We start from the raw sequence: 144,179 nt of genomic DNA on the forward strand, positions 1-144,179 counted from the left end.
TTGCTATTCGACCGGACACGGTTGAATAACAAATCCATTATGTGTAGACTATTTGACCAAATCCACTGTAATGACTTTTCCTTGATGGATTTGCTATTCAACCGGATTTTGACGGACTTGAAGTCTTCGTAAGATTGAGCGATTATACATTATCATTATGTATACAATATAATACAATTCTTTTCATTTTGTCAAAAAAAAGTTTAATATTTAATCTATGCAGTTAAGTTGTTTACACAGATAGACTCGATCTAGTTTTATTTTATATTCCGGAATACACCATTATCATAACCTGCATTTAAAAAAAAATCTCTTTACACTACAAAAAAGCATGCCAACGACAGTCTCCTAATGTATCTTAATAAAAGGTAATCAAGGGAACCAAGATTCTAGCGGTTATCAAAAGAATGTATTCCTTGCTGGACAAAAAAAAACAGACATGGAAACAAACATACACGAAGAACAAAAATAAAAAAATAAAAACCAAAATAATACATACACATCAAGTAACAAAAGTAAATGAGCAACTCGGACTTCATTAAATAGTGGGAACACGGACAAGGTGCACCGGTAGGGTAAGCATCCTTTACTTTTCTAAAATCACCACTGAGTTGCTCATTAAAAGTAAAGGCCAGGCTAGACGAAAGAGGAGAGGAAAACTATGACACGTTGAACAAATCAGTTTCATGGTGCAGATGGATATATATAGTAACGATCCACGAATTCATGATAACGACCAAAAAACTTCAGTAGTGATGACTTTAATCTTATCTTGTAGCAACATAACCCTGTTCCAGAAGCCAATTTATACGAAGTCTAGCATGATACAAAAAAATCTGCGGAGTTACGGCAAGCTCTGGCATATCGTATACGAGTTGCTATTAGTCCGAATTTCCTCTGACCCTGCAACTCTCCTTTTTTTATTTGGATATTGATATGTCGGGCTGGGGTCAGAACCATGTGCCATACAAAAAGTTGGAGATTCGGCGGTACTGCGGAGTACCGCCCTTCACACGCTTCTAATGACCCCAATGTAGCAAAAACATTGTCTACTACACATGACAAGTATGTTGTCGTACCAGTAGACAAAGCCCAAAAAACATTGTTTTTGTCTGCAAAACGTTTTACATCCAATGTTTATTATCAGAGGTAGACGTAGAAAATAATAGCAGTGATAATACCTATACTGCTACCACACTCTCCGAAGAAGAGATTGTGGAAAACATAAATATGTGCTATCCTCTTTTTGTCTCTCTACCGAGGACGATGATTGTGATTTACCATCTATGTACTGAACGTTTCATAGCTGGATCTGCAAAATGTACCACCAAACCTCTTTCAAAACTTTTAACTTCTATACACACAGCTGTCAAAGAGGGTCTGCAGTCCTACCACAACACTTTTTACTCCCGTAGTGGTATTAATTAAAAGTGGATCTTGAAAAATTCGAAAGATTTTTTGGAGACAATCAGTTCAAGACTATTATCTGAATATAATAGCATTAAAACATATGATTTTTCAACACTGTATACTTCTACTCCCCCATACTTAGTTAAAATCCCGACTTAAAAACATTATACATCATTGTTTTTCCCAAAAAGATGGTACACCTAGATACAAATATATAGTTCTTGGTAGAGATTCCTCATACTTTATAAGGAATAATTCCATATCATCTTCCAAATATACAGAGGAAAATGTTTACAAAATGCTGGAATTTTTAATCGACAACATATTTGTCCAGTGTAGTGGACATGCTTTTTCAACAAACGGTCGGCATGCTAATGGGAACAAATTTTGCTCCTTTACTTGCTGATCGATTCCTTCACTCTTATGCGGCTGACTTTATAGCTGATCTGATCCGAAAGAAAGAATATCGTTTGGCTAAATCCTTTAATCACAGTTTCCGCTATATAGATGACGTATTATCTTTAAACAAGCCTAATTTCGGGGATTTGATACATCGCATCTACCCCCAAAGAACTTGAGAAAAAGGATACTACAGACACTGTGAAGTCAGCCTCATATCTTGACCTACACTTAGAACTCGATGGTAAAGGAAAACTATTGACCAAACTTTACGACAAACGTGATGACTTTTCATTCATAATTGTCAACTTTCCTTTCATCTGTGGCAACATCCCTTCGGCTCCTGTGTATGGAGTGTTCATATCACAACTCATACGTTATGCCAGAGCTTGCCGAAACTACGCAGACTTTTTGTATCGCGCTAGAACTCAAACAAATAGGCTTCTGGAACAGGGTTATGTTGCTACAAGATTGAAGTCATCACTACAGAAGTTTTATGGTCGTCATCATGAACTCATGGATCGCTATGGTGTACCCATCTGCACCATCAACAGTTTTGTTTAATTGTGTACATTTAGCATGATCACTAGAAATGACAACTTTTTAATTAACTGATTTTTGCTTCATTTATCAAAGAAGGTTATGCTACCATTCTCCTGGCATCACCAGAATATGTGATTAAAAAGCACTAGTGAGACATCATGTCAGAAACATATTCTGAAAAAAAAATGTTTAGTTGCATATGATGAGGAGCATTGCATATCAAATTGGTATGTTGTATATAGTGACATAAAGAAATGTATGAAGTACAGTTAGAAATCTACATGAATGTCTTGTAGATATACATAAAATGGCAATTACAACATGTAACATTACTAACAAAATATTACATATTTTAATAAAAGCAAACCCACAGTGTACTTGTAGCTGCCTCCCAATATGTATTAACATATGTTTTACACGAAGAGGGCATTTTTGTAAGGGTTACTGTTTGAGTTGGCACACATTATATTTAGATTTTTTTTACGTTACACAATAAAAACCAAATTTAATTTCACAGGTGATTAGATTTTATAGAGGACCATAGAAAAGTTGGAATTATTCAAAGTATAATAAATTGCACAATCCTCACTCTAATTGCAACTTCAACGAAAGACATAAAAAGAACATATCTATTGTATTGGAGCTAAGTGAGGCATCTGAAGTGTCAATTTTACCAAACAATTAAAAGTTATACATACATGTACATGTACATTTGTATCTCTGCAAATTGAAACAGATAATACTTGTTCTGGCTCTCAAATCCTAAAATCACAATGTTTTTTGTATAGAATGATGTTTTTGGCATTGATTAAAAAAAGATGATTTGTAAAATGGACCAGGTCTTATGTTTTATTAATCTGTCTTTGTTCAATCTATGCAGCATCGACCATTTTGTTAGCAAGGTGAGAGGGACCTTTTAAAATGTTCCAAATTCCGGAAAAGAATATTTTACTTCTACATTGAAAAGTAGAATAATAATGATTCTATATTTTCCCAATTACTAAACAAGGCAGTTTTTTTCAAAATCAAATATTGATTTCGGTTGCTTCTGAATTAAAACTAAAAATTTGTGCTTGTGCAACAAAAATTTCTTATCTGACATCAAATCCCTGTCAACTAGTTCCTACAAGAATATTGTCACTGGAAGATGTAACTAAATTTACTAGTGTATAAACATGTTTTATTTATGATGCATGCACATAGTAATAGAGACAAGTGCAACATTTTGTCTAAACATGTAGTTACTCGAGTAAATTCCAAATAAAATTTTAATTAACTAATGTGAATGTTATAACTTTCGCCATAACATAAAAAAGTGAAGAAAACTTCTCAGCAATTTAACAAATTGAAAGAAAATGTTAAACACTACAATTCAAGAACGTGTCCAAATTAAAATAAAATGTTTTGCCAAATGCAGCATGATACGACCACAGACAATTAAACTCTAAAAGTGTGGACACAATATTAGTTATTGACACACTTAACATAGAGACTTACAGTTCATTATGGACACAAAAATCATTTGGACACAATATTAAACAATATTTTGATATTCAATATAAGTATAAAGGTCTGCTTTAGAGTGCATTCATGGATCACTTTGTACTTCATTATTTCCAAAAAATTGGTTAATTTGGTAAGCATACTTCTTAAAGCTCTTGTATTTAAGCTTGGATTTATATGACATCCATTAGAAAAAAGTTTCAAAACTGCACCTATTAACTCAAAAACTTTAAGAAATATCTGAAATCTGATTAAAACATGTAGGCATGGACTTTCATAAGGAATGTTATAAAAGAAACTTGATGATTTGTTAGGGCTTGGCTTCCTTTATAATTTGAAAACTGTAAAATATATTTGAAATCTAATTAAAAAATGCAGACAAGAACTTTGATGTGACAACTACAAAAAATTTCAAAATCAAACCAGAAATGAAAAAGCTACTCTCAAGAAATCAAGGAGAAAAATACTTGTTTCTAGCCCCTTATTCTTACTTGGCTTGTCACAACCCAAAAAATCAATCCAAGTCTATTTATTGTGGTATAGAATATTGTGAAACAATATCATAGGCATTGCTATACTTTTATCAGAGTTGTATTGTTAAATTCAATGAATTTCTTGTTTTGGGACCCATTTATGCCCCTAATTCTAACCCCCAAAATCTATACCAACCTTCCTGTTGTAGTTTGCAACCTTGTTTTAAAATTTATAAAGATCAACTAACGAATACTCAAATTTTCACAAAAAAACCAAGTGTCTCCAGATGACCACAACAAATCCAAACCAATAAACGAGTGAACAATTTTTGGGGTCGCATAAATATTTGAGATAATTTGGACTCAGACCTGTGAATACATGTAGATATCTTTTATTGTGACCAAAGAGTATAATTTGGAATTGATGTCCTCAACTTAGATCGAATTTCCTCTGAACCTGCGACCCTCTTTGTTATTTGGATATCCCAAACCAACATATTCATAACTAAATAAATCAAAGTACTGAAGTACAAAATCAATGAAGCCTTCATATTTTGCTCTTTTTCATACTGCACAGTCACATTTCTAATCATAAAAAGGATTGTAATATTTTAAGTTAGGGAAAGTAATATTTTACCATTCTTTCTTTTAGAAGAATTTTTTTTCAAAGACCGTTTATTAGCTGAGCAGCCATGGCTTCTTGAGTTGACAAGACGAATGGGGAAAAATGACTCAACAGATTTGACGATACACATTTAAAAATATACATGTTAATTCACACTTCCGTGTTTTTTTTTGCATCTTTATATTACTTCACTACATAGCTTTTGCTTTTACTTATCATACAATTGAAGCAAATATTTATACAGCTCCAAGTTCTCCCTTAGTCATACATGGACAAAGACTCTTAATTTAAACCACTGTTGAATCCTGTGTTCCTGTGTCAAGGCATGTAAATTTGCCATTTTTTTTGGTGTCTAATTACTTTCAAATTGAATTATGACCATACAATCAGACCAAAGCATCAACATAGTAGCTCACACAAAACCAAGGTTCTTTCACCTCTACTAAATAGAGTTACTAACAGAGCCTTAAAATGGAGCAGTCCTGAGAGATGCAAAAGGGTATTCAAGACTATGATAGAAACAATCTGTATTTTCATGTCATTCAAACAAAAATGTATCTTTCAGTACTAATGGACCCCATTTATTTGTTTAATGGCTAAATCAGACAACTAGCAAGTCCCATCCCTATTAAATGCAATGATGTCAAAATATTCTCAATAAACAGAAACTGAAAACATTTGGTAAATAATATTTTCACTATCTATTCTAAACTTAGACAAAAACAAATACGTTACACAGTTTTCAACATGTGTTGTTAATTGTAAATGTGTGTATATGTACTAAGATGACAAACAATGATATGAATACATCCATTGAAACTAGGTTTTTGTACTGTTTACAAGTAACACGTTGTAAAGAAGTCTTATCTTTAAAAAAAAAAACTAAGATAGCCAACGCAGTAAAATTTGTTCTTTTTACTTATAATTTTCTACATTTCATTCTCGAAATAACTGCATCGGAAAAATAATATATATTACAAGTATTTGTTGGTACATACAATGCATGTATAACATGCAATACCTATACTTTAGCTGTTGTTGCATAATTATAAATTAATTTGAAAAGTTCAAACCTTCTTAAGTTTGTAACATGAATATAATCATACATTACACAGCAAAAAGGGTAAATTATCAAGACTATGAGCTCATGATAGATTCATACCAATTTATCATAAACTAACAGAGTACAAAGAACATTTTACAAATATTGTACATCAATGCTATAAAAAAAACAGGATTAATACAGAAGATTTGACATGATGCTCGTCTGTTGAGATGCATGCGGGGTGACGCGAAAGTACTGTACTAACGGATTGACTGGCAGAAAAAAAAACGGATCCATTTTCCCTTCAATATTAAAATATATAAAACTTTGTCTCTCAAATACTATTTTTAGCTATTTTAAGTCTATATCTAAAAATTAAAGAATGTATTTAGATTTGTCATGATGCTCAACTGGAGAAATCCGAGATGGCGGGATGACGCGAGGGTACTAGAGGGGGCTACAGATACAGAGAAAAATATCCATTCTCTTCCTCAAGATAATCAAAACTTGTTCGCAAATAGTATCTGTAATGAAAGAATTGTGTGTACTTTAGGGAGTGCTTTCGTGCAGTAACTCAACTTACTTAATCAAACTATTTCCCGTTTGGCGTCCCATTCAGCTCCAGAAATTTTTCTTCTAAGGTCACGTGAGATATTCAGATGCATGTGATGGCCGGTGACTGTAACAATTTTTCACCACGTGATCAACAGTCCAAAGAAACAAGTCATTAACTAGTGCGTACATATTACACGGATTTCTAAATAAAATGGAAGATGCGAAATTTCCCTTGCATGCTGTTAAATTAACTATCAATTTCATGGCTATTTTTAGGTTACAGACCACCAATTCAACCAATGAACATTTGGAAGGTACGCAAAAATTGTCCTACGCAGAAATTACCCCTGTTCTTCATAGTGCTGTGAAAAAAGTTCTCATCTTGTTTAAAAAATTTAAACAGTTTCTGAAAGGAAAAACATTTCTGTACATTTTATAGGTGCATTTTGCTTCTTGTGATGTGAAGCCTCATCTCCATAATGGTTTCTAAATATACCCCTGTCTTGTGAAAACACTGGGATTTCCCGTGCTATTTATAGACCCTTCACTTCCGGTGACCAGTACTGCACTGCAAGTCTGCTAACCCCACATGCCATTCTGAGGATTGTGAGCTGACATATGTAGAACCGTGCTGATATATAGTCCTCTGCAGGTTAAAGTTAAGGTAAAGTCCAGAGAAGCCATTGAATATTGTGAAATTAGCATAGAAGCCTATAGGAAGTGGAATCAGTGGTTTCTAGCCTTAACTCTTTTCCATTTCACGTTTCACTCTTTTCCATTCGCAATGTTATTGATCGCGGATGCATGCGAGTGCTACCGCAAATTTTGATATTTAGCAAGATTTTCATGTGATGCCTAGGTCAATTTCAGCCACCATCGTGGATTCATTGACATAAAGAGGAGCGTTGCAGGATCAGAGGAAATTCGGATGGTCTTTAGCTAGCTGCAAGTACTATATATCTGTGTAGAAAGTCAGACTTGAACATAATGAAACAAAAAAGCTTTGTCTCTCCTTTTAAACGTGAAGCACAATTAACAAATAGCAAGCTCATCCCAAGGAGTATGTGTACATATATACAGTAAGAGGAAATCCTTGCAGAGATGTTTGACAATTAAACAAGCTTCATTGGGTTCCTTACATCAGCCCTTCCCAATGCATAGAATCTAATATAAACAATTGATTAAAAAGAAATATAAAAAAAAAAAATAATAAAAAAAAACAACAAACAGGTATACAGACATGGAGATCATCACAAGTAACACTGTTAGTTAAAGGTGCGATTATGACAATCTCACATTGAAGTAGCATTATGTTTAACCTCAATAAATTAAGAATCTAATCGATAGAAGATTAAAAATAGTGCAAAACAAATTTATATACTGCTATATAAATTTGAAGCAATTTAAAATCCAGCATAAATTGTATATGATTACCCTCCTCTGCCACCTCTCCCCCCCCCCTCACCCCACCAATGCATTTTCAAAAAATAGTTTAATAACCTGCTCAATTATTGAGTTTAAAACAATTAAATTAGGGCATTCTAAGGATAGAGTGCCACATTTAATATTTTACACATCTAAAAAAATCGCATTTCAACCGAAAGTATTGCAGCAGGATCACCAAACAATTATGGTCAATTGTAAATTGGATCCAACCAGGTGTTTTCATAATACGTTGTTCCAGTACAACACGCTTGTTTAGACTCATGAAGTAGGCGATGTTTGTTGATCTCACGTGACCATCTGTGCATGACGGAATCTTATTTGCATACGACCAAATCACGTTTGCGTCACGCAAAGTTGGAAATCGAAAGTAAATGGCTGCTGACCCTGGTTTAAGGCTTTCAAACTTCTTTTTGCTGGGATTTGATGACAAAAAGCCTATACAACTTGATTAGCATAAAGAAAAATTAATCCAGAACTAGGTATGCATCACCTACACGATTTCAACCTGAAAGTCGTTAGAAGCGTGTGAAGGGCGGTACTCCGCGGTACCGCTGAATCTCTATTTTTTTTGTTTGGCATATCGTTCTAACCGCGACCCGACATATCAATATCAAAATAAAAAAAGGAGGGTTGCAGGGTCAGAGGAAATTCGGACTAAGTTGCGATATGAAAACTCCATACGCAGGTACTGAAGGGATGTTGCCACAGATGAAAGGAAAGTTGATAATGCGGAATGAAAAGTCATCTCGCTTAATTTGTCGTACAGCTCGGTCAGTAGTTTTTCTTTACCATCGATCTCTAAATGTAGGTCAAGATATGAGGCTTATTTCACAGTGTTTGTAGTATCCTTTATCTCAAGCTTTCTGGGGGTAGATGCGATACATCAAATCCCCGAAACTAGGATTGAACGATAAAACGTAATCTATAAAGCGGAAACTGAGATTAAAATATCTAGATAAACAATGTTCCTACTTTTGGATCAGATCAGCCATGAAGTCAGCCTCGTGAGAGTGAAGGAAGTCAGCAAGTAGAGGAGCACAATTTTTTTCCTATTGGAAAGCCGACCATTTGTAGGAAAACACTGGACAATTATGTTGTCGCTAAAACATTCGAGCATTTTGAAATTATCATCTTCTTAATATTTGGAAGATGATTTGGAATTATTTTTTTTACAAAGTATGCTGGAATCACTCGTTTTCTTCGAAATATTCAGAAACGGTTTTCGAACGCAAGGAGATGTAGTTCTTTTATACTGGAGGTAAGAAAAAGTTTCAAAAAAGATGGCGTCCGGCGAAACTTCGAACGCGTCTGCAGAGAGTGCCTTTAATCAGTTTTATACTGAGGTAAATCATTCAATTACACCAACTGCGTGGGTTCGTCTCAATCTCAGAAATGAAAGAGTGGTTATAGGTTGTACACCGTGACTGGTTGGTTTCATATCTTAACACATGTGTAACTTTCCTTTTTTCTGTTGTAGTTTTACCTTCAAATTTCAACAGTCTGCAGTAACGCCAAAAGCGTGAAGTGAATAAGCGATTGTACTGAATAGAAAAGAAAAATGATTAAAGTCTGGTTTACCATTATATGCATGCACTTGACTCATGAGTAAAGCATGACACATTGCAAATTGTGTAAAGTCTGAAGACTAAAGTCTCTTCTTTAAAATTGATCTTTATTTCAAAGTTATATGAGGAAGACAATGGCCTTAAGTCTGAGCAAAGTCCAAAGCAAAAGTATCAGGTTCCCTTTTCAACAAATTAAACTTCATGCCATGTATCAATTCGCCAAGTTTGTTTAGCCTTTCGGAATTTTTCATCAATAATTACTAAATTAGTGGAAGATGGCAAATTTTATTCTAGATATTTGTAAAATTATCAGAAGAACTGTTCCGGGTTTGGCATAGATAGCTTGGTTTTATCAAGATCCAAAAGTAGCTGTTTTAGAATATAACATAGACATCTTTTAAAAGTTTCTTCTGGCCTGCATGATTACTATTTCTGTAGCTTCAGTGTATCCTGATGTAGTGTTTTGTTTCATTTGCTTGGATGAAAGTTACTCAAGTGTCAGTATGATGAATTTTATGACAAATTTGTTATGATATACGATTTTTATTGTCCTTATGCATTCTCTTATTGTCATGGTCTGAAATATGTATGGGCCAAAATGTCCAGCTCTGGTAACGACCTTTGGGTTATCATCATCTGAATTGTTTTTGGGTCGAAGCTGATTGTGTCATTTACCTAAACATTAGGGTGCTGTGTTTTGACCATCCCTATCTTGGTAAAAGCTGAGATTTGATTTGTTTCAATCATCGAAGCTAGACTGGTGTTCTCAATTGCATTTACCAAGTATATGGGAGTGAAGCTGCAATGATGATATTTTTAAGCTCCTGATTTTACCTGCACAAAAAAGATATTGATGGTTTTTCTGGCAGTAAGTATACTGAACCCAGTTGATAATACAACCATGTATAATGTGACATGACTTTAAACAGTCAAAAAACACTTGAACCGTAACAGTACGTGTACATTACAAAATGTGTAATACACACCAACTTTTCGGTGTGCTCAAAGAGAATGTTTTGCCAAACTATTTTTAAATATGGCCTTACGTGCAAACAAGGATTACATAAAATGTACTAGGTTCCCTTTTCAACGAAGTAGACATCATGCCATTTATCATTTTTTTCAAGTTTGATTATGTTATTTTCATCACGGGAGCTATCAAAAGACATTCGAAATGTGAGAAAGGTATTAGCTTTAAGTGCGAGCCGAGCTTAAAGTTTCTCTTTTAATTGAATTAGAATTCATGTAACTAATCAGTTTTTCTGAGTTTTTATTTAAGATATCTTCTTCTGTGGAAGCTAGCAAACAGCAAGATATTCAAAATTTTTTTTATTTTTTCGGTTGATTACTTCCAGGTTTGGCATTGCATGCAAGATGTTGTTTGATCTCTTCAACAAGAAGTAGCTTTTTTTTGAAAATGTTAGCTGGAGTAGTTCCAATCAAATATGATAGACGTCTTTGCAACATTTTGTCTCCCTTATTACAGAGTTTAAAGTTATGAAAGTTGCATGAAATATATTTGAGTCTGTTTAAATGAAATCTACATGTAAGTCATGAAAGTTATGGATATTTTCTTCAAATATTTCTTGTTTGACCAGTTTTCTGTTTTCAAAAGGTACACAATATGTAAATGGAAGTTACTGTCCTTACTACTGGTTGTCCATATCTCATTTTCCTGGTCCAACATCAGTTTTTCTGCAAAAATTCAGTGATTTAAACTTAATTATGATATTTTGTGTAATGTTTTGAAAAATTTAAAGGTACTTTAAAGGAGGAGTGTCAGATTATGAATTCTGTACAGTGACTTTCCTCGGTCCCTGTAACATCAAAGAAGGGATACATGGAAAAGAATGTCTTGTACACAATCTTTTGCGGTTTCAGTATTCTTCAAAATTGGGACCTGCCCATCAGCCGATGCTGGTGAAAATAGCAATGGGCTTGCAGAAATTTTGCTTCCAATATAAGCAAATGTATCCTATATAAATTTCTTTTCAGATTAAGGTTAGGGGCTTGTTGTATGAATATTAGACAGCTAAGACTGTTTTATTTACTGTTCATGCATATTTTGATAATATTATGATGATTTTATTTCTAATACATTTTTTTACATTTCCATTCAAGGGAGCTGCCAATACCCCTACACATTTAAAAAATTGCTTTACATCTTGGAAAGTTTTTTATGCTATGCTTTGCTACAAGGATTAAAAAGGTGTAACTTATGGATGAACCTATGTTTTTGTTAGCTAAGAAGTCCCTAGCAACCAAATATGCTGAATTTTTGGAAAGTTAAGAGAACAGTCATTGAACTGATTCATGTGTAAATATTGCTTTTGCCATTAGAAAGAATGGAATGTAATTTTAAAAGGTCAATATATGCAGATTACATGTAAAATAGTTAACTGGTTAACTTTTAAGTGTACAGTAAACAAAGGTTTTAATAACCTTGGACCTAGAGTAGGCTTTTTAGTATTTGGTTTTTCATATCATTCAGATTTCAGTGATTTTCCATGCGATCGGCTTCAAATATACTATTTTGGCATAAAACCTGTCTTGAGAGCTCACAAAACCCCAAATTTAGTGCTTATAGGTACATATGGGTTGTCATTTTGTATGTAACAAGTAGAAATTTTCATATATAAGATGATTATAGCAAAACTAATGAAATGCATACACATGTATCTGCACGTACAAATGTACGTACATTATGTGTATAAGGAAAATTCTTCACTTAATGAGATGGCCTTGTATGAGAATGCCTCTAAAATTGTTATCAATTGTCCAATTTTGATAAATATGGTATCATTTTACTTGTAAGAAGGTAAGCTGTCAAGAAATAACTAGAAAAAACAAGAAAATTACAATATTTTATATTGCATTCTCCTTAAGCCAGCACTCCACAGTTTAGTTTAGTTTTGCACTTTTGGCTAGGGATGAAAATGACATTGATGGAAACCGGTGGTTGCTTTATTGATTAAAATGAAGATTCTATTTTAGATAAAACATTTTCTGATAAAGGGAACTTTTAAAAGTATTTTGCAATGTTTCATATATGTTCAGTGTTGAAGGGGCTTTTTTTTTTTCAATGACAATTTGACTTCATTGTGAAAGTGAATGTGCCAGTAAGTCAGTTTTTTGCCATGCTAAATTTGATAAGTGGATTACGAAGTGAAATAGCTAAAAATCTAACCAGCCATGCCCATAAGAAGAAGGGGTTTTTCAAGGGAAAAGTCTTGACAGTTTCAGGGCATGAAATAAAGAATTTAAATATTTTGCCAGAAATTTGACATTTGTAAACCCAATTATATCAAATTTTTGGAAATTTTAGCATATTTTTGCATGGTTTTTATGGTAACCCTATTAATTTTGGGTAATTTTTTTTTTTCAGAAAATGTTTAATTGCATTCTGAAGGCCTTGGCTTGAGCTTTTTCTAGATATATAGATTAACAGATGCTTGAAAATTTTTTAAAGTGATAAATGTTAAAAAGCATCAGATTACAAGACCAAAATTAAGCAGTTCGACAATACTGTGGAGTGCTGGCTCATCCTCTCATCCTTAAATGTTAACAGGAAAAGATGAAGCTATTGCAGCATATGAAAATGTTATTACTGTTGTACTGTACCTAGGCTCTAATAAATAATTTATCCCCATAGTCTGATTAAATTACAATAAAAAAATCATGTCTTTGATAAATGATTCAAGTCAGCTTACTTTTGATTATAATTGCAGGTGAAGGCAATAGAAACAGTAGACTCAGTGCTAACATCAAAACAACAAATAGAGAGACTTCACAGACCTGGGTCAACTTACTTCAATCTCAACCCTTTTGAGGTATTGTAAATTATTGGTTCTTGAAATGCAAGATTGCCAGCTTAATCCTATTTTATTCAGTTGATACAGTGTTCATTCTAGAATGCACCTATGCGCTATTGGCATAGATATTTTATGCTCAGTGTATAAAAAGTTAAGCATCTGGGACCAGTGGGTGCACAGTATTCTGTAGGTCCATCTCTGAATTTCCAGATTTTTTCGGTTCCGTGTCTGGAAGTGTTTTCGTCATTTAAAAGCTCCAATGGCCTTGAATGTTTCATGGTAAACATGAGAAAACTCTTCAAATTTTTTTCGGGTCAAAAATGATTTAGGAAAACTGCAGGCAGTGTGCAGGAGACGAGATCATTTCCCATGATCCTGATGACTTGACCCAGTAAATTTCAGATGAACCGACTGACTGAAAACAAACTGACGTGGGCAGTGACTAGAGAATTTCGAGTGAAGATGAAACAGTGAAACTTTTCATTGTTTGTGAGTCTGGGCCCCTTTACTCTGAAAATGAAGCCCTGTTTTACTGTTAAGGGGGCCACTGGTCCCCTTTTGCAATTATCTGGAATGAACACTGATTAACCCTTTTTATACAACACTTAAAAATTTGTGGTTGTATATTTATATGACATTGTCCTCATTTTCGGCATCCATAGACACTTGGTTTTCATGTGATAATTTGAGTATTGGTTGTCTTTACAATTTTTTTAACAAGGTTCCAAACCACCAAAGAATGTTGGTATTGATAATGGGGGTTATGGCCCACCTGCTTAAGAAATAAGGGCCTAAAAGGGCATCATAGACCTGCTTGATTTTACATAGACTTGGTCTGTAGGTCTAATGCTAATTTCTTTCACTGCAATGGTCAGACTTGGATTGATTTTGGAGTTAAAGACTTGAACTATTCAGAAATTGGGGGCTAAAAAGGATGTCAAGACAATAACTTGACTTTTAGTGAATGAATTGTATTACCCCGGTACAAGATACATGTACATGTAGCTGGGATTGATCTTGGGGGTTAAGACTTGAACCTTGTAGGAATTAAGATCCAAAAAAGGTCTGAAACAATCATTTTCCTTATGTCTGTATAATAACTTTATTAAAAGTAAATGGAACTCATATAAATTTTACTGCAAGGTGCCATACCACAAAGTAACTTGAGCCAAGTAAGAACAAGGAGCCATAAAGGGGCCAGAAACAAGTATTTTTTTTCTTTTTGCTCGAAGTTACTAGCGTGAAAGGGAATGAATCTTTGAAACTGTACAACAAGGTGCCATATGGCCCATATCCCCACAGGATTGATTTACATACATCTGCATGTACATACATGTACATGTATAAGATGCACTATCAGATACCTTGGAATGCTTTTTATTTTAAAGCGAGAAAATAGAAAGGTACTGGTTTGCTAAATAAATGTTATGGACTTAGTAAACTGTTATCTAGTTTGGAATGATAATATTGTTATTGAATTATTTGCAAATGTGAGGTATATATTGTAACTACAATAATACATTTCTATACACAATATTCATATGACCCAGTGCAGGTCCGGGTGTCAAAAGAATAGGCCTGCAGCAGTGCTATGCTTGTTGTAAAAGGCAACTAAATAGTGCTCAGAAACCTAGCTAGAGGCTAGACGCTCTGCCCACAGAGCAACTGGAATGTGTGCCCCAGGTGGTGGAATGGGGTACCCCTGGCATGTTACATGCTGGGGTTGTCAGGCTACAATACCGAAAACCATAGTGGTGCACCGTGTTGGGAAAGATGCCACATTCCTCGCACGTTAAAGAACCCTGCTGTGGTGTTCAATATGAGTAGGAACCTTTGCGCTCTACCACAGGAGGCTAAATTGCCCGACCTTACCCATCCCTGCCTTTTATCTTGTGGCAATCAAAATTTATCGACCCTGTTATCCTTGTGTCCCATCCCTTTTTTCATTTCATCATTTCATGTTCATTTTATCATCCCTTTCGTGTTCATCGCCTGAAAATAGCTGAAATATTGCTGCTCAGGCATTAAACTCCAACAATCAATCAATCAATCAATCAACAATGTTCATATGAGGGTGTGACATGAGTTATCCTTTTTAGCTCACCTGACCAAAGGCCATGTGAGCTATTGCCATCACTTGGCGTCCGGTCGTCGTCCGTTGTCATAGTTAACAATTATACAAAACTCTTCTCCTTTGAAACTACTTGACTAATTAGAACCAAACTTGGTTTGAATGTTCCTTGGGGTATCCTGCATAGAAGTGATGTGGGGATTTTTGATTCGTCGAAAAACATGGCCGCCATTACTAAAAATAGAACATAGGGGTCAGACAGTGGTTTTTTCACATATATCTCCTAAACTGTTAGGTTTAGCTGTATTCTGACTGGGGAAAAGTGTTTAGCATGATGAGATCTATCTCTGGTCAAATTTTGGTTTTAATCCGTTTAGCCATGTTGGAGTTATTGTCCTTTTTCAACGATTTTGCTATTTTTAATGTTATTTCTTTCCTAAATCTTCTCCATTGACACTACTTGACCAATTGAAACCAAACTTGGTATTAATGTTCCTTGGGGTGTACTGCATAGAACTGATGTGGGGATTTTTCATTCGTTGAAAAACATGGCAGCTGTTGCTAAAAATAGAACATAGGGGTCAGACAATAGGTTTTCACATATATCTCCTAAATTGTTATGTTTAGCTGAATTCTGACTGGGTAAAAGTGTTTAGCATGTTGAGATCTATCTCTGGTCAAATTTTGGTTTTAATCCATTAAGCCATGTTGGAGTTATTGCCCTTTTTCAACGATTTTTGCTATTTTCAATGTTATTTCTTTCCAAAATCTTCCTCATTGACACTACTTGACCAATTGAAACTAAAATTGGTATGAATGTTTTTTGGGGTGTACTGCATAGAACTGATGTGGGGATTTTCGATTCGTTGAAAAACATGGCCGCTGTTACTAAAAATAGAACATTTGGGTCAGACAGTAGTTTTTCATGTATATCTCCTAAATCGTTAGGTTTAGCTGAATTCTGATTGGGTAAAAGTTTTCAGCATGATGATATGTATCCCTGGTCAAATTATGGTTTTAATCCATTAAGCCATGTTGGAGTTATTGCCCTTTTTCAACGATTTTTGCTATTTTTAATGTTATTTCTTTCCAAAATCTTCTCCTCTGACACTACTTTTGCCAATTGAAACCAAACTTGGTATGAATGTTCCTTTGGGTATCCTGCATAGAACTGATGTGGGGATTTTCGATTCGTTGAAAAAAAACATGGCCACCATTACTAATAATAGAACATTTGGGTCAGACAGTAGTTTTTTCACATATATCTCCAAAACCATTAGGTTTATCCAAATTCTTTCAGTGGCTGAAATGATCCATATTATTAGGACTACAAAAGTCTTCAGACTCCTTGTAAGAGTTATTGCCCTTGAAAGGGGAAAAATGACTTTTTTTTAAATAGTTTTCAGTCAATATCTTGAAAATTATGATAGATTAAAAGAAACATTCAATTGTTGAAAAGATCTTGTAATAGTCCTACCAAAGACTTTTTGAGTCAAAATTGTTGGACAACTTCTTGTTTAATTTATTGCCTTTGAAAAGCAAAATTCAACAAGGTGAGCGATTCAGCTCTTAGGAGCCTCTTGTTTCTAATTACATGTTACACACATTCAAATTCAAATTTGTGTTTATATTTAAGGTTCTCCAAATTGACCCTGACTGTACCATGGCAGATGTAAAGAAGAAATACAGACAGGTATATTTTAAGTCAAAAACCCAGTTATAATGTCTTCCCCCCCAAAAAAAAACAAAGACAAAAAAACCAACAGAATGGTATTTACATGTAGCTGCATGTAGGGGTGAGGTTGAAAGTGTAAAATATTTCCTTATCATTTCTTTCAACCTTCACACTTCTCTACAATTGAAGCTCAATATAAAGCCCATAGAGATTTCATAATTATAGTCAGTAATATGAGGAAGACATTAGCCTTGAGTGTTAGCACAGTGATATGAGGATGACATTAGCCTTGAGCAATAGCAAAGCATAAAGTACTTACTTAATCAGTAATATGAGGAAGATATTAGCCTTGAGTGCTAGCACAGTAATATGAGGAAGACATTAGCCTTGAGTGCTAGCAAAGCATAAAGTACTTATTTCCCATTTCAAGAAGAAGTTATGATTTTTGCTGAGTTTGATAAGGATATTTTCATCAGTTGGAGCCGGCCATGGACATTGAAGATATTTGTAAAATCATTGGCCAAACAATTCTGGATTAAGCATAGAAGGAAGGGTTTTATCATGATCTCTTCAACATGAAATACCTTAGCTTTTTGTCTAATTTTTTTCTGGTTTATAAAAAATTGGATTATATATCTGGCATATTTCCTTTTTAAGATCTGTAAAGGGCTATAAACAGGATTTGGGTCTAATTTCATATATTTTTTATATCTTCTTACGAAATGTAACATCTTTTAGATAAATAATCTGTAAAGACTGAAATAAAAGAATTTGCTGGTGTTGATAGACTTTTGATATAACTTGTACTAGTAGTTACTTTTGTTGTGTGGGACTTTCACAGTTTACATAAAGGTGTGTTTACACTTGCTGTGGACCTTTTGGTGAATTCTGAAAGTATTTACCACTTTGTATTTAGGTTATATGCTGGTGCATTTGTTGTGTTTCACCATATTTACTCTTTTTTTTCTATTGATTGTGTTAATATGTGTACATACTAAGTGTAAGACTTACATACTTACAGCTGTGTTTCTGGTCCATCGTGCCTGGTATATGAAACATATTTAATATGAATTATTATCCTACATAGCTATCTATACTGGTCCATCCTGATAAGAACCCAGAAGACCAAGAACGAGCACAGACATCCTTTGAAGGTATGAAATACTTTATAACAAATTTGTAAATTATATTTCATTTCCCTTTAATATATACCCAGTAATCCACTGTCAGATATTAAGGCAGAGTTAAAGGGAGAATGGAAAAAGTTAGGAATTTTAATTTGTTTGTTGTTGGGAAAAGTCCTTGAAAAGCTTTAAAATTGGAAAATTCTGGGGAAAAGTTTTCAATTTTGCCATGATTGCAACCGAAAACAGAAACATGTCTGGTTCCCACTACATGTACTACCGGTATAACTTAAAGGTATTGTTCCACTTGTAGAACCATAAGCCAGTCATAAAGACTGGGATCTTCATTGTGCTTTAAGTAACAGCATTTCTACCATTTCTATTCATTCCATGGAACAACTTGGAAGGGATGGCAGGTTTCTTGAAATTGTTTGAAGAAGTTGGGTTGGAAAAAAGTTTTTTCCCTGATAGTCTGACCAGTTGTATTCAATTCTTTCCAAGAACATTAAAAAAAAAAATTGAGCCATGACAAATGTATGGTTGTGGGGGTATTAGAAGTCCTGTCCTAGAGACATTGATGATGGAAAGGGTGTTTTTCATCAGTCCACAGCAGGAAAAAGAAATATTATTGAGCTGCCCAAATCTTTGGAAAATTGCCCTGAAATGTTGTGAATTATGACCTTAAAATGGTTTAAAAATCTTTGTAAAGACCTGGAAAAGACCTTGAATCTCATCAAAAAAGTATGGGAACCCTATTGCATGCTGAAATATTGGTATTTAAGTCTTCGAAATCATGGCTTGGCAAATTACTAATGTACCAATTATTTTTAATTCCCAGTGTATTTTAATGGGAGATGATTTTTACATTTTTACAGCTGTAAACAAAGCCTACAAGACCTTGGAAAATGAGGAAGGGTACAAGCGCTGTCGGGAAATTGTTGATGAGGCCAAGACTAGAACAGATGATATGGTAAATAATGAGGAAACACATAAATTTTACCTATGTACATGAAGGGATTCACAGCTTTATGTAACCATTCATCATTGTATTGCTTTTAAAACTGTTCCAATGAACTACATGTATGTTCTACAAACAATTGAAATCTAAACTTAATGCAACTTAGGTTTTGTATTTTGTTATGATAACAATAAAGTTGTTGACAATTAATCTAAAATCTGTTTTCTAAATATCCACACGTAATATTACAACAATATTAAAGATATCTGATGAAGTGAATGGAATAAATTTCTGTTCAATGTAAATCTTTGAAAAGAAATGCTTAGATGCATGTATAATCTAGTGTAACTGTATACCTGATTTTTCCTATAGATTACTTACATTGTCATATTTACAAAATCTGTCGTCATTGTTTCAGTAGCAAAATATAATACCAAAGGTGTAAGTTTAGTTTATATAGTCTGTTTAACATAGTTCGGTGGAACATCTTTAATTCATTCTCAAGAGAAAAAAATCATGGTGAATGTTTGTGAAGCCATAGATGTTTGTGTTCTATAATCAGTCTTTTGAAATAATAGAAAAATAAAATGTAAGAACTACATCAGTTCTGTTATGATATAATATAGTTTTATAGTAATTTTACAGATAATGGATAACCTGGATAATGATGATATTATCATTGGTTATCTCCCTTTATAATTGAAATAAAACATCCCTGGTTTTATGTATTTGATCCATTTGTTTACTGTTATTATGGCAGAACTATAAAGTTCAGTGTGAAGAATTGATATCTGTATTGAATCCTCAGTTTGACATTATAGCTTATGATTTGATGCTCTGATTATTTAAAGATGAAGCAAAAGAGAAAACAGTTGAAGAAAGAAGGCAAGCCGACAACAATACCCGAGGATGATCTAGACAAGGTGAAGTTTTTTCCCATAAGTATCATTGATTTCAAATCAATAAAGCCATGTGCTTTGTTACTATATATATATGTATATATGTAATACATATGGACCCACAAAAATGCTACTGCTTGTGTTATAATGTTAATTTCAAAGTATAACTGCAAACGCACCATTAATTGTCATTTCATTGCACTTAATGGCCTGCTATGGAGCTTAAGAAGCAAATATTAAGTGTAAGTGGCAGTTAGTTTAAAGAGTGTAAATGTTTTTGATTTTATGAGAGGGTATATAATGCTCTTAAGACAAATTTCTGTTCATACAGTGGATGCAATAAAGACAAACAAGCGCTTGGTTTTAACTAACTCCCTTATTTTTAGATACTGGTAGTATTATACTCAACATCTCATTCAATGACGACATGTCCTGTTACATGGTCTTCATGGATATATTGATTTTTTAATGAATACTACACTACCCATACAATGAAGGCATGTCTCATGCCTTGGTCTTGATGTATTAATTCTCTTATTTACTCTTTCAGTACAAACATGCTGTGTATGTACAAACTTGTAAATTGTTTGCAGACTTAGAAAGACTTCGACAAGAAAGAGAAGCTAAAGACATGCATGAGAGGTAAGGGGAAATGGAATGTAGATTATTGTGCTGATGTGTTCAAATAAAATCAAGAAGTTGTGGGCCCTATTAACCACCAGCAATTGTGGATCCATGGAAAGGCTTGCTGGGTGTTTGGCCTCTTAAAAGTTAGAAACAAATTTCTTTTGCATGAATTTTTTTGATGAAAATCTGCCCTCCAAAATTGTCTTGTCTCACTTCACTTTGCCTTTAATTCTATTTACTCCACCTATAACCTGAAATCCTGGATCTAACCCTGACCAGAAACATTTGGGTAAGATTTCAGCAGATGTACTTTTTCATGCACCCGTCTTTTGATTGAAAACTATTGAAGTATAATGCATTTTGTCTGTCTGCCCCTAAATTCACATGAAGAATGCTTTTAGAGATTTCTACAAATTTGTAACAATATTTTTTTTTTATTTGGAGAAAGCTCCTTTTCCTTTGTCCTGGTTTTCTTCTTGTTTCCAGAGTTACGCAACTTTAAACAAATCAAAGGTGGATGCATATGTGGTTAGGGTAGTTATTAACTAGTATTGGTCAATCTGATTAAAAATAGTCCTATCAATTGTTCCATCCAGTCACTGCATGTAAGATCTAAACTCCATTCTTCTTTCTGTTCTGATGACCTTTCTGATCAGTCAAGCAGGCTTCGTCAGTCATGATTTTGACAGCATAATTCAAAGGGAAAATCTTGAGGACTGAAATTATCATCTGAACAGAAGGAAGAATGGAGTGCCTAGATCCTACATGCAGTGACTGAATGGAACCTCAGGGGTCATGCGATTTTGTATTTTATCTGGCGACAAAAATAACCAATTGTCGATTTCCTTGGCACCTAGGTTTTGTATATTAAAATTGACAGGAAGTTTATCAGCAATGGATATTCTCTCTAATTAAACAATTGTGTTGACACCTGGTCAGAGTTACTTGACCATGACCAATTAACGACTGAAGGCAATTAAAGGTAATTAGACCAGGCGACCATGACTGACAATATCCTCATGGGAGGTGTCAATCAAATGTAAATATATCATTGAGCCAAATTCATCATCTGGTCAAAGGTAAACACAATTATGGCCATGTGCACATGACTACATACATGTACAAGCTTCACAGCCCTGTGATACATTCAGAAACAGACTTACCTAATAACAGATTAAATTAAATCCAATTAACAATGATTATCCCATCAGGAAGTGTCTAAACACTTCGAAATGAATGAATTGAAAAAAGGAAATGGATGACATTTGTTTACACTTTTGCCATGTGACTTTTTTGGCGGGAAAATCGGTAAACAAATAGAATGGGGATTCCCAAAATCTAATTAAGGAAATACTACTCAGATATCAAAATAATTACACAGGGACAAAATTAATGGTCCATGGTACAAAATGTAGTTGGCTAGAAATTTTATCACTTGAAAAAAAGAATCAAGTTTGTTAAAAATTAAAAAAAATCATATTATATTATAAGATAAATTAGACCATAAAGGACAACGGTGAACATGTTATAAAATCAGGGACTATATGAGAATAGTTATATAAAGTCCTTGATAGAAATAAAATACCTGTTTCTGGAGTAATACTTTATTATTTTATGCATATGAAAGTGATGGATTAGAGCTAAAAACCTGCTTTACACATGCATCAAGAGTGAATCTTGGTACATGCGTGTATGTCATGAATATTGATAAGTTATTTTGATGTATTGACAAAGATAATTCATCAGTAGACTTAACAGTATCATATTTTTGGCACCCTTTGACTCTAATTTCTGAAAATTGGTGACAAAAAATGGCAGCTGACGATTTTTCTGGTGACAGAATTTTGGAAGCCAGAGCAGCCCCTGCAATTGATATGTCTAATTTTAATTAGATTTTGGTATTGGCAACCATGACAATAATATTTAGATGTCAGACTAAAACAAAACTTAATAATTACTATGGTATAGAAGTAATACATGTAATAGTATAAAATACATAAGATCATTTCCAGAAAAAAATACTATATGGAGATTGAAAGCACTTTTTCCTTCAATCGCATTTTTATCCTACTACCACTTCTTATACAAGTTTATATATTAAGTGTCAATCCTGCAACCCCGATACAACATTTCATGCAAGATCATTATTTAGATACCATTTATTTGGTAAAGACTATGAATGTCCATTTTATATTAAGATGATTACTCACCAACTTTAATATCATTCCACTTACATTTCTCAGTAGACAATTGAACTTTGACCTTGATGAACTTCTGTCAGTTGCAGGTGATGGAAAAAATCTTAAATATAATAAGAACCAAGAGACTTGTTGTAGTTGTAGTAGTTTATAGTAGTTTTCATCAAAGATTTAAAGCAGAATCAAGCACTTATTAAGTAGCATTCCAACTAAGAATCCTGCAATATGTGATACATGGTTGGAAAGCCTACATGTTTTTATTTTTTTATATTTTGTTTAAAATGCTTAAAAGTAAACAGAAAATAACATGTAAATTGGAATCAATGTTCTTAGTAGATCAAAATTATATAGAATACACTATAGAATTCAAAATTAAGGGAAAATCTATAAATGACACTAAAATTCAATAGAAACTGTTGGGTTTTCCATGTGGATTATCTCTTACAAGCAGACAGATTAGAATGAATGATCATACATTTCATCATAAATACCTATAAAGAAACTTAGTAACAAAAACAAAAATATGTGATATTATTTGGATTGTATCATATATTACAGAATTTGCATGATTCGTAGAAAGACTGATACTTAACATCTTTTGCAAATTTAATAAGCAACTCATAGCCATTTGTGTGTGATTGTCTCCCACTGCCACAAAAAATTTGAAGTACAAAAGTCCCATAACTCCTATTAAATTAGTCCAATCAAAATGACAGCACCATTTGGTGAACAACAAATGGTGACTAACAATCCTACAAAATTTGAACAAAATCCATCAAGCAGTTTCCATGGAATTGCTTCCATAAACGTGACTGGACAGACAGGCACCAGTATTTCTGTGTCCCCTTCTGCATATTGAAGGGGTACAAAAATATCAATCAGAAATATTACAAATTAGGTATGCTGTACTCATGTTTCCAGTAGTAACCTTTCATCAACAGCATTAACTCTGAACACTTAGGAAAGTTCAAGATGTAAAAGATGATTATATATAAGAAGCACTCAAAACCAAAATATCAAAATAGGAAGCCAAATTTTGATTTTTACAACACTTTTCTTACAATGTAAATTTACAAATCAGTTGAAATAAATGTTTTAAAATGATTTTGAATGAATTTTTTGATTCTAATATGGACAAGAGAGTTTCAATTACTCAGACCAGTTTTGCTCTGTTCTTCATATCAATAATAAATATTTCCTTTCATTTTTCTTCTAAAAGCAAGTTGAGTTTGGTCATAACATTCATTTTTGAGTAATTTAATGATGAATGACTTATATTTGGAAAGTGAAATGTTATTACACCCCACACATATTGTAATCTCCTAGTCTGTCAGTCCTTCCGTCAGTTACACTTTTTTGTAACAGATTTCCTATCTTCTACTGGAGGGAACAGTCTTAGTCTTACAAATTTCTGACAACAACCCCAAGCTCAAAAATTTTAATGAACTTATATAGCAATCATTGGCATGTAAACCAAATTCTGCAAACCCACATGCATTTTTACCAGCCATGGCTGTCAGGTTGGTGTCTATTTGGAAGACTTAGGGAATGCTTAGATATTTGATATATATTGCTTTCTCATGATAACTTGTACCGTGCCTCCCCTTTACAGGTTCGTGGCTCATCTACTTCCTGCTTACCTATTGACTTTTAGTTTTTTTAGATTCTGCATAATGGAAATTTTAGTTTTCTCAGCCTTGACAGGAAGGAATGCTTAGATATTTTGTATTTTGTTCTCTCATGATGACGTGTACACTGTCTCCCCTTTCAGGTTCTCGTCTCATCTACTGCCTGTTTAACGGTGGACTTAAGTGCTGCATAATTTTAATTTTTTAAGCAGATTTTTCAGTACTACTAGAGAGAATGGTTGGATATTTGTATATTTCTTCTACATGGTGACTTTATGTGTCTCCCTTTCCTGGCTTTGAGTGAAATGGCAAAGTTTGGGTATTCTTAGCATGACATAGCATGCAAAATCTTGCTTTTCTTTAAAAAAAAAAAAAAAAAAAAGAAAGTCATTATTACTGAAAAGAAATCAAATTTTCATGATAGATGTATCAGATATTTCCCTTTTGTGTCATTATTTCCAGTGAGGTTTTTAGAAAGTGTACTTTATTCTGTTTTTATATTGTTATAGGAAAAGAAAAGCTGAGGAAGAAGAAACAGAAAAAGAGCAGAAGAAAATAAAGGAAGAGTGGAATAAAAATTTTGAGGTTTTTAGACCATTTTTTCAAATTATGCTGAAAATTTGATTATCATTTGTGTTTTTGATTTTTGAAAATAAGGTTTTGTTTATAATGGTTCATTATCCATAATAAATGATTTACCATATATAGCAGTAAGATTCTTACATACAGAACCCATTATTATGCCCTTCAGTTTGTCTTTCTTTTATTTAAGAGTTTTAATGATTTGTAGGAATCCAGATCAGACCGTGTAAGCAGCTGGAGGAACTGGAAAACAGGATCCAAGAAGTCCAAAGCAAGCAAAGGTGGTGGATTTAGACCTCCTAAACCTAAACCTGAGCAAAGATAATCAAAAAAGGTCATTATTTAGGATGTTAGAGGGCCAAATATATGTGTGCATTGTATGAAGTCTGTATGGAAAAGTGAATTTCTGTTTTGTAATTATTAAAATGATGTATGGAAGTTATTGGAATGAATATGATTGAATAGTCGCCATTTTCAGTTGAGATTTAACATGTGTACATGTGTATGATTGGAAAGAAATTTCATAGATTTTATTTATCTCAACAAATATTTAAGTAAACATTAAACAAAAGTGATTGAATTGAAATTTTAATTTTAAAAATGTTTATCTGTTATATAATGTCCCTATGGTTTAATGGTTGTTCTATTTATAAATAAAGAAAATCTTGTTAAGAAAGCCACAAAAACGACAAATTTCCTTTTGTTTGCAATATTTACTTGTAATGTTTCATCAGTAAATTGTTCAGGGAATCCATAGTATGAGACCACCAATAAATATCATTTCTTTTAAAATTTGTTTGGTCATTAATGTGTAGTAAAGAATTCTTTGAACTCGGCACATATTCAGCTTGGCTATACAGATTTCATAATTGAATTTTTAAAATCGCTGTTTAATTCTTTTAGTTTTTGTTTAAGTCTTATTTAAAGGTTTATCACAATGTAGGTTTTTGTACCCTAGTTAGGTGGATACTGTTTTTAATATTTTAGGAGTTCTTTAACATATTGTTTAAATACATTGGAATTTCAGCTGTATATTGTTATTACAATTTGGAATTTGAACAGTAAGATTAAAGTGATATTATTGACTTCTCTGTATTGTGAAGGTACACTCTCAAGTTATTTTGTCCTATGAATTTAACCACCTTTTGACAATAGCAATAAAAACTTTATTTTCATTATTCACTATAATTTGGTCTTTTTATCCAATACTTGGACGGCTAGATATTTTGGGATACCACATTATGGGACAATTTGATACTAAAAAGTGATATAAAAATTGTGATTGGTTCTTTAGTGTGATTTTGTAACATTGTCTATGAAATCTGATTGGTCTAAAGAAACAGTGTGATATGTTTTATGTTGTTCCCTGTAACATCAGAGAGAAATATTCCAAAGAAATCATACAGGAAAAGGTTCTATTTGGAAACTTTGGAAATTTGAATATTGCAAAATTTCAACTCGCTTTAATTAATTTCAACATTATAAACTTGTTGAGGCTTGTTTGTTATGATGTTGAACTTCAATAAAGTGAGTTGATATTTTGGGAGATTCAACTTTCACTCATTTAGACATGTATAATTACTGTAGATTTGAATGCTGTTTTCTCAAGACTTTTTAAACTTACGTTTGTAAAATAGACAGCTAAAAAGTTATCCAACATACTGGCAAGTCAGTAAGTCAGTAAGTGAATTATGCTGAGTTTATGAGTTGATACATTCTGAGAAATTCTGTAATTTTTATCAAGCACAAAGTAGTTGACAAAAAGGATTCTTAGCAAGTAAAGCTATTGTTGCCGTGATCAGGTGCTTTACCAATCAGATATTGTGTGATATTAGAGCATAAGTCAGCCTATCTCTGTCCAAATATGTTAATGATTTAAGTCATGTAACAAACTTTTAATAAGCATGCTTAAACTGTAAATTGTGAAATTTTTGCAGCAGTTTTATTTTTGCTATTTTTGCCCAAGTTCCGTAATGCAAAAATAAAACTGGCCTGAATATTTTCTTTGAAGAACATTACAGTACAATTTGACGAACAATTGCAAATTTAAAACTGCGCAAAAGCAGATTTATGGCAGAAACCACGAAAAAAAGATAGAGCGAAAATTTCTCCCGTTTTTAAGAGGAGAAAATTAGTGAAGTAGGCTGTATATTATATATAATGTATTTTTATATTTGAACCATAACATATTAGGTGATACACATAGGAAATGTGGTTTTTACTCTTAACATGAAGCTATGGTATACAAAACTTAACTGAAATATAAATGTTATTTAAGTAAAAGCTTAAAAAAGAAACTTTTTACCTTTGAACATGTACTTACATGTATGTGTGGTCATTTTTCCTCATACCGTAAAATTATATTTGTGGGTAGAAATTTTCATTATGTCATTGAACTTTTGAACTTGTGTTTTCTCTATGTCTTATCTTCAAAAGAAAAGTCTAATTGTGATAGAAATTTGAAACTGTTAAACAAGCTTAGTACATAGTATTTTGTAAAAGGTATTTTTCAGTGGTGACATCAAAAAATTATTTTGAAAATATTACACATTGTATTGCTTTCTGTGGTAAATTTTATGGTGCTTAATGATACTTTCAAATTCTTAACTTAAATAGGGAACTTTTTATGGATCAGGATTTTGTATTGTTTTAAAAATGTGTATATTATTTGAATGTGTTGCTTCTTGACTATGCTGTAAAATGTAACTTTTGGTTAATGTCATGAAAGTTGATGTATAAGTTACTACAATCCATAATGTACCCTAAATATGTGCCATTACATTACATTTTCATCCATTACAATGATATAATGCAACAATGATGGTTTTTTCCAATGTATTTTTGTACTGATCATTTCATGACAAGATGTGAATTTTTGTAAAGAAAATCACCTTCATCAATCATTCATTCCTAACAGTGTCTCAGATTGTACCATTGTAATCATCTAAACAATTAAAAAAAGCCATAGTATTTAAAACTTGTTATATAATCATATCGACCAGATGCTTTATGTCAAGTCTGTCTGCTGCTATGTGTGTATATGTAGAAAGATGTTTAGAGTACTCCCTGAACTTTCAGTATCCAAATCATCACATAAATGCCTATCATAAATACCTTTTTTTGTATTTTCGAATTACTAAGATATGTTACAGGGAATACTTAAGTGAACTACAGGGTATAGAGTTGACCTCTCTTTGCCTAATGACAATCCTTAGGTAGTTACCTGGTCAATTGACAAAAAAAATAGAATTTTCTGTCAAATTTAGATTACAATACCAATGAAATGATAGAAACCTGTCCTTTTGAATTGTCCAGTTGTCAGGTAATAGTCACTCAATGAAGGAAAGATCGAATCTCTTCCCTGAAGTTAAATACTTCACTTTCTGTGAAAGTGTTGGTTTTGTAAATATATGGCAAGGCCAAGTAAGAGCTTTCCATTTTGAGTCTTTCTCAGTGTAGGAGGTTGAATAATGTCTTTATGCATTTTTTATTAAGTTTTTTTACTTTTTGTTGTTTTCATAGGTTCATGAACATTCCCCCTATCTTCTGAAGATTCTTCATAAGTGTTCAGATTTTGCTGTCCGGGTGCATAGGACACATCTGTAGTAATTTTGTTTTAACAGGAGAATAGAAGTTTCTTTCATCTGTACCTGTATAGCACAATAACAAGTTCATTAACAGTTAGACGGTTCCTATCAGTATGTAAATATGATTATAACAGATGATATAATTACTTCCAAGAACAGAAAAAAATCTTCGAACTTTTTCCCGAACTTAATGGCAAAACTCATTTTGAATTAAATAAATTGAAAATATAAGTATAAATAAATGTACTTTTCATACCAAAAAAATGTGGTTGCATATTGGTAAGACCTTGTCATGGTAATTGTCCATTGGAATAATGTCCTTGTTAAGTGCTGTCTTTGTGGTAGATTGGAACGGCATCGTCATGTCATAGTTGTATATTAGTAAGCCATTGCCGTGTATATTGTCCATGACATTGATGCGTGTAATGTGCATTACATTGTCGTGTGCATTGTCCATATTATTGTATATATTGATGTGGCATTGTTCTGGTAATTGTCCTTGTTGATGTATAATGGTATGACATTGTAGCAGGTGTAATCTATGTCATAAATTTATACAGATAAGATGCTACGGTTGGTATTGTCCAAGACAGCATTATAACGAGAATGTAAAAGGTGAATATGTCAAGAGACAACAACCCATCGTGATGAAAAATTTCAGCTCAAGGTCACCCATGGGTCTTCATTGAACGAGGAAACCCTCACACCAAAAGGCAGGCTCAGAAGCGAATCCGTACACTTTGAAAAGGAGGGGTTCCTCAGAAAAAGGGGGCACTAAGACATTATTTGCCATCTTTTGTCAATGATGAAAATGACAAATTTTCCAAAAAATAGGGGATGACAATACCCTGGATCCGTCACTGAGGCTGCAGCTGTCCCCAAAATAGCATTATACACAGGTACAGCTAAAAGTTGCCTCTCTGTACTCCAGCAACATACAAGTGAACTGAAAGTGAACGAAACAATACATACAGAAGCCAGAAATTCCAGATTTAGGACAGCCGCAAAAAATGCGATGGGGTTTAAGTACTTTTAAGTAACCTTTCCTACCGTCCGTGCAAGACCCGATCAGATCGTCAAGGACGTTAAAAACCGCGTAAGTACACAACACTTCCCTTTTAAATCTGGCTACTGTGGAAGAATATTATCTTGACTTTTTATGAGCAACTCGGTGGGTGTTTCTAGAAAAGCAGAGGACGCTTACCTACCGGTGCACCTGGTCCATGCTCCTAGTTTTTACTGGAGTCCGAGTTGCTCATTTACTTCGGTTGCTTTGTATGTATGGTTTTGGTTACTTAATGTTCTTTGTTGTGTATGTCTGTTTTCCATGTCTGGTCTTTGTCCCTGGATTACATTCTTTTGATTACCATTAAAACCTTGGTTCCCGTGATTACTCTCTCGTACAATTCAATACCTAAATTCAGTTAAAAAAGGTCTAAGTCCTTTGTTAAAATGATTACCCAAAGAAAAAAGGACTACTAGCAGTATAACTGACATACCAGTTCCTGGCCATTTTAAACATACAAAAAGTTGCGTTTCATCGAATGTAGGAAAAAAAGTCACGGATAAAAAGTCACAATACATGAAAAGAAGTATTATATTCAAATCTGAATTATCATCTTCATACTTCTATTTCTAATTTTATTAAATCTGACATATTTGTTCACATTTTTTTCATGGGTGTACCTTTTCAAGATACTTTATTGAATTGGAAAGAAATATGTTAACTGTCAACTTTTATTATTGTCAAACTCATGTAATCTTATCACATGTATTGTATCTGTATGTTTGTTGGTTTGTATATGCTTTGGATTATTGTAATCCCTCAATAAATTGATTATTTAAAGACAATAAAAACATGACAAATAAACTAACAATTAATCATTTCTGTTTGAAATGAAGCCATTTCACCGTAACAGTTATTTTAACAATTTACAAGCACCCAGAGTAACTGTCAATTAGAATATGAGAACACATCCTACCATATTGTGTATGCTTGACATGTATATTCAAATTTGTTTGTATTACAATTATTCTATGTCCATTGCATATTGTTTTGAAGGGAAATCCAGATAAATTGGCTACAAATGTAACTTTCAAGAAGCCCCACTTTAATTGGGACATTTTTACGGCATCCTCTAAGGCTTCCATCATTTTTGCATATAATGTGGAGCAGATTTCAAATGTCATCACAACCAAAATGGAAATCATCACAAGCAACAAAGGCGGTTTGAAGCTCTGCTACCAAGGCTTCATGTACACCAAACATGCTACCAAGCTGACTTTCTACAGTATGACAGCGGCCCAGAGTCACAGAACAGAATCTTAGTCTTCTCACCAGACAGCCTAGAAAGATTAGCAGATGCCAATACATTCTACATGGATGGAACCTTTTCTGTGGCTCCCCGTCCATTCAAGCAGCTGTACACAACCAGGATCCCATTTAAAGACTTATCCATGACAGTAGTCTACGCCTTCCTATCAAACAAGCGCCAGGAGACATATACAGGACTCTTCCAGGCCATCGTTGACAAATGTAACGACAGAAACCTTCAACTCAACGTCCAGACCATAGTCACCGACTTTGAAGACGCCGTTCTACGTGCTGTTGCAGCTGTATTTGGCCGCCAGAGTAATCACCAAGGATGCTTCTACCACCTGACCCAAGCTACATGGAGGAAGATACAGCACCTTGGTTTGGTCCCACTCTACAACACAGACGATGACTTCAGACTCTTTTGTGGTATGATAGATGGTCTTGCCTTCCTACCAGTGCCTGACCTGACCAATGGTATGCACTTTCTCCGCACCTTATGCCCAGATGACCCACCAGAGGCAGCAGAACTACTAGACTACTTTGATGCTACATATGTGAGTGGTGTACTACGACAGCAACATGCAGACCAGCCTCCTACTACGCCGTAACCCACCCATGTTTCCACCTGCTATCTGGAATGTCCATGACGCAACAGTAAAAGGTGACGCCAGGACCAACAACGCATGCGAAGGATGGAACAACAAATTCTTCAACCTCGTCGGACACGCCCACCCATCCATTTGGAGAGTCATCGAGTGGTGCAAGAAAGAAGAATCAACTGTACGAACCATGATCCACCAGGACGCCATTGGCAACCCACCAGTAAGGAGACTCCAGCATCGCCACGTCCAACTGCAACAACGTTTACAGAGCCTCTGCACTGACCTTACCACTGGGCAATTTATCCGGGGTGTGGTATTGAACATCTGACTAAACCACAGACGTTAAGACTTTCTACCAAATGAACAATCAAAATCTATGTGCTGAGTTGAACATTCAAGTTTATGTTAATAAGTTAAACACTATCCATGTTACGTGTGATGAACATTGTGATAGTTAATCTATGTCATTTATTTATTCTTTGTTGTTATGTCTTGTGATACTTGCATTGCTATTATTTATTGTAATTTATTAAATGTACAAAAATCAGTTGGTCTCTACTTATTTATCATTTATATCTAATATAGACTTTTAGAAACTAGTAGTTTATATGAAACAAGACAACAAAAGAAGTAAAAAATCAAAGATGAACCAATAAAAAAAGACAAATTTCGAAAGAGACAACAACCAAAATAACACTGTGTGAGTAACCACAACATCTAGAGAGAGACACAACAATGACTTTAAAAATAGTGTGGCAAAATAATCAAGCAAGACTGCAGTTCCATTTTATCAAAGAAAACTCACCGAGTAAGAACTTATAAAGAGACAACAACCTAAAAAACTATTTGAGTGAACAACCACAATATATATAGATAGAGAGACAACAACACAAAACAAGACCAATTACATGTCAGGACCTGCGTCACATAATATACAAGTTGTGTACTCAGAAATTCTAGCATGAATTGGTGAAAAAACGATTACAGCTGAAAAACGAGTATTCTGAACAATTATGCTCCTTAACTTGAACTGCCATGAAAAAGTTTGGGAAATAAAACAATACAAATTATGCTGAATTAAACATTAAAACATGCAAGAAAATATGTCAAATATGTCACATTAAATCAGTGTTTTACCCACAATTTATACCAGAAGTAAATCTATGTTCACAGCAAAAGTTTCGAGTAAATCATACCAAGTCAGAATACTAGTATTATTGTGACTTTATTTTCTGTGACTTTTTTTCCTGTGATTTTTTTCCTGTTACTTTTTTCCTACCAAAATTGTAACTTTTTTTCCGTTTAACGTTTCATCGTATGTAATATCAATCCCAATTCTTCCCATGCGGGGTAGAGATTCGCGATACATCATAAGTCATACAATAAAGACACAATCCGTGTCATGTCGAAATCATCCATTTATCGCAATTTGCCATTTTTGATATGAATACTTACATTCTTTATTATCAATGTTTGCTTTATTACAAAAAGTCCTGCAGGATATATATTATCTTTAGTATAAATATTGAAGTCGTCGTTGTTAAGAGCCAAAGTATTGTCTATATATCTGAAGGTGTTATTAAATTTATCTGCCACATGTTGTTTGGGAGAGTCTTTATTCTAGCCATAAATTGTGGTTCGTTCCACAATAAATGGTGCACAATTCGGAATTCCAATAACTTGACTATAAACGGTAACGCTAAAGCGAACGAAAATGTTCGAGTGCTGTAAGAATGTCACATATTCGTATGACACTGCTGCGTGAATTGTCCATGATATTGCATATATTGGTAAGCCATTGCAGTGTGTATGACATTGATGCGTGTATTGTGCATTACATTGTCGTGTGTATTGTCAGTATAATTATTGTTAATTCCTATATTATTCAAGACGTTGTTGGATATTGGTATGACATTAATAAGATACAGGTTCATGCAAACTACCCTATATAATCATGATTTAAGCTATGTGCTAATCATTTAATTTCACTGATGATTCGACTGCGATTCTCATTTTTTTTTGCTTTTATTTTCTTATCTCGCTTTGGTCATCAGTGACTTCGTTGTAAAATCTCCGTTTAGTAAACGTCAAATTAGATTTCACTATATGATACTCAGGGGCGGATCCAGAGGGGGTATAAAGGCACCCCCTTTTAATGGAAAGTTTGTCATTTTGTGTAAAATTGACAAAAAATGGCAAATAATGTCCTAGCATCCCCCTTTTTCTGAGGAACCCCGACTGGCACCCCTGCTTTTCAAAGTGTCTGGATCCGCCCCTGATTTATATTTTACTTGTGTTCGGCGTTTCATCAGCTCTGGTCGAACACAGATTTTTGTTTGTTTGTTGGGATTTAACGTCCGAGCAGCAATATTTCAGCTATATTCAGACGATGAACATGAAATTGATGATAAAATGAACATGAAATGATGATGAAATGAAAAAGGGATGGGACACAAGAACAATGGGGTCGACAAATTTTGATTGCCACTGGAAATAGGGAGAGGTGGGTAGGGTCGGGCAATTTAGCCTCCTGTGGCGGAGCCCTATGGTTCCTACTCCGTAAGAAGGAACCACAGTAGGGTTCTTTAACGTTCGAGGAACGTGGCATCTTTCCCAACACGGTGCACCACTATGGTTTGCGGTTAGGTTTTCCGTATTATAGCCTGACAACCCCAGCATGTAACACGCCAGGGGTACCCCATTCCACCACCTGGGGCAAACATCCCAGTTGCTCGGTGCGCAGAGCACCCTAGCCCTCGGCTAGGGTTCTGAGCACTATTTAGTCGCCTTTTAGGTCGAACATAGAGATAATGATTACTAATTAGAAAATACAAAGCCCAACAAATAAACCACTGGTGTATCGGTGTAGATTTTATTTACAAAATAAATAAAAAGATGACTTTATAAATATATTGCACGATAAGATAAAATGACTTTGCACTTATAATGACCCATTAAGAAATGGGAGTATTGAGTATGACCAGGTACTACTGTATTCCCATGGAGGAAATAGCATCATGATAATATAATGTGTACATAAATATTATGATATATGTAAAATATATACTTATATTCCTGAGAAGAAATGAACTACAAAACATATTCCAAACAGCACAGGAAAACCCATTTCCCTTATCATTAAATCATTTGGTCACAAATTTATCTTCACTTGTTGCGTTTCGTTATAATGGTCAAGAAATCTTCGTTTTGACACTTGCCCATTTGTATTTTTTTTAATGAAATCAAATGTCTTCTCACGTGTATAACTGTGTAGGCAACACTGCAAAATAAAAAGCATCTGCAATCAAACTCAGTTGCCCTAGCGCCTTATTACATTAGTCGAGCCAACATTTCTAATGTTATACCCCCGATTCCGTTTTGTGTTTAGCAGCCTTTGCTTTGTTCTTTGAGAGTAAATAGTCAATATTGTCGTATGCACCGTCGTCCATAGTTGTAGTGTCTGACAAAGACTTCCATAAAGCTTCAACTTCAGCCATTTCTTTATAATCAGGCGCAATTGGGGGAGGCTCTGCAACCTCCGCCGTCGGAGGCAGTATAACAACCTTTCTGAATTTGCTCATGTCCGGAGACCCCGCTTTTGTGTGCAGGTTTTGATATGTGTCAATGATGTTTTCGATATTTTTCTCACCGTTTGAACCAACCGATTCGTCGGAGCCATAAGGAAAAGGAGTCACCATAGCTACAGGCGAAAAAGTTACGGTTTTATCTTTGCCCTTTGCTTTCTTGCTTCTGTGTGGTAGAGTCGAGGTTACTCTTATTTCGGCCACTTCTGTCTGAGGTTTTTGTGGATTCATTGTAAAATATTTATTAGTTTCCTCTTCACTCATTGTCTGGTAGGACGATGGTGGGTCTATAATGTACGGAAGTTCTGGACTTTCAGAACGAGGCACCTTGCCATTCGGAAGTTCTTCATTGTTTACAACTTTTTTCTCTTCAGTCTCCGTACCTTGTAAAAACGCTTCTATAACTTGTTTATCCTTTTCTGCACCAAGTTCAGTAAACTTTGTCATCTTAATAGGATTTCTTTTAATGGAACAATACCGTTCCTCGTCATAGTTGAACCTTTCCGTGGTTTCGAGATCACTATCGTACTTTTTTGCAACTAGCATTGGAGAAGAAATATTAGATCCCTGTTGTTTAGGTCGTCTTCTCTCTCTTTCTCTGTAAGAATAGTTGATAATGATAGTCATGCATAATTTTTGTTAAAAGATTGGCTTGATTATATTTTGTCTCGCATGTATATCAGAGTTATAGACATCTGACTGCATGATTAACTAGAGCAGCAACAAAACCCATGTTTAAGTTCTGGTTTAGAAAGTTACATGAATGTGTTCACTAAATTGTATCATAACTTTTAAAAAAACAATGAACATGAATATCAGTGATTTTGTAACGAACAGCCTTAAATCCCAGAACGCATCATTTTAGTGGTTGACGACATTCAAGTCGAGAAATAATTCAAGACTGGAAATGTTGTCGCCAATCCTATACTACCTACCTTGTACAATGGACGGCTACAGCCACGATACAAATGACGACAATAATAGCTGCAGCAACACAAATACCTCCTATGATGGCTACTGAAAACAGAAGATCAAAAGTACATCAGAGACTGTTATCTTTAATTACTAGATATGACATAATATAAACTACTCCCGATATATTTCTAAGATGGAACAAAACATCACATGACTATGTATTGGTACCTAACATTCACTGATAACTTATTTTCCGTGCACTGAAGATTTCCATGCGCTTTACATTTTGATATTCTTTGCTTTGCTTTAACAATGATTTTTCTTGTTGATAATTACAATTATCGTCAGGGCTTTACACAATGACAGCTGATATTAGAAATGCGATCGTTTTCCCATTAAGTTTAAGCTTATTTAAAAAGTTGAATCAGTTGGCAGTTCAAACCTATAGACACTTATAAGAAAAAGGACAGAATTGTCAGATTCATTTTTTAAATAAAACACAAGCACGTACTGCTCTGTAATATGCAAGTATGTACTTAGATGCCTTTTTCCTTCTATCAAATGTAATCATTATTAGACAAGTTTTATATAAACCAACGTCACTGCATAAGAAATCATATTTCCAAAATCATATCCACTCATTTGTTTATTATGACACATTACATATACAATAAAAGATTTATAGTCACAATGTGGGAGATTTTTGATATATTTCTTCATTTTGATAGACGGAGTCAATTAAAAACTACGTATCAAAACGAAGATTAATTAACTTTAAAACACATCTCTTTGTAATCCTGTTATTTTTCAGTTATATCTTCGTAACATCGATAATGACTTAGTAATGGAAATCATTAATCAATGCTAGATATAGAATAGGGAAAGTTATTGGCTGATACCTAGCTCTACATAATGGTAACTTAAGGTATAACTTAAAGTATAAGAAATCCTCCTAGCTCTACACAGTAGTAACTTAATGGACAAGAAATATTCCTATCTCTACTAATAGTAATTTGAGAGATAAGAAATCATCACAGCTCTACACAATAGTAATATAAAGGGATAAGAAATCCTCCTAGCTCTATATAATGGTAATATTAAGGGATAAGAAATCCTCCTAGCTCTATATAATAGTAACTTAGGAGGTAAGAAACCTAGCTCTATATAATAGTAACTTAGGAGGTAAGAAATCCTTTAGCTCTACACAATAGTAACATAAATGATAAGAAATACTCCTATAGCTCTACATTTTCGGAACACAAACGGTATAAGAAATTCTACAGCTCTACATCATGGGAATACAAATTAGGAAAATTAACCTCCGATAGCTCTATATAATGGTAAAATCCTCCGAAAGCTCTACATAATAGTAACATAGGAGTTAAAATTCCGCTTAGGTAATTTGATGCTACATACAAAGCCTTGAACATGCAACAGAACCAACTGTAGGGATAGTAAAAACCCAAACTCATGTGTGATCGTGATGTGTTTATCGTCTATAGCCTTCTATTGCCTCTAACTCTCTCGAACTTGAATTTTGTTACATTTTTATTCATTAGATCACGCCCTTATTTAATGAAGTTGTTAGTAAATGAACTCGTCACGTACAAATTGGGTGGAAATAAAATATGTTAAAGATAATTGCTTTTTGAATTTTGAATATGATGAAAATTATCATCAATCATCTTCTTATGAGGCAGAACTAAACATCGCTAGACTGGTTTTAATCGAAAGCTCTGTTTGATTTAAAAGCATTCTTTCAAGCACACAACGATATTCCAGTAATGCCAATGTTTTATCGTCGGAATGCTTTCATTTGATGCATCTGGTGGTTTTGGTTTCTGTAAAGTAGTACGTATTCTATAATCCATTTTTTGCCATTGGTAGATTGATTGGATTAATATGGCGATGACTTTAGATTCTGCAGGTTTTTTATCGGTCGGTATTTAACTCGGTAGCATTATACTTCGTTCGTCCTCACGGAACAACCATAATGGGGTTATAATCGAACTACAATAAAGCATACCCATATCCGGGATAAGTTTGACCCGTTCTTGACTAGCAACTGATGTCTCGTTGGTTGTTGGTTGTTTTGTCGGTGGCAGCATGGAACCTTCTGGTACATTAGGGTCTTCGATGCATGTAACTATCAGATAGTCCTCTGGTTTCTGGACTGGAAGTTTACTTAATTCTTTTAATAAAATAATTATTTGTATATAATCGTCCCTATTTCAATAAAATGAATGAACGATTGCTTTTTTTTTAAATTTTTATGCAAGAGCTGAAACAGCAATTAATTGTTAATTATTGAAATGAACATATTCGAGTTATTAAACATTTTGCAGCCTTTCTTTCCGTTGTTTACTTCTAAAACTGTGACTTAAATCAAACTATTTGTTCAATGGTGGTACCTTTTATGTGTGTCCAAACATAATTGCTCCCATTCGTGCCAATGTCTAGCGTCAGCGTCACGTTCGGGACCATCCGCTCATAGAGCTCCCTATACCCATACATACCGTCTTGACCACAGGTTATCTGACGGTATACCCCATATAAATCTCCTATTGTAAATTTATGATGGCATTTTCCCTCTTTCTTTCGTATCATGATGTCTACCGCCTCAATCGTTATCCCGTTTCCGAGCCCTGACCTCATAAAACATTGACATTTTAAGGGATAAGGCGAATTCTCTGAGTATGGATACTTCGATGTTGAAAGGTAGACGGACTTCGCTGTTTTCTCTACAGAAGTGCAAAACTTCATGATATCGTTGTCTAAAAAATAAATAAGTTGGTGTTGAGAGGCATTGATTGTCTTGGCATGATGATTAAACGTAACATAGACAGCTTGAAAATAGAACATGAAAAAAAAAAACTCCCGTGAATATTTTATCAAATTAGTGTCCCGTGGATATTTGTTCAAAAGATTTAACTTCAATGATTTTTTTCGCCAGTAATGTGTATTCCTAGGACTCGGCGTCCTTCCCTGGTACTAGTGCCCCTGTATTTATATGTTGAGAGGGCTGGTCATTTACCAATGACTCTAACAATTTACATGTTTTACTTATATATGTATTACTTGTAATTCACAGGATAGTTTAAATGCGAGAATATCAAATATATCAAACTGACACAAACATGATAAAGGGGAATAATTTGACATAATAAATGAACATGTTTTATATACGTAAGAAACAGGTGTCTTTGACACTAATTGACCCATTATAAAGGTGTTTAGCCGTACCTAGTAACCCAAATCTTACATACTATATACCATGTAGAAATAAGCTAATCATCTGGTCTTTCGTCTACCCCGGATGTAATTTTATGAGCAACTCGGTGGGTGTTTTTAGAAAAGCAGAGAACGACTACCATGCCGGTGCACCTGGTCCATGCTCCCAGTTTTTTAGTGGAGTCCGGGTTGTTCATTGATTTTTGTTTCTTTGTATGAGTTATTTTGGTTATTTCATGTTCTTTGTTGTGTGTGTCTGTTTTCCCTGTCTTTATTCTTTTTTATTTCTGCTGGAATCTTGGTTCCCCGGAATACTCCTTCCGACTTCGTAAATAACGTGCCCAGCGTCAGTTCAAAATGTCCACTGATACAAATTTCGTGTTTAATATTTCCAAATACAATTTAAAACCTCATTGAATTTGTATTCTAACTTTTAATATTCATTCGTACCATCCCTTCCTATACTGGTATATATGGAAAACAATTAAAAGATTGATTTTCAAAAGTAGAAGAATCACGAGAATTCCTTCAAAACTCAAGTTTGCTTCTGCATATTTTTCTTTCATTATATGCAATTTTACTGCTTTGAAATAAACAAGTATTGATATAAGTTGCTTTATAAGTGAAGAGTTTTAAAAGTCTAAACCTTTAAATGTTTATGATTTTATAAGTAGCAAAACTATGTCGGGTAGAAATCGTTAAGATGCACCATCCGATATTGCTGACGCACTACCAATTAACATAGTTTCCCTCCTAACAAAATAACATCATGATAATTACCGTAAAAAAGATCAATTTCTTTTCGAATGAAACAATAAAACCAACAAAATAGTTATAAAATATATAACTAATACTAGATAATACTTCAATGCTTTGAAATGTAGTCATTTAGAAACAGTGCCAATTCTTGTCCATTAAGTGGTAAAAAAAATTCTTCAAGTTATCTGTGAGAACAAAATACTTTCAGAATGCCAACTTACGCTAGCAGAACAATTGCATGCTTACATTAAGTACATCAAGTAATGATTCGTTAAATATCATTGTTTTTTTTTTATTTTGCCAGATTTACAATCACTTTACGATTGTTAGTGACTCTGGTTTCTTTATGAGGTGTACATATTGTATCTATAATAGTATTATTCGTAAGAATCTGCAAACTTTTTGTTTGACTACAAATCTCTGTACCAATGTTTTTTTTACCCAAGTTACCTATCTATAATATTTTCAATCATTCTGTTATATAGTGCAGAAAACATATCATGTATCCGTAGGATGATCTTCAACCAGGGACAAAGACAAACTTTGCTCTTTTCATGTTGTTATTGTTGTCAATTTAGGTATCTCGTATTCCAATTTTCATGCACTGAAATCTACCAACGATTTATAACTACCTGGTACACAATCATATATAATTGTCATGTAGTCTGTCTTGGAAGCAGAAATTCCCTTGCATTGGTTGAAGGCACTTATGGATGTCATATTGTAGTTGCACTCAACAAATCCAGAGCAAAAGGAATTCACCCTGGCATAGTCTCTCTCACTTTGGACAATGCAGTCTGAGTATGTCCGTAGACAACAGTCTTCTTTGTAGTTTCTTCCTTCGGAAGCACATCGTCTATCAGCGTTTACACCATAGTAGATCCGTTTGATTGCAATTTTATGGTCAACTGGACATTTCAAACTGACAAGTTCATCATTACATCCGCTCATAGATATGTACTCAATAGTCTTACCTAAAGCACCTGAAAGGAAAGACATTTTTATGTCAAGCAAACGTTTAAGAATATGATGTTTTAACAAGGAATTGCATGGTGATGCAGACTTCTTAACCTGGAGGATGATTTTTTTTGTATATAACCAGATGAACTAAACAAAATTTCGCCCTACAAATCTACTAAAAACAAACGTCTTCATTGCCGATTAATAATATATATTCTTTCCGTTTCTGTCAAAGTTGATGAAAAACGCCACCAATGTCGGAAGTATAATAATAATATTATAATACGGACAGTTTGAAACATAAATTCAATGCCTCCTTATCCACATGCACAACAAAGACACAGGATGACTGCTGCTTACTGTTTTTGTCGTACTTTTATTGCAAGTTTTCATACCTGCCAAAACGTTTACTGTTAATATGATATACATATAACTGATGAGGCATAGTTGTGCTAAAATTATCCTCACGTATGTTAACTTATCTGCTAAACCAATAATGCATAATCTAACTGCATATTATATATGAACGCTCGAGTTCTTCTCAAAGCAGTTGTGAAGTTCTCTGAGATGATTCCTATTGTTGCTTAGGCACACTTGGCAATGTGTAAATTAAAACGTTACGTTGGAGGTTCTGGATTTTGTTACATGAATATGAAGATGTGTGCTTGTTTCATGTCTTGCACTGAAACACTTTGAACATTTGAAATTTTCCCAAATTCTGGTGCTGAAAAACTTTTAAATGGCAACACGGTGAAATGTTTCTTGGTAGGATTAATAAACTTAGGTTGTTCTTACGTAACATCACAGTAAACGTCTCAGTCAGTTTTATAGAATTACACACGCTTGTACCGAATACATGTACTTTATAATTTGGAAAGGTGGGTGTCCTTGAGTCACGGAGTAAAAAACAAAAGTGAAATTTTGTTAGTTTTTAAGTATATGTCTGATTACATGTATTTGTTATTGATAAGCTAAAACGTTTTATTCCTCAATATACATTGTATATTCAGAGTGCAAACTGAAAAAGTACATGTACTATATATACTATAGTGCATAGAAAATGAAATGGAATGGATAATGCATATTTTGTTGCCATAAGGTACGGACCATTTGGTTATCTGGGGGAGAGGCGGGGGCTGTGATTTCCATGGAGCCATTTTTATTCGCCAGATTCGCGAGCCATACGTTTTCTGTATGTTCATTTCAATGACTTCTATTTGGAAAACTTATGTTCCCGATTGGCAAAATGAGAGTCAGAATATTTTTTTCAGATCAGATGATGAGCAACTTGTTTTCAAAACAAACAAAAATAGGGCGTTTTTCAAGCCCCGACTTCCCCTAGAAAATAAAAAAATCCGTATCTTATGGTCTTGAAGTGTCCATATATTGTTTGAGAATATAAAACTATGCGATTTAACAATAGCCGACCACCTACGAGTTTTACACCACTCGGTTAAAGTCATTCTAACTGTTTAATAGTTCATTCATGTATGCTACATGCAGTGTAAAATGTAAAACTGATATTAACTACAGATAACAACAGGTGCCTATTTTGATACGAAATGTGAATGAACAGTAGTTTCAGTATGCTACGTAGTTTTTTTTCTATCTCATGTGTCTGAATCATTTTCAATAACGACATCGTTAGTATTTATTTGAAAATTCCTCGTTTTAAGCTTTAGCTTCCTCTCACTTAAACAAATCGTCGAAGTTCTGACATTGATATGTTTTATTTTAGAATTAAAGGAAGTTTGTTCAATCGGTCACTTAAAACTCTATTAGCGAAGACGTGCTAGTGTCACATTCAAGAAGATAATACTTCCTTTATCCATCTAAGGACATCATGAATTGACACATGACAACCTCTTGAAAGCAAACACAGCATCTTTTAAACTTGGTGGACACGACTATCGTATTGGAAACCATTCCTGTCAACTTTAAGGGGTTAAGAACAACTAACGACCTATGATATTTCATAATCCCATTAGTGCATATTATTTCGTTTATATTTCTTCAAGAAATCGACTATGTACCGCTAAAGCACCAGAGAATTTTGTATCATGTATCATGTAAAGATCATATTGTCATAATTCTTGTCTCCTATTTCAAGCATGTAGACACAAAGAAATTGAAATTATCGAGTATGAACGCATTGCCTAATAGGACGTCATCTGTTGTTTCCAAGAGCTTCCGCTTCATTTCCCGTTTTTTATCAACTATCAAAATACGGAAACCCGAGAAGAACGTAATCAGAATAAATCACCAAAAAGTGTGTGTGGTAATAACTTTCTAATAAACGATTTATGGATCAAAAACTACATGCAGCTCCTAAAGTTTGGAATGTTTTTTTTAAATTATGTTTGTTTAGATGTTCTCCGTGTCCGCTTTCCTTTGTTATTACATAGTATGATTAACCGTTAGCTATTGAACTCCAAGTGTTTATTCGAGTGAAGCCAGTCCTGACTTTATGCCTACAGCATCTGTCGCCGATTACTTGATCGATTTAGAATATGAACCATATTTCGTATTATTGCCTTTGTCACCTGAGTCATGTAATAAAGAAATACATTTGGTATGATCTACACCTGTGAGGCTTTTTATTTTATAGATTGCCAGGTATTGTTGTGTTCAGATCTCATTATTCAAATTGATATGTCATTCGAATTTCAATAAAAAGAGAAAATGATTAAACAACAATAAATGTTTTAGCTACTCTTTAAATGTGTTATTTGTTTATAATGTTCTGCTCATAGTAGGAAATTTTTAATTAACCCAGTTACGAATCCCTTGGATTGTCATGATATAGAGGTGACAGCGTACTAGTATCTCATAGAACTTGGCATGTTGTAAAATAATCTGCCGATGTACCTTTAGCGATGTATACTTGACAAACATGCAGAGTTACAATTCTAAAATACTCTTTTAAATAATAATCTTTTAAATCAAATAAGAAAAAAAGGAACATGGTGAAAACGAATGCTTTGTTTGATCGCTTAATTGGTTAATTTGAACGTGAATAAGTCTTTATATCGGTGTAATGAACACAACAAAAACAAGCACTCTTCAAATATTTCATTCTGCAACTTCAACATACGTGATTTCATGTTCATCGCCTGGATATAACTGAAATATTGCTGCTCGGGCGTTAAACCCCAACAATCAATCAATCAATCGATCAATCATCGACAGGATATAGCTGAAATATTGCTGCTCGGGCGTTAAACCCCAACAATCATTCAATCAACACAAGTGCATTGCAATTATAACCGACTGTGTTTTAATATAAAGGAACGAAGATGGGCAATATAACAAACATATCAAAAAGTTTGAAAATGATCAATTAAAAAACTTACCATGATGTAAACAGTAAAATATTGTAAGAATAATCAAGTATTTCCCGTCCATAATCTGTACGTCCTGTGAAGAGAAATAAATAAAAAATAACAACACTCATCTTAATATAATAAAATACGAAAATCGTGTTTAAAAATAAACCTAAGCTCCACCTACAGGCTTCTGTCATAACTCAACAACAGTTGATATAAAAGGGACATGTACCGGCCTTACTTTATCATAAAATGCCCAAGTTGGTTCGGGTAATACCCAATTAGAACTGATCCAAAGTGAGTTTCAAAATTAACTTATCAACACACTGTTGATTAATCAAATTAAATCGTCTGTAAGGCTTTGATTGATGTAAAATTCTAATTAATATGGAATATTTATGTTTTAATCGGAATTTTATCGGATTTGTTGATCAAACAGTTTTATGTTCAGATTTTAGAATATTAATGTGGACTGGTTAGACAAAGAAGCGTGTTGCAGTTTATTTGCCAACTGCGGCGTCGGTGTTTGAGCGTTTTTCAATCAATGAAAGACAAAAGAGAATATTATTATCTTGTTATTTGCATCTCAGCTGCGATACGGACCTTGTACTTTACAGTACGGTCAAATCAATATATTATTATCGATACAGCGTGTTTTTTGTAGACTCACCCATAAGATTCAATGCAAAAAATCACTACATATAATAACCTTTATATCCCAAGCTTAAAACAGTAAGCAAAATGAAATGTTCGATTTTATCCAATATTAACGAAGAAATGCCCCTACCTTTTTATTAATTGTGTGTATTACCATCACAATACAAATACATGTACAAAGACTCCGGGGCGAATGTCAATGTGACAAGTTTTTCTTCTCTCCTACATTTATTTTTTATGATGAATACTTTGGTTTCTTTTATCTTAATCATAATTCACATTTCTCCACCCGGGGACTTGTTCTGTTGACCGCATCAGGGTTTGGGGCTGGGAGGAGTTAGATGACGAGGTTACATGAGGTTGTATGGTTGGAAAATGTGGTGGAATTTGATATCTCAAGTGTACTATTAAAGTAAGATAAAATTAAGGATGTAATCACTTCAAACGATACAAGAACATATTAGAGGAATAATATATGCCCTCTGGATAGTCTCCCTTCACAAATACCTGTTATTACATTATATAACATTCCAATTTATAACTGCGTGTAATATCAATGATGGTGGTAAAATGTAAACATGAACAACAAAGGTTGTACATTAAGGACAAAGTTTATCCTTTAACAGTTAAAAAAAAGTAAAAATGTGCAAAACAAACGAACTGAAGAACCATGTGGTCTTAAACGGGAATATGAAGTAGCGGTACGGAATAAGGTTTGAAGCTGACTTTTAATGACTTTCTTGTCAATACAGTGAACGAGTTAAAACTAAAGAATCTCCAAAATATATTACAAGCGCTACCAATACCTAACTAAACAACAACTATATATCTTACAAGCGCTACCAATACCTAATTAGACAACATATCAGCCGAAACGTCATTTATAACAAAAATACATTTAATTTCGACGGAACCTTGAACGGATCTTTCCCCAAAAACCGTTTGAAAAGCATTCTCAACAACAGAATTGAGACTAAATTATTTCGAAGCAGCCATTAATCCCGGGCATCCAACTGACATGAGATTGAAGCTATTAACTTCATATTTTTACCTTCGCCTGGCCAACCATAATAAGCATTTAAAACAGGTGCTTTCATTTTTGTTTGACCTGTATTGGCATTGTTTCTAATACAAATATACTATTGTATACAAAATTAAACTTTGAGAAGTGACATTCAAAAAGATGCGAACTTGTGCAAATAATTTGTAGAAAAAACTTACAAAATGTAATCGTTTATAATTACTGTTCATCCTTTTCATCTAACAGTAGCACATTCTCTCCTTCTCGTATAAACATGCCAGTATTGCAGTGCTTATTAGACAGGTCATGTGCCAAGTGTTCGTAACTGCTTACTACAGAACAGGTACTATTGTTTGGCAAGTGATACATCAATCAAACATAAAAAAAAATAGGAATTAGATTGACGTGTTCATACTATTGGTTGATTGATTGCTTTCGCCGTATCGTCGATTTGGGCAATATCACTGCGATGCAGATATCGGTGATACAATGTTAGGTTGTGTATAGCTACCTTCTTTGACTTTTTCATGTTGGATACATACCGGCCAAGGAGGGTATCTGAAGTTAGTAAACAGCTGCACACCAAAAGGTACATTATACAGATCCTGGTGACTGTTTGCTGTATAATTTCACGACAGGTTGGACATTGTTGTGAACAGTTCTTCAATCTTATAGCAAAATAACCATGTTCCAGAAGCCTATTTCTTAGAGTTCTAGTGCGATACAAAAAGTCTGCGTAGTTTCGGCAAGCTCTGGCATAACGTATGAGTTGTGATATGAACACTCCATACGCAGGTGCTGAAGGGATGTTGCCACAGACGAAAGGCAAGTTGACAATCCTGAATAAAAGTCATCACGTTTGTCGTAAAGTTTCGTCAATAGTTTTCCTTTACCATCGATTTCTAAATGCAGGTCAAGATATGAGGCTGACTTCACAATGAAGGAATGACGGACAAACAGACGAACAGAGAAAACTGTTTTGTTGTTGAAAAAACAGAATAGAATCATAAAAGTTTTCCAAGAGAAAAATACATTAATTACAAAACCCGTTACCGTAGATTTAAAGGAATAGGAATATAAAGCACCATTGAGCAAACGTAAAACAATGATCCTTGATTAGAAACCTAATTACTCTAACTACAAAATATGAATGTAGTATCTTAAAAAATCGTACTCACCTGATCTTTTAAAGTCACGTATATAACATTGTCAGTATAATGTGCAAAAGTACCTCCCTTTCTAGGATATAGTGAAGTCCTCTGTATCAAATATTATGATATTCGAGACTCAACGTATACCAAGATCGATCTTTAAGTACCCCCCCAAAAAAAACTGACATGAGCATTATATCAATACGTGTCTAACTGTCTTGTATTTGTGGTTTATTTATTCAAGTTAATGACTAATTCTCTTGATATTTATGTCCATTCCTGGTATTTGATTTCACCATTGATTGTGACCATACAAACTTTGTAATTGTAACTTATTGATTCAGGCCAATAACAGTGATCTAGGAGATGAGCTAGAGACTAGTTCAAAACACAAAACTATACACATAGCAAGAGACAGAAAAGCAAACAACGTTGTTATAGTTTAAAAAAGAGAAGCTTACGACTTAAGAAAATAATCAACAAAGACCTTACAAAAGTAAATAGAAGCATAGATAAAGTAGTAGCAGAAGATTAAGCATCCTAAGTTCGACATCATCGAGAAGTGTGTTTGCAATTTGTCGAAAAAATACTACACGTCAATAAACATATCTGTAGAGGTTAACATACAATGTCTGTTTGATGACAAGTTCTTGGTGGTGGCCTAAGCATATACATATTTCTGTCCGAAGAGGTATATCGGAAGTGTTTAACACGATACAAAAAGCATATCATATGAATGACGTATAAATCGGAATTTAGCAGGAGCTCACCTTTTGTTATGATAGATAAATGGAAAATTGATGATACGGGATGAAATATCATCAGATTATCTTAGAGCCAACTCCAGCAATGTCAGAGGTTGTCTAACAAGATATTTTCTGACTTGGCGTCATAGAGGAACGGAATTTCAGCCCCTTACATTGTAGGAGTACGTAGGGCCTAATCATAACTTGTCTTAACACAGTGGTGTTTAACCACAAATTATGTTTGTTAAATAAACAACGTTAACCTTTTTGAGAAAAAAAAAAAACAACAGTGCAGCATGTATTTCAAATTTCAGGTTCCTTCCAGTATCTTTTCGAAGGGGACAGATCGCCTGCGCCGTCCTTTATGTGTAGCAAGCCGGAAACATGACTACCTCGGAATCATTCTGTCGGAAATGTACGTAATTCGGAAGTGGCTGTTTGAACTATTTGAACTATCAACACAGGCACAGAGTGGGTGTTCTAGGAAGCCTCGCATATTCCCGTTTGTCGAGACATCATCGATATACATTGTATAAACATAACAGTACATTGTCGACAAAAAGCTCCGTCCCTTATATGTAAAACGAGAAGTCATATTGCAGTCTGTCTTCTGTTATACGCGAACTGCAAACTTGAAATCATGCTAATTCGGCTAGTTGGTTTGTCCACGTCTAACCATGTTAACTAAGTTGACCAATAATGCTATGTCTGGATAATGGAGTAACATACTATAAGTTGATCTTTCAATGCTTCAGATGTTGTTATTATTACTGTTATATCCGGTTCTTGTAGTCAAATCTTATCTTGTCAAAATATCATCTTGACATATTAATCTTGTTGGACTCGTAATATAAATCTAACTAAACAGTCAGGTTAGATAACTACTGTTTGATGTCAGATGCTTCAATATGGGAAGGAAAGAAACACGTCAATAATAAATGTACTTGTAATGCACCATTCATTATACATGCTATAGAATGATCGAGGCAACCATGATTCGATTGAAAAGCCAAGGATAAAGACTAGACAGTGGAAAAACACACAAACAACAAAGAACATGAAATAACCAAAAATAACACGTACAAAGAAACATAAGTAAATTAGCAACCCAAGGTCCATTAAAAACAGGGATCATAGACCAAGTGCATCGGTGGTTTAAGCGCATTTACTTTTTTATATAAACATTCGCCGAGTTGCTTATAAAGAGTCTTAATAATCTCTATAAAATGTCTTTTATATAAATGGATGTAAAACTAGAACGACAAAGGTTATATGATCTCTTCCCGGGATCCCTACATCATTTTTTTGTCATCAATTTCTGTAAAGTCATTTCATTGCATCGATTTGTTTATTGATAATATAAAACAGGTTTGTTTCCTGTCTGTACAGTTGCTGCATATGCATTAAAAGAGAACAAACGTCTTATCATTACAGTGATAGCGTAACAGTTACTGTTTTCCTCTATTCTCAGTTTAATCATAATAAAATACAGATCATAAAACAGAATAAAGTACCTTAACGAACACTTATCAAGGCTTTATAACAGTTTGGTATTATAGCAATTCATAATAACATCAATTAAGTTCTGATTATCCAGATGAAATAAAACATACATCATTAGTATAGCACTATCCTCCATACGGGTAGATAAATCAACTGAATGTAGAGCCAACGACGAAAAAATAGCATCCTAAATACTGCTAAGATTTCGGCTACCAGAAACATTAATATCACGAGCTCTGTGATTTAAATGTCTCAGTCCAAACCAACAAAAGATTGACACTCGAAAATAAAATGGAATAATAATAATAAAATGAGATAATTTTGCATTTCATGCAGTTGAATAATCTTACCTTCTAATAGATAGTTTTCTTACGTGCTTAAATCAAAGGTTATAGAAAATGTATAGGATAGGACTGTTAGAAATAAAAATGTATAGGATAGGACTGTTAGAAAACAAAGGTATAGGATAGGACTGTTAGAAAACAAAGGTATAGGATAGGACTGTTAGAAAAAAAATCAGGTGGGTTTTTTCCATAAACAATTCTTGTACGAAGAAAATGTAATTCGAAGAAAACATGATTTTTCTGAAGAGAAACCTATCCCGTTGTTGGAACCACTCAATTCTTTAGAACACTCCTCAGTTTGTTAGACATCTTAAATATACAATCAAGCAGAATTCACTATCTCACCAGCTCTGACAGATGATCAAAAAGATCTCCCAATCTCTTTGATTATCACTGATAACATTTCAACAGGTGCTTCTGTTACTATTCATTCACAATATCAGCTTAGCTGATTCTATAGTAATTGTTGGAAAACTCAGGAACAATATTAGGCCAAGTTAAAGAAAGAAATACACGTTTCTGTTCTTTTAAAGTGAGGTAAAAAAATAACTCCTACATTGCCTATAAAGACCACTTTAACTTGTAATTTAAGTCAAGCAATTAACTTAAGTGTAATACTATATCTAGGCTAACACAGAAAGGGTACGTATTCTTTCGAAATTCTCAGTTGTAAGGAGCAAGATGCATTTTATAATATAGATTCCTAATCATAAGGCACATTTAGACCATACTAGACAATAGAAACTCTTACAAACGCCCTTAAAGCATTCTGTAAATTGCTCTGTTACATGGTTACACTGGAACAATGTTTATTTAATATCGAGTGATGCTCTCGTGAAAAGCATCGGCTTATTTCATCATTGACTTATAGAGCCAAAATGATTCACCAGTTGACAAACACTGGATGAAATATAATGCGTTAACGTTAATCAAATATTGGATTAATAACGATGTGATTAAGTGAACTTCGTAATTAATGAAGTTTCTTTGTTTAGAAGGCTCATACTATTTGTTAATCAAGGCCAATTTGTATTGTCATTTTCTAAAATCAGACTAAACTGTTCAATGTCTAAGTGTTTGTTTCCTTCGATTGTATGTCAAGGGTATTGGGCTTTTATAGATTTACATTTCATATCGATAGAAAACGATTTTAGAATCCAAACTTGAAGTGGTTGTTTCAGAAGATGATGAATTGTTCGCTAATTTTCTCGTTTATGAGAATGGTATTGATACAACCTTCAAGTGTCTGTACATAATTGGCTGTTAAGTTTTGATTTGGTAGAATACACAAGTTGTTTTAATTTCCATTTATTGGTATTATTTCTCTTGGAAATGAGTAACCTTGGCTGTCTACCAGCTATTTCAATGTTGGGACCACTAAGTGAACCGATTATACCATGTACAAATCCGACTTTGGTTGTTTGATAGCAACTGCTGTCATCAAGAAAACTACTCGCAAGCGTTCAATACATCTTTTTGCTTACTTGATGCTAGATATTCAATTCTTATTTGATTGTTGAACTAAATTATTTTGAAATTAATTTATACATTTTCCAATATGCAGACTTCTCAATTTTGACCGCCGCTTTTCTTTTGCTTAGTTACAGAACATCATGATTATGTTTTTTTTTTTGCCATAACATTCCAAGACATCCATAGAACTCGAGAGCTTATATTGATGAAGGGGTGTTATGGGAAATGTGGAAAATTCATACCATATGTTAGTATGTTTCATGAATTATTTTGGTCTGATATGCGTTTTTCCTGGTTGATATAGATACATGAAGTTCAGTCTTATACATGCAGATAATTCACTTATCTTATGAAATTGACTTTAAACAGTAAGGTGTCATATGACTGACATAAAGAACATAAGCAGAACAGACCAAGGTTAATATGACTGATTGCAATAAAGTATCCCCTACATCCGGTAGTCACTGTAACGGCTTTAGATTAGATATGTCTAACGGTTACATCCTTATCTTTACGAAAGATTGACTTATTTAACATATCAGCAGGCCTTTAATTAAACATTCAAGACAGATATATGGCAGAAAAAACTGTACGTGGCAGTCTTTCCTATAAAGATGCCGACCTAGAAGTAGTTTGTGTAATTTTCAAGAAGACTCTCTTTTTTTATTTGACGTCATCAATATATTAATACCGTGTATTTTGAAAATAGATAAATAGTTCGAAATAAAAGAATTACTTGAATGACACCTCATGTTTTATCATTTCTGACTAGCTAATTCAACTGAATCATTTGTAAATATCACAATTCCATAAATTGTACTGCCTGTTACTTAACTTTACTGGTCTTTACTGTACTAAGCGAAACAACAAGCTTTAAAATAATACAAGTTATATCTTCAAATTTTGACAAAAACCGCCGTATTGTAGACGTATATGAAATTTTTCATCATTCCCCGTACAGTAAACAGTGGTCAGTATACAGTTGATTTAAACTTTTGAAGGCGCAATATTTGAATTGCTACTAAGCTAAATTTAGTATGATGAATCGTAACTTTTAGCCTACACTTTAATTTTGTGGCTAACTTACGGCTTAATTCATAGAACAATTACGTATTAATTCAATGCGTGTAGAGACAGTCGAGCTTTGGGTGGGAGTGATAATAAGTTCACTCAAATGTTCCTCAAATTTTTGTTTTCTATTCACAACACCGAGGAGACACTATTTGATTTTTTAACTCAGTGCAAACCTGTCATGTCAAAAATTTTATTAGATACATGTGCATGTATATAGTAAATGCAAAGATTTATACAGAAAGCATTTGTATAGAATGATTGTTTCCTCTATACAAAACATACCGTCACGTACCCAAAGGTCGAGTAATCCATGTTGCCTTCACCCAGAAATGATAACATTAGATAAAGTACTATAACCGGGAGATCAGTATTATCTATCGGCTTGATGCTAAAATAGTCTGTGGTGTTTGTTTGTTTGATGCAGAAGCAGATTCATCTTGATGCCTCTGCAGTTTGATGTAAAGATAAGGTATTGACTCTTTAGAGTGTATATTAGGTAGGTTGTCACGGTTCTAAGTGGAATATACTATACACCCTCTTTGAGGATATTTCGGGAAAAGAAAGATATCAATCATGCATAAGCAATATTTCAAAGTTCTGGTTTGCAACATGTTTAAACTTAATATAAAATTACATTCAGTTTTGAGTTTTGGTTACCCTTTGTAAATTTAGAATGGACAATCACAACCAGACAAAAGAGGCAGGAAGATGATCCATTGTCCGAAGAGAACAACGTTTTGCCACTTTTGCAGTAAAAATATAATCGGAAATGATTACTATTACTTACTCTAATGTGAAATTTTAAATATTGAAAGGAGAGAGTGCATCAATAGTAAAATATACATAATAAATGGTAAAACATTATAATTCAACGCTTTTATGAATGTATCAAAGCTGAATTAAAAAAAGGGTTGTAGGTATATCGTAAATGAAAGGATGGGTTCTCATATATAGGTTGCAATAAATTATGTATGTATTGTATCATTACTTATACTGTGTTTGCATTTTGTTTTTTTTTTTAAATGTTATATATAACAATCTCAACAACCATATGTAATATTGTTTCATTGTGTTGTCTGTACATCATACTTCTTCTTTTGTTTAATAGAATAAAGCATATATGGTAAAGAATTCCGCTTGTGTTTTATTTGCAAAGATAAACCACGGTTTGACCATAACTGTGAAGTTGCCAGATCCACACTCAATAAGTTGAAAATGCTCCCTAAACAATTGTACAATGTATTTTTTATTATACTCGGCGTCACATAAATAACATACTGTTAAAATTTGAATAAAAATATTTTTTACGACTTTATTGACACCTACCGTCGTTTAAATTGTCTTAAATGACTTGCTCATTCGTTTAGCCAAACGGCTTCTCCCTAAATAAGTCGCTTATTAGCTTAAATCATGCGTAACAAATCCTTACGGGAAAATCCCATACTAATATCCGCCATGTTGGTTTCTACGGGACGATTTGTTTACAAACGAAGTTCGTAAGTTCCCGTCGAACTCCGGTGACAATCGTCTGCTTGATCAACTTCTCGGTATTGTACGTTGTTCGCGTAAAATAAATCCGAGATATCCGAAATAACGCCGAAATGCATTCTGGGTTCTTCGGTTTTTGGACAAACCATTTAAACGTAAACAACATCTCCTACCAACCCGATCACTGTGAACATGGCCGACTTTTTACAATGTAAATATTGGCACGGAAAATTAAAATCTGACCGGAATTTAACGATTCAATGTTTAGGGAGAAGCCGTTTGGCTAAACGAATGAGCAAGTCATTTAAGACAACTTATACGACGGTAGGTGTCAATAAAGTCGTAGAAAATATTTTTATTCAAATTTTAACAGTATGTTATTTATGTGACGCCGAGTATAAGTAATTTTTTTTTCAACGTGATTATATCAGAATAATGATATATACATTTTTTTTCAAATTGTCATTTTTTTATGATTATCAACTTAAAGTGGGAAATTCCTAGTAAATTGACTTGTCACAATCTAAAATCATAGAATAAGCTTACCAACTGATCATTAAAGTCTGCAAAAATGATGTGACGTTTCTAAACTACAACTAAAAATCGAAAGTCGAGAAAAAATAAAGTAAAAAAATCTGTACGCTTCCGTAATTACATGTTTTTCCTGAAACATGGCTAACGATAAAATGAAGAATCCAAACGGAAGTGAATCATTAAAAAAAAACGAAATATTTGAAAGGACTTATATACAGGTAATTAATACATGGCAATGTACCAACTATAGTTTAGCATTATATACAGACATCTCTAATGTTTCTAAAGACTGGACATAGTCTTAACTACAAGTAATAACTGGGTCAGTAACACAATTCATTAACAGTAACCCTGGCTGCGGAATACAGTTTTGTCTACTGAATACAAAAGTACCTCTCATATTAGTATTGCAAATTTTAATATGCTGTACGCCTGTTTCAAGGAGTAACCTCTCACCAGCAATAAAATCAAACACAAAAGAAGATCTAAATCCAAAAAAAAATTATTGTACACAAGAATGAGTACATAATGAGGGCATATACACTAACCTGCTTGCCTCGTTAAACATGTTCATTCTGTTGTAATGTAGAATAAAAAAAATATATAGCATTATCATTATCGTCTTTATTATCTTTTCCTGAAGTGAAGATAACCCACTCCCTCCAAATCACTTCATTATATACTAAGTCAAGTCATGGCAAAATAATCGTTGTTTAATCCTAATTAAATCTTAACAAACTTTCAATTTGACCTTCAGCACAGACGTAATAACAGAGCCCGTAGTTTAACTTTGTTAAAAAAGGAATGAACTAAGTCCTGCTTACGATATTCAGATTCATTTTTTTTTATTTTCATTACCCGACACGAAAATAGAATCTTAATTAATCGAAATTCAGGGCGTGACGCGATTTTTTTGGGGGTGTTCATTCTACTTAAAATATGAAATCTCTGTGTAATTTTATATGATATTACATAAGTAAAGAATTGTGTGATTGGTTTTTTCCCTGGCACAATTTCTATGAGAATTTTATCTGTTTCTCTAATTACCTGTAAGCCTTTGATCGTGTTGTGTATTTCATTGTATACTTGTTGAAGTGAACAGATGAATTCCGTAATGCTTTGGTTGATTATCTTTCAAGTTTGCAAGCTGCATTTAATAGAGTAATTTCATGCATGTGTAAAATATAGCAGTAAACCATCTAGTATAGTTACACAATGTATTTAATGACAAAATAAACGAATAGAGTTCATAATTCTTTGGAATTAATTTGATTTAAGTGTTTTTAATGTTTAAATAGTGTATCCTGTTATGCATATACAACCTCTCTATAATATTAGTTTTTAAAAATATTGTTGATTCGATTATTACGTTTTCTTAAACTTTTGAATCTGTCTTTTTAAAAAAGTAGTCAAAAGAAAAACATACGCAAGGGGACACATTTATATACATATATCCGAGTTCAGTCAGCTTATATCGAGAAGGAAGTTCAATGTTCCCATGCCAAAAGATAAAACATACACCACGCTGTCTACTTGTTGGTACGGATGACCAAATTTTATGCCGAGTTCCAGGTGACTACAAATGATGCATATCTACATGAAGTGGTCATTTAATGTAGCAAAACAAAACTGAACTTATTGACATAGCCTATGTCTAACATTGAAAAGACAGAACTACCATTGGACTCAATTTTCATAGACTCCATGATGCCAGGAAAGATACTACCTGTACACGTATATTTTTATCCCTTAAACACTGATACATCATACTTTGTATCGCACATGGTAGAATCCTTTGGCGCTTGATCGGAATTCCTACATCGATACTTTTTGGTATTGAGTATTTCTAGTATACAATTAAATTCCTCTGTTTGATTCTAACGATGCTAGTGAGAGGCTACTCAGTCCTCGATGTCAAAATTCTTAATAAAACTATGCTGTAACTTTCCAACATCTCATACCGCCAGTGACTGACATACACAAGTAATAGGCATTCAGACTAGTGGATTTTTAGTATAATAAAGCTGCATTCTAATGGCGGGAGCCGAAGTCACGGTGACTCAAGAACAACTTCATAGGGAATACTTGAGGTATTACGTAATGATAACTATATAGTGGGAGGACACATGACAACCTTCCGTGTTGACAGGTATTGTTTATTACTTTCACTTGAGGCTCCGTAATAACTTTTAAGACTCTAGATAAAGTTTATATACCCTACATTTCCTGTAAATCAAGCTGTTATTATATAATTTTTGAAGAAATGGAATAGTTAAAGTCTCTCACTAGTTCTTGTTACAAAAGTGCTTAGATTTCATACAGAATGTTGTTGCAACACGAACAGTCGATGACCAGGTAATGTCTATAAACGAGCTAATGCCTACAATTAGATTTAATGTAGCAAACTGACACTCAAGTCTCTGCTAATTATTTTGCAGTTTGATATTTTGAAAAGTTTGAATTTCGAATATCGAACATCGAATATCCAACGTACTTGATCTCGGTAATTATTTTTAATTATTGCAATATTTTCTCTACGAACATTGCCATCATTGACACGTACATTGATGTGGTTGAACATGTTTAATGACAGATTCAACAGAGAAAATGTAAAATGCCATCTAACTGTACACGTCAGTAGAGCGTTATAAAATAAACCAAACTTTATTTTTATGATGTCACCGATAAACAACAAAAAAAAGGCGTTATTTAGACATTTCTTATGTTTACTATACAACACATTGCTTTAGCACGAGTATCATAGGGAACATTTCAGTGATTTATCGAATGCTCCCTGTACATGTATGCTAAATTTCGATTATTCGAGTAATTTCACTTTCGGACTTTCTCCCGCCAAAACGTCACAGTACGGATATTAAAATTAAAAATCAATGTTGAAAATAGCAATAAATGATGAAGAAAATCTGTATAATAAAGATAATCAATTGGTTATCATCAATAACTATCATATGTTCACGAGTGCCGAAAAACGCTTAAAGTGGCAAGTTCTTCAACACTCGCAATAATATTCTGATAATCCACTCTTTCAAATTAAGTCATCCTATCAATACTGCACTAATAGTACCATCCTTAGAGTACCATTCACCTAGATAACCACGAAACCCTGAACTTTTCCATATAAAATGAACTATGAATATAACTCGGTGTAAAGTCTGTATAGAACTCCGTGTAAAGTCTGGGTATAACTCCGGGTAAAGTCTGGGTATAACTCCGAGTAAGGAAGTTGAAAGCTGAACATATGATTTTGGCGCATTATCATGAACAACTTGTGTAAGATTGCACTAATTGTTTATGATACTGATCTTTACCATCTGTTTTATACAAAACTTTCATCTCATATCTTGTCAAAATAGCTATCTCATGTTTTCTTGTTTTTAAAGATTGTGGGAAATTTCAGCAGATTGATTACAGGATGAGCAATAACAAAATATTAGTGTATGCAAGCCTGATGCAAACAGGAGAAGTTATAGAACACAAATTTCAAAATAATGTAGCCAGTTCTTCCTTAACAATTTCAGTAAAATCCTAATGCCATATTGGAATTTCTTTCAAAACTCAAAAAAAAAAGAAAAAAAAAGAAGACAGTCCATGTAAAATTATCTCCAGAAAATTTAAATTGGAATTTTTACAACGATTCTCAGTATATAGTCAGGAATATATGAGTTACTATATTTACGTGTGTAGCATAGGGACTTGGTAACTCTCCAACTTCAGTCAGTGGATGGTGGACGAAAGTTGTTTATCATCGTTATAAATAACATTAATTACACGATGATTGCGAAATGTTATACTATAATACACACATATTTTCTCAGTCTTAAGTAGCTGCTGTCATTTCCAATATATTTTCTGTAGGACATTTGAGGTTGCAGTGATATCGGTAATGTACAAATCGTCACTAACATAAATTAGCCAACACACTGGTGTTAATATCTTCATTTAGGGCTTTAGAAGTAGCAAGCAATGATGATTACAGGTATCCAAGCAGTGGTTTACGTTAGTTTATATATACCGCACGATTTTTATGTTCCACAGCAGAGGGAGGTTATAACCTATATCATGTATCACTAATGCAAACCTTATTGTGTACATGATCGGCTTCTGGCTGATATGTACCCTAACAAGTTCTGACAGTGTTGCATGGACAAAAATATGTTTGTTCAAGAAATTTTACTTTAAAAAAAATCATCAACCCAACTGCTTCATTGGCTTCTTCAGTACGTCTATGCGTGACAGAAAGCGAGCAGGTACATATAGTCTAGCTGACCGAGTGATCTAGGGCGATGGACTTTGTGCAGGCGGTGTTGCCACAGATGTCACAGAGGTACGAGTTCGAGAGTCCAGCGGAGGGAACGACCAAAAATTTGCATCGCAAATTTGACAGTTCTAAAATCGTTGGGAATTTTTCAGAACCTTATCTATCTATCTATCTATCTATATATATATATGTATGTATCAATTTGATCCGATGGAGCAGTGTAGCAAATAGAGTCGTCACATTCTGAGACGTTATATAATATTGATTTGTTGTGACACGTTTATATATCTTCCCTGTATCAATTTGATCCGATGGAGCAGTGAAGCATATAGAGTCGTCACATTCTGAGACGTTGTATATATATATATATATATATATATATATATATATATATATATATATATATATATATATATATATATATATATATATAGAAAGGTCTGAAAAATTCCCAACGATGTTAGAACTGTCAAATTTGCGATGCAAATTTTTGGTCGTTCCCTCCGCGGGACTCGAACTCGTACCGCTGTGACATCTATGGCAACACCTCCTGCACAAAGTCCAGCGCCCTAGACCACTATTATATATATATTCTGTTTTATATAGACCTGTCAAAAAATCAAAAGCACATTCCACACAACTAGCTGTCGAACAAATTTAAAGTTTTAAAATGTTTGCACTTACCAGAACTGACTGTTTTAATTCCCAAAGCACGTTTTGCCCAAGTACAAAATCAGACGACTTTTCTGCCGTAATTAGATAATTCTCTCAGTGTTATGTAATAGAATGTTCCTTGCTCTACGGTTTTATCACACAGTAAGCGGTAACGTAAACAAATCCCATGCCTTATCTCCCTTACTCTCATCAACAGCTACCAATAATTAATAGAATTTCCATTAATTCATAATGCATCAAAAAGAAAATATTGACGGCTCCTCAACGTTCTATCGTAAATACTTAAATGACCTTCAAAAATAAGTGTTCTATTTATAAATAATCTTATCAGAGAAAACACTTCCTGTATTTTTTAATGATAGTTCCTCCAAGAGGTTGAAGAAGGCTACTTCTAATCAGCCTCACCGCTTGATTTGTAGGCAGCCACGTGTTAACAGGTAACCTCTCAGCAGGTAACTAAGGTTATGGTGATTTATATAGCGCCCTCATTACAGATCTACAAAGGACAAGCTCTTATTAAAAATCTAATCGGAAGATATTTTAAAAGATTGGGTTTCTGGTCTAATCAATTTTCAGGCAGATGTACCAACTGCACCTATTAAGAAAGGCTCTTACCCTTACAGATAGTCATTGGCCATCATTGACCTCGTGTAATAAACTAACCTGTTTTCGTTTCTTTACATTGCCAAATGTCAAAGCGGTTGTAATGAAAAAGGGTAACCACAAAATAACCGAACACTAATCCGAATAAAATGTAATTTTTTCTTCATAAAATATACTTTTATGCTGTAACTATGTGCTATGATGACAATATCTCCCGGAGCAAATGTTCGACCACTATAAAAAAATTGGGTTTCTATAATTTGCATGGTCAATTAATACAACAACATACTTTCACATTTAATTCATAATATAACTTTCGAGAAAAAAAACATAGAAATTTGTTTAAAGACTACAACACTATATAAATAGTCACAAAATACCGAACATATGTATATCATAAAGAATTTTCAATACAATTCCTTTCATACTAGATAGATACATGATACATCAACGTTTTTGTTATGAACGACGCTAGAAATACGCTTCATAAAACTGCATCCACATCTATGTCAATACAATGCACGTCTAATTAAAGGATTGTATAATGTATTTTTTTTTATATTTCTCTTGTACATTATATAAAAGTAGGTTCGATGACAGTCGTATTTGGTTGAGGCAATGCCAATGTCCAATACGACTTCTCTGAGAATCTGACCTCTAGGATCAATATAATAATACAATTTATGGCACCTTCATCAAACAGTAATATGAAATAACAAATAAAAACCCACTTATCAAATTATAAATTGTACACAAGATTTAGGATTTAATGAATGAGCTGCTGACTTCGGTTCGTTTGCAAAATGTATACATGGTGTCATCAAATATGTGCGTGATCACAGACACATAAAATGGAGCGATTTTTTAATTTTTGAGACGTGCGTTCCTAGAGAACAGAGAATAATGAAAATTACATGAGCATTTCCGATTCGATTTTGTTGATATTTGTTTTGGTGTTCTAGTGGCATTCAATGAACAATATCAAACGTAATCAACATAATTTCTCACTTTCATTAAAGTCACCATTCTGTTCAAAGTATACAAGTAATATTTTTTCACACGAACAGTACACAACAGATTTTATGACAGTGGATACTAAGATCACCGGTTAGATCAGTTTTTTTTTGTTACAACGTGCTAGATGATAAAATCCACATATTTGATCTAAACACAATCTTATCATCACTTCAACTATAATTTTGTGCGATGACCATACATATACTCCACTGGTACTACATATTATAGATGCATCATAAAACAATTCCGGTAAGGCAAAATAAAATGTCTGTTTCCTGCTACCCTATCTAGCCTATTTTGTGTCCCTTTCCTAAACATTTTATGGCCAGTTCGGCTCAAGCACTGTTAAACTCTAGAAAATAATTTCCCCACCTACATAACCTGTTTTCTTGCTGGTATCAGGAAACATGACTATTTTTTTTTGCCTAAATAGTAATGTCAATGTTATACAAAATACAGACTACATGCAGTTCAGTCAGTTAATTTCATAAGTAACAAGCTTTTTGATTAGATATTTTTTGTCCATGGAAAATTTGCAATGTGACGGTGACGTCATCAACCTTTTTTTAATTATATACTCGTTGAATTAAATTATTTCGTCTATGTGACAACTTCAATGCTCCATGATGCACACTTGAAAAAAAAACCTGCGGATTATCTAGAGTGCACCACGTGATTGAGGTCAATTCTTTATCCACCGAAAAAAATTTCCCGACTTGCGGACCAACATTAGGAGGAATAGGAGGTAACGTATTGTATTAGAACATTACTGAAGACAAAGTTGATTATTCGAGACATAATTCATCGGCTCTGAATTGCCTTGTTCAATCCCTTCCCCAATGTGAATATAAAATTAAAACATTTCTCGTAAAAAAGTTAAAAATGGTATCGACACACCAAAGCTAAGTAGGATACGCTAACTTGTAAATAGGAGCATTATGTGAATTTAAAACTTCATAGTTTGGTATCTATAAATGGTCTTTCTCAATGTTAAAAAGTGTAATACTATTAGATTATTCAAGGGTTATCACAAAAGAATGGAAGACGTCTGGGAAATGTCTTTAAAGGAAGCTGTGTTCTTGTTTATTGTATAGCACCATGCGAATACTACTGAAACAACTATTATATAATAAAATTTCATTAGTGCAAATATAGCTTAAAATTCAAGATGTCATGGATAACAAATCATTTATAGGAAAAATGTCCTGAGTAGTATGTCATATCAATAACGAGCAAGTGAGCTATACAGCAACTTAGGTGTGCATGCTTGAGTTGCCCCGTTAAATCAGGAAGTTATGAATCTCAATTTATATTTGCATTAGTGCAACATTATTAGGTTATAATTCTGTTAAGTGGACAATATATAGTAAATAATGCACGGCTAAATCCATATCGAGGGCATTCTGTCCCGAGGGATGACATTTATCTCGTGCCTGTGTTACATGCGTGTTTTGTTACCAATAAATCACAAATTTAATTTCATATTTAGTATTAAAACGGAAAATAATTAGCATAATTTAATTTATAAATCTACTCACGATGACCTCGATGACTACCTGTTCACAAAATTATTCCGAGTGAACGAAACAATCTTGGGTTGATGACTTAAACAAAATGCCGAAACTTAAATAGTAACTTCATTTAAAACGTGTACATTAAGCAACAACCCTGTGTCGACCATATTTAAAAAAAACTGCACTATTTTATACTTAGAACACAAGGGTAACTGTGGCGGATAGCTGCATGAAACAGCAAGCCCCATAGCCAAAGTACAATACTAAGTCAGGCAGTCTGTTACCTGACATTATTCTTTGGTCATGTCGCGAAGATTGAAAACAGTCAATCGTTGTTAACCCGTATACAACTATCAATAGAAACACATCTGTCACAGAAAAGGTCATGTCACCTTTTGGTAGTTTTAGTCCTAGGTGATTTGGGAATTTCCTCGTTTTCGTAAACATCGTCTTGTTTTACATTTAAAGTTTGTTGAGGCGTTGCTTTTGGCCGTCTAACCCTACCCTCTGGTGGTTTGATGTTTTGGTCCTTCATATTAACATAATCCTTTGCTGAATGTTCAGGTTCAGAATCACTATCCCTACTTGAACTCTTGGATTCCTTTGATTTTGTTTCTTTGGTGTCTGATTTGGCAGCACCTTTAGCTGTTTTTGGCTTTGGTGGACCTTTGCTGACTTTTCCATTTTTGGCAGCCACGTGAGCGTTTGTATCTTCTCGAGATGGTAAAGAAGGGGTGGATTTCTCATTATCAACAACATAGTATTCAGTCTCGCCATGCGCACGATCCGCTGTATGGTACGTTAATGTACCCCCTTGTTTTGGTTCTAAATATATTGGTTGATTTGAATTGTTAACATTTTCATACTTAGGATCTGAAAATTTTTCATTCACATAGTGTTTATCTGAAAATTGTAAATCGTTTTCAATTTCTGGTTTCTTGCCCTTGCCCTTTTTTCGATTAGGAGGTCTTATCTCAGCCCCTTCTAACTCACTCGGGGAGGGGCATTTGTTTAGATTAAGCTTATCTACTGTATGCTTGTACACTGCTGTTTTCTCTTTTTGTTTTTTCCTGTATCTTGATCTGGAAGAGATAACCGGAATTAGGATAGTTTAGTTACCGTTTAGATATATATGTGTGTGTCCATCTGCCAGTCCGTACCACCCAGTTAATTTGATAAGTTTTGGAATTGTTTATATTGATTTTTTTCATATTATTTTCGGATGGTAGAATTTTTTGTGACAGTCGTTTGAGATATTGACTTGAAAGGTTTGCATTTACATAAAAAAAGTTTTTTTTTTAAATTTCAGTTTCCAGTTCGAGACTGTTGTATTAAACCGAAATATGATCCTTCCATTCTTATAGTTACAACAAGTAGCTAGGGTCATGTGTTGCTACGTTTGAGACACTGAAAATCAGGTTATATTTATCACCTATACTACTCCAGCAGTGCCAGAGGTTGTCTGGCAAGCTATTTTCTGATTGTTGCCATCCTAACTCTAGCATCTGACACGTTGAAAACCACCGCAAATGTGAATAAACTTAACAAGTGTTTAAAAATCTGTTATTTTCATAAATGAAGTTTAATCCACCGGAAATCAAGCGATAAAAATCATCAAATTTTTGTTAAATACCTAGAAAACATTTGTAATGAAGACAGTTATCTCCATATCTCAAAGTTTTTGAGATACACATTAATAGTGGCATTTTTTTAATAATGGAGCGAAACCCAAACGCAATTTTCGTGCAGGATACTATATGGAACATATAGTATATTCGTGCTTACTTTCATATAAATCTGTCAAGTAGTTTCAGAGAAGACGATGTTTGAAGATAAGTTTACAGACAACGACGGACGAGAAGTGATGGCAATAGCCCACATGGTCCTTTGGCAATGTGAGCTAAAAAGTGGGAAACAGAGCGTATTGAATAAGTATCAAAACATTGTACATTTGATGAAATTAACGCATTCATGTGATCATAACACGCGCTCTTTTAAATACGGGCTAGTTAATATGTCTTGTAAAGTTGTTCCGCATATGCAAACATTAGTTTGTACCACCAATGTCCGCGAGTCAAACCACAAACACGTGTCCAACCTGCAACAGGACTCTAGCAATATACTCACATGACAAAAAAAGCTACAAACACTATGATGACTATCCCAGCTATTATCCCTATAATCATTGCAGCCATTGCACCTCCTGGCATACCATCTCCTAAAATAGTACAAAAAGTATCATAATTATAGATCCTCACCGTTTCTCCCATTTTGATTTATTTACTTTAAGGAACAAGCATGACATTATACTTTACCATTACATGCATTTTGTTCGACGTCGATCTGCATGCCCATGCATTTGATAAATGTTCAGCCTGTGTCTTTGTACATCATTTCATCAATTTTAGCTTTAAAATTTTGTTTAACATACTAGTAGTCATGTATACATGGAAATCCCATTTAAATATTTTCAGTAGTTTTTGTTTCGTTTCATTGACTGTGTCTGTCCCGACATTTTCTTCTTCGAATTTGAAATAGAACTATTGCTCTTCTTATTCATGTATTCTGGTCCTGCTTTTTCAATTGCCAACTTCATTGATGTATCATCCATTATGGTGCATACCGGTTATTTTTATGATTAATTTTGTTGATGGTAGATTATTTTTCTTGTCTGTTAAAATGAACTGTTTTACAACTTCAATGTATAAATGTGTATTATAAATAAAATTTGTATTTAGCTTCATCTTTCTCTTTTTCCTAAATGTGTATTATTAAAAAATTCGGGATACCTTCATCTTTCTCTTTTTCAGTTTCATTTATAGTGTATGTAGTCGGAATAAAGTCGTTGGTAGTGAGGTCATCAGTTACTGGTGTAAGGGATGCTGTAGTTAAGTTGGTCATTGTTAATCCAGATGTGGTCAGGCTTATACCCTTGCCATTGCGATTCCGGCTACAGATAGGCAAATGATTAGTAAATAAATACATTTCAATATTTCTAAATGATATTCACAGATTTGATTTCAAATGCTCTAATATGAGATATAAGTAGGTTGTATGTATGTCCTTAAATCGGTACATTATTTGACAAGTAATAGAAACATGTAGTTTCACTTATTTTTTTCAAAAGAATAAAATTGATGTACTAAAACATTATTTCTCACTGACAAATTGCGATTTTTTATTCTTTTTTCTTCAAGAGACTTCGAATCCCATTATAAGCCACTGGAATAGGTACCATTATATGTGAATAGGTGGGGAAAACAAACATAATTATACAAGTCCAGGGGCCGGATCCTGACACCTTGAAAAGGAGGGGTGCCAGTCGTGATTCCTGTTATTTTCGTTACTGTGTACAATCAGTGTGTCTATCGGTGATATTAGCTGTCATGAAGATGTATACGGTGAATGAACTAGTGAAAGACATGTTTTGATGTTGACCGCCTTTTATACGATAAGCCCGATTCAACACGAAACTATACCTGACTACTTTCAAGTTCCTCAATCCTGTCCATTAAACAACATTAAATAACTAGGGGAAACACTTTTTACTCGACAGCAGTAAAGCTGTAGGTAGACAAAGGAATCACTTACCTTAATGCAAACCCTGATACTGTAACTGAATTATGTAGCAAAACATTCTTTTTTCAATAGGAAGTACTTTACTTAATCGGGAAGTACGTTGCAGGGTTATCGGTCCTGTGAAGACGAAATTCCATTTAAACTAAATTTAGACTTCGTATTATGGACTGTTTACTTAGTATAAGTTATACGGCTCACAATTAAACAATCCAACAGACTGAAAGATAATATGTATTTTCTGAAAGTATATTATTATACGTATGTCGTATAAGTTTTTCCTAAGTAGGGTGAATCATATCCTTTAGGACTTTTCACTTTAAGTGTTACTATCAAGTAGACTGCAAGCACGGACATTGTTAAGTCGTCTACATTTGGATTATAGTTGAGACGTATTTCGAATTTTTACTTTATGCACCAGTTACTGTAACATATACATCATCAATGTAGAACAATTGACAAATCACACCTTTTAATATTGGCGGTGTCCTCGTATATCTGTTTTTTTTTCTATTTTACGATTCAGATATAGATAGTTAAAACACAAATCGTACGGTTTGAAAACTTTGTCTACTGTATGTTCAAAGCAATGTTAACTTAATTTTGAACTGTAACAGCCTGTTTATAAGGTCAGTTGATTTTATATCGTCTCGGTTCTTTTCTCGCCTCCTTACGAAGGACGCAATGTAGAAAATTCAGGCCTACCTTTTTACCATTTATCAACATTTATGTGTATTCCATTTGTTTTTAGTGCCCTTTTTACAATTTAAATATGATTAGTTTTAGTCCATTATTCATATTTTAGCTGTATTTGCGTTAGCTCCTCACAGAGGTTAATTATATTTAACTCTTATTTAAGGTCAAACAGCAGTGATGGATCGAGAGGGGTGCAGGGGATTGACACCCCCTTTTTATTGGAAAATTTGTCATTTTCATTTGTAAAATTGACAGAGAATGGCAAATAGTATCCTAGCACTACCTTTTTTTCAGAAGAACCTGACTGACACCCCTTCCTTTCAATTTAAATTTCTGGATCCGTGTCTGAGTAGTAAAACAACAAGGTAACCTTTCAAAGTTTTTTAAGATGTTTTTGTGTTTCATAACTATAGGTACATCAGTACAACCAATTTAGAAAAGTAAACAAGGCCAAATATTAGGCTAATGAAATCTTAAATTAACTGAAGAAACTTGAAATTCATATCTATTCAGAACTTAACCTTTAACTCCCGCGAATCCCCGTAGTACTTATAAAGATCCCGACGTACTTGTCTTCAAACTCAAAATTCATTTCAAATTAGCAACTTATGTACCTGTTTTTGAAGGTGGCTTTTTCTACAAATTTAATTTGATTTAATTTAATTTAGTTATAACGTATACTTCTGCACTAAGAGTTCGGATGGGAAAACCATAAAAATGTCACTTTCTTTAAATTATCTAGATACATTTTTTTTATTATATTACAATACAGAAACCTGCATATACTGTAATTGTTAAATTTTTATGGCGATTGACATATTTGACGCAATAGATGTTCTGCTTCCGGCAATATTATCACATTATTAAAAATATGTAAGCATTAATTAGACAGCATGTATGAAATATACATTTATTTCGTCAATATTTTCAATAGCCCATTGTTTGATTGGATTTTGTTGAAGTATTGAAACTTTGTGGTTTTTCAGACCAGACAATGTAAAAATGGATAAGTTAATCAGTTTATTTTTGAGAATGGCTTAAATCGGATCTACATTATGCTGAACATTATAGTGCTTATTATTTGTTTTGTTTATTGTGGTAGGTAACTTTAATTAATTAATTGTTAAACATTAACAGAACGATATGCAGCTGTAAGAAAACAATTCAAAATAATTTAAAAAATGTATAACACTCGGTTAAATTAAACAAAATACTGGTATTTTCAACTTAAAAAAAAAACAAAAAACACACGTTTTAAACTCGAGTTGATTATTTTAGGTAAACATTATAAATTTAATTTAGTATTTCCTGTATTTAATACAAAGATCTGTTTAACACATGACACTTATATTATGTGTTAAACAGATCTTTGTATTAAATCAAATTTGTGATTGCATGGCTCTTGTATGGCACCAAACACTTAGAACCTAAATACCTATTGTGGTACCAACTTTTTGTTTGTCTGTTAGAATTTCATTGAATAATTAAGTAAATGCCATCTTTTGTTTAGCACCTAAGTACCTTGTTACTGCTATCTGGTCGAACCACAAATTATGAATAATACCCGACAAGGCCGATATGAAGAACAAAAGAACATTTTATTATCCAGTTAAGGGCCATCAAGGAGCATGCAAATTTATGGACAATTATAATTTTTTTGATCTAAACATCAACAGTACCATACACATATACATGTTTAAACTAAGTTTAGTAAGTTTGCTTTGTTGTTTTATTTGGTATTTGCTGAGTTTGTTTGACACAAATTCTCTAGGCATAATCAAAATAAAATATATGACTGCTCAATGAACAATGAAGATTAAATCTTAAGTCAAGTCTTATATAGACAATTGAGTTTAAAGACCAAACCCAAAGCACAAAAGTGGAAACCAGTAAAGTAATTCTACTTAAAAAAACAACATATTCACAATGAAAATCTAATACAGAACAGGGAGATTTTTATACTTATTTATAAACATGACGTTATTATAATTTTACGCAAACCGCAATTTTCATGACACTGCAATGGTAAATGAAAAGTAGAGTTACGTCCCGTACGTCATCCGACTAAAATATTGTCACCGATGACAACCCTACAGTGATTTATTTTTAATAACTAAAACATTTACTTGAAATCACTCGAACGCAGAAATTGAATCAATGAAATAAATCTATTAGAAATACCAGATTCTACAATAATACTCAGTTGCGAATCTATAGGTGTGGCGAGGAAGGCATTGAAAATTAATCAAGGGAACAAAAATTCAAGCGAAAATTGCAAAAAAATACGCCTCATGGATAAAGACTAGACAGTAAAAACAAATACACACACAACAAATAACATGAAATGACCAAATAACACATATAAAACTCGAAAAAAAGTAAATGAGTAACCCAGACTCAACTGAATACTGGACGCACAGACCAGGTGCACCGGCAGAGTAAGCATCCTCTGCTCTTCTAGAAGCACCCGCCGAGTAGATAACAAAATATCACGTCCGGGGAAGACGACAGCAGGGAAAAAACTATGACACGGTGAACAAATCGGTTCTCATGACGCAGATGGATACAACATAACGATCAACGAGTTCATGATGACGACATGAAACTTCTGTAGTGATGACTTCAATCTTGCTGCAACATAACCATGTTCCAGAAGCCTAATTAAGTGTAGCCCGGTACAAAAAAAAAGACTGCATAGTTACAAGAAGCTCTGGCATAACGCGTACGTATGAATTGTGATATGAAAATTCCATACGCATGTGCTGAAAGAATGCTGCCACAGACGAAAAGATAGTTGACAATACGGAATGGGAAATCACCGTTTGAGCTTCTTCTTTCCATCGATCTCTATGTGTAGCTCGGAATATGAGGCTGACTTCACATTGTCCTTTATCTAAGTTTTTAGGTGTAGGTGCGATGTATAAAATGGTTGTATAAAGACAGTGCTTCATCTTTATAGTGAAAAATTAGATCAGATCAAAGGATCTGGCTAAACAACAAACAGACTGATTTATTTTTATTTACTGTTCCATCTTTTGGATCAGACCAGCCATGAAGTCAGCCAAAAAAGGGTATAGGAATTAAGGAATATGCCAGTGAGAAGCGGAGCATAATTTGTATCCAATGCAATGCTGATCGTCTGCCAAAAATAAGCAAATTACAACCTAGAACCCCTTCACACTGATCAATCTCTGCTTATAACATGCACATTTGTTCATGCGAACAAAAGCTTTCAATAATTATTATCTCAAATGTGAGAAAAAAACCCCAATACACTTCTTAATGAAGTGCTTTATAGAAGTGTATTTTTGTTTATATTAATCTATGAATATCTTTGCAGACGGTCTGACCCGCTATGCCTGTTTGACACAGAACGGAGATGGTGGAGGACTAGGTTCCTCAGAGGAATTCGAGGGAGGGAACAGTCTCATGAGAGGATCATTGTCTTGTTTAAATAAACCAAACACAAAAATCTTAGTAACAAGGATTATCCAGGGATATGGGAACTTTAGAAGCTGTTCAAACCCAGACCAATCATGTGATAAGGAAGTATACTCTGACATAACAATAGCATCACAATGTGACGGAAGACCCTCGTGCTTTGTTCAGATGTATTCAACATGGTTGGAAAAGTGCAATGTTAGGAGTGATTTTATTCATGTGGAATATGAATGTGTTTTAGGTAATGGCAAAGTTAAAGTAGCAGAGAAGGGATGTGTGTGTAATATTTAATGGGTAACGTAATCGTTATATTGACGTTACATGTATATTGATTCTTCTTATCGGTTGTAATTTAAGATTGAATGCAGTATTAGTATAAAAATATATCCAGCAACATTCTTTCTATATACAAATTATTGATATTACAATTCAGGTGATATATTCTTAAATAAAAAAGTTTGTCTTATAATGAAATCCCTATGGTTATCATAATTCTGGATGCTGTTTGCATTATATTTTAGAAACTTCCATGTTTGATATCTGTGGTGAAACAACAAGAACCGTATTGGACACTTCTGTTTATGTAGTATCACCAAATGTCTTCAAGGGTCCAACTCCACAGACATCCTGGAAAGTATGTGAATGCATAATTAACTCTAGATACACCGAGCAGATCATTGCAGATTATATCCACTCGGACATCTTCGCTCCTGGTAACCAGTGTTCCGGAAATCATGTTTTGACTGAAAGCAAATTATCCCCGAATCAGACGACAGTGGACAAAGCGGTGGAAGTGTGTGGCCAAAGAACTGTTAGTAATCAGATGTTCAGAGGGTCCGTTCGGTTTACATACGAAAACCGAAGGGGTTCAACTGATGACGGGTTCCTCATGAAATTCAGGGGTAAGTGTAATCTGACTTGACTTTTTTTTTAAATGTCTACTAGATAATATGTCTATATAAAAAAATTCTATATCAAACCTGAATCAAATCTACCCTATATTACATTTGAAATTGATCTCTGACAATCTTAGTTGGGATTATTCAAAGGCTACTTGCTCTCTTTCAATATTTTAGTTCCACCACTGGAGGTAGGAGCAGAAATAAGTATGCACTGCGGTCCTATAAAATCCGGAGGAACTTTTACCATCAATAACCAACAATCAATGTGGCCACTTCAGCCAAACCCCGTTTTTGGTAGAAATGGACCATTACTTGAACATCCACATCGGAGCCAAGGGCCAATGCAGTCAGCTGAAGAAGGAAACATGAATTCTCAGTTTGAGATGGACGACTTAACGGAGACAGAAAATATCGGACGTCAAGGAGGTCCGGGTTGGCCGAATCCATCTCAGTTCAATCATTTTGGAGGAAGAAATTGGAACCATCTGTCTCAAAATGTCTGGAGTGGACAAACTAGTCAGGGTGCCCAGTGGCAACCAAGTCACAACTGGCCTAGTATACCTCATACAAATTACCCTGGACAAGTTCCACGTGATCCAGTAAAAGTTTCTTCTTCAAATCCAACTCAACAAAGTCCCCGTGATCCTAGAATTCAAAACTCTCCCTCAGCCGAAGTACTCGGTATAACTGTCACCCCCTCAAAAACTTCGACGAACAATGTGAAACCGTCTCCTGAAATAAACAGCGGTTTGCCTAATAATCAGGTTGAGAGACAACCAGGCTTCATCCCTTGGACCAATCCAAAGCCTGTGAAAAATGATTTCATTCCTTGGCCGCCAGTACAATCTAAACAACCGGTAGGTTCAGATCTATTATCAGGCACCGATCAAAGCCAGCGAGTACAGCCTGCAAGACAAGTTGGCGAATTGTACGGAAATAAAGATTCAACAAATGGTATTCAGGTCGAAAGAAAACTACCAAATACAGTTGAGTTTATTGGTAAAGGATCAAAATTAGCCATGACGGATCAAGGGAGTGCTCAGAGAAAAGACCCTCTTCAAGAAGGTACTACCAGTACAATATTATATCCGTCAAGAAATATCTGCATCTTTGTTAACTGTAGAAATACTTTTTAAGAAAGCTAACTTCATCTTTATTTTTAAAGGCTACAATGTTAATGTAAAGTAATGTGCGAACTGATTTATAACTTACAAGTGTATTACATTTCACTGTATTTTTTAGGAAATATTCTTGCCTACATTATTGGAGGGGCTGGAGCTGGAATTATTGGGCTGTGCTCAATCACGATATTTTTCATGTACACCAGAAGGTAAGTGTCGATTGCGTCATATTATACTTTTTATTAGTCATTTAAGATTGACATACATTTAAGAGGCACTTTTGGCGATATCATAATTGGACATAAATTTCAAATTAAATTACTAGAATATTCGGGAAAACTTGAATATAAATATCTAAGTGAACTTTCAGTGTTCGTGCTTAAAATAAAATTGCGCTAAAACACACAAGTCAACCAATTTTCATACAGACGATCTAACATTTTCGATGGTGAAAATCCGGATACAAATTTAAATACAACTGGTTATCTTTCCTTCCATTTTCTAAACATTAAATGTGATTTCCGATTATATATATATATATATATATATATATATATATATATATATATATATATATATATATATATATATATATATATATATATATATATGTTATCCCTGACTCTTAGCTGTTTAGGTAACAAATAATTCCTTTGATTGTGTTAGAAATAGAGCTTCAAGAATAATTCCTGCAGCCCTTTTTTGCAGTCTACTTATTAAGTTGATTCCATCATCATTGCAGTTTCCCCAAATAGTACTGTTATAATAAAGAAATAAAAATATCACTGTCCGAGTGAGACTCGTCAGAGTAGTCTAGGACGTTAAAAAAACACACTTAGTTGTAAAATAAATTTAATATTTCTTATTTATATATAGACTCGTAAGAGTAGTCTAGGACGTAAAAAAACACCCTTAGTTGTAAAATAAATTTAACATTTCTTATCTACATATTTTTTTCGCATTTTTGCGAGTAAGAAAAGTCTTGAGCTTAAATTCTCAATTTCAGACTCGATGATCGTATATAAATGATAAAAAAGTAAAGGTCCCAAAAGTGATCCTTGGTTTGGACATTCTCGGAGTTTCAGTTAATATCCTCTATTGTTTTTAGTAGTCACCACAGTTACATACTTTATTAAAATGCGAGTCCGTTGTTTTAGTAACTATGATTACTTTTTATATAGTATTTAGTTTTCTGATAATAATGCATGCAGTAGTTTAATATCTAACAGAATACTTGAACTCTTTTCAGGAGAAGACAATCCAGACAGAAAAAGGTTAACAAATCAGTAAATGAACAATGTGAAGAACAGCATGATGGATCAGTTACATACGAAGACCCGACATACGTGCTGCCTTCTGACATTGTAGATATTCCGAGAAGTCAAGGTCATATAAACGAGGCATATGAAGATGAATACCAGAGTGTTGCAGCATGTAGTACTGGTTCAGCAAAAACAAAGCAACCGGAAGTAGTTGTAGTTGAAAACTTTCCCTCAGAGACAGATGTGACACAAGAAGACACAGACGATTGTGTTTATGACAATAACATGTAAACGTTTTTATTTGCATTTTTATAATTAAATAACACTACCAACTCAGATATGCATGCTTCGTTATGTTTCATTTTTCTGATTAAAAGTAAGTGTTACATTTTTTTGAGTAATCAAGGGAACCAAGATTACAGCGGTAACGAAAAGAATGCAATCCAGGGACAAAGACCAGAAATGGAAAACATACATACACAACAAAGAACACAAAGTAACTAAAATCATACACACAAAGCAACAAAAGCAAATTAGCAACTCGGACTCCACTAAAAACTGGGAGCATGGACCAGATGCACCGCAGGGCAAGCGTTCTCTGCTGTCTAGAAACAACCGCCGAGTTGCTCATAAAAAATCAAGTCAAGGAAAGACGAAATATGAAAGGAAAACTATGACACGTTGAACGAATCAGTTTTTGATTTTTGATGAAGCAGACGGATACACCGTAACGATCCACGAGTTCATAATGACGACCATAAAACGTCTGTAGACTTCAATCTTGTAGCAACATAACCCTGTTCCAGAAGCCTATTTGTTAGAATTCTAGCGGATATAAAAAGTCTGCGTAGTTTCGGCAAGCTCTGCCATAATGTATGAGTTGTGATATGAACACTCCATACGCAGGCGCTCAATGGATGTTGCCACAGGTGATAGGAAAGTTGACAATTCTGAATGAAAAGTCATCACGTTTGTCATAAAGTTTGGTCAATAGTTTTCCTAATAGGGTTTCCATGTCTGGTCTTTGTCCCTGGATTACATTCTTTTGATTACCGCTATAACCTTGGTTCCTTTGATTACTCTTTCAACAAATTACAACATACAGGTTAGAACTTGTGCAGAATACGTTTGTAATTTATGTATCAACATCATACATTCTGCATTTTTTTTAGATCAATGAACGAAACCTCTAAAAACAAGGCAACCGTAAAGGACCGATGACGGATATGTCGTGACTAAGTCATTTTCAGGAAATACTCATCCAGTTCCTTTTTAATAGTGGCCTTCTTTTATTTTGTTGCCCAAATAATATATTAAGAAAGACTGCAAGTTTGTCTTACCTGTGTTATTGTACATGTTACCCTGCAATACAAAATTAAAATAGCAAAACAGATAAAGAGAATGCAACAATGGTTGAATTAATACTTTAACATAGATAAAATTTAAATATTATGTAGTTTTGTACTCGACGAAAGGTGAGTGTAAATACCGTTTAAACTAGGAAGTGTTGTGAATTTTACCACTTGAGTCCATATTCTGATCTTTTGGTGAAATTCTTGTTTCATTGTTTTGACTGGTTTTATATAGTTTTTCTTGCCGTCCACCTAGCTTACATCTGAGTTTAAAAATGCGCTTGACACGCAATACCAAATTCAATTCTCTACATCTTTGCCAAACTAATATAGATCGACAAGGATCACACTCCTCCAACTTAGGCTTCGAAGATCCCTTTATTGTCATTTTCTTTTTATATTTTCCATATACGATATAATAGGTAAAGACTAAATTTCAAAGAAGATTACTGTCTACAGTAAGCTTAGTTCATATGATTTGGAAATATAAAAGAAACCACACTATCAATGTGCTGAGGCACTGAGTCAAGGAAGACCTCAAAGAAATCACAAATATTCATGTAACCAAATTGTAAGCTAAATTAACCGATCAAAACTTAGTCCTTTTAAAGAATAACCATTTGTTTTATCGCAGTGTATATTTATACAATCCGTTTATCAATATATATTTTGGGTCTTTTTTTGTATTATTGCTTTTGGTATTCCTGGCTGTACACGTACGTTGATGTCCTCAAATTTGCTAATACTTAAATCAGCATTTCTTACAAATTATGAATTCCACTGAGAATCACTGACTATCAATATTCGATGAATTTTCAAAGTAAGATTGGACCTACACCTTGAAATTTCGGTTTGGAGATGCATGAAGTGGAAATGAATCCTGCAGACTGTAGGAAGTTGAACAAAGGCCCAATCTCAAAGGAGAAATGAGCAAAAATCTTTTCCTTGCTTGTGCTCAATTTGATGTAGAATTTTTTTTTAATAAATTAAAACTAAAATTTGTCCTTGTCATTGTCATTGTTGTCTAGGTTAGGCTATGTATGGTATGTACAATAAATGATTACCTTTCTCTAGGAATTTTTCAGTTCAAACAAGGATAAAAACTCTTGTTGTAAAATTACTGTGTAGTTTAAAGATCATCAAACTAAAAACAACTTTGTAGCTCATAGATTTGAGCAATTTAAGATTCCAATTAAGTTGGAAAGTCAATGGTATAGAGATATGGTGAATACAGGGAATATGTCGTAATCACACATGCACTTTGAGTATAAATCCATCTTTTTTTCTCTCCAAAACAAAAAAAAGTTACTAGTGAACCCATACCTCATGAGTACCACTTTTTTATGATGAATCACTATTTGCTGAGTGTTTTATACCTGTCTGCCAAAAATTCTGTGAGACAAAATTCAGTTTTGTGCCACAAAAGTCGATTTTGTATGCAAATTAGTTTACAGAATCCTTTGGATATGCAAATGAATTCAAAATGTGCAGCATCATGTACACGTGTATTACAAACTTAAAGCATTCACTGCAGTACAGTGGATAGGGTACGAATGTGCACGGTTATAATAAAGCACATCAGTGAAAGAAATATCAGATATCGTAATCGTATACTGCATTGTGTCACTTAATCTTGAATCTAAAAATAGATTATTTGAGCGTTTGTAAACAAAAGGGAAACGAAAGTTGGACAAGTACTATGTTGGTTTTTCATCTCGCCCGTCCTGTTCCATTAAACCGATTTTTTTTTGTGCCATACATAAATAGAATCGGAATGAAATAAGGAATCTATCTGCATTTGGCAAAAAATCGTGAGGGATAATGGAACAAAATAATCTTTCGCCGACTTCGACAGATTAAGAAAATTCACCGCGCAACACATTTCTGATATGATTTTCTTGGCTAATCTGACATTTCATTTCTTTTTTCCAGCAAAATATTGGACAAATACATTAATACAAATTATCTTGTCAAATTTTAACAAATTTGGTTGCGATTAACAGGTCGGGCAAAAGCATTTTACAGTTGAGTTGAAAGAAAGGCAGATGTGTGGAAATGATCACGTGATTCACCAGGAGCAATCCCAAAAATCAAAAGTAGAAAAATTGCGTATTTGGAAACCTGTTTTATCAAAGAAATGTCATAGAAACGTATAATAGCAATTTTAGTCACTTCAAAACAGTTTTACTGTAGAATGCAACTTAAAAGATTTTTTGTAAAATTTCACTTAAAACGGCCTTAACTGTCCTGCGTTGCTCGAAGTAATCGGAAACATGCGGTTACTATATCCAATGAGAAACCTTCTTACAAAATAGTGATGAGAGAATACATTTGCATATTCAAAGGATTCTGTAAACTAATTTGCATACAAAATTGACTTTTGTGAAACAAAATTGAATTTTGTGACACAAATTTCACTTTTGAGACATAAAATAGACTTTTGTCTCACAAAATTGAATTTTGTACCACAGAATTGACTTTTGTAACACAAAATTGAACATTTGTAGTAAGTTATAAGTTATAAATTTTGTTAATCTGAATTCATTTTTGTTGAACAAAATTCACTTTTGTCTGTACAAAATTGAACTTTGAGTACAAAACCACAAGAGTCCCATTCGGCGCCCCGTACTGACTTGGTACATACATTTCCCAGATGAAAGGTATATCACATATCTTCGCTCAAAATGACCGGTTAATATCAAATAAATTCAGCGTTCCAATCGATTTGATTAGTGTAAAGTAACTCACCCTATCTTTGGTGGTATGGACGCTTAAAAGGGGCGTTCCGTGTGGTTCTCTTCCAGCCTGCTGCCTTTAAACGAAATGATAAATATGTGGCAGTCAATGTGGTATTGTTTTGGAAAATTTTCATTTTCCTGACAATAAAGATAATTTTTCTTTTATCTTAATATTGGTATGTGACGACAAAAAAGCCGTCAGTCGTTACCTAAAATCAACGACCATATTAATATATAGCCGTTCCATGCTCCCACTTCTTAGCCGCCCATTTTGATATTCTTTCTGTGTTTTCCCGTAATTATGCCATTCTCTCCTACTCTGAAATTTGAGGTGTGGATTGTATTTTTATCAAGATTTTACTGTTTACAAAAAGTAAGGCCAAAGTTATACAAATACTAAACATACCACCCAATATATCATGCCACCTTTTTGATACTGTAAATAGTTGGAATCCTGAGGACCAAAAAATATTTTTATTTAACAATAAACCAAAAGATTTTTTGTTTAACATAGTATTGATATTGTGACTCAACTTAATGAAGATAATGAACACTTGTATTGACAGTGCAAACCTACATTATATCTTAAACATATCTACAGTAGACTTTCTATAAGCATGTCAGTATGGGGAACTAAAACCATATTATTTATGTTAGCGTTGACGTTATTGTTACCTTTATTCAAATTTCTATCCATTGCCAGATTAGTTTTACTGTGACTACATATTGTAGTGACAATTTAAACGACGGTAGGTGTCAATAAAGTCGTAGAAAATATTTTTATTCAAATTTTAACAGTATGTTATTTATGTGACGCCGAGTATAGTAAGTTTGAGGAGCATGAATTGTAAGTATGAAAAACATAAATGGTACAACAAATTATAGTAAGACTGATATAACACTATGTCTAGTAATGAGAAGTATGTATTGTACTAAAAACTAAAACTAGAATAATACAACACAGTGTCTAGTAAGTACCAGAAACATTAATTGTACCGAAAAAAACTAAAAATAATAAAATGTAGTGTCTAGTAAGTATGAGAAACAAGAATTGTTCAAAAGATTGCATTAAGAATAACGCAATATAGCGTCGAGAAACATGAACTAAACAAAAAACTTAAACTGAAACTAGAATAAAACAATGCGGATATTAACATGGCCACAGAACTGTTAGTACCTTAAAAGTTCAGCTATCAGTTTTTTTGAAAAATTAGGTTGGATGTAATGATTGAAATAGATTGCATTTTATATGAGAATATAAACAATGAAATGGAAATTTCTTTTTTGGATGTTTGTTTTGAAAATCAGAATTGCAACTTTTTACCTTATGTACAACACTGAACAAAAAAAGTGTATTAGATTTTAATGACAGAGAGTTGTTGGAATTCTTTGTTGAATAAACATGCCTGGAAGAAATACAAGTTACAAATAACCCATAACGGAGAAAAACTGTTCAATCTGTAATCAGTGATAAAAAGGAAAATAATAAACATCTGTTTAGAGAGCTCATGCAGCTATGTCAACTGATTCAAATACAAGTCTTGATATATGTCAGGGTTGAATAACTTTCAGAAAGACTTGGATGAAATAATTAATTTATCCCTTAAGCTTAGAGGTGTTTACCACCAAAAGTGATTTTAATGAAGTGATAAAAGATCTTGTTAAAACTGTTGACCTTGAATATATGGTTACACGGATAGAGAAAAAAAAAATAGTAAATTTGAATCAACTCTTGAAAATAAAATGAATGACAAAATTACAAATATTCTGACTGATATGCAGAAAAAGATTGATGCTTTATCAATTGAAAATGAACATTTCACAACAAAGTTGGAACAACTCGAGGCAAATGAAATCCATATGAAAAAATGAACTGAAAGAAACATATAAAATTGTAAAGGTTGCAAACGCATGCAGTAACTACAATGAGCAATATTCCAGGAAAAACAATATCAAAATGTACAATTTCCCTTGGAGTGAGAAACAAGATCCTTGTCACGATTTCATTGAGATTGTAAAATTGGATTTGAAAGTGACAGTTGAAGAAAAAGATATTGCAGCAATCCACCGCCTTCCTGCTGACCCAGTACGTAGACTGTTAATTGTTAAATGCTTTAACACAGATGCGAAGAGAAGCCTTATGAGTGAAAGAAAACAGTTGAAACAGAGAGCAATGTGAAATTTGTTGATGATGTCACTACTCGTAATATGGCATTAATCAATGGGATGGAAAAGACAGGACTTTTTGATCAGTTGTAGGACTTAAAGTTACTATGGTAAAACAAACGAAAACGCACAAATGAAGTTTGGCATGTAAGATGCTATCAACAAAAGACTAAAAGAGGAAGTAACTCTGATTTATTTTATGATGTTAGTTATTATAATTGTGATTTCTTTGTATACTCTAATATAAAGAACCAAAGCATTACAAATTATGATTTTTATTTAATTCGATTTTGCAAACAATAAGAAAACCATTCCTACATTTATTAACAAAAATATGTTTTCTAAAAGTGGAATAATGTTTTATACAGAATTAGCTTGTCCGATGATTTAGTGAAAAGCACTGGCTCAAGAATATCCATCAAATTGTATATGATAATTTGAGCAAACTCTTATAGGTACATTGAAAATGTTATCATTCAACTGTCAAGGTCTTGGAAAAAGTAATAAGATGTATTTTATTATCTCTTATCAAAGAATTGTAATATCTGTTGTATCTAGGATACACATTTCATTACTAATTTTGAAAGAGAAATCAAGGGAACCAAGATTCTAGCGGTAATCAATAGAATGTAATCCAGGGACAAGGACCTGGCATGAAAAACAGGCAAACACAACAAAGAATATAAAGTAACTCAAATAATACAAACAAAGTAACAAAAATAAATGAGCAACTAGGACTCCAATAAAAAACTGAGAGCATGGACCAGGTGTACCGGTAGGATAAACGTCCTCTACTTCTCAAGAAACGCCATCCGAGTGAGTTGCTCATAAAAAGTCAAGTACGTGGTAGACGAAAGAAGAAAGGAAAACTATGACACGGTGAACAAATCAGCTCTCATGGTATAGATTGGTACACCGTAACGATCCACGAGTTCATGGTAACTCGTGTTCGAATTAACCATAGAATTATAGCAACACATACATTTTTATGCAAGATTAAAATTTTAGACAGCCCAGCTTGTTCATTTTGTTATTATGACACAGAAACCAAAGAACATTTTTTTTTGGAATTGTGAAGTTGTACAAAATTTAATTGATGGTACAGACTCCTGGTTTGTATCAAATGATATAAGCCTATTGTTATTATAGAACATTTTTCGTTTTTGTCATGTATCAAAAATTTATAAAGAGAAAGCCACAAACTTAATTGTTCTAAGCCTGGAATAGTTTATTTATAATACCAGGTATTTTATAAAAGTACTTAGTATCTGTACTATGAAAATAGTATTGACAGATTTATATTTGCTAGAAAAAATCAATGATGAGTGGAATAATTTTTGGTCATAAAACATATATGATTTGATAGTCAAATGATAGAAACATGGTATCATTTAATATATAGAATATTACATTAAATATACATGCCTTATTAGACACAAAAAAATCATTCAAACTGTTGCTAACATGCCATCAGACACATTTATACTGGATTTTATCAGGTGACCTTGTGGGAAGGTGTAGTACATCAATATCCTTTTTCATAATATACAAGTCAAAACATCTTTTGTGAGTCAGCATTTTTGTCTTAAAAGCTTAATTTGCAACTGACAAAGCATCTATTTGTCAAATATTGTCCCTTGAAATATTATCATGTAACATATTGATTGAAAGAAATTTAAGATTGAAATTTGTCGACCTTATTATCCTTGTGTCCAATCCCATTTTTTCATTTCATCATCATCATTTCATGTTCATTTTATCATCCATTTCATGTTCATCGTCTGAATATAGCTGAAATATTGCTGCTCGGACGCTAAACCCCAACAACAATCAATCAATCAATCAATCAATCAAAGAATGATGGATAATACAGAAGTGTAGATTTGATGGATTAACGGACTATACTTAAGATGTGAAGAGAAACGTGGCAGTCTGGTCCACCGGAACTTAATTTGGGTCTTCGACATTCTAATACACTCTTTGAACTCGTATATATTGTAGTTTCTTTTTCGCATCTCAACTATAAAATACGTTTCATAATTCGTTGTGAAAGCATGTCTTACTTTTTCATAAGATAAAAATCCATGATATCAAATTTATAACAAAGCAACATTTTTTCCCCGACTTTTAATACAAAGATAACAAAATGGACCCGGTGGTATGTCAATCTTTCCATTACATCTGATATAGTTTTAGATGCGCGCAATACGGCTTTTGTTACCCGTAGCTACAGTTTATCTTTTTCAAATTAACTTGAGTATTGTGACGTATCTTTTAAGGTTTGATACTCATTAAATACATGTACTTTTAACACTCAAAATTAGTAATGATGCATGCATGTTACGTTTGTTTATACAGACAACAATATACTAGCTACTTTCATGACTTTCCTATCAGTCTGTTCGTTTTAACATCGTAAAATTGTACGCGCTTATGCGCGTAAAATTTCGTGGCGACGTTGAATTGTATACCAACTTTTGGAGACAATCAGTTTAAGACTATTATCTGAATATAATAGCATTAAAACCTATGATTTTTCAACACTGTATACTTCTATTCCCCATATTTAGTTAAAATCCCGACTTAAAAACATTATACATTGTTGTTTTTCCAAAAAAGATGGTACGCCTAGATAAAAATATATAGTTCTTGGAAGAGATTTCTCATACTTTGTAAGAAATAATTCCAAATCATCTTCCAAATATACAGTAGAAGATGTTTACAAAATGTTGGAATTTTTAATCGACAACATATTTGTTCAGTGTGGTTTGACGTGTTTTTCAACAGGCGGTCGGCATTCCAATGGGAACCAATTGTGCTCCTTTACTTGCTGACCTATTCCGTCACTCCTATGAGGCTGACTTTTTAGCTGATCTGATCCGAAAGAAAGAATATTATTTGGCTAGATCCTTTAATCTCAGTTTCCGCTATATAGATGCCGTATTATCTTTAAACAATCTTAATTTCGGGGATTTGATACATCGTATCTATCGTATCTTTAACTTGAGATAAAGGATACTACAGACACTGTGAAGTCAGCCTCATATCTTGATCTACATTAGAAATCGATGGTAAACTATTGACCAAACTGTACGACAAACATGATGACTTTTCATTCAGAACTGTTAACTTTCCTTTCATCTGTGGCAACATCCCTTCAACACCTGAGCATGGAGTGTTAATATCACAACTCATACGTTATGCCAGAGCTTGCCGAAACAACGCAGACTTTTTTGTATCGCGTTAGAACTCTAACAAATAGGCTTCTGGAACAGGGTTATGTTGCTGATTTATTCAACGGGTCATAGTTTTCCTTTCTTCGTTTGTCTACCCCGGACTTGACTTGTAATGAGCAACTCGGCGGGTGTTTAGAAAAGAAGAGGACGGTTACCCTACCGGTGCACATGGTCCATGCTCCCAGTTTTTAGTGGAGTCCGAGTTGCTCATTTGCTTTTGTTACTTTGTATGTATGATTTAAGTTACTTTATGTTCTTTGTTGTGTATGTCTGTTTTCCATGTCTTTGTCCCTGGATTACATTCGTTTGGGTACCACTATAACTTTGGTTCTCTTATTTACTCTTTCATTTAATTAACCTTATGCACATAATGGAATGTAATCCTGGTTTGAATTTTGTTGAGCTCGATTTGATTCAATGATGGCTTGGCATGCTGGGTAAAAATATTCCTCTTTTAAAACAATTTCACAAGAGGCTGTCAGATTTTTCCCGCATTGCATTTAGAATTGTACATTACAATAAAATATTTGCCATTTACATGGACAATGGTTCAAGTCCCTATTCTGCAACATAAATGTGTACAATGCTGACATGACAAAAGAAATATTTGTTAAAATTAAACGTGGATATCATTGTGTCACATAAAACAGTATATCCAGACTTGGAAAGAATCTGCCCAATACTTTTTAAGTTATTGTCAGAACAATACTCTTTCATTTAGTTAACCTTATGCACATAATAGAATGTACCCTGTAATAATGAACGCTTACTAGCTATTCTTCCAAGGGACCTACTATAGTTAGTATGCAACATTGCGTAATCATCTCGACACATGCTCACTAAATCACTGGTTGTGATTTCGACGCAGTAAGTAGTTGTTCCTTAATTAAATCTAATTTTCGACTTCGTAGTTAGGTCTATTTTAATCATTTCTTGACTATTTAACTTAAAACAACCATACGGCAGTAGAAGAGTATACCTCTTACTAATGTTTTGTTTGTTTGTTTGTTTGTTGGGGTTTAACGCCCGAGCAGCAATATTTCAGCTATATTCAGACGGTGAACATGAAATTGATGATAAAATGAACATGACATGATGATGAAAAGAAAAGGGGATGGGACACAAGGACAATGGGGTCGACAAATTTTAATTGCCACTGGAAATAGGGAGAGGTTAGTAGGGTCGGTCAATTTAGCCTCCTGTGGCGGAGCCTATGGTTCATACTCCGGGAGAATACCACAGTAGGGTTCTTTAACGTGCGAGGAACGTGGCATCTTTCCCAACACGGTGCACCACTATGGTTTGCGGTCAGGTTTTCCGTATTATAGCCTGACAATCCCAGCATGTAACACGCCAGGGGTACCCCATTCAACCACCTGGGCATACATCCCAGTTGCTCTGTGGGCAAAGCGCCCTAGCCCCCGGCTAGGGTTCTGAGCACTATTTAGTCGCCTTTTACGACAAGCTTAGCGCTGCTGCAGGCCTATTCTTTTAACATCCGGACCTGTATGGGGCCTTACTAATGAAGATTAGTCTTATTAATTATCATTGTGTTGAACACCCCTTTTTTTACACGAATTTTAACACAAATTTACATGAGTTGGAAACATGTTCTTATCTTTGAAATATTCATTCGATTGCATTAAATATAATTCATAAAATGGCCCCTAAACAAACGAAACAATATCTGTGTCGTATTTTTTCACGACTAGCAATATCAATAATACTAGTTTCTTTATCAACGAGACAGTGACGCGGTTATGAATAAGATTCGTATAGGCATGTTAACTCTTTAAATCTCTTTTTACAACGGTTCATTTAAATAAATATTTGTGAAAAGGTTCCTTGTATTAGAAATGCAGTTTACTTTTATAAAAAGCAAACACTTGCAGTCTTACAAGAGTAATCCGGGAACGGAGGTTATAGCGGTAATTTAAAAGAATTACAAGCAATATCTCCTTACGTGTAACTTAGTGCAACAAAAAAGAAACTCATAAAACTTAACTACTTAGTTACCACCCAATAATAAAATTACATGGGAGAATGAATGGTTTCATATCTTTCTATATTTGCTATTTTTTCGGTTACATTTAGGATACTTTCTTGGTATGTAAATTTAAATATCCAATATTGCAATTAGTTTAAAGTTCATCTTAATTTTCGCTCAGAATGTTTGAGTAAAATGGGAAAAGTAAAATACTTCTGAAAAAGTATTGTACTTACATTCATTGCAGTCTTAAAGTGATGTTAGACCAAAAAGAAGTTCACGATTTGTTCCACTGATATCCATCGAGCCAAAATGGTTGAGGAAGGAACTATTAGGTATCTGAGATGTAAACTTGCTGTTGACAAAGTCCTTACTGGTATAGTCAGGGATTACATGACGAAATCAAATGTGCCGTTCAAGACGATTTACGATAAAGTCATTTCTAATGCTAAATTTAAACAGAAACTGAATCAAAAAGACATGACAAAGATTCAATTCCTACCGGAAAAAGGATTCGCTGATTTTGACATAAACTTGATGTATAAAATTGCCAGGTATCCTTGGTTTTCCATAATAATAACAGATGAACCTACACATGGATGGGACAGGTACCCACAACCTTCAGACGAAACCATTGGAGATAATATTGAAAGAATAAGGAAGTGTAGAAACGAGATAGCCCACAATCCTCATTGTTCACTGACGAATGACGAATACGACAAAGCATTCCAGGAATATCAAGACATCGGTAGAAGAGCGGATGCACACTTGGATAAAAAAGATTTGCATTATGAAAATCAAGTAGATTATTATAAAACATGCCAATTGGATAAAAAAATGGAAGAGGAATGTGAGAGCGGCCGCTTAACCCGTAAGTTTTCTTACAATTATGCAATTAAATCTTTGAAAATCAGTTCTCATTTACATTGTTAATAAACATCGAATTAGAAATTTATACTTATACCTCAATGCAAATTTATGCAAAAATGATAATATATTACAAACAAAAACCTGAAAAAGTTTTTAAAAAAAAAGCAACTTTTCAATCATATATTGATCCTACACTATGAGCACTATATAACTAATAAAATTCGTTGAATTTTAGACATAAAGAAAGGTGTTTTTATAATAAAAAGTGATTTTCTTTTCAAATTCCAAATTGTGTTACCTATGCATTCAAGTATTCAACGAAAGGTTATCTAATATGAACTTCGTTACATAATTCCTTGGCGATGTCATGCACACAAATAAAAATAATACGACATTATATAGTGGTGAAGAGTGATATTATATAGTGCCCGAAAATGACATGAACAATTACTTTTTTCACAAAAAAGTAAAACAAATAGTATAGTACAAGTGGTTGAATTGATAAAAATAAACGTATAAAATTACGCAGACTATTACAAAAATGACGATGTTATCTTTAAACAATCCTAATTTCGGGGATTTGATACATCGCATCTACCCAAAAGAACTTGAGATAAAGGATACTACAGACACTGTGAAGTCAGCCTCATATCTTGACCTACACTTAGAAATCGATGGTAAAGGAAAACTATTGACCAAACTTTACTACAAACGTGATGACTTTTCATTCAGAATTGTCAACTTTCTTTTCATCTGTGGCAACATCCCTTCGGCTCCTGTGTATGGAGTGTTCATATCACAACTCATACGTTATGCCAGAGCTTGCCGAAACTACGCAGACTTTTTGTATTGCGCTAGAACTCTAACAAATAGGCTTCTGGAACAGGGTTATGTTGCTACAAGATTGAAGTCATCACTACAGAAGTTTTATGGTCGTCATCATGAACTCGTGGATCGTTATGGTGTATCCATCAGCACCATGAAAACTGATTTATTCAACGGGTCATAGTTTTCCTTTCCTCGTTTGTCTACCCCGGACTTGACTTTTTATGAGAACTCGGCGGGTGTTTTTAGAAAAGCAGAGGACGCTTACCCTACCGGTGCACCTGGTCCATGCTCCCAGTATTTAGGGGAGTCCGAGTTGCTCATTTACTTTTGTTACTTTGTGTGTATGATTTTAGTTACCTTGTGTTCTTTGTTTTGTATGACTGTTTTCCATGTCTGGTCTTTGTCCCTGGATTACATTCTTTTGATTACCGCTATAACATTGGTTCCCTTGATTACCCTTCCACCATTTTTATCTACATTTTTATCTGAGATATAAGGTGTTTATCTCTGCTGCTAGATGACCAAATTAAAACTTCATTCGTAGATAGAGTACAGTACGAGTATTGTACACTCGTATTTTGATACAACATGCACTTTCCGTATTGATGTGGGAATGCAGTTTTTTCAGTTTCAATACAAAATTACTAATTATATATAAATATTGGAAGAGTAATAAAGGAAAACAAGAAATTAAAAGAATACAACCAAAGAAAAATAACTAGACAGGTAGATTCAATGTAGAGAATGTGAAGAATCCCCGTAACTAGGATTATTTAAAGACAGTACGTCATCTAAATAACGGCAACTGAGATAAAAGGATCCGGTAATACGATGTTCCTTATAAAGTCAGCCTTAAAGGGGCAAAGGAATCGATCAGAAAGTATGGGAGCACAATTTAGTTCTATTGGAATGTTGAAAAACACATCAACCATAGCGAACGTGTAGCTTTTTAATACATCATTCTCATTCTCGGTCTTTTTTTAAGGATCAACGATGTATAATACGTTTGAGTCTGGATTTCTGCCGAGTTTTGGCAATAAAAATATAAAAAGGTTAAACATTCGTAGGTCTTGATGCTAAAATATTCCGATAAAAATCTAGCATTGAAAGCGTCTACGCTCCATAAATTGGAATCATAACTTTAAAATTCTAATGGATGCAGTGGAGGATTACGCAAGAAAATGGATAAAACGAGAACAAGAAGACATTGATTCTGTGTCAAAATGGTTAAAGGCCGTGAGGTCTTTAATTTTGAAACGAAGGAAAGTTTTAAGTAAGTCAATGAGTGCAAATGCTACATCAGTTTTCAAATACTCCTATGTAGCAAAAACATTGCATATCATACATGACAAATATGTTGTCGTACCAGCAGGGAAAGCCCAAAACAACATTGTTTTTGTCGGCAAAACGTTTTACATCCAATGTTTATTATCAAAGGTAGACGTACAAAATAATAGCACTGATAAAACCTATACTGTTACCACACTCTCCAAAGAAGAGCTTGTGAAAAACCATAAATCTGTGCTATCCTCTTTTGTTCTCTGTACCAAGGACGATGATTGTGATTTACCGTCTATGTACTAGATTCCTAAACTCCACAAGAATCCATACAAACAATGTTTCATCTGCAAAATGTACCACCAAACCTCTTTAAAAACTTTTAACTTCTATACTCACAACTGTCAAAGAGGGTTTACAGTCCTATCACATTACTTGTTACTCCCGTAGTGGTATTAATTCAATGTAGATCCTGAAAAATTCGAAAGATCTTTTGGAGACAATCAGTTTAAGACTATTTTTAGAATATAACAGCATTAAAACCTATGATTTTTCAACAATGTATACTTCTATTCCCCATACTCGGTTAATATCCCGACTTAAAAACATTAGACATCGTTGTTTTTTTTCTTCAAAAAAGATGATACACCTAGATACAAATATATAGATCTTGGTAAAGATACCTCATACTTTGTGAGAAATAATTCCAAATCATCTTCCAAATATACAGAGGAAGATGTTTTCAAAATGCTGGAATTTTTAATCGACAACGTATTTGTCCAGTGTGGCGGACGGAAGGTTGCAAATTACCACGCCTAGAAAAATAAGATTACTCTACATTATTGCAATTTGTGCGCAGTAAATATATTCACAATTTCCTTGTTTATTTTACAAATTATTATGATTTTAGAGATAACGGGGTCTGAACCAAGCAAATGTATTAAACTAAAGATATATGTAGATCAAGAAACGCAAACAACAATAGAAGATCTAAGGAAGAGCGATGAACACGGTAAGTAATTACATTTAATTTTTGTTTTATTTTACATGTATACAATATAGGTTGTAGGAGTACAGATTGCGCAATGTGGGGTCATGCACTGAGTGTATGTTTTGACTATACACGATATACAATTACTTTAAAAATAAGATGTTTTTTTTTAAATACTAGTAGGAGTAGAAGTAGAATACTGAATCGTTACTGTTTCTGACGGTAAAACCTCATTGTATTTATTACTATTATTATTTTTGCATTCGTGATAAACACGTTTTATCACATATCTTTTTGATACCTGGAGAGCGATTCTTATTTAGTTATTTATCTCCCTTAACCCCCCACTCCCACCGGAACTCTCATTTCGCGAACCGTTATAGGTATACAAAAACTGAATGCTGTATATTGTTCAGAAACAGTCCACAGTACTATTTGATAATGTTTCGAAAAGATTTGCGGTTTCACTGGTTACTAGATTTTCGCGATCTAAAATTAATGAGATTAACACTTTTATACTGTACGTCGAATAAACGATACTTCACCATTGATCTTAGATTATATACTGTATGTTGAAAAATGTTAGGACAAGGGTGACTAAAAGTCTTAGAAATAGTCATTTCAATTATACTTCCGACTGTTCAGTGAAAACTTATAATAAGCAGTTATTCTAGGATGACTTTAGGATATAAGTGTCTGATGTAGGATCGTCAACTCAATGCCAGTCCCTTTCATATGTAAATAGCTACATGTAAAGCACCAGCAAGTAACACCTAGATATAACATAGCAGTAGAAAATAAGTGTATTCGACAAAGTGTTGACCACGAGTTCCAGGCTTGAGTTCCACTGCAAGTATTCAAAAACACATCAGGGGATGAGAAAGTTTTGACAGCTTGGTCAGCAAAAGATTTTTTTTAGGGGGGGATATAACGTTTTTTTTAAAGTACGCCGACCACTTTGCCTAGGTACTGTTTAGTCACGTGACACATGAAGTAGGGGTAGTGAGGTTTCTCTGCTTGCATGTATCTCGTGTTGGTAAGCTTAATTTTCAAAAATAAGATCTAACAATTGATAATTCTGTAAGGAGCTGTTTCTAAAAAAAATCATGCAAAACCGCCAAAAAGTGATTTAAGCAATTGATAATATGTTTGGACCCAGTGTGAAATTAAATGCGAAATATTTTCCCTAAAATGCAAGGTGACCGAGTTATGACCGCCATTTTGTCTTATTGGATTTTTCATTGAAAATTACCAATCGTCAAAATGCACAATGAAACAATGAGACACTTTATTATCTTTCAATAAGTTCCTTTACGTACAGGTGTGTTCGTTAACTAAATATAGATCATTTAGCCTTTTCCAAAACAATAAGCAGCTTGTTATTATTAATTAACTGTACAAATAAATGGCTTTGAAATTTTACAATGATTTAATTATTTTACTATGATTAAGGAATTTCTTAATTTATATCACATTTTTACGGCTTCTAATTGCTTACCAGAATGACGTTTTAGTTTTTTGCAGAAGTAGACAAGGGCTGCAGTTTGTAATTTATTCGAAAATGAAAGTATTCCAAATTTTACCATGAAACAAGAGACTCACAGGAGCTTGAATTGCTCACCTGTTGAAGTTTTTGCCTTTCAATGGCAATAATTCAAACAAGGAATTGTCATACAAATTTGATTCATAAAGACTTCGGTAGGACGTATCATAAGGACCATTTTATCACTTGAAATTTCTTTCTATCTGTTATAGTTTTCAAGATATTGGCTGAAAACTGTAAAAATAACGTCATACTTCTGTTCAAGGGCAGTAACTCTAACATGGAGTCGTTTGACAACTTTGATCCCCGAGACTTTTGTAGGCCTTATAAAAGGATTATATCAGTAACTGAAAGAATTTGGCTAAACCAAATTGTTTTAGAGAAATATGAGAAAAAACTTCTGTCCCCTTTATTCTTTTTTTGTAACAACAGCCATGTTTTTCCATGGATCAAAAATCCCTACATCAGTTCTATGACAAAAACCATAAGAAATATTCATGCCAGATTTGCTTCTAATTGGTCAATTAGTGTCAGTGGAGATTTTTGAATAAAATAATATTGAAAATGGAAAATAAAAACATTAAAAAAGGGCTATCACTCCAACAAGGCTTACCAGATTGAAATTTCACCAGAGGTAGATCTCATCATGCTGACCACGTTTGTCAGAATTTGGCTAAACCTAGCGGTTTTGGAGATATACGCGAAAAAAACTACTGTCTGACCCCTATGTTCTATTTTTAGTAACGGCGGCAATGTTTTCCGACATATAAAAAATCCCTAAATTAGTTCTATGCAGGATACCCCAAAAACATTCATAACTGGTTTGGTTTCAATTGGTCAAGTAATGTCAGAGGAGAAAACGCTTGAAAGGAATAACAAAAATAACAAAAAAAATTAAATAATAATAAATAGATAAATAAATAAAAAAAAACTTGGAAAAGGGCAATAACTCCATGTCAGAATTTGGCTTAACCTAACGGTTTTGGAGATATATGCGAATTTTAGTAACGGCGGCCATAAAAAAATCCCCAGATCAATTCTATGCAGGATACCTGAAGACACATTCATTACAAGTTTGGTTCTAATTGGTCAAGTAATGTCAGAGGAGAAGAGTTTTGAAAATTGTTAATGACGACGTACAACGACGACGGATGCCAAACGATGGCAATAGCTCACAATGCCTTTGCGCAGGTGAGAGCTAAAAAGGCATGAAATCAAACAAATTATTTAAATACTTACAAATGACCATGACAATAATAAGAACATTTTTGACAAGAATAATTTGTTTACTGACTACATTTAATCTCAAATATAAATTGTACATTAATTCAAAAATGAGTTTTGAAAAAAAAAATTGAATGGCTTTTCAGAGGTAGTGTAAGTCTTAAAGTAGAGTTGAAACCGAACTTCTTAAAAAACAAAGTAAGAATTCTAGAAGAAGCAACCAAAAAGACCTTTAAACAATAATAAAAAAATGTTCATCTTAAGAAAGATTATATGCAAAGAAGTTTCCAATTTTAGTGGGTGGGGATGCAAACTCCCGGCACGCTTTTCCACGGATCCGTCCCTGTGTCTTGGAAGTCAAGGAAATTTCGGCAAGTAGGACTTATTGAATTGCATTTGCCAGTGCGAAGTAAAATGCACTGCAAGTATATTGTTTACCGCACACTGTTCCATGTTATGTCATTTCAGACATTAAATTGAATTGATGAAACACGCACGATAACTTTAAATTACAAATTTATGACATTAGACCCCTAAAAATATATTAATTTTCTCAATTTATTTTATGGACATATATCTCCCATCAACAGCTATGCTTTTCCTTTATAAGATTAATAATTAGATGCAACAGCAAAAATAAAATATCGTTGAAATACCTACATTAATCGACCACAAGCTAACGAAGCTGCAACGTTTCTACAGTCGTTGAACTTTATGATTTACTTATTTCAAACAGTGATCAACATAACAAGATGAATAACAACGCTATTCAACGTCATAATATGACTTAAGATCTGTACTAGGCCACATCTGATTAACCATTAATTTATGTACAAATGCGAACATGATAATGGTTTTGAAAAATAACCGCCTTATTTGTTTTTTGACATGTTTGGATATTTTAAAAATAATATGAGGCAGGTGTAACATGTAAGAAGATTAATTTAAATATATAGATATATTAAAAATTCTTCTTGTCGCTTTTTCTTGACATCAGGTGTTTTTGACACTTCATGATACTACTCGTTGCCAATTAGTGAGAACCCTATTATTTAATGCTCGTTTTTCGGACTATCTGGCTAAAGCCACATAGACATACTCTTGAGGCATGTTAGAAAAAAAAGGATCTGAATTCAAATATATAATTTAAGACCATATGATTAACGCTTTTTAGTAAAGAAAATACGAAAATACCGAACTTCGTATGGGAAGCCCCGCAAAGCGTGACTTCCTGTCAGGCCTCAGTGCTTCCAAGCTATGACTTATTTGCATTGGATACCGCTTTAAAATTTCGTCCCCTATAAAGACAGAATTAAAGCAACAGGATAAACAGCTTTTTAAGTATCTTTGAAGCATCCATTGTCCGTATCTATAGGCTTTCTAATGAAAAAATACACACACACACACCATTGGAGAACAAAGTCTGCATTCATTCATATATCATAATAAAGTGTACATCTTACGGATATATTCAACAATGCCCTGTTTATGAAGACCGATTGCGCCTTTATAAACAAATGCCAAAAACGCGAATCAGCATTAAGAGAGTACTGAAATAAAATTCATCTATAATTATGACTATCTGAAATGTCTTCCGTCCTGCAGGTCACATTTACCATTATCTGATACAGTAATATAAATTCAACTAAAAATAAACCTGTTTACAGTTGAGTTAAGCGGGCTATTTGTGGATAAATACTGTGCATATGGATCACTCAAGTCTTGAAATAATGCGTTCACATTTCGTCTGCTTTCATATAAGTATTCTTTCTTACTAGTATATCTTTTTTTCAGGTACTAGTTTTGCTAAACTAACTATCAGTGGAACAGAAAATCCAAGAGAAGAAGCTGACAGACTCAATAGTCGTTTATCGGAAGTCAAAACACCAAACATCAAACTAGAAAAAGCAACGGATGGTAGTTTGATATTATACGTAACTTTTATTCACAAGTTGCTCGAGAGCAATAGTAGTTTGAACAGAGAATTGAATGAATTCATACGAGTAGCATTCGACAAGGGACAAGTATTGTGCCATTACAGCAAAGAATGCAACATTATTCTTAGTATTGGACAGGGTATGTACAGAGCAAAAATATCAATTTCGAAGTTCCTTTCTTTATTCTATACTTCATTATGAAAAAAAACATGCAATCTTTAATATCTTAAAGCAAACTTAAGTCTATTATAGATTTGCTACAGTCATTGACACAACATTCTGCAAAGAGCTCACATGAAAACTTCCTCTGATGAAGGCTTTAACAGAAAAATGTTTTTTTCTCGAAAAAATGTTAATTTTTTTAAGAATATGATATACACGACTGGGTAGAGGATGCAAGTTCAGAAGATCTAATCCTACAGCTAGAAGTAAATAACGGAATTTTTAGGACACCTGATTCTCTGTCAGAAAGTCTCGATGAATTCGTTTACGAAGTTGTTCCCGAAATAAACGGAAAACCATGTGCTAGTGATGGTAAAGAACTAACAGCTCTTCTGAATTTAAGTGAGACAGGTATTACTTATACAGAAATGAATAATTTGATTTTTGTAGTACATTTAAGGATTTTGATTCAAAATAAGGTACATTAAAAAAAATGTCGGGAAGAAGAAATTATTTGAAATGATAATAAAACTTAGTTCAATTCAACAGTAATTCGATTAGAAATTATGTCTTTATTCACTTTGATATTGCGAATAAGCACTTGAAATGATATGTGATATGTGTCACGTGTAAGAGTACGAAGTTAAATAAATACTTTTGTCAAAAAAAAATATACTTTTTTCCAATTTTATATTATGGTGTTTTACTCATAAAACAGTTTCCCATCCGGGACAAATCTTTTATTCTAGACGTTTGTATACCATTGTAGATCTTGGATTGAAGTTTATTTTTAGGATATCTGGTAAAACCGCCAAAATGTATTATGAATCTTCAACAATTTCTTTTGTAACAAGTACTCAGAACTAAGAAGTGAGGAGATTTTTTAACTTCCTCTGCCAGTGGTGATTGATAAAGAAAATATTACTATTTGGTTCATCTTTATTTTAATGATGATTAAAATAGAAACACATTCTTGATTGTTCTAAACTAGAATTTTGAAAAGATCCATAGCCAAATGTACAACATATGATAATCATGTGATAATATACATATGATAGTCATGTGATTATCTTATGACTCCAATATATTACCTGTAGCTTGAAAACATATGATTTGCATATGATAATCATTTTTAAACTGAAACATACGTTTATCATGCTAGTTTTATTTGATAATTATAGTGCAATTTTTGCTGTGTAACACATTTCAAACAATTTTGCAGTCAGCCTTTAATTTTTTTTCTCAATATTATTCTTTTCCAAATTTACAACCTTTATTTTTTTAAATATTGAGTTCAATGCAGATGTGAGGGTTGGTCAATAACCACTTAGCTGTACATGTTCATGTATGTGTTATGAATATTGTATGGCTCTCCGATCTTGTCAGCAAATCATAGACATTTTAGAATTGGCTATGATAATAATTTTGACTACTGAAAAATAACATAAATTTTTTATGTGCATTTTGTTTATTGCGCAAAGTGCAGTAAACAAAATATGCACATGGAAAATTTATGGGTTTTTTTTTCAATAGACAAATTTTTTATCATGGCCAATTCTTATAAATTTATTTTAAAACATATTTTTATCTTTAAACATCAAAAAGTAGCTCTGAATTTAACTGAATAGGGGCGTGTCAATATTTTTTTATCCATTGAGATATAACAAAATTATTTTAACCAATCAGATTACAGTATTTATCTCAAATTAATTTATTTCAAAATGTTTTACATATATATATATATATTTTTTTTTCACATACGACGCGAGGAATATTTAATAAAGACAATCGCTTTAGTTGAGGGAAAATAGATTCTTCGTTTTCATTTGAAATACATCTTAATTTTTAATTTTGACAAACAGAAACAAATTAACAAATCTGAAAAGCAACTAAATAAACATGTACAATGTATATCTACTCCGCTTTGTTTACCTGAATGCAGTATGAGATTAAACAAGGTGTTTTATAACTCTTCATGAAATTACTTCACTTCATTTGTCCACCAATAATTCTAACGGATATATAAGAATATTTTTGCTATATAAGTTCCGCGATAGAACTTAAGTTAATTTATATTTAAATCAGCTAAGTACATGCCTCTAATATACGCTAAATATACAACCATTTTGTTTCTTGATTTGTCAAAAAATTGATTCAGTATGCACTCACACTAGAACTCATATAATTATGATAGATCAAGAAAATCATAAGGCAGACTGTGTCGCACAGCCCGAAGTTCGTACAGTCCCAGATCAAGGTATATAGTAAAAATTATATGTTTTCATCGTACTTTGAAAAAGAACGTAAGTAATAATTAATAACAAATATAAATAAATGATAATTTTCGAAGATTGCATTTTATGCTATATTGTGATAATTTCTTCTAAAAACATGTCGTTTTATTGTGATTCAGATTACATTCATGAAAAAGTCACTTTATTCTATATAAAAATGGTTTCATTTCAGATACAAACTTAGAACTAAGGAACCTCCTTTCTAAAATTGAACTAGAGAACTATTTAGAATGTTTTGTAGCTGAGCAAATCGATATGGAAACGCTACTGCACATGGATAATTCTGATCTAAAGGAAATTGGAGTTAACAAGAAAGGTCCAAGAATGAAAATTCTCAGGGAAATCAGGTCAAAAAAGGAACAAACGGGTAATTATGTAGAAATTCTACATGTAGGAAGCAATCTGATATGTTTACACATAATACGTTAAAAGTAGCTTAAAAGTTGATTTACTCTCACAACAAGAGCATACTGATTTCAAAACGGTGAGTTGTCTTCACCACACTCGACAAAGAGCGTTTCTGCGAACAAATGGTAATAAGTTTCGACAATATATTTCGTTTGAAATTTTGAGCCTCCTCAGCTCGTCTATATGATCGGATGACAAGCGACCCTCTCAATAAATGACAAATTATTTGATAACTTATCAGATTGAAAGCTTAAAACAAAGCGAGTGTCAACAGATTCAGTAATTTTACAAATGCACTGAGAATATTCCTTTGTTTTGCAGTTATATTTGGTGTCGAAATAAATACCTTTCTGTTTAAATAATTTGAGTTATTACAAAAAGCGACCAACACATTTCCACTGTGTATATATAAAGATAAAGAACCCATGCAACTCGGTGATTACTAATTAATGCACATTTACCCATGCCAATTAGAAATATATAAACATATACCCACCCCCGATGAATTTTTGATACAGAAATAATAATAACTAACATTAATTTTTACTATTCAAGTTGGTTGATTTATAGTTCTTCTACTGATCATTTCCACTTTGATATTAACAATACGTTATTTAAACATGCATTGCTCCAGTGATATAATAATTTTGGATCAACTTGTGTGTAAAATGAAAGGTTACAATATGTCATGAATAATAGGATAATTATTTGGAATGAGTGGATAATCAAGATATGATCACGAGTGCCTATTTTGCACGAGTGTTTATATCTTGATTTTTTCCGATAACCATTGGATTATCCTATTAATTATATACATTTTCTCCATAATTTATCGATATTTTCAACATAACTCTAATTTTTGTGATCCTTTAAGCGGGTGGATGTCCGACAGTGAAATTATCGAATTTATTTCACATTGAAAGTCAGCTTGCTGTCTTGCATTATTTGCCTCCAACCTTCTTCTGTGTCTTAAATAAACTGAGTGTGTATGATGGTCTGTGAACACAACTCATTACCTAATCAGGTGAATACCTGTGACGTAAAAAAAATTATTGACAGTTAACAAAGAACTTGAACATTGTGTTATAGACACACGTTGTGTTTTGATCTTGAACACTGAACTATAAAACTAAAAATATTTACAAACACTGTAATGAGAAACTATACAAAATAGGAAGAACTTAATGCTTTTTGTTAATTCCGTGTGGGTGTAAAACACGGAGTTCTTTTATCTAAAATCCATCCCGCTTCACTCTCTATAGATCGCTCCAGATCATGTTTTGTTCCACGATGAAGATTTTGATTTTGTCGAAAACATCGAGGCAGTGGTTTGATAATCTGAAGTTTTGCCTCACTGGGAGTAAAGGCTTTTTTGTTGGGTCGTTCCTGTGTCCGTTCAAGCGCTTGCGAAAAGACTGTTTAGATTCACCAACTTATTGAAGGCCACATATGAGACAGCGGAGCAAATATATTTCATTAGCAGTGCACGTTACAAAATATTTTGTAGCGTTTCCCCGTGACTGTGCTGGTGAATGATGACGAGTGGTGCATTTGGTTGCAACATTTACACCTTTTGTCACCACATGAGCGACTCTCGCCTGGAGTCAAGTTGGGCTTAGATATTTCAGCCTTCACAAGCAGTCTACGCAAACTGTCTGGCTGTCTGAAAGCAATCATAGGTGGTTCGTGAGGACTTTGGATAATGTTGAGTTTCTCTCGACAGAGTCCCAGTGCTCACGAATGGTATTGTGCTGTTTTGTTAGGCAGGGGTGGTATGTTGGAACACAAGGGGTTCTTTTACATTTTTTTCTTTGCCTTGTACTGTAACAATATGTAACTGAATTTTTTGGAACCCTTCTTTGATGGTCTTGTGTCTATATCCCCTTCTTAAATTGTTCTTCAGTTGACCTAGACGTTTTTTAAGGATCCGTCATTTGAACAAATGCGCCTTAGCCTAAAGGCTTGACTAAATGGTATACTCTTAGTCAGGTGAGATGGATGACAGCTCTTAGACATAAGATATTGATGTGTGTCAGTTGGTTTGGAGTATAGGTCCGTGGAGAGCTCTCTCCCCGATAAGGTGCTGGAGGTATCGAGGAATGAGATGTTAGTAGGAGATGTTTCGTGAGTGAATTGAAAGATGTTGATTGTTGGCACGTGCGGTAAAATGTTTAGTTCTTCTTCGTCATGTGTCCACTGCATATCCACTTCGTCAATAAACCTATACCAGGACAGAGGCTTTTCTATAGAGAATTCAAGTAGTTCTTTTTCAAATTTTCAAAATGTCTTAATCAGAGTATAATCAATTTTGTTGCAGAAAAGACAGAAAGCAAGATGCTCTTAGATGCTTTAAAGAAACTGGGACTGGAGCATTTCTTTTATCATTTCGATAAAGAAGAAATTTATCTAGATGTGCTGGCCGAAATAAAAGAGAATGATCTTAAATACATGGGAATGGATAAATTCGAAGACAGACAAAAAATTTTGAAACAGTTTCAAGGACTGGAGAATAACAGAGGTATAACTAGAATAATGTCAGTAGTTTTTTTCCCCAACATGAAATAATAAGCTTTACATCTTGTTTTGATATTTACAAATAGTTTGTGATACTAAGGATTATTTAAGGAATGGCTATTATATATTTTGGGCAATGAAGAAATAACCTCAATCACGTGGTGCAAACCAAATAAACCATTATTGTGACGTCAACCTATTGTTCTAACAGTGAATTCTCTTTTTACGAATCAATGATGTTCAAACAATAGACAAAACTTTCCAAAAAACAACTCAGTGAGTAGTTTTTAGAAAGTGTTAGCCGCTGTTCGATTTATTAGTACGCCACTTATTATAGTTGGTCCAGATAGAACTAACGGAAAAACTCGGTCATTTTATTAACGTTTACTTCTGAATGTATATCCACGAATATAAGTTGGGTTTCCGCTTGTGCTTTCTCCAGTTTGTTTATCACGAACTTGCTTTTACACTTCGCTTGCTTCATGGAGATTACTTGCGATTTCAAGATCAATAATCCATTAAGACCATGCATTGTACATGTATGTGCGTTGCAGATGTTGGTCGGAAGAAAACGTTTAGATATGATTTTTTGTTACTTTGGCATTTATTGCATGTGCCCGAGGCATTTTTCTATTGACTAGCGTGCCTAGACTGAAATTAAAGAAAAATACCCGAAAACAATTTATGAAATATGACAAGATAAAATAAAATTTAAAAAAATGGCGTCTTTATTTTTTATTCTGATGATACAAATTATCAAATTACAGTGTCTAAATGATGCATTATTGGGTTCTTACATGAAAATGTTTCACACACACACTGTTTGATCCCTACGTAGAGACTGATACTCGCATGTATCTGAACATCAATGATGTAACATAGTTAACGAAAAATTAGATGGACATTTTGCCAAAGTAATGCATGAGAAATTGCAATCACTCTCCTGTTTTTACATGCCCGGCTACTATACAAACCCTTTTTAGTGTGTCATATTTGTAAACAGAACTACACGTCAAAAAGAATACATGTACTTTTTTTGTATAATATGATAGCTACTTTTAAGGACCTCATATGTATAAATGATTTTTTTCAAAATAAGAAAGAGATGGAGACAAATCCTTTAGCTTTTTCATTGGAAAACAATATTATGATAAAAATGCCGATCGGAAACACGAAATAAAGTCGAGTAGACGACCTGGCTCTTGTGTCTGGCCGTGTAATAGGAACTCCGTATCATCAACTGTTCACATATCAACCTCTTGTTATGGATAATAGCTGCTGTAGATCAAGGTCCTTTAATCGAATGAATACAGTAATGTTGAAAATACTCAATATATACCCAAAGCGAATTTAGCTTGCTCGAGTTCCACAAAAAACTTAATTGGAAGTCAAAACAGATTAATTCGGAGACGTCAAAAGAATAGTTTAAGTAACAAAAAACAAAACAATGAAATGCTGTTGATTCGTAAAAAAGAAATCACTTGCCCTTCTGGCTCATGGTTACTTTTTTACGAATTAACGGCTCTATTACATAACCTGCGTAGAAAGCTATTTTCAAGTGTACACCATGGGCATTCAGTTCTTGGATACGTAAATTCTAATTAAGTCGCTGACCAAAAAGTGGCGGTGACTTATTGTTTTTATTGTGTATCTGCTTATTATTATTTAGTCCCCGAACACGTATTGTTGAGGACTTACTGTTTTGCACCATTTCTTCTGTATTATCATATTATCATTTTTACCGCTGAACCTGTCCGCGCGTATTCTGGGAAACTAATTGAGTGATTGCTGAGAAGTTGGGCCTAACCCCACAATTGTGCACGCCGCAAAAAAATTGGAAAGGAGGGGCGCTTTGGCTGAAACGGGGGATAGGTCATAATTTAGGATATTGCGTTCTCTCGGAAACCTAGTTAGCCAGGAACTTGAAAATTGGTGTGGTCACCGAGTTTGATAAACCGTACAATGTTATGCCAACTAAGCAACTATATAAAATAATCTAGTGATTGAATGCATATTTCGGATTATTTTAAATAGCCACCATTTCAAAATGGCCGCCATCCGAAATAAGGTGCCCCCTTGGAAAACTGTTAATGTCATTAGAAATTTATGAAACTTGATATGTACATGTAGGTAGTTGTAAATCAACGTCGCATTCCGCGGCGTGGCCGCTTTGTTTGTGACGTGATTTATATATGTAACGTACACTGGAAAATTATAATCTTGCAATGGAACACGCCTCGTTTTTATGCCCAGTTATAAAGTGACACAACGCGAAGTCTTGACTACAATACATAGGCTTAAAATTGTATGCTAAATTCAAAATTTTTGGAGTTTTAACCCATAGATGTGTACTTCACAAAAAAAATTAAATAAATAAAAAAATAAAAAAATAAAAGGAAGGGTGCTTCGGTCGAAAGGGGGTATAGGTCATAATATAGGACATTGCGATATCTCGTAAATCTAAATAGATATCAGCTTGAAAATTGGTGTGGTGGTAAAAATTCGGTGATCTCTATAATATTATCACAAAAAAGTCAATTGATATTTTATGTGTTGCCATGGTAACAAAAAAATGAAAAAAAAACCTTTCACATTCTTTTCCTTTATGTAGAAAAAAATATTTGAGATATCTTACTCAAACTTAAAGGATATATAAAACCGTATAAGTGTGAATAAGTTTCGTACTTTGGATTATTGTAGTTGGTTGCCTTTCAAAAAAGCCACCATCTAGAATAAGGTGCTCCACTGGAAAACACTGGAAATTTTATCCAAATTTGGTATATAGGCTTAGAATTGTATACTGAATTTAAACTTTCTAGTTTGTGATCATTTGGGGAACCGAGGGAACTTGTATGTGACTTGCTTGCAAGCACAACTTAAAACTTGCTATTATTATCTTAATTCTCCCGTCATCAAATTTTTTGAAAGTGTCCAACCTTTTTTTTCCAAAAAGTGACTTATCCGATTGAGATGAAACTCGGGAAGTTAGAAATACTATTCAAAGGATGCAGAACTTCCAAATTTTGATTCAACTTGTCGCCATTTTTTTTTTAAATGACCACCGGACTAAACGAACCAATTTTTTTACACCGGAAATTTGAAACTTATATATATTTCCAAAATGACCGCCAACGTGGCCGACAATGCAAAATTGTCCATTTTTAATGAAAATAAATATTATGCAGTTCATTTGACAATATTTGTCTTAATAATAGATCTGGAAGCAGGAGGCGACTGCTACACGTTTAGCTGAAACGTAAATTTGAATTTACATGACTCTCTTGTAACATTATTAAATGAATCACAATCAATCGTTTTCCTTGACAGCTCAGAAACGATGATATATTGATTCCATGTTGAAATAATGCGATGAACTGAGAACCTTTAGATTTTAATTGGTTGACAGAAAATTATAATTTCGCGTTTCATATCATTTTTAAGCGCCATGGAAATAATCATCGCTATTTTGCGTCATTTTTTTTTTATATACGAGAAGTGATAATTATCCGAATCATTATTATCGCATAATGCTACTGCTGCACGTGGTCATGACAAACAACAGTGTAAGCAATCTTCTAAGTTTAAATTAAAAAAAAAACAGTGAATTACTAGGTAACAAATGGCATCATTAGCAAGGCTACTGTTGAAAAATGTGTAAAATACATTGGTTGACATATTTTTTTAGTTTTGATGTGTATTTATATTCATATATTGGTTAAGAGATGATTAATAAATATATGACTGTATGTGATAATTTGGTTTTAACCAAGTACTATAAATAACACTAGTTTACATATTATAACAATCCGTTGTTATATCTCATTGTCTAATGATAATTCCAATCGAATATTAATTTTTTGTATAACTGAAAATTTTATGTCAGTTTTTATATTATTGATATTATTCAAAATCTAAAATCGAATAAAGCATCGGATCCCGATGTCATCAGCCACAAAATGCTTAAACTACGCGCTGAAGACATCGTCAACCCCACTGAAAGTCATTTTTGACTAATCATTGGAGCTCTGCAAATTTCCATCCAGCTGAAAAATGGCTAATATTTAACAAGGGTGGTTCCTTGTTACCGTCTAACTACAGGCCTATTTCATTTATTAGCTGTGTTGGCAAAGTAATGGAACGGATTGTGTTTAAAAATACTTATAACCATCTTCATGAAAACAAGTTAATTTATAGCTATCACATTGGGTTTATGCCCAAATGTTCCACCGTTTATCAGTTGTTAGAAATGTATAAATGTCTTTTAAATTCTTTACAGAAAAAAGATATTAACTGCTTTGTTTTCTATGATTTTTCTAAAGATTTCGACAAAGTATGACTTAAAGATTAATGTATAAACTAAAATCCTAGGAAATTGGAAGAGATATTCTGAAATGGTTACAAAGCTATCTGAGTGAGAGGAAACAAAAGGTTGTTCTAAAGTCATCAGTCTCGTCAGAAAGCAATCTCTCATCAGGTGTGCTTCAAGGTTCAGTACTTGAACCTCTCTTATTTGTAGTTTTCATTAAAGATATAGCTGACAAAAATTAAGCAAATCCAAACAGAGGCTGCAAGAATTGTAACTGGGTTACCGGTGTATTAAAATTGTAAACATATATAAAGAGGTAGATTGGGAGACATTAGAAGAACGTCAAAATCGCAGAAAATTCCAAATGCTCTTTCATATCTAACAAACGAATAAACGCATGCCCCTGAATATTTGTGTTATCTTGTCCACCTAAGGTACAATCTATTTCCAACTATTCAGTGCGAAACGGCGAGGACATTTATTGTTGTATTGCAGATTGTATGTTCGAAAGTAATCCTTCCTTCCAGTTACTATACGGGAATGAAACAATCTCGACATTACAATAAGAAAAAGATATTCAGTATCCAAATTTAAGCCGATTTTAACTAGGAATAATGATTGATCCATTGTACAAAAATATTTTCAATAAAGCTAGTAAGCTCAATATACTGATAACCCACTAAGATATTATGCATCTTTTTTTTTTATTATAACCTGAACCGTGTAGAATTCATCACAGATCCGCTATGTACATGTAGATGTAGTACTAACATCGAAGACGTTGACCACTACCTCTTTCATTGTCCTTTATATGTAGTCCAAAGACAAACTTTGTTTAATAATTTAAGCTGGCTCTGTGATGTTTATCCACTTAATACAAACATGTTACTATCTGGAAACACTGAATTAACATACGAAAAAAACATTTGTATTTTTAGTTTATAAAAAAGTTTTATAAGGACCTCTCTAATATGATGATATGTAAGACGACCAGAGAAAAAATGAAGAGTATCCTCACATTTATGTAACAATTTGGACAAGTTAGGTCATCTGTCAAAAAATCATGAAATAAGTGACCTTCAGTTACTGCGTCCATTTCTCAATTAATAATGAAGAATATTGTATTTTCTAACACCATGGTCAAAGTACCTAGGTGGTCTATCAGTTTTAAACTTAAGATCAATTCTCCTTTTAAACGAGTTATAAATGGGGCATGTTAAGTGGTATGATCAAAAAACAAATTCCAATAGTGGAAGGTACAAAACTTTTATAGTGATAAGTAGTCCTGCACTGAGGAAGAGTAAAATTCCCACCATGTTGCCACAGAGCATAAAGATGCTGTCTAGGGTAAAATAGAACTATCATTTCTCTAAGGTATTCTGGTGCATGACCATTCAATATTTTAAAAAAAAATAGAAGCTTATGCTTCTCGCGTCTATTACAAACAAAATATTTCTGGAGACCAAGTTCAGCATAAAGCTTATTCAACAATGTTGTACTGCGCAATCCAGTGATTATACGCATAGCTTCAATTTGTACACTCTCAAGTAAATTTGCTTCTGGTTGGGTACAGTTATTCCTCTTCGAGTCTGAATACTCAGGGATATGTCTTATGAATGCCAACAAAGATTTTCTATCGAGAGAGTGTTTGAGCTGTCACAATAAACTGAGTCTGGAACAAGCTTTCTTCTATATATTATTAATATGAAACATGCATTGTACTGAAAATTTAAGCCTCAATGACAATGATTCTCAACTTGCTTATTTTCTTCACCTTCTGGTCCAAAATAAATAACAGAAAATTCCATACTCATTTTTGTGAATGTCATACTCTCAGTTTAAGAAGGATTAGAATTAACAGGTGAATGTTTACCCATGTATCAACACAACCTAGATCATTTACTAAGAATGAGAGACACCTTCAACATTATTATCTATCACAGCAAATAATAATGTACATTTTGTATCATCCGCAAAAAGGCGAAGACTATTATTTATATACTCTACCATACAATTAATGTAAATCAAAGACAAAAAGGCTCCCAAGACAGATACTTAGGGTACACATGCAGAAATATTTTGAATTCAAGACGAGATACCATCCAGAGCACATTTTTTTTTTACATCTATCACTTAAATAATCAGAAATCCACATGACAATATTGTTTATACCATAACACTATGGTCTAAAGCAAGCATTTTTTTATATGATCTTCTGAAATGATTTCATGTAAATAAGTCTCAGTGATAGCTAGTATATCATTATTGCCAACTTCACTCTCGATCAAATCAATCGTTGATGGAAGGCTGCACACATTATTATGTGCAATTGACATATCTTTTAACTGGGCTGCTGATAATGGTCCAGAATTTGTATAAATTCTATGCATAATAAATAATATGTTTATTATGAACAATAAAAAATGACCGTTTTCTATGGCAAAAGATTGGTTTGATGACATATTATACTTATGATCGTCATATCTAGACATATGACACATATGATTCAAGCTCTTACCATAATCCTTTGCTGTTGAGTGACTGGAAACTAGTCATAAGTATCTAAAATTAAACATGAATGCATGACTGAAAGTGCCGCCACTCGGAAGATAACTAATGTTGCAAGATACGACCTATATAAACAAAAAATACGTTAACCCTTTCAACATAAATGCTATCATACATAACAAAAATAAATAATCATATTTACTATAAGTAATTAATTCAAAAAACATACCTTTGATCGTTTGAACATTGTGTATATATTATATATATATATATAATTAAAATTTCGTCAACTGAAATGGGTTATTTACATTAATTATATTTGCTGAAGGCAAATATCAAACATAGGTGCAAATGTTCAGGTAAACATTTTGTTCAAATCAAATGCATGTTTAGTGGTATTTGTTGTTGATTAATGCGATCCATATGTGATCAGATGTTTTTTTTTTCTTAGAACGTATCAACTTATTATTTATCATTCTTGCCCGGTAACTTTTTTATTTATAAAGATACTCTATAATACAATTTAGTATTTGATCTAACCAAAACCTTTTCAGCAGGGCATTCATCAGATGTATTTCTAGTACATCGTAATTGGTACTTAGTGAAGCAAGTGATATCATAAGTATAAATCTTCGTTTTACACAAGGAAAAAAAACATTTTGTTATGACTGTTCATTTATGTTAGACCTGAGTGTAGGAAAATAAAAAAAATCTTTTTGTGTTTTATTTAAAAGCCTTCCGACAATAAATCCTCTGCAAGATAACTCGAAAACAATGTTATGCTGCATTATAAGTGTTAATGTAATCTTTTGCATTTTACACTTCTTGAGACGTTTAAGTTTCCCGTACGCATGATACCTAAATACACTCACCAAACATACAATAAACGAACGTTCTGTCGTGCCTTTAAAAGACCGCTCACATCGTGCATTTAAACACCCGATAAATGAACACTCCCAGTGTGCGTTAAAACGCACGATCAACGAAAGCTCTCATCGTGTATTTAAACGCACTATACAAGAACGCTGAAAGCGTGCGTTTAAACGCACGATGGACGAACGATGAAAAAAATATATTATAGTGTTATTGCTTAAAGTTTTCCATATTGGCTAAGTTATTGGTCCAAGGATAGACATATTGGACTGAGGCGTAGCCGAAGTTTAATATTACTAGTCGATGACCAATAGCTCAGCCAATATGGAAAACCTTATGGAATTATACCTTTATTGACTTAACTAGTCCAATACTCATATTTGCCTGGGCCAATATGGATTTTAATCAGACCAATATGACGTATTGAAAGGGTAAAAGCCGCATTGGATGGCTTAAACCCGTATTGGCGCACTTTTGTATTGCATTGGCAATTATGATAATATTAAGGTTAATATTCGAACGTTAGTCCATAATTATAACAAATACAATTGTATTAATTCGAAGATAGTAAAAATCGAAAATAGAATTAATAAAATGTAAAAAATAATAGCATAAAATATACAGAAAATAAAGTTGAATAAAGGAATTAATAAATGTACAAAAAAAAAAATAAAATCGAACGCTTCTATCGGGCGTTTTTCGTGCGTTTTAAAGAACGCAAAACGATGTGTAAATAACATCACGATAAAGATGTACGCTAGCTAGCATGGGAAACGTGAATGTTTCAAGCAGTGTATAGATTCTCTAGTTCATTGTTCAAGCTAAACCCACTACAATATATATATTGTATAATATATGTAGGTAACGCCTCAACAGGAGAATTGTCCACAAAATAGAAAGCACGAAGTTTAAGCACCAAGTCTGGAAGTTAATTTAATAACATTTATTTCTATTTCAAATATAGATGACGATACATATGACGACCAAAGTCTTAAATTAGGCACGTTCCTAGAGTCTATTAAACTCCCACATCTGGAAAAATGTTTTACGGAACAAGATATAGATATGCAACTTTTAAGAGAAATGGACGATAGTGATCTACGTGATATTGGAATTTCAAAAAAAGGGAACCGCATTCTAATCATGGCAAAATCAAGACCTTCCACAGGAGCTAGAGGTATTAATTTGCTTGGTCTACATCAAACACACAAATTCACCAATTTTACTTCATAATGTACTTTGGCGCGTGACGATAAAATGCTAAATGGCACCATTAAGGAAGATTCGAATACTAATATGTGTCAGTTTATACATTGTATAGCGATTCAAATACCTCGACCTTATACCAGTTCAAGATTACTTCTTCCAAATAAATATTCGATTACTTTTGGCAAGTCAATAACTGTCGAGTAGAAAGTTTGGGCGATGCCTCGCTCAAGTCCACCAGAATGGCAAACGACCAACATCAAAAGCGGATAACCGGTCTTGATTGGACTTCGTCGAGTCGAATCCATCGCCAGTGTGAACGTACCTTAATTTCATTCACTATATATATATCTAATGAAAGCTCCCATCATTCTCGGATAATTTCTGATATTTTCTAATTGTTATAAAAAAAATTTTTTTTTATGAAGAACTTAGAGGCTCGAAAGCGGTAATCTGAACTAGAACTTATATCAGAATCTAAAAAAAGCATTCGGATGTGTGAATTAAGAATTAAGACACAAGTAAAAAAGATGTGGAACGTGCAAGTTTTCTCCGCGAACTTTATATGTCAAAAAGAAGGTCAACAACATGTCAAAGTTATTTAGTTATACATTCCTTGCATATAATAAAACTGTCATGACATGCAAGACTGTCATTTGTAGGCGCGAAATTTTCCACTATGTAACAAAGCTAGGAAGTCAGTAACGTCATTTGAAATAAAATTAAATGTATACTGCGAACAACTGTAACACATTGTAACAACATAATGTGATAAAAGCAAGATATGTTTTTGCCGTAAACCATTAAAACAAATAATACCAAGACGAAAAGATGTCGCAGTTACAGTCAATCTTCAAATGACAAAACATCGGAATGTCACAAATAGGCTTAAATATGCTCTAATTCCAAAACGTTATCACTCAGCTTTATATTTTAATGAGTGACAGGACGATTTTACGTCACGCTTTGTAAAGCCTAAAAATTATTATTGGATGTTACGTTAGTTAACTATCTTACAAACCAACAATATTGGTTTCATTTTGGGCACTTTAAAATGTTGGATCCACATTACTTACTGACAATTATATAACGAACAAATTAACTTTTTTTTTTATTATGGTACCTTTCTGATAAATGTGTTATGTCAAATTCAGTTTTGAATAAAAACACCTTGTACTCGTCCATGTTGTGCTAAAACTCCATTAAATCCGTTGCATGGGTTGCTCATCCACTACTGGTTTCCAGTACAAAAAGTACTCGTACACTATTTTTCACTAAATTAAGAACTCTGAACTGATCTTCTTCAGATAATATAACAGATGAAGGTACTGGAAACTCCGAAGAAAAAGGAGACATTGATGTGGTATGATTTGAAATTTTTATTAAGATTTCGTTATTGTATATGTTATTTTTTTCAAAATGAAAAATAAATCATACTGTATTCATTTAAATGACAAAGAGTTAAGTAGTCATAATCTTTTAATATCATATTGAATTTAAAGTGGTGAAGACTTTATCAACAAGGAATTTGTTAACATAACTGGAGTTATTAAAAGAAAGATTCAATGTTATATTACAAGGAAAATCGCAATATACGTGTTTTTACCATATGATTAGAAACATTATGAAAATAATATTTAAGTTGCTGACAAACGAATTATTCATAATAAAAAATACAATTAAATAAAAATCGTATGGTAATTATATGTTTTCGGTACGATTTCTTCTATTAAAAGAGCAATGTTTTCATATGATTGAAAATATTTGATGAATTTTTAAAAGCACAAAAATGCATTTTTAAAATAATGGTACTAATTATATATGTATCCATATGTTTTAAAACATATGTAAGCATGTGTTATAAATTGTCTTGTGTATACACTGAAACATGTATCTAGAGCAGAAGTGAATATCAACATTATTTTTCATGACTCATATTTGATATATATCTTATATTGACATTATTCCAGGTTGTAGATGAAGTGTACAGATTCTTAAAAAAAATAGATCTACAGAAGCTTCTTCCAGTTTTCTGTTCGCATGATGTCACCATTGACATATTGTTACAAATGACGGATGCTCAGTTAGAAAAAGTTGGCATATCAAAGTTTGGAAATAGACAGAAGATACTTGGCGCTATTAAAGATTTTAATAGTAAATACATTAAGATTTGTTTTATATAAAATAACGTCCTAAATGCTTTGGTCAATATCTTTAAATTAACTGATATATTGCCGTTTAAAAAATCTTGGTGAAAGAAGATGATTAAATTATCTTATATATGCTACACAAAATGTACTAATGTAATAACAACGTCTTTTTATGGCGAAATGAATGAAAAATATACGAAATTCAGTCTTGTGTCATCTGTAAATATATATAATATATATCACGTATATATACTTAGATGTAAAAAAAGGGAACGCAACAAATGCACAGTCTCATAACCTCTACACAAATAGTAAATACATACAGAGATCCCCAAAGGGTCTTTAATAAGTGTAAATACCCCTTTTAGTAAGTTTTGAAAGACCCCGACAACGAAAGTAAAAATCCATGGTAACAGAACGATGACATCCCTTCCGAAAAACTAAATTGTCATATAAAAACATGAAAACACATTTATGAACTCAACATTGAAATTAGGGCGAAACCATTCATTTCTAATCAAGTATCAAATATGTACAATAAATGCAGCAGACAACTTGGAAATAGTGGACTAATATCAAAAATCCATAAAATTAGATTAAGGCAAAAATAAATTACCAAAAACATGATGAACATTTTGAATTTGGTCTTGCTCCTGATATCACACAACAATAATTCATGTGGTAATGAACAAAGCAGGACCGAAAAATCCTACATTTCGAAAGGAATAAAATGTAGAAATGTGGCGTTTATGACTAATTGTAATTAAATGATTCATATTGATAAAATGTTATGTTCTTGTGAATCAAGTGATCACGCATGATCAGACATACTACAATGATAATTACAGGTACAAGGATTACCTTGTACAGGTTTCACCAGCAAATGTACTTCTAAATATTTCAAAACAAGGATATGTACATTTTACAATCGTGTTGACCGAAAGTGAAACTACCACAACATTGATATCAGTAGACAAACCCGGTTAACTCTGGGCTTATGGCGTAATCTTAGATAACATAAGAAAGCGTGGGACATTTTAAATATTTTGTGTTATAGCACACCACTTGATAAAACTTAAACATTATCGGTTTGTCTAGCGATGTCATGGTAGCGGTAGATTCACTTTTATCATTTTAACATGCTACATTAAATTTTGCAAGGATATAAACTTTAATAAAAGCAACATACAAAAAAAATCAAATGACACATTTACAGTCCGTTATAACTTGTTATACTGTATATTTGAATATCCTAAGCTTGTTATCAACACTTTTGGTACTTGCTATATAAATTAAGAAATCAATCTACTATATCAAGTTGATAATTGCATTTGCTTTTAAATTTGGTTTACACGCACTTTTACGCGGAGTGCGTAATAAAACAACAAAACTCTTTAAGGTTAAAAAGAAAGGAATTCGATAAAACTCAAATTTTAGAACAAATTCATTCAATTTATGTCTCTGGTTCTTTCACATATTATAAAGTCTATTAAATCATCGTCTACGAAGCTCATATTGGGTATACATCTTATTCGGTACAGAAAATCTGTCAAATGTCCGAAGCAAACTGTAGAAACAACCTTAAAGATTTTCAATCTATTCAAAATTGATAAACAATATAAAATCAGACAGGATACCAAAAGTTGTGATATATAGTATTAAATCGTTTATTTTTGCCTTTTTAATGATACAATTGTTTGACAAATGATTATATCGAATAAATATATAGAAAGCATTTTTATCAGGATATTTGTTCATACGTAGGAATGAGAGAGGAAGACGAAGTGTTTGATGAAAGAGTAGTCGAATGGTCGAATTTGTCTCTTAATGAAATTGGAGAAAACAAAACTGTAGAGATGGAAGAACATCAGGCTGTGGACCAAATGTCATCTTCTGATCAGGTTTGTACAAATGCCTTGGCTTGTTGGAAACTTCCATATACATATACTTTTATCAGTTTTATCATGTAACACCATGGACACATGTTTTTTTTTTTCATTATATGCTCAAGCTGAGAACACGCACACAGGGAACAATGAAGAAGATTCAACGCTTCGACGAAGCGGGGTAAAGCTGAAGATTTAGATTTCTAATAGTCCATATATCTTTAAACAGTAATATGCTGTTTACCATGCCATATCAATGACATAATTGAAATATTATGGTGGGCCTTAAGGATTCTAGACGGCTTATATTATGCGTCCAGCCGAATGAAATAAGGCTTTTCCATCTTTGTTTTTGTTGAGAAATGTGTCAGAAGCAACTTAATTGGTAATTGAGTGCTTTTTTAGCGCAGAGTTTTTTCAACCGATCGCATTCGGCTTTTACAATTTTTCAAATAATCTGGATTGCACATAGACTTTTCGTATAACATTATTAAATAAAATACGCTTCATAGTATTAGTACCAATCACCGAACTTTGGTAAGTTGATAATGTTCGATCAACTTAAGTATAAGTATGATAACAGTAGCTTGATGTTTTTTGAACCAACTACCTTAAAGGTAATATGTCGTTTGAAAAGTTTAAAAAACTGTGTGTTTAAGGTTTTTGTATGCTTCATTTTAGGAAAATCATACGCAAAGAGAATTTGCGAAAGTATACCCAAAAACTCCACCTCCTATACCCCCTAGACCTACGCGAGTGTACGCCAAACAAATAGACAAGGTTCTAGATGTGAGTAGTCCATTTTTACACATAAAATAGTTCTATGTCGATTTTTCATTGCATCCAATCATACATGGACATACTTTTAAGTCTTCTGTACATGCAGTTATTAGCCTTATTCGCTGTATAAACTATTTACCGTATGCATTTTGTTTTCTCTTTGGGATGATTGAATTATACAAAGATATTTATATGGAGCAAAACGTCCGAACCAGTTTTAGCTTCGGCACAATGAAAATCTCTCCGAGCATTTAAGTGAGTTTAAGAAACTTTTCTAACCTTGAAAGTTGAACATGCTGACCGAGAGACAAAATAGTTAAAAAACAAACCTTTCCTGCGGATCTTCTTATAGTGATTTTTGAAGTGAAATTGGAAGTATAATTTTTACGTTATGATTTTTTCTAAGTACATGTCATTCATTTTGTTTTTCTCTTGCAATTGTTTAGTGTTAAGTTAGGTATTTTGTCTCGAAAACTCAGTTCTAAAATTTATAAAACATGTACATACATACCAGAATTACTTTACATATGAAAGAAAGTTGATAATTGGTTGACTGATTTATCGTAGTGTAATGTCCTTTATTTTATCCATTTCAAAACTGATGTATGAAATGTTGCTTTTGTTATCAGATTTTATTCAATATAACCAAACAATTTTACAATTTCATTTATAAATTTGTATTTGATTCATTTCTTTCAATTTTTATCTTCGTATATGAAGTACATGTTCAGCATGAAAATAAAACTTTTTAGACGCTATTGAATGTTCTAACGCTCAAACAATTGAGATAAATGATTATCTTATTAAGTATATCAGAGATTAAAGATGAAATTTCCATATTACAGACAATATGTTTACTAAATCTCTACAAAAAAGAAGAAAGAATATTGTTACTTTTAATTTCTCTTTGTTTGTAATTTGAATTAGTTTATACATATAAATTTTTCAAACAATACAAAATGATCACATCAAAATCGTACTCTATATTTCTTTGCTGTAGAAAACATTGAAAAGCATTTTTCCTTTTAGATTACTCTTCATCTCTGTATCTAGGGAATGGCTTCTGAAATATTTATTATTGTCATAATTTTAAATTTAAATCTTGCATTTTTGAAAGAAATATACCTGCCAAAACACAATGAGTTGCAGCAGATTGTCAAGAGAGATAAAAAGAACTAATATAATTTGGTTCAAGTGTCTCTAATGATTATTTACATTTTACCTTCCGTAATTTTTACATTACTTACTTCTTTCTGTACACACGTAAATTTATATAATAATACATATTGATATGTATATCCATAATAGTACAACAAATAAGCAACTGAGAAGTAATACTTCGAGTCCGGGGTACACGAAAAGGGAAAGAAAAACTATGGTACGTTGAACAAACCAGTTTTTTATGGTGCAGATGGATAGTCCGTAACGATCCTGGAGTTCATGATGTATCTCAGACAACTGTTTGTACTAAAAACATGTCTTTTAATGCAGGAAAAACAAACGCAACTTATTGTAAAGCAGGATGGCTTTGGAGTGGCCCAACACATTCCCGAAAAACTACAGTTAAATGCAAGTGAAGATAGCAGAGATGTAAGAAAAAAGAAAATGTTCGCTCAAAACACTTAATATTTCTACCTCTTTTGTGTTCTAATGCATAAAATCCGATATTCGAAAATAGTTTGTTATAATGCTACTGATAAAAAAGAGTAATCATGGGAACCAAGATTACAGTGGTAATCAAAAGAATGTAATTCAAGTACAAAGACCAGACATGGAAAACAGACACACACAACAAAGAACGTATAGTAACTAAAATCACACATACAAAGTAACAAAGGCAAATGAGCAACTCGGACTCCACTAAAAACTGGGAGCATGGACCAGGTGCACCGGTAGGGTAAGCGTCCTCTGCTTTTCTAGATACACCCGCCGAGTTGCTTATAAAAAATCAGGGGAAGACAAACGAGGAAAGAAAAACTATGACTCGTTGAATAAATCAGTTTTCATGGTGCAGATGGATACACCATAACGATCATGATGACGACCATACAAATTCTGTAGTGATGGCTTCAGTCTTGTAGCAATATAACCCTGTTCCAGAAGCCTATTTGTTAGATTTATAGTGCGATACAAAAAGTCTGAGTAGTTTTGGCAAGCTCTGCTATAACGTATGAGTTGTGATATGAACACTTCATACGCAGGTGCTGAAGGGATGTTGCCACAGATGAAAGGAAAGTTGACAATGTTGAATGAAAAGTCATCAAGTTTGTCGTAAAGTTTGGTCAATAGTTTTCCTTTACCATCGATTTCTAAGTGTAAGTCAAGATATGAGGCTGACTTCACAGTGTCTGTAGTATCCTTTATCTCAAGTTCTTTGGGGTAGATGCGATGTATCAAATCCCCGAAATTAGGATGATTGTTTAAAGATAATACGTCATCCATATAGCAAAAACTGAGATTAAAGGATCTATCTAAACGATATTCTTTCTTTCGGATCAGATCAGCTATAAAGTCAGCCTCATAAGTGTGAAGGAAAAGGTTAGCAAGTAAAGGAGCACAATTTGTTCCCATTGGAATGCCGACCGTTTGTTGAAAAACACGTCAACCACACTGGACAAATATGTTGCCGATTAAAAATTCCAGCATTTTGTAAGCATCTTCCTCTGTATATTTTGAAGATGACTTGGAATTATTTCTTACAAGGTATAAGGAATCTCTACCAAGAACTATATATTTGTATCTAGGTGTACCATCTTTTTTGTAAAAACAACAATGTATAATGTTTTTAAGTCGGGATTTTAACTAAGTATGGGGAATAGAAGTATACAGTGTTGAAAAAATCATAGGTTTTAATGCTATTATATTCAGATAAGATTTTTCGAATTTTTTAGGATCCACATTGAATTAATACCACTACGGGAGTAACAAGTATTGTGGTAGGACTGTAGACCCTCTTTGACAGTTGTGAGTATAGAAGTTAAAAGTTTTGAAAGTAGTTTGGTGGTACATTGTGCTGATCCAGCTATAAAACTTTGTTTGTATGGATTCTTGTGGAGTTTTGGAATCCAGTACATAGACGGTAAATCACAATCATCCTCCTTGGTAGGGAAACCAAACGAGGATAGCACAGATTTATGGTTTCCCACAACCTCTTTTTTGGAGAGTGTGGTAGCAGTATATGTCTTATCACTGCTATTATTTTCTACGTCTACCTCTGATAACAAACATTGGATGTAAAAGGTTTTGCAGACAAAAACAATGTTGTTTTGGGATTTGTCTGATGGTACGACAACATATTTGTCATGTATAGTAGACAATGTTTGCTACATCGGGGTCTTTGAAAACCGATGTAGCCTTTGGCACTCATTGACCTTCTTAAATCTTTCATTCGTTTCAAAATTAAAGACCTTACGGCCTTTAACCACTCTGACAATGAATCAATGTCTTCATGTTCTCGTTTTATCCATTTTCTTGCATATTCCTCGACGGCATCCATTAAAACTTTAAAGTTATAATTCCAATTAATGGAGCGTGGTTCACGGTACTTGGGACCGTAAGAAAGGATATTACGCAGAGATTTGTTTTCGATGATGGTTAAATCTCCTGTAAGACGTGACCAAAAGGACCATATTTAAATGGAGAGTTGTTACAAGAACAGTCAGGTGGTTTAGCCTTAAAGTCCTCAATCTCGGAGGTTATGCATTGAAACACGTGGAAAGACAACCGGAATTCACATTAATGATATGAGTGGTAATTTTGGATATAGCGAACACTTGGTCGACAGACAGCCAAATAAAACAAAGTTGGACGCAATCATGTCGGTCTTTGGTATAATAGAAATCGGTAGTAGGTCAAAGCCTTCGACAATGAATTATATATATATATCATGAAGTCATAAATCTTTTGTTGAGATTCAGATTTAATGATATGTAATTGCCACTTTCTGCAATAATATGACATTGTCTGTATTCGAAATGTCCATTATTAGTTACATGTACAAATGAGAATTTAGACCCTGCATAGAAAAATGACTTCGAATAATAACTGAACTTACGTATCACATGCTCTGTGATGCATCATTGGAGAATCATATGGAGAATGCACATTGTTGAAAAAGTTTTGTTCATTATCTATGGTAAGGAGTTACTCACTGAAGCAAGTAAACAGCATTTGACATAATAACACTTATGAAAATATGCGCAGAATTGAACCTTATCATTTTTATTTTTAATGTTATTGATCTTGGTTCGAAAAATAGAAAAAAAGACGAATCAGATAAAGAAAAGTGATAAGGTAAAGGTACAAAAAATCCAAAATTTCAAAATTCCACAATTTAAGTTCCTTAATTAATAATAATAAAAAAGAAGAGATGTACTAAATTTTATATTTACAAAAATCAAACCGAAATAAAATTTATTAGTCTTTATTTGACAGATTGAAGTTTTGAAAAGAGGCAGTCTTAATTTTGCTACTGCGCAATCACCCACACCAAACAAGGTATGTTTTGGTTACGAAAATAATACGTTTAAAAAGTTATATGTGTTAGCATCTATAACAATAACACCATTGCCTCTTTACTTTATGTTTTTCTATATTTTTAGTACATGGGTATATTTTGATATGTTCTATATTTTTATGTTTAATATTGTTTTTTTCTCCCATTCATAGGCTTCATTCACACCACAAGAGCGAGTGATTAAAAATGTAATTTACCGCCATGTGTCGGGAAATTAAAATGTCGCATGAAGACTCCTACGCTTACCATGTTTACTATGTTTACAGTTGTTATTCATATTGTTGATCAATTAAATACTTGCTGATTTACGAATGGTATTCATATTTGAGTAAGATTAGTTGGCAGTGTATCAACTAAACATAATGGTAGTGATATCAATGATGCATTGACTTGATGCCTGAAGGGGAGGTCCTTGATGACGTAATTGATGTTGGGAGAATTTAGGGTGTTGTTTAATTTATTTTGTAGGGTTTTGTTCATGGGAGAAACTGATTCTCCCTAATTTCTCTCGGGGATTAAAAGAATTTCTCCACTCTCGATAGTTAAATTTTAGATTTTAACCCACTCGCTAAAGCTTGTGGTTTAAAATCTACAATTTAACCATCTCGAGTGGCGATATCCTGTAATCCCCTCGAGACTGAAGGAGAAACTATATGTAAATATCTGATTAGAGACCCCACATTATTTAATTGAACAATACAAATATTTTGGACATTATTACTAATTAACTCTAAGAATTGTTGAATTGCTTTAAGGATGGTACTTGGCTGATTTGTTTGTCAATCTAAAGTGTAAATCAATTTTAGAATGGTTTAAAGAACTTTTTTTTGTTCACATTTCATATTTTCTCACATACTAATCATATCTTTAATACATTTCTTTGTATAGAAAAGAGAAAGCGTGCTTGGTCAATCCTCAAAAGTTAAAACTGTTGCAGTAAGTATTGAAGTATTGGTTAGATCCCATGATATGACCTATCCACGTCAATATCACTTTTTGTCAATATATTGGATTCTCGTCTGTGGAATTTACATTTAATCTAGAATAATTAATAGTAACGAAATGTATATCAACACTAATCGCCTATGACCTTGAACAAACTATAAAACTATGAAGTATTTTGAATATCGCTAAATGACAAGGTATATGTATGTATTGCTATCATGTTTTATTAAAAGAGGTATGCTTAATTAAAATTCTTGTTTTTGAAACGTTTTATTTCTTTTACCAATATCATTAGCATTTAAGAATATAAAAATAATAATTCTATGCCCTACACAAAGAAGTAAAACCGAATTTGCACAAACGTTTTGAGCCTCTCCGATATCATTATCAATTCCATTTATGCGAAAATAAGGAAGTACTTAGCTTAGCGTTTGCATTGTTGTAACAGGGTCTATTTATTTATACGCCAGTTATATTAACGCTTAAGCCTATTACTTTATCTTTCTGAAAAGCTTGTTTTAATTTTCATCTTAAAAGAGACAAGTCGCGATGACTTTTAAGAAGGTGTCAGAGTTTGAGAAGAAGGCGCAAATAGAACTACCTCGTATCTACAATTTGTTATTGAGTACACTCGACAAACTGCCAGATATCAGGGAGGAAATCGAATCCACTCTTCAGATTGATATAAAAAATACCATAGAAAATTCTATAAAGAAATTGAAGTCAGAGTGTTGTCCTATTGTTATTACAGGTAGGTTGTTATATCAAATATTGTATTAGTCCGACATTTTTCAATCATTTATCACTATAGCAATACATTTTTGTATATAGTCCGTTTGAGTTTTATAAATCTTCGGAAGTAAATTCTCACAATATCATAATTTCAAAATAGTTCATATTTTTAACTGCTTTTGCTTTTCTGTAATGCAAACGAACTCTTAAGAAATTCCAGAATTTTGTCACGCGAACCAATACATGTAACGGTTATTTACAAAAAATTAACATGTACCTTTCAATATGCGCGTCAAGCAAAGCTGTTCATTTAGAAAAACTTCCGAATTTGAGCGAAAAATCATTTACTTTTGCGTTTTTAACATTACTTATCGGAAATCTGCCATTATAAATCGTGTCCGACAACGCAATAGAATTTGAAGCAGGTTCAGTGGAAATTGTAGGTCGTGTGAATCAGAAACTACGAATGAAACACTTCCAAATAGAAAGTTCATCTATAAATACTCATACGGGTATGCCGGAATTTAGGAGCGACCTAAAGGCTTTGCCAAAACAAGTCTAAAATGATTCTCGAATATTTTCAAGTTACCGTAGAGATGTAACTTAAAAATAACTTGGAAAATTGAACGATTATAGTGCCCAAACCTTTATACTACAAATGTGATGACTTTTCATTCCATAATGTCAAATTTTCTTTCATCTGTGGTGGCCAGATCCCTTCAGCACCTGCGTATGAAATTTTCATATCACAACTCATACGTTATGCAAGAGCTTGTAGTAACGACGTTTTGTACCGCACTAGACTTCTTACAGTTAGGCTTCTGGAACAGTTTTATGTTGCTACAAGATTTAAGTCATTTTTAGGACGCTTACCATACCTGTGCACCTTGTCCATGCTCCCAGTTTTCAGTGGAGTCCGAGTTGCCCATTTACTTATGCTGTTGTATACATACTTTGTTGGTTAATTTATGTTCTTTGTTGTGTGTATCTGTTTTCCATGTCTGGTCTTTTCCCTGGATTTCATTATTTTGATTTCCGCTAGAATCTTGGTTCCCTTGATTATTCTTTAACGTATGTCGACATTGCTATACATATATTGAAGGTATAATCGAGCTAAATAAACCAATAGAATAAAAAATATTAATTATTCCTTGAATTTATGGAAGTCCGAATACGAAACTCTTGCTAATACTTTATCGTACTTCCGGCAAAAATGAACAGAAATTTCAGGCTACCAGACCGATCGTTAAGATCCACCAATTAACAGTTTAGTTGGAAAAATGTTTGCAGTATCGTTTCTACGGCCGGAGGCAGATTCAAGTGAGCCGAACAGTTCTGACTTTGAAAAACGTATGGCTAGTATTATAGACATATAAATAATTCTATAGTGGATGAATCGTACATATACAACCAAAGAGTGCGGTTCATAACAACATTGCTCAATAGACATTGGCTTACATAAGTTTCCGGGCGATTTATCCATTGTTTATTTATCGTTTGTGATTCATTTTTCGTTCTATTCTGAACAACGGTATCGACAAAAAATCAGTAATAATTCAATATTCAGATATTCTTATCGTTTAAGAATTTATATGCTGTTTTATTTCATGTTTAAAGTTTACTTTCTCGCCCTCCTTCAAATGTCAAAGTCATTTCGGGTTTACATCTTTGTAACATGCCTTGGTTTTAGTTGTTATTGCAGTGACATCGGCTTGAGTAGTAGAAGTAGAAAAATTTTCCACTTAGTTCTTTCTGTAGATAAAAAAAAATTCGTAACTGTAAAATAAGTCGTAAGTTATAACGTCATAAAATACCAAAGTATAATGACCTCACAACTTACGATTAATTTTTTAGTTGAGATTTATTGTAAATTCGACCGGTTCCAAAGTTCAAAATATTTTTACCAAGGTTCTGTTGAACGCTTTATCATACCATTACTCATTCGGTGGTCGGAAAATGATCTTGTCACTTACATATCTTATTGCCCTTTTTGATGGTTTTAGTGAGAGGTAGTCTATATACAAATCAGTTCATGAAGGTGCAAAAACTAGTGTAAACAAGTAGTGTCTTCTTTAGTTTAAGACTGGTAGAATCTATCCCTGACTAGACATCTGTTTCTATCTCTACCTGCTTGATGACCCATCTTATTTTGAAGCAAACCTAGTACTATTGTACATGTTTGGTGGGCAGAACGACCCAAAATTTTCTTTTCTATTTACACCGGTTTTTTTGTAAGGTATGTTGTTTATCAAATTTAATTGGTCACGCTGTTTTATTGAGATATATTGGAAATTGGCCTTCCTTCGGACGTTTTCCTGCTTTGATTTAGTTTGACATATATTTGAGCTTATAGGTCATTGGCCAAATGACATCTTTGGGAATAGCACTGTACTAGTCGATTCTTGAAATCTTAACTATATATAGCTACTGCATCCCCAAGAAAATGTTGAATGGAGTTTTAGATAGATTGTTATGACTGTACTTTTATTGTTGGAAGACGTGACATGGAATCAGCACCAGCATAGAATTTACTTATTTAGTTGGTACAGAATTTTCAAATTCGCAAGCCGCTAAGGCTTTAAATCAACGATGACCGGTGTGTTACTCTCTGTCATGACATTGAATACCTTATTATGAAACTTGTCTATTAAGTTCCAAAATTCAAACTTGTTACTTGTTGTAGAAGGATAGTGTTCTTCAGATTTGGCTAACTGTCTGCTTCCGAACTGTTTTAGTATGGTTTATTCAACTGTCAACCATCTTTTGATACAAAACTGACAAACTCTAACGAACTGGCATCGTTGTTGTAAAATGTTTTGAGTAGTCCAAATACGGTCAAATTGCAGTAGTTGTCGTGAAGTCTATTAAATGCTGTATTTTGTTCTTTTTCCCGTTTCAATGAGTTTTGATTTTCTGGTTTCTCCTTTGTTTGAAGCATCAGTTTTGTCACTAGTCTAGCATATAGATATTTAAGATAAAGTGTCTATTGTATCCCAGGAAAACCAATGGATGATGTGGGATTTGGCTTCCTGTTAACCTTTGTCACTTTCTCAGGATCTGTTACTACCCAAGATTCTGAAACATGTCCACAGTACTTAACTTTATGACTGAAATAACATTTGTTTGCTGAAAATTTTAGATTCCCTCCCTAGGTTTGTTGGATACCAGGTTCAGTTTTTCTAGCTGTTCCTCATAAGAACGTCCATAATAATAACATTGTCTATGAAAATGCAGCAGACTTGAAGGTGTAAATTGCCTACTGTATCTTGCATAAGCCGTTCATAGATGGCTCGAGCGTTGAATTGTGTTTGAAAACCCCTGACGAACAAATTTAAAACATTTCAACCAGTGATTTTCTTATTCGTTTTTTGTCCTGAATTAATTTGACAATTCTTAATACTTAGGGGCTTTGGATGCAAATTTAATAACTATTTAATCGTAAAAATATCAAGTTAAAGGGTCATATATACCTCGACGGTCAAACAAACACAATTTCCAAGAACCAATGGCATTCTATGACTGTCAAGAATGCGCCGATTTAAAGCTTTTGATTTATAAGAATTTTCTGTTTTCCGCTTTAAGGAGAAACAAGCGCTGGGAAGAGTAGTTTTGTAAATTTGCTTCTTGGTGTCAAGATACTTCCCCAATCTCCACTTGCATGTACGTCTTATGTGTGTAGAATTCACAACAGTAAAAATAAAAGGATTATTTTTACTGACCAAAATAATCAAACAGAAGAATTGTCAATTGAAAATGACGATACCGTTGAAGAAATTCTCAAAAGACGCATAAGCATAAGCATCAGAAGCCCGACAACAGAAACACCCAATAAATCTGCCGAAGAATCAGACAAAGATTATGATTTTGTGGATATCTATTGGCCGATTCCAGTGTTTGGAGAGGTAAATATTTTTTTAAAAAACTTTTTCAAGTTTTAAAGTTTGTATTATTTAAACTTAAGTACTTGTTTTCTTCAACTTTGTCAAATTCGAATTGAAAATCTGCTCACCTGTGTTATATTTAAATGTTTTTATCATTGCCATTTGGAAATATATTGATACTTGCGTCATTCATTCCCTTTGAAAGAGCAATCAAGGGAACCAATGTTAAAACGGTAATCACAAGAATGCAAACCAGGGACAAGGAACAGACATGGAAAACAGACATACACAACACAGAAAATAAGGCAACTAAAATCATACACACAAAGCAACAAAAGCAAACGAGCAACTCGAACTCCACTAAAAACTGGAAGCATGGATCAGGTGCACCGGCAAGGTAAGCGTCCTCTGTTTTTCTAGAAACACCCGCCGAGTTGCTCATAAAAAGTCCAGTCCGCGGTAACAATTCTATGAGAGCTTATATATAAGAAGCTTTATTTTGTTTTGTTTTGTCTTGTTGTCAACACGGAAGTTACAGTCGCGTACACACCAAACATAACCACAAGTAAACGCTTAATAGATTAGATTAAGTTGTACAGATGTAACTAAATCCAAAACTCGAAGGTTATAATGAAGCAAAGAAAAAAATCTAAAACAATCTGCAACATAATACGGAATATGTACGAAAACGAAGAAGAAACAAAAAAAATAATAAATGAATTTGGACTCTTCAAAATTGGAATTTAGTTAGTTCAGCGTTGGTTGCTTGTTTAATAACAACTTTTATGCTAGCATCAAGTCCAGTAAACTAAAGAAGAAGAGTGTGACAAACGAAATAAAATTGTCGTCATTATAGAACACGATCAATCGGAGTTATGCGTTTTATACAAGGATGGAATTGTGAATTATGATGTCCGCCGGTTCTTGGGTCCGTTGGTCCATTGTAAACATGTAGCAATATATCTGGAGATTACTTGAACAAAACGTTTCCCACTTAAAACAATTGCTTGTTACAATGGTTTAATTGTATGTTTGCCTTATGCTTAAACTTGAAGTAAGGGAAAGATACATCAAAAGGGTATGCATCTTTTGCTTTCTAGGAAAACCCGTCGAGTTGTTTAAACAGTGATTACATCACATAAACTAATAATTTATGTATCGCAACACATACTGTAAATGAATTTATTTTTTCCGAATTATGTCAATTAAATATATTCGCAGGCATCATTTCTTTTTGTGTTTTCAAAATCTGATTATAAAGCATTTATATAGTGTTAAAAATGATTTTGCTTGTACAATTTTTCGCACTTTTCTGCACCATCCCCCTTGAAAATAGCGAATGGTTTACAGTAACCCTCATTTTAAAGAAGTATAACACATATCTAACACTGGTTTTTATATACAATTTCTTTAACATTCAGAATTAGTTTACATAAAGGCTATTTTGTATCTGAACAATATGTTCTTCTCTTGGCAAATAATATTATTAGATACTTACATCCCTATATGATATAATTTACGGGCATTATTTCTTGTAGGAAAGGATTACGATTGTTGACACCCCGGGATTTGGTCCAGACAACCCTAAACTAACGGAAAAGATTTACAAATATCTACCCGAAGCTCTAGCTTTTATTTACATCCTAAATACTCCAAATGCTGGTGGAGTACAGAGTGACAGGGTACGTTTGGAAAATTTCATTTAAAATCCTAAAGCTCTATATGCAGAAATTTTCAGTATGTTAGACATTTCGTATATGTCTTCGTATACATGATTCGACTACATGTACTTTCAACAACAACTGCTACTGAAAATAAAATCTTAAATTAACCGATCATCATCAATCAAAATATGTTAACGTAAGTTAAAAAACGTTCAGGTTTCCAAATGCTCAATACTCATATGTATTAACAGAGTATTTTTCATGTATTTGGCACATTCAAGGAGAATTGAGAATTGAGAATTTTTAAGAATTTCATCTAAATCTTAAAACATGGAAAGACATAAAGCCTCTATATACTACTCAAATACATTTTTGTTCAAAAACCATGTACTCTTTTTCTGGAATAACTTACTGTAATTGTTGATTAAAGAAAAGAAGCAAATTAAACTGGGGGAAAAAACGACATAGTACGTAGATGGTAAGTTTATCTCTCTTCACAATACTCACACTTTTGTCTTCTGAACTGATTTTTATTCCCGCGCTCTGAGGAATAGATGATATACTTACCCTTGTCCGGGTTTCCGGGAATAATCACATTATTCTTATTCCTATAGGTATGCCATAAGAAAGGATTCATCGTCGGAAAAATTCAACAATTTCCTGTTTACCGAATACCATTTATTTTTGAAAGCTGAAATTTTTGTCACAATTTTCTCAGCAACTACTTTTCACAGTGGCTTGAAATTACATTACAGTTTTTTTTTCTGTAGAAATGCCATATGATGGGATTTTATTTTTTCGGAAGAAATCGACAACAACTTCTTGTTTACTGAGGCCTTTGTTAATAATCCCTTTAATAGTGGTAAAAAACGCTGATATTGCTAGTGAGCCATCGCTAACAGATTTCTTATTCATCAACATGATCAACTTACAAGCGGACGTATACGTGCAAGATATTGAGAATCTAAATCCCATGCGAGTGCAGGATAAGAAAATCTCAGATACCAGAGGGAAGAATTTTCAAACGAGGTTCTGTCGAGTTCGAGGACTATTGTATTTTACCCCTGGGGTCTGAGATTTCCCTATCTTGCACGAGAAAAGCTTGTGGTCGTTTTTCTCTCTCTCTCTTTGAGAATTTGCGATTACTTTTTTATGTAAGTTCCTTCATTTAACAATTGCATGATTATGACGCATCAATATGGCCATTGCTACGTCACGACCGGGTATAAAATGTAGGTCACTGTGTAAACAAATCAGTTATGCATGTTTAAACACATATTGGTAAGATATGATCGATCTCCAAATCTTAATTTTATTCACCCAGTTTGTTTTTTAACAGAAAGTGTGTTTTGTCTCAAACCGTTTTGAGATAACGAAATTTCGCACAACTCAAGTCGGTAATTTTTTTGTCTCTTTAGAGCGAAATTATTCCCTGGCTATGTTTTGTATAATATAATAATAATTAAAAAACGTGGAGTATTTTGCAAACATCAAGGAATATTGCTCAAGTCTGAAATGTTTACGGAAATTTTTAATTGGTCGTTTTCGCGTCGAATAAAAATAAATGAGAAGCAACATAGTAAGTTGTCTGTCAGTAATGACGAAAGTTGGTTGTGTAACGCAGTAAAAGATTCGCTAGTTAAAGTCGAATAACCGTGTATTAATTAGGTTTCACATTTTATGACACTGTACGTTCATAAACATACTGATCAGTCCGATTTTCTTGCTATTTTACTGCCTGAAAAATACTGACGCCACTTATTTACGGCGCTTTCTATCCATAAATCAGAGACAATCCTATATTTCATACTACAGTTTCATTAAAATCATAGAATAACAGTCAACTAGAAAGCAAAGCGTATTTATAAATATTGAAAAGGCTTCTTTGCTCTTGTCCTTTCTGGTTTCACAATGAGATACAGAATGCTTGATTGTGATTGAATGCTAAATCAATTATTTAAGATGTATCGGATGTTTGATACTTTATGTCTAAGACTAATCACAGCTTGTCTCCCTACATACAAGTCTGATCAACACGTTTACAATATGTTTATTTAGGTAACATTCAAATCATACAGAGCCACGATATTATATTCATATCTTTCTATATGATATCTGTAAAAAAAGTATTGTTCTATAAAACAATGGGGAAAAATCTATCGATAAAACATGTAACAAAAAGGGATTTTCGGGAAAAGGGTAAATACATTTGTCATACGCTCTGATTTGGATATCCTCTGGTGGTATTTTTTAACAGCAAAGGCAACGTGAAATACCTTGATTGATACTCTGTACTTTGATAGCAATTTTAGATAAATTTGATAACTGAAACATTCAATCGGGTAACAAACCCTTTTATGTACTAGACAGACTTTTAAATCTGATTTAAATGAGCTAGTTCACAAAATTCACGTCCCTCTGGAAAACATTTTATCGCAAATTTATTCAAGTAATTGACTACATGCAGTGTTATTAGTGAACAGGTTTAAAATTATGATATAGGTCTTCTTTCCATATTTAAGAGGTATCTGTGCTGGATTAGACACTTAAAAATCCGAAATGCAAACATGCCTGCTGAAAGTGGTGATAAAATGAAAACTAAAATTTCTATTATAGACGGTATAACCACTTCCTATTTCAAATAGCACAGGAACTCGTTTTGAAGGTTTCAAAAGTTTATTTGCTTACCTGTATTTCCTGTATCAAATTTGTGATATCAAATCACTAACTTAGCGTCTTACCAAATTTGTTGCTGTTCTTGGCTGGCATGTTGACAATTGTCTGCAACATCAGGTTTGATGAAATTCAGCAACAAAATATATAACATAAAATGGCATTAACAATAATGTATCGAAGTCGTCAAAATAGAAGAATGGTTCAGGGACATCAAACATACATAACAGGTAAACAGAAACAGACAATCAACATACACAAAACAAACAGAAAAAACATAAAATTACAAATATAAATACTGGAGATAAGGAAATCAAGACAAAACAAAACATAAACAGATGCCGCTGACAATTAAACTCCCGAAACGCATGACATCAGTTGGTATCGAAGGGGTAAGCATGTAATGCTGGGCTTTGTCGCACTGGAACAATGTTTGACACTTAAATGAGAAAAAAAAAACAAATGTATGCAGAGACTAATAATTTGACTTATTATTGCCTGTAGTGCCTTTCTTGTAGCTAGACAGGTTTTCTTTTAGTAGACATTGACCATTCATAATTTCATAGATGTTGAAAGTGATACATGTAAAAATCCTTTACTAGCAGATAACAAAACAAGAATAATATTGTTTAATGCATACAACATAGAATCAGAATGAATTGGTATATAGATATACATGCAACTATAAAATATGTTGTAAACTATTATATCCAAGGGCGTTGCCCCTAAATGGTAGCTTATATCAATAATTGAAAAAGCAACTCTATCCTTACTACTCAAGAGCATTCGACTGAAACAGTATAGATTAATAAACTATTATGTATATATCAACATGGTAGAAAATGCACTGGCGTCTATTCTAGTTAAGGGTTTCCCAAAGTAAGAATCATCAGAGCAACTCTCCCCAAGCGTTTTACGGATTGTGATGATTTATTTTAGAAAGAAAATAGGCGGCCTGTTTAGGTTTGGGTAAAGGAGGTTTTTTTCTCAAAATCAATAAAAGGATAATAATACTAAGTTGAACATGGTATCCATTAGTGAAGTATTTTCTTAGTATTGATAGTGGTGCGTTGTTGCTAATACATTGAATGTGTACTAATTACTCTTTGATTACACATAACCTTAATAATGTAAATATAAAACAATATGCTCGGCGGTCGGCTTTATAGTTGAGAAAATGGAAATTGTGTTTTCTTATACGAGGATCAATTTTTCCAATTCAAGCGAAAAATGTATCAAAATCTCAATTCTTTATATTTTAAACGGTATTTGGTGTTTTGCATATCAAAACATAAGAAATTTTAAAACTCACTGGAAGATATTTTGTTGAAACTTTGAAAGTCCTCAGTATTCCTGTTCTGTTAATATATGACATGTGATCTCTGATAAAAACAATTAAATTAAAGATTATATTTATGACTGATAATGTATTAACTATTTAAACCTGTTATAAATATTCAACAGATTCTGCAAATTCAGGACGCGTTTGCACAGTACTATGACAGGAAAGATGTAGCCCTTTTCGACTCAGAAAGAGCAATTTTTGTTTGTAATAAATGGGACCAAATCCATGAAGATCCTAATGATGTGTTCGCGACTGTAAAGTCAATTCTAACAGATAAATGGATGAGGTTTGACCCAAAAAAGCTGTTTAAACTTAGTGTACTCAAAGTAAGTAATTTTGTGATACCATATCAACTTAAAATCATGATCTAGCATTTACTTACGTAATTACTTACAAAACGTAAGTCAAAATATTTGTAGGAAACGTGAAGTTGAAGGCAGTGGCTAAGACTGTGATTTAAAGGACTACATTAATGTATTTCTATGTGTTATTTTTTATACAGCTTATTTTATTAAATCTTTGTCTTGTACCTTCTATATATCCCCACTGGCAAAGTGGTGGTATTGAATGATAGGTGTGTACATGTACGTCCGTCCTTTGTCCGTACGTCCTCCCTTCCGTTACACAGGCAGCCCATCAGTTATCTGTTATTCCTCTTTAACCATTAACTGGAATTGAATGAAACTTTCACATAATCTTTATTATATATTCCCACTGTGCATCATCTATTTCAGATTTTAATCCAATTTGAGGGTTTCTGGTCTTTGTCCCTGGATTACATTCTTTTGATTACTGATATAACCTTGGTTCCCTTGATTACTCTTTCATATAGCAAACTATGGACTTTGTCATTTGTGAATATGGGGACATTGAATTAAACTTTGACAGAATCTTCATTACATGGTCTTATTCTCTCGTAGATTGTGATCCAAATCAAAATGGAGATAAAAAGGTGTATTATATCAAACGGGGTAGTGCGGGTATCAAGTTGTTACATTGTTTACAGTTTACAATTTAATATTCTTGTAGGAAATGGAAAGTTGTAATGAAGGAAAAAACATTTCGCACCATTTCGACAAAATTCTTAACACCATCGGAGAAATGACGCCGAAAACAATAACAGAAAAATACCGTCGTCACTTTGAGTATGTGAATCATTTTTATAAAGCTATTTAATTTTAATGTTTATCACATAGCAATATATATTTGAAATTTTATTTCGACAGAAGAGTAAATGAAAATATAGTATATTCTTGTATTTTGCACGGAGGTATAAACATTTTTCAGAAAGAACCGATATGTTGATTTGGTAATTTTAAATCTAAATGATTGACCGGAGAAATAATTTCAGAGTAAGATGTATAATACACTACTTGAAGTATACAAATATGAAGTTTTGATGGATTCAATAAGAAAGAAAATGAATGTATTGTACTAATACAAGAATATGAGGGTGTCTTCATTATTTATTACTATATTATTTCAAAAAGGACAATATATTTATATTGGTAAATGTTAATGCTTTAGACAATACTAACCAACATAAATGCAAATGCTGTATTGAACCGTTCATTTTTTGTACTGTCTGTTTCTTGTTAAAGATCGTTTTTTTTTCTTTACGCCATACCAAAAATGCCCGAGACAAATCGAATGTATCAATTTTACTGATGTTGCATAAATTTGATTGCTAGGCCTATTACTATTACCTTATTACATGTTTAATTTTTTAGTAAAGATACAATATTGCTAATGTAATTAAGAAATACTTCACTGAAACTCCAGTTATGGTGCATTCTTTTACACCGGGCGATAGCGAGGGTTTAAATAACGTCATGAATTGTCATCAAGTGGTAACCCAATGATAAAATGGAGTTTTCGTAATTTATATCTATTTTGATATGACTAGTTCCGTCATATTTATGAACAGCCGCAGCCCATGTGTTGCACGAAATGTTGGTCATGGCTGTGGTCTAAAGAGCTTTGTAGCACGTCATATTAGAATGTCTGATAATGTTGTATAAAAAGAAAAGATGTATAAATGAATATATTTTATTACGTATTTATAATTCGGCTTGGCTGTTTCATATGTTTCAATGTTGACCAAGCAGGCATATTAATGCTCACAGACATATTTGAGTTTAATATTTTGAATTAAAAATCGTGCCTAATCATAACGTCAAAATAATTAAACACATAACAAAAAAGTATTCCTGAAGTAGACTGACATTTGACAACATTTTATTTGTCTAAATAATGATAAGGAATGCGTGTTTATCAATCTGATTTAAATTTCAATTACACAGACTGATATGCTATATAGCAAATTTGCATTTTATATTGATGTGGTATCTATTCAATGTGGATCCTTTGAGATTGGAAAAATCCTCTCGAAATCTTGAGTTCTAGATTATTTTCGAAATATATTAGCATCAAGACCAATGATATTGTTCAACTATTTATACCACTTTTCCCAATACTTAGTTAAAATTTCTATTCAAAAGGACAATACACGGTTATAAAAACTTCGATACAAGTACAGGTTTTCAATACCTGTAAAAATACTATTTCAAATCATTCATTGATAAACCGAAGAAGATGCTGAAATTTTATATCAACAACATTGTTGTCCAATGTGGTGCATGTCTTTGACAATAGACGGTAGGCATCTTATCGGAACAAATTTTGCTCCGCTACCCTCTTACCTATTCATAGCTCTAATAAGGTTCATAACTGATCTTATTCATTAGAAGAAACATCATTCAGCCAGCTTATGTGATCTAAGTTTCCGCTCGATGTCTTGTTACCTTTAAGAATCTTAGTTTCGAGAATATTATACATCGCATCAACCCTAAAAGAACATGACCCTTCAGACACTATAGCGATAGTCTAATACCTTGACCTACTCTACGATTGAAAAGAAAAGAAAAAAAAACAAAAAACCGAATTTTACGACAGTCGTGAAGACTTCTCATCTCGTTTGTAGCAACATTCCTTCAGCACCTACTTGTCATATCACAACTCATACTTATGCCAAAGTTTGACGAATCTTTGCAGGCGTTTTGTACCCTCTAGTCTTAAAGGCGACATGACCCAAATATTTCTTTTTTTTAAACATTTTTATTTTTAAAAACTAGAGTATGTTTCGATACGAGTATAACAAACTTTTTTTCATTAGGTTAGCGCTAAATAAAGTTAGAATGATTATTTGTGTTATCACGACGACCTAATTAATATACATAAATGAAAATCGGAAGTAACACCCACTTATCATATATGGAAGTGCTATACACAGGCAAATGTGCCACATATGATAACCATATGATGCTCGATTCATATGATAATCATATGGTAATCATATGAAAATCACATGATATTCAACATATGATTATCATATGTTAATTTTAGCTTGAAAACATATGACAATCATATGTTTATGAAAAACATATGATTATTATATGATAATCATGCGATTATCATATGTGAACCGAAACATATGATTACCATGTGGTGCTCAATTCATATGATAATCATATGATGCAAACCATATGATTCTCATGTGTGGCACATTTGCCTGTGACGTAAACGTCATTGGTTCGCAATCTCCATTGAGGTGCATAGAAAATGTATACACGTGCCTGAAAAAAATTATTAAATCTTCAAAAATACCTTGTATATACAATGCAGAGTGGTCCAATGATCTTTGCATGAGTCCGATAATCGTGTTTAGAAAGTAAGAAGACTAAAGTTCTTCTCGCGTGGCGAAAACACAACAACTTTGAACACTATTTTTAGGACTTGTACAGAAGGATGCAAATAAAACAGTGACACTCTGTGTGTTGTTCTTTCTTTGCAGCTGGGTCATATCAATTAACAAGCCCGGTAGACTTAATATTATGGCCAAGAGAAGTGTGGGCGGCTTCTTTTATCTTACATGGTTTGGCGCCTCGTGACACAGATGTCGAAGCAGGTGTATCACTACGAAAATTGAAATAAAATTGCATTTCTTTTGTTTTAAAAATTTTGAAACAAGACTATTTACATGGTGAATTTAACACAATACCCAATTTATAATAGGCGACCCTAGGTGAGTTTAATGGGGGGGCTTTTCTGGTACGAAAAATATTTTTTATAGGTCAGTTAAAATACTCAATTTCAGCAAAGCAGATTTGGATTACACGAGAAAGCTTTCGCTCGAAACATATATGGGTTCTCAAATAGAATTGTCAAAAACCAATACAAAATAATCATATTCGTATTATCCTATAGGTGTACTTGCAGGGTACTGGTACACTTGTCAAGAGTAACGTTCAGTAAAAAAATGGTGAAATCAATATTTTCATTGAAGATCGGAACAGTTCAATTCGTAGAATTTGAATTTAATTTACTTTATGTAAAAAGTTCAATCGAACATGACAGAACATAATGAAATATGTTTATGTTATCTTCGAAAAGAAGTGGTGTCGTCTCTCTGTAGAGTCTAGTCTTCACACATGTGAAAGTTAAATAGTTCTGTCATCATTTATCATTTTCTTGTCGAAGTTTTTTAAATTGATACTGTAAGTATATATTCGCTGACAAACCAAAACTTGCAATATTTTCACTCTCATTTGTAGAAATCAAGTAAAAGTACAGAAGCCTCACGCATTTCAATCACTCGATCTATGAACTGAGAACCAATGACGTAGCACGGTCACCTGACCACATGGCTAATTACAATTCGTATGGTTTGGGTCATCGTCGACTTTGATTCAATTTATCATCCATTAAACCATTGTTGAGGTGTCAACCTATTGTTCTAACAGTGGATTCTTTTTTACGAATCAATGGGTACAAACAATAGACAAAACTTTCCAAAATCAACTCAGTGAGTAGTTTTTAGAAAGTATAAGCTGTTGTTTGATTTATCATTACGCCACTGATTACCATTGGTCAAAATAGACGTAACGAACATATCAGTAATTTTATTAACGTTTACTTCTGAAAGTATGAACCAACGGCATTTCATTGTATTTATATTACTTAAACGACAAAAGTGACTACAAGGGGTGTTTTTATGATATATATTAGGTGTAATAAATCAAATAAACCAAAAATTAAAAAAAACAATTATGTCAATCTCCTTTAATCTTCGAAAAATATCCTTTTGATTATCATTGAATCTTGGTTACTATCATTACTCTTTATAACGAACCTAATACAGACAAGTGTGAAATTTCCAATGCCAATAACTACATACCCACATCTGCAATCAAGTATACAAAATTTACCGTTAACTGTGATTCTTAATAGAACTAAGGAGACTGTAAATTGGCTTCGTAAACAAGGAGTATGTTGATAAAATTATCACAGATGTTTGCCAGTCGTCAGCACAATTTAATTGACCAACACAACTTGATTCTCACAGATAAGACGAGATATCTTAAGTTCGATTTCACGTTTTACCGGATTAACAACTAAACTTGCAAGACGCTTGCCAGATTTTACTCAAGAGGAATGTGACAAATGCTGCTGCTAAACCTTCCAGAGCACTTGGTGTCACTCCAGGTTTTCGTCGTAGTTTAAATTGCAAGTGCTATAGATTTTTTTCAGTCTGCTTACTGGTCTTCCTCATCTTCTGTTTGTATATGCATTTTATTCTGTTGTCGTCATTACGTATATAGATCTTTTTGAAGTTTAATCCATGTACTTGAATCTTGAAGTCTTTCTACTTTGATTCGTCCGTACTTTTTGACTTTATATACAACCATTTACCTATCAATTTGTAAAGATCAAACTATATAAGTTATTGTATGCAGCTCAACTGCCTTCAATTAACTGCCCTGAAACATATCTAATTTTTCTGATGGTTTCTTAATTGTTTGTGTCAATAATCAGCCTTAGTGTCATTTAAAATAAAAAAAAAGTATCCAATAGGAGTCAGTATCTGTAAATGACATTTGTTCTTCCATAAGGAGTATTTTATAGATGACGACGATATTTCCATGTAAAAGTATCCCATGATCATGCGTACAACATCCTGTTGGACAAGTATTTTCCTGTGGGACACTTTCTCCAAGAACTAGTTGCATCTTTGTATTTTTGTTTCAGCCTTTGATTAAGTCCAGTGCAAAAAACAATATTTTCTGATCTTATATTTTATTGCAGATGGCAGAAAAAAATAATCGAAAGGCTACTTTTAATCCAAAAGTCAAAAATGAAAAACACCCTTCTAACCTCACAAGAACGAACAGAAACTAAAGACTATTTGCAACCAAAACTACAAGAAGTAAAAGCAGAGTTTGCTGTAGTACGTATATATTTAATACTTTATTTTATATTTAATATGAAAATAGAAGCTATATTTGCATAATGGTGTTTACACACAGCTAGCTGTGATAAAACTCTTTATCTCCATTGAACTATATCATTCTATACATGAATTTAGATAATGTCATAGATAAAACGTATGATATTAATATAAAAATAATAATTGAATAACATTTTTTATTGGATTTCAAAGTGAAATGATTGGATTTGAGCTCCTGCCATAAGAGAACTAAAATTGTCCCAAAATAGGTCGCTGCTGCTATTCAATTCCTTGAAAGTATTGTTGTAATATTGGTCGAAATATCTATGTTTTCGTATTGTGCTTTAATATTCACTAAGTATTTTTATTCACGATCTTTTTGTCTCATATACTTTCAGTATGCTTTTATGTTTAACTTACGTCCCCATTTAAATATAATGCATCTTTTCTATTTAAAATGGAATCATTTTGAAACATTGACTATAAAGCAAAGCCTTGTTCATTTTCTTTGATTCAACTTGTGAATTATGTTTTTGCTGAATCTTTTATGATGGATATAAAGGTTCTAACACACATTCCTGTTGACAATTTTTAGACTTTTTCAGGAATGTTAAGTTCGTCTTTCCCTGCAAATCCATCATTTCTTAGCACTCACCTAAGTTTGTATATAGTTCATTTTTCAGAAATTGTTGTACTTTGAAGTTTTTTTTTTCTGATTCTGCTAGGCAGATAAAAAAACCGATTATTTTTTGTGGATCTGCATTTAACGTTGAATTCATTTCTTAGCTCCGCTTACTAGCATTGTCTCCTAGATCACTTGACAATGGAGCTTACCATTTGTATCATGGTTTTTTCTTTGCTTAACGTTCATAGCATTCCTTAGGCCTTTTTTAGGTAGCTTCTTCTGGATTTTAGTTTAAGCCCGTTAATTTCTTTTCAAAACTTGTTACGGTTTGTCTAACATTCATGCAAGTTGTGTTGATGATTTTTATGAAAGTTTCAGGGAAATGTTATTTTCAAATTTCGCTGTGCAACTACAATTGGAAATATTTTCTTTCCATTAGTTTTACATTTCCTCACGATGATATGTTTATTGCTTATGACTCCTATTTGAGACAGTGATATCCATTTTGTACATGCAACACTATTCAGTTTTCTAGAGGAATTTCAATGCGACCCAATTAAACTGAAATGAAGTATTGCGGAGTATGATATGTTTATCCTTAAGGAGCACCTAATATTACTCCTGATTTTTAGCATGAGTATATATTGCCATTGCTTGTTCTTGTGTTATATCTTTTTTTTCGATCTTCAGTTTATATATTTATGAAATATGTCCTATTCGATTCGCTTTATGAGTTATATCCGATTTTTGACGCTTAGGTATGTTTTGCTGGTTTTCTTATAGCTTAACATCTGACATACAAAGGAACCCTTTTTATATCCACAAACTCTTTAAAAGACGTTTAATGAAATTTTATATAATTTGTATCAATCATTACAATTATGCATCTGCACTTTGTTATAATTTATATCAAAATGAATTTATTGTTTATGTAAAAGTAGTATTCAGTAGGCAAATTCACCAATACAAGGTTACCGATAATCTTTAAAGAATCATATGGCATACACATAACATAGAAATTGTTATTTTTAACAAACTATCAAAAACTGAAGGGTTACTTACTAAAGAATAAACTAGTATGTGTTAACTGAAAATCGATATTTCATGTTTTCTTTTAAGTACAATACAACCAATGCATTTAATTATTCAATAGATCACTACTTTTACTTACACCTACTGAAACGTGTAACATTCCAATTTAGCGTGTTTCGTGTGCTTGTATAGTGTGCGTGTACATTTCATGTTTGCACTTCGTACTTTGTTCTTCGTGTATCGTGCAGCATTCTTCGTATCCCGACTTAAAACATTGTAAATCGTTGTTTTTTTCCAAAAGATGATACACCTAGATACAAATATACAGGTCTTGGTAGAGATTCCTCATACTTTGTAAGAAATAATTCCAAATCATCTTCCAAATATACAGAAGAAGATCTGATCCAAAAGAAAACAATATGGTTTTGCTAGATCCTTTAATTTAAGTTTCCGCTATATAGATGACGTATTATCTTTAAACAATCTCAAAGAATTGAGATAAACGATACTACAAGCACTGCGAAATCTGCCTCATATCTTGATTTACACTTAGAAAGCGATGGTTAAGGAAAACTATTAATCAAACTTTATGACAAACGTGATGACTTTTCATTCAGAATTGTGAATTTTCCTTTCATCTGTGGCAATATACCTTCAGCACATGCGTATGGAGTGTTCTATCACCACTCATACGTTATGCCATAGCTTGAGGAAACTACGCAGACAGTTTGTATCGCGCTAGAATTGTAACAAATAGGCTTCTGAAACAGGGTTTTGTTGCTACAAAATTGAAGTCATCACTATAGAAGTTTTATGGTCGTCATCATGAACGCGTGGATCGTTACGGTTAATCCATCTGCGCCATAAAAACTGATTTGTTTATCGTGTCATAGTTTTACATTCCTCTTTCGTCTACCGCGGACTTGATTTTTTTATGAGCAACTCGGATGGTGTATCTAGAAAAGCAGAGGCCGCTTACCCTACCAGTACACCTGGTCCTTGTTCCAACATTTCAGTGGAGTCCGATTTGCTCATTTATTTTTGTTACTTTGTATGTAGGATTTTAGTTACTTTATGCTCTTTGTTGTGTATGGCTGTATGTCAGTGTTCTTTTCTCATTGACATGAACGTATTTTAACAGGAATTACTGCCGATAAAAATTAATTGGTTTCAGACATTTGTACTTTGTTATTGTTATGGAATACTTCAAACAATGTATATTGGCTTATGAAACAAACTATAACGATGTTTATTTGTCGTATGAAAATTGATATTTCCACATCAATTCGGAATTGTTTTTGTCAGATTAAGTACATTATTTCCAAACAAATAAAACATATATAGACATCTTATTTTACGTTTAAAATGTTTTATATTCTTAAACGTTATGTATACATGCCAATGAAAATATCTTTTTTCACTGTACAATGTATAATAAATATAGACTCTTTTCATATAAAAAAAAAAATAATACTTTTAAGGCAAATAAGATGGTTTCACATAAGTTACAAACGCTAAATAACTTCAAGATGGTGTATATTTTATCAATGATTTATGATTTTTTTTTATCTTTATTCTCCTTGAACATGAAAAATGTGTTCCCAGTGATAATGTACATTTTTCTTATAAAAACTACTTCTATTTCATGTTTAGAGCCAATAGATGGACTTGACTTTTTATGAGCAACTCGGCGGGTGTTTCTAGAAAAGCAGAGGACGCTTACCCTACCGATGCACCTGGTCCATGCTCCCAGTTTTTAGTGGAGTCCGAGTTGCTCATTTACTTTTGTTACTTTGTATGTATGATTTTAGTTACTTTATGTTCTTTGTTGTGTATGTCTGTTTTCAATGTTTGGTCTTTGTCCCTGGATTACATTCTTTTGATTACCGCTATAACCTTGGTTCCCTTGATTACTATTGCACCAGTCATAAATACTTTATTACCTAAATATTGAATATATTTTACACCAACATTATTTAATATCAACATTTTTATACTCCCAGACCTATGAATATATTTTTGCAATATATCATATATAATAAAAATTGACAATTTTCATATAAAAAAATTCAGTATTTTTTTTAGGCAATAAAGGTGGTCTCACATTAGTTAAAATAACTAAATAATTTAAAATCAAGTATATTTTTCTAATGTTTTATGAAATAATTTCATCTTTATTCTTCATGAACATGGAAAATGTGTTCTCCATGATACATTTACAACAAATATAGACTTTTTTTTCATATAGGAAACACTTCTATTTCATAATCAGAGGAAAGTGGTAATATCGGATCAGTCACAAATAGTTTTTTTTTACCTAAAAATTGAGCATATTTTACATCAACATTATCAAAAAATCTATTTTTATACTTCCAGATTTATGAAAATTTTCACAATGTACCATGTATAATAAAAATGGATACTCTTCATATAAAAAAATAAATATTTTTCTTTTTTAAGACAAGTTGGTATTATAATACTTTAAACAGCTACATTTATTCAAACTAGAGTATATTTTTACAATACATTATGAAATAGTTTTATTTGAATTCTCCTGGAAAAAGGAATATGTGTTCTCAATTGTCCAAATACAACAAAAATGGACATTTTCTTTTTCACATTACAATTACGTTCTTTTCAAATTCAGAGAAATAAGATGGTATCGTATATTAAGCCAGAAATACTTTATTACCTGAAGTTAAGTATATTTTATCCCAACTTTATGAATTTTCAATATGTTTATACTTCCAGACCAATGAAATGTTTTCGTAATGTAGCATGTATAATAAAAACGAATATTATTTTATATCAAAAATTTATAATCATTATAAAATCATATATCGCCTATGTGTTTATTTAAGTATGATACGTATTAATGTAGAACTACATGTACGATGTTAGCAATCAACATATTAGGATGATTCAGAACAAACATATACAATATACTACAATCTATTACCGGTATATTAGTTTCGCTTCCGACGACCGAATCCAAAATTTACCTGCAACAGAGATTACAACTTCTGGGGAAGACGATCATTCGTGTAACATGCTTCGTGTGACGCGTTTCGTGTTGATTTCTTGTAACATGTTTTGCGTGTGCCTTGTGTGCGTGTTTTATGGGAATCTTGTGCGTGTTTCGTGTACTTCGTGTCGTAGGATTGGGAAAGTTACACGCTTCAGGAGGGGTAATAAGGTTTTTCTATTGTAGAAACAACGATCTGTGTTACGTGTCGCAGAGAAGGTGTTTGATGACATGGTGAACCGTCTCTTGATGCATTTAAAAGAATCGAAAATAATAGATTCAATCTCAAAGGAGTCTGTACGGACTTTACCTGACGGAACTGATATCAAAGAAATAAAGGAAAAGATTGACGAAATTATTTATTTGAATATAAATCAGGAATTAAGAATGCAAATTCAAACGTGCGAGAAAATGCAGATTGAAAATTTCTTCGATAATGTTGTTAATGCTGAGTGTTTTGAATTGCTTCAAAAGTGCGATGATCTTGCTGATATGCATTTTAGTGGGCATAAATCGACTCTCAGAAAAAGGGAAAAGGGAATTAATCCAGACATTTTAAAACTAAATACTAAAACAAAGGTTTTTTGGCAGTTGGTTGTCCAATAATTGTTCCAGCGGCAATAGCGTTAGGGTCAATCATTGGCCTTGTGTATCTACCGTATGGAGCGGGCAAATTAGTTAAGAAAACTATTCACAAGCAGTCTGAATTATCCCAGTACCATAGAGATAAGATTGGATTCGTAAAAGAAAGAGCGGAAACTTTGATAGAAAAGCTTACATTAGATGATATAAGAAGTGCATCTGAAGGCACCCGGAAACAAATGAAGAACTATTTAGACAAGTTCTTTAAATCTGAGATGCCTTTTCGAATACTTCAGGCTGAAAGAAGATTAAAAAACATTGAAATTCATATAAAAAAGCCCTTCGAAGTTCGTCGACAGCATTATTATGTACAGCAAGAAATCTTGAATTTATACGGGAAAATGGTCGTTATTTCTTATGAGATGTTTAGGTACAATCACATAGATACGAAAGGGACTGCAACTCAACAGAAAAATGTATTCCTGCAAAACATTATTTTCAAAGACGAAGTCGTTCAAGCAAGACGGAAATCGATCCGATATCAGCGTGGAAGTGAGAAATTCTTCACAGATGTTGGTGAAGCTACCGTTCTTAGGTTAAGTATATATTTCGAGATACAATTGTTGTTGTCATCAATTTAAAACATATTTTGTTCAACCCTTTTAAAGCATTGATAAATTCGAAGAAAATCCATCCTTCTTACAGTCTATTCGTCGATTATACGTTTGTATCCTCATATACTTTGTCGCTGATTCATAAATATGATATATAGGGAGTATCCATTTTATATCACAATATTGCTAAGCCAATTTGACTGTATGAGAATTTTCGAATATTTGAGGGAATGCATTTAAAAATATGTCATTAGGCAGCTCCTTTTTTTCTTTTATCCTGGCATATGTTATGATGTTCCAGATGAACCGATGGGGTTTACCGTTTTTAAGCTCAATTCATCACTCCTCATTAACCCCTGAAATTAGGTAATGAAACTTTTCTGGAACAGAATCAAGTAAAATGCATCCACTACTGAGATCTTTGATAGGAACTTTTTAAATTTATTCAGACCTATTAAGGGTTTTTGAATTTTAAAGCATGCCATTATTATATTTGTAATTGGTATTTTAACAATGTCCATGTAAATAAATGACTTAGTTAGCGTTTCTAGTGCCTTAAATCGATAATACATACCCTTATTTCAACATTACTATTGAAATGTCATGGATGAATATTCAAAATATATTTTTGATCGGTCAACATTTAAGAGTAAGTAAAAATATTTCAATTGAGATGAACAGAATATTAGATCAGGGCCTCATTCTAATACACAACTTATGGTTATTTCTAGGAGTGTATATGGCATTCAGGAATGTCCTACAGTGTACCATAAATGAAGCTATGCCTCGAATGTATTTTACTATAGACTACAAAAGATCATTCATTTAAATTAATTAAATTCAATATGATTATATTCCATATTGGTGGGTTAAACATTTTTCTTATGCATACTTTAATATCATGATTGTTTTGCGAGGCTACAAATGTTTTCATCTTCAGGCCATATACTTGTCCAATTGTTTTGGCCGATATCACATCGTAAGTTATGCTTATGACAATATGTGTGTTCAATCTACAGGAAAATTCATAGTCCGTACTTAGCACAGATGTATGAAATGGAATTGAAGAAAAGCGATAATTCAGTTGAGTTAAAAACCTTTTCTGAACACTGTGTTGCAAATTTGGAATATGCAATATTCGAAGAAGGGTTCAGCAAAAGATCAAATTGCAAGCACGTCTCAGAAGCTCTTGATGGTCTTTGGTATCTGCATCAAAATGGTATAGCACACAGAAAAATACGATTGGAAGCGATCTTGGTAAGTTGGTATAATCAATATCTGCAAAGAAGTGTTTAGAAGAAAATGCGACTTGCAATATATCAATGGAGCAAGGATTAAACATGCATACGTCCAAAACTGTATTCAATTTGCTCAAATGATTCAACGTATCGGGAAGATACCATTAGCGCGTTAGGCTCTGAACAATTCCCAACGGTATTAGAACTATCAAATTTGCGAAGAAATATTTGGTCGTTCAAACTCAAACTATCAAAGCAAATATATTTTCGTTTCCTTTGCGAGGCTCGTACTGTGTTACATCTGTGGTAACAACGCCCGCAATAAATCTAGCACCCTAGACCACTTGACCAGCTCAGCTAGGCTATATAAAAATAAATGTTGCGTTTGCCAAGTTATTCTTCCTCGTAAGTGTTCAGCCATTCAATGAGTTTTTCCGTGCCTTTGACATGAACAGAGTTTGAAGGATAGTAAATGGTGTGAACACAACTCACTACATAATCAAATGAAAACTTGTGATAGCTTTGCGATTGTAAAACATTTTGTAGTTGAAACATAGTGTCTTAGATTATCTCAAACTTTGCGTCAAAGTATGACTTAAAACAAAATAAAAATCTGACTGTGAAGCTAATATACTATGGATTCATTTTTATTCTTTGGGTTCTGATTTTTATCGTGTTCGCGAGTAGGTTGGACCACAAAATTAAGATTCCAACGACCACTTATTTCCGTGGATGAATATTTACTCAAATAGTTTGATATCGATATCGTTCAAGTGCATTGGGGGAAGAAGCCATATCGAGTGATCGACACCCTGAAACACTTAACTGCGCATATTAGCTACTTACTAGTTCCATATTGCATTGAGGCTAACTGGGTTATGTAATGGCAATGTAAATCAAAATAAATCATCATCATTCAATTTATCGCAGTTGTCGTTAAAGTGTCATTCGGTAAACTCTGGTTTACACCCCTTTTCGTTTACCATACAACTAGCACTGGTGCCTCAAATTTTCATTTGCAATAATTTTGACTTGTCGGAACGTGTATTCCTGGAAATGAAAACGGGAGTCCTGATTCCCTGACGGATGTATTATACATATTTCATCTGTAATTAAAAAAAAAAACTTAATACATTAAGGCACTGATGCTTTTCACATGTCAGTGTGAAACAAAACTAGACTAGATACTGCATAACCTTATGGATGCAATGACATCAAAAGTATAGGAAACCTTTCAAGCCAATATAACAATAGTACAAATGTGATGAATTTATTTCACACAAAAAAAAAAACAAGACGAGAACGGAGTCATGGCCAACGCCACTATATGTCACCTAAGTTACATGATGTCTCCATAGATGGTCTCCATCCTTTCATACAAAAATCTCTTGAACTTCATCACATTAGATCCAAACTTTATTCTATACCTCTCACTCTAGTACACTCTCTTACAAAACAAGTCTTGATACTCCTGTTTCTGATCCCACCTCATCATTATACAGACTGCCATCATTTTGGATATTGGTTTCCACAAACCCTTTAAACCAGTTTGTGTGAAAAGTCAAGAAAAACGATTATTTCTTCCACTACCGTATGTCAACAAAGGTATAGATGCAATTAATTTGGCAATCATGCTCCATCACAAAAGGGGTACCAACAAAATTCCCCCATATTTCAAAGACAAATCCATACCAATTATTTCATATTCCTATACTTCACCTATTGCACCCAAATTTTCAATTATAAAAGGCTATTGCAGAACTTCGAGATTGAGAAATTCAAGGCTAAACGACCTGACTGTTTTTGAAAAAACTCTCCATTCAACTATGCTCCTTCCGGTCACGTCGTTACGGGAGATTTGTCCATCATCGAAAACAAATCTCTGCGTAATATCCTTTCTGAAGGTCCCAAGTTCCGTGAACCGCGTTCCATAAATTGGAATTATAACTTTAAAGTTATTGTGGATTCCGCAAGAAAATGGATAAAACGAAAACAAGACACTGATTCTCTATCAGATTGGTTAAAGGCCGTGAGGTCCTAAATTTTGAAACGAATGAACGTTTTAAGTAGGTCAATGAGTGCCAATGCCACATCAGTTTTCAAGGACAATGATGTAGCAAAAACATTGTCTACTATACATGACAAATATGTTGTCGTGCCAGCAAACGAAGCCCGAAACAACATTGTTTTTGCCTACAAAACGTTTTACATCCAATGTTTATTATCAAAGGTAGACGTAGAAAATAACACCAGTGATGAGACCTATATTGATACACACTCTCCAAAGA

General features: G+C 33.2%; 5 protein-coding genes across 12 annotated transcripts in view; 4 read left to right on the top strand and 1 right to left on the bottom strand.

The window, feature by feature from the left end:
* Positions 1-9,240: 9,240 nt before the first annotated feature.
* Positions 9,241-28,115, top strand: LOC148614938 (dnaJ homolog subfamily C member 8-like). The gene is made up of 9 exons (XM_088589479.1): positions 9,241-9,342; positions 13,293-13,394; positions 17,084-17,140; positions 18,210-18,276; positions 19,122-19,216; positions 20,056-20,127; positions 20,654-20,745; positions 25,066-25,141; positions 25,347-28,115. Exons 1-9 carry the CDS (start codon positions 9,280-9,282, stop codon positions 25,461-25,463), a joined length of 741 nt encoding a protein of 246 aa, XP_088445605.1. The 5' UTR covers positions 9,241-9,279; the 3' UTR covers positions 25,464-28,115.
* A 6,387-nt stretch (positions 28,116-34,502) lies between these two features.
* Positions 34,503-65,328, bottom strand: LOC148614939 (uncharacterized). Of its 4 annotated transcripts, none has more exons than XM_088589486.1 (9): positions 65,288-65,328; positions 64,626-64,716; positions 59,374-59,860; positions 44,447-44,510; positions 40,766-41,116; positions 38,555-38,917; positions 38,170-38,334; positions 36,164-36,245; positions 34,503-35,826 (listed from the first exon to the last, which is right to left on the bottom strand). In XM_088589486.1, the coding sequence occupies exons 4-9, from the start codon at positions 44,496-44,498 to the stop codon at positions 35,004-35,006; spliced, it is 1,836 nt and encodes a 611-aa protein (XP_088445612.1). In that variant the 5' UTR covers positions 44,499-44,510; positions 59,374-59,860; positions 64,626-64,716; positions 65,288-65,328; the 3' UTR covers positions 34,503-35,003. The 4 variants fall into 4 exon arrangements, with proteins under 4 accessions (XP_088445612.1, XP_088445615.1, XP_088445613.1 ...); XM_088589489.1 differs by having other exon boundaries at positions 38,170-38,316; positions 65,288-65,325; XM_088589487.1 differs by lacking the exons at positions 59,374-59,860; positions 64,626-64,716; positions 65,288-65,328 and adding exons at positions 54,423-54,472; positions 55,458-55,594.
* A 1,065-nt stretch (positions 65,329-66,393) lies between these two features.
* Positions 66,394-73,834, top strand: LOC148614940 (uncharacterized). 5 transcript variants are annotated; one of them, XM_088589482.1, is made up of 8 exons: positions 66,394-66,703; positions 66,934-67,135; positions 67,757-67,868; positions 70,111-70,452; positions 70,733-71,113; positions 71,288-72,178; positions 72,356-72,443; positions 73,484-73,834. In XM_088589482.1, the coding sequence occupies exons 3-8, from the start codon at positions 67,826-67,828 to the stop codon at positions 73,785-73,787; spliced, it is 2,049 nt and encodes a 682-aa protein (XP_088445608.1). In that variant the 5' UTR covers positions 66,394-66,703; positions 66,934-67,135; positions 67,757-67,825; the 3' UTR covers positions 73,788-73,834. The 5 variants fall into 5 exon arrangements, with proteins under 5 accessions (XP_088445608.1, XP_088445609.1, XP_088445610.1 ...); XM_088589483.1 differs by having other exon boundaries at positions 67,065-67,135; XM_088589484.1 differs by lacking the exon at positions 67,757-67,868.
* Positions 73,835-85,043: 11,209 nt separating this feature from the next.
* On the top strand, positions 85,044-140,283 carry LOC148614941 (uncharacterized). The gene is made up of 22 exons (XM_088590480.1): positions 85,044-85,846; positions 88,862-88,963; positions 93,504-93,785; positions 94,013-94,219; positions 96,003-96,065; positions 96,275-96,469; positions 98,828-99,028; positions 107,676-107,888; positions 109,225-109,280; positions 109,888-110,071; positions 111,832-111,968; positions 112,635-112,742; positions 114,225-114,323; positions 117,168-117,230; positions 118,138-118,185; positions 118,732-118,945; positions 122,509-122,828; positions 124,346-124,489; positions 128,609-128,815; positions 129,519-129,634; positions 134,634-134,775; positions 139,644-140,283. The coding sequence occupies exons 1-22, from the start codon at positions 85,288-85,290 to the stop codon at positions 140,061-140,063; spliced, it is 4,080 nt and encodes a 1,359-aa protein (XP_088446606.1). The 5' UTR covers positions 85,044-85,287; the 3' UTR covers positions 140,064-140,283.
* Positions 140,284-140,640: 357 nt separating this feature from the next.
* The window catches only part of LOC148614942 (dual serine/threonine and tyrosine protein kinase-like), a 10,873-nt gene continuing 7,334 nt past the window's right edge, over positions 140,641-144,179 (top strand). Inside the window, exon 1 of the mRNA XM_088589503.1 lies at positions 140,641-141,910. Coding sequence (XP_088445629.1) covers positions 141,701-141,910 — 210 coding nt within the window. The 5' untranslated portion in view covers positions 140,641-141,700. The remainder of the gene's footprint in view (positions 141,911-144,179) is intronic.

The sequence above is a fragment of the Perna viridis genome, chromosome 6 (genome assembly GCF_037379345.1).
Source record: "Perna viridis isolate PV_CMFRI_1.1 ecotype Kerala chromosome 6, ASM3737934v1, whole genome shotgun sequence".
In the NCBI taxonomy this organism is placed as follows: Eukaryota; Metazoa; Mollusca; class Bivalvia; order Mytilida; family Mytilidae; genus Perna; species Perna viridis.

Bases quoted from the DNA above. Each gene is read 5' to 3' on its own strand.
- LOC148614938 (XM_088589479.1), top strand. From the start codon at position 9,280: ATGGCGTCCGGCGAAACTTCGAACGCGTCTGCAGAGAGTGCCTTTAAT. The intron at 9,343-13,292 runs GTAAATCATTCA...TTATAATTGCAG, and splicing joins TTAATCAGTTTTATACTGAG to GTGAAGGCAATAGAAACAGT. The intron at 19,217-20,055 runs GTAAATAATGAG...GATTATTTAAAG, and splicing joins AGACTAGAACAGATGATATG to ATGAAGCAAAAGAGAAAACA.
- LOC148614939 (XM_088589486.1), bottom strand. From the start codon at position 44,498: ATGGACGGGAAATACTTGATTATTCTTACAATATTTTACTGTTTACAT. The intron at 41,117-44,446 runs GTAAGTTTTTTA...CTTTCCTTTCAG, and splicing joins ATTTTACTGTTTACATCATG to GTGCTTTAGGTAAGACTATT. The intron at 38,918-40,765 runs GTAGTTATAAAT...TTTATTTTTTAG, and splicing joins TATATATGATTGTGTACCAG to ACAACGATATCATGAAGTTT.
- LOC148614940 (XM_088589482.1), top strand. From the start codon at position 67,826: ATGCTGAACATTATAGTGCTTATTATTTGTTTTGTTTATTGTG. The intron at 72,179-72,355 runs GTACTACCAGTA...TGTATTTTTTAG, and splicing joins AAAAGACCCTCTTCAAGAAG to GAAATATTCTTGCCTACATT. The intron at 72,444-73,483 runs GTAAGTGTCGAT...AACTCTTTTCAG, and splicing joins TTTTTCATGTACACCAGAAG to GAGAAGACAATCCAGACAGA.
- LOC148614941 (XM_088590480.1), top strand. From the start codon at position 85,288: ATGGTTGAGGAAGGAACTATTAGGTATCTGAGATGTAAACTTGCTGTT. The intron at 109,281-109,887 runs GTATGATTTGAA...ACATTATTCCAG, and splicing joins AAAAAGGAGACATTGATGTG to GTTGTAGATGAAGTGTACAG. The intron at 117,231-118,137 runs GTATGTTTTGGT...TTCTTTGTATAG, and splicing joins AATCACCCACACCAAACAAG to AAAAGAGAAAGCGTGCTTGG.